Source organism: Centruroides vittatus, unplaced genomic scaffold, assembly GCF_030686945.1.
Source record: "Centruroides vittatus isolate TY-2023 unplaced genomic scaffold, ASM3068694v2 contig_970, whole genome shotgun sequence".
NCBI lineage: Eukaryota > Metazoa > Arthropoda > Arachnida > Scorpiones > Buthidae > Centruroides > Centruroides vittatus.
Window position 1 is genome coordinate 3,468,482 of NW_027122643.1, and position 144,179 is coordinate 3,612,660.

General features: G+C 28.2%; 1 protein-coding gene and 2 non-coding genes across 4 annotated transcripts; all 3 read left to right on the plus strand.

Annotated features, from left to right (window-relative positions):
* Positions 1-42,395: 42,395 nt before the first annotated feature.
* On the plus strand, positions 42,396-42,469 carry TRNAT-UGU (transfer RNA threonine (anticodon UGU)). The gene has a single exon. It is a non-coding gene; the product is annotated as a tRNA-Thr (tRNA).
* Positions 42,470-42,857: 388 nt separating this feature from the next.
* Positions 42,858-42,931, plus strand: TRNAT-UGU (transfer RNA threonine (anticodon UGU)). The gene has a single exon. It is a non-coding gene; the product is annotated as a tRNA-Thr (tRNA).
* Positions 42,932-74,377: 31,446 nt separating this feature from the next.
* On the plus strand, positions 74,378-105,346 carry LOC136985497 (solute carrier organic anion transporter family member 74D-like). 2 transcript variants are annotated; one of them, XM_067282789.1, is made up of 10 exons: positions 74,378-74,443; positions 94,667-95,303; positions 102,134-102,220; positions 102,314-102,490; positions 102,561-102,725; positions 102,790-102,985; positions 103,359-103,491; positions 103,565-103,728; positions 103,797-103,861; positions 105,023-105,346. In XM_067282789.1, exons 1-10 carry the CDS (start codon positions 74,417-74,419, stop codon positions 105,337-105,339), a joined length of 1,968 nt encoding a protein of 655 aa, XP_067138890.1. In that variant the 5' UTR covers positions 74,378-74,416; the 3' UTR covers positions 105,340-105,346. The 2 variants fall into 2 exon arrangements, with proteins under 2 accessions (XP_067138890.1, XP_067138892.1); XM_067282791.1 differs by lacking the exon at positions 74,378-74,443 and adding an exon at positions 79,767-79,854.
* The last annotated feature ends 38,833 nt before the right edge of the window (positions 105,347-144,179 follow it).

Genomic DNA, 144,179 nt, shown 5'->3' on the forward strand with positions numbered 1-144,179 from the left:
TGTTTCTTATATTTGTTTTGTGAATGTTAATTAAATTATTAAATACATGCAAAATTCGACAACCCAATTTTTATTATGTATGTTTACAGCGATGCTGACTTGCATTATTTAGTTATTGTTTGTATGACGTGATATATGTAACTTAAGTACTTAAAAGTGTCTAGTGAAAATTAAAAAGTCTTCGTAAATTTTATTATATAAATGGAAGTTTTAACTTCAAACTGAAAATGCGAGGATAGGATATTCTGTATATAGTATTTCCATTTCGCTCATTGAAGAACTTTTACACAAAGAATCTGATAATTTTCATTGTCATGATATTGTTTATTCTAGAAATGATATTTGTAGATTAAATTATAGCTATACATTTGAAATAATACTTTACATTCGTTATTTCCAAATTTGAATTTTATGTCAGACAGACTGACGTAATTTCAAAACTTTTTGCTTAATTTGATATTGTCGTAAGTACATTTTCTGTATATGAAATGAAAGGAACTGATAATATTTACCTCTTGGAAATCTGTACATTTTTCAGCTCTTGTAAGTAGAATTGGATTTGTTTGTATTCAAAGAATTTCAAGCAGAAAATCTATATAAACAAGATATAATCCCTACTACAATGGGAAAAAATTGAGAATTGTAAGATATCTGAAGTTTTTTGTCATGTATAGATAGATTTATATTGAAATGATATACCCGAAACACAATCCGTTCAATTTTATGCAGAATCGTTCGCTATTATGTTTAGCAATATATTACGATTAAATTATTAAAAACAAGATTTATTAGAATTGTTTAATAAAGATGAATGATTTTAATTATAACGGAAATATTATGTAAGAATTCATGGTTAATTAGCTGTAAATTAATTAATTACGATAGTTACTACGAATTATTATTGTTAAATAGATATTTAATTATATGTATATGCTTATACAACTGACAATATTATTCGATTCTTATTAATTTTGAACGACATGATAATCATTACATTATATAATGAATAAAGTTTGAAATTATCTTCTAGTTTTATAATAATTTTAGTACGTTAATAATTTATCTTCATAAATTAACATTATAAATCGAATTTGCGTAATCGTTAATGCTAGATCGCATTCATTGTGATTAATTCCTTATTGAAAGTTAGTCCATTTACAGTACTTTGACAGTTAATTAATGATATAGAATTGTTAATAATTAAACTTATTGTTTCATTGTTTATTAATTAAATATTAAACAATTTTTAATGCATTTTCATATGAATTACATCCTATTATTCTTTTTATACACAACGGTGCATTTTACATAATCTGAAAAAATCTAAATTAATATTCATAAATATTACTTTAGATTTAACAGAATATTTACGAAAAATTTTTAATAAAATCATTTAAGTTATTTTTTTAAATACTAAACATAAAATAAAATTTTCCAAGTTTTTGTAGAGAAATGTTTCTAATATTATATACTGTATACTGTATCAGTCTATTAGAAAATTATTCTAGATTATTTTATAGTAATATATTGTATGTAAATAATTATAATTATGCCAATAAATAATTACTAATTAATTTTTTAAATTGCTTTCAAAAACATTCAGCAACGAGTTGCATAACTTTCCCGGCCAAATTTTAAAATTGTGTTTGGCACCATCTGTTATGAGATTTTATTTAAAAAAGCTTTTTATATTATGGATTATTATAAAATGGCAGAAATGTCAGGTTTGAGGTACGGATAATTATATATATATATATAAGATTTCTTTGTAAAATAGGGCTGGCGGAAATACAGTATTAATACGTAAAAGCACGTAAACAGATAATGAAAATCTTGTTTACTCGCCATGTCAATCACCAAGAACAAACTATTCTCCACAGCGGAGACTACCTTTCTTTAGAGGCTACGCCTCTGCCAAATTATGTAAAACAGTCTAAAACGTCCACAGGTGACAATTCCTTCACAATTAAAAATATAAGATTTCTTTGTAAAATACATAATTTACATAATTTGGCAGAGGCGTAGCCTCTAAAGAAAGGTCGTCTCTGCTGTGGAGAATAGTTTGTTTCTGGTGATTGGACATGGCGAGTAAAGAAGATTTTCATTATCTGTTTACCTGTTAATATATGTATATAATTGTAAACGGTAATAACTAGTAAAATCTTCATGAAGTCCGATACTACTTGCGATGTGACACACGGCCCACTCTCTCACCATCCTTCGACTTTAATTAATTAATCACCAAAATTTAATAGCATCAATCCTCTAATAAAAAAATCTCCCTGAAAAATTTCAGAAAATTTCCACGAGAGACACAGGGAGTTATTGAGCTTCAAAGTGGGTGAACAAAATCATGCCCACTACACATACAGAAAAATCCCTAATTTTTTTGTTTCAATTTCTCGACGTTTCCTTGAGTCCAAACGTGTAAAAAATCTTGAGGGTAATTTTTTTCACTGATTGCCGACTTTCCCTCTGTTATAAGCCTATATAATACCAGGGAAAGTAATTAAATACATACTACAAATGTATTGAGATCATTTGCATACTTTTATAAACATATAACTATTAAAGGTACTCTAACATTGTAATATAGAAATGTTTAAATGGTTCTGTGATTTAAATGCTAATTTTTAAACATAATTTTATACGAGTTTGTTATTTATGCATAAGCATAGTACACACTTATAATTTCATATTCAGTGTATTCTTCTATATTAATATTGTTAAATATATATAAATGCATTTAGAAACAATATATAATTTTCTTAATTTGTATTGTTTCTTAAATGTGTTCAACATCATAACACATTCTGCGTTGAATTTTTATTTTGCCATGTACAGTACAGTACAGTATGTATGACAAAATAAGAGTATATCCAATGCTTTGCATCTTCCTTCTAAAATAATTTTTCTTAGTTGTTTTGTAAATAAAATTAGTGTAATATTTTTAAAAAATAGTATACTTTATCTATATCCATCTTTTTAAAAACTTGTCATTGCATTCTTCTAAAAGTAATAATTTTAAAATATCTTTGATGATAAATAGCCTACAGAATAATTAAACCACAATCAATTCCACGTAATTTTTCCACCAGATAGTATTTAAGTACTGTATATTAATTTTCAAAAAGAAATACAATTCATTTTAACCATTTTTTTCATAAATTATATTTTATTCATCTTCGGTACGGTTCAGGATATTTTATTCGACATGTGAATATTAATATAAATCGTGTACTGATTTATATGACAGTTTGAATACTTTCAATGAAAAATATGGCCTAATGTCTTCTACATAATCATAAATAACTTATACAAAAGATCAGTAAAATTATATGAATTAAAATTACTTACATAATTTTCGAAGTTTGAATTTGTAATCAGTTACATGCAAGCAGAAAATGCATTCTTTATTTTTCTAAGTATAATCCAGGCTCTGAATTACAACTTTTTCTTAATAAATCTTTAATGTAAGAAGTAGTAAAGGTAAAAATTGAAAAATATCTTATACTGTACTTTCACTTAATTGATATATTTGAAGACATTAGAAAATTAAGTACTTTCTTGTAGAGATATTTGAAGACATCACAATTAAGTATTGATACTTTAACTTAATTGTGATGTCTTCAAATATCTCTACAATATGAGATTATTCACTAATTTTATATTAAACTCATGTAGAACCATCTATACATGCATAACTAATCAAGAACTATAATTTTTGTTTACTAGACGATTATTTGTTCATAATAGAATTATTTTCTTAATTTTAACCTCAGTTTCTTTGCAGAAAAAAGTTGATTTTTGTTTAAAACGTTAATATCTAAAATATAAAATAACTATAAGTTAACTGATAAAAATGAACTGAATTCTGAATACTAAAACAGTGAAAAATAAAAAATTTTGAGATCAAATAAATATAAATTGTTAATATATAGTTAAAAACGAATAACTATGAAATAGGTCTACGTATTTTCATTAGTACTCACTAAATCAATGTTGGATCAGTTGCTTACCTTTTCTTCTACGATAAAAATTCAGTTCAGACCAACATTATGTAGAATGTTCGATTCTATTTTAAGGCAAATAGATGAATATTTATTTCCTATCTGGGTTATATTTCTCTTCGGTGGATCCAAAAAGAATCACTTAATATTTTTATCCCTTCGACTGAAAGTGAAGAATTCTTACCTTACACTTCTTACTAGATTTGTAAATTGGAATGCCATAAATTGTAACAAAAATACTGTGCTTCTGGAATGACAGATTTTGGAACTTCTTTCTTCATATTTATGTACCAATGTATATATATTACATTTAATTACGCTTAATTACGAATAACAAAAAATTTAAAACAGAATTAAATTAAGAATCGTTTAAGATAATGTTGAATAAAACAATATTCGATCCTCGATCGTACTTAGATTAGTCTCTTTGAATTCTTTTGTTGCTCGTTTAAAGATAAAATTATTATATATATTTTATATCAGTTAATATTGAAATTTTTAGTTACATTTATTTACTCACAATTTCTATACCGCAGAGTTATCGATTTCTTGACTGAAGCTGAATCTCTTCAATTTACTTTTCAAATATAAATATTTATTTTTATGTTGTTATATTTTGCTAATTATCCATGACTAACAAGGTACTGTATCTATCCGAGAACAGTTTGTAAGGCTACATAATTGTTCAAAGATAAAAACGAACTGTATGAAATAAAAATTTCAGATAGCATTAATGAAAACTAATTCATTTTATACAAGACGTAAGAAATAAAGTTTTACAGCTTTTTTCAATTCTGTCCTTGTTTATAATATAAATTTTTTATTAGTAGTCCTATTAGAACTTTAAAAATAAAAATTAATCTGAGATATTCTAGAATAGATTTAAAAAAATTCTTTTTATGAAAATATTGGAGCAAAAGCGTAGTTTTTTCTGGGCATAATGTTTTTACGCTCTAATCTATGTAGATACCGGGATTAAATTTCTACGTATTCATTTCCTCCACTTTTAAGAACTCGCGATCAAATAAAATGTTTTTTTTTTTTAAACTAATTACACTAGTAAAATAATTATATAATAACTGTACTAGAAAAGAAAACTTAAACTGAATATGTAACTTATTATTTGAATATGATATAAATTCACTGCATTTCATTCTCCGTCTTTAGCATCGAGGTGAACGTTCTTCAACTGTAAGCATTATCTACAATTGTTTAGTCTAAGTTGTTTACGTCAGCGAACTTTTTAAATCAGCTTTTAATCATAGAATCGATTCTTGACTTTATAAAAAACAACCCAGAATTGAATGAAGTTTAAAAGATTTAAAATAATACACTTTAATACTTTAAATAATATTTTGTAATATTGAATAACTTTTACATAATTGTATTTTCTTAATAGATGATTAATTATCAATTAATAAAAGATTACAGTTATTTAATTTTATTTAGAAGGAAAGTTTCTATTCTATTTCTATTCGTATTATTGAAATATTTGTAACTTTAAACATTATATTTTATATAATCAGTTCTATGTGTATCTTTGTCAAGGAAGATATTTATTTATGGCGCTATTAATATCTCGAACTAAATACAATTCTTTTACTTTAAGAGCAGTATATCGATTTGTTATATGACCTGTCAATATACCTTTCTATTAGCCGTTGCTAGAAGTTTCTACAGATTTTATCGGAGAGAATGTACCGAACATTACAAAGCCTACCCTACAGCTCAATCATTGTTTATACATTACGCTAGATATCGGCTTACATCCCGATGATGATGTACAGGTACTGTACAGTACAGTACCTGTGGGCATTTTCCAACAGAATCTTTCAGCAAAATCGTTAACGAGTGTTAAGTGTATAATTCGTTAAGAACGTTGATCCACTTCACACTTAAACTTCTTAATTTTATACGTTAAATTTAATGATTTGTATAACAGAAATAATTTGACAAACGTGTAATAGTTTGTTTAAGCCAATAATAAGTGATTTGTCATATAGAAATAATTATAAATGATAATTAAAATTTTGAAAAACCCTGCAAAAATGTAATTTTCTTAAAAACCGTAAGAAAAATTGAGTAATATTTTTCGATTTGTGTTAAATTTTCCAGATAAAATAAGAACAAAATGATGTCATTTTCTATTAAATGGAATCTTGAAAAGAAATTTGCCCTCTAGGAACATTACTACTTAAATTTAAATCGTAAACATTTATTCAACGTAATTTTTAATCAACGAAAAATCATTTTGTATCCTTAAGTATTAAACATTTTTAAACTACAATTTTATGAATTAATTATAAATGATGCTAATTAATTTTTAATTTGTTTAATAAAATTCAATTAATATTACAAAATTTGAGCCCTCCTTCGTAAATATTGTTAACGAAGCATTGACTGGCAGATAAATTAATGATCTACATGATCTAAAAATATAATAAATAAAAAGTAAAGTAAATTTATATAACAGTTGACTGTTAACAGTTTTAGTTATAATTTATCAAGTAAAGTAAACCTGTTTGATTCGAAGTCACGATATTCGATTTTGTTTTGGCAAGTATTCAAACTCGTAATTAAAGTTGTAAAACAGAATCGACCATTCAATATTCTCTCGCTCCTACTGTCGACAAATATGCATTATGACAATGTTATAAATTTTAACGGTAATCAATTAATATCCTTACAAACTTTAAGTATATTTTGCAAACTTAATCGAAACTTCTGCCTAATTTTCTAAACAGAAAATAAGTAATTTAAAAACATTATACATCTTTACATCATTAAAGAAATAAAGTTTTTAAAATATGGATTGTTAAAATTACGATGATAATTTATATTAAAAATAATAATAAAATGCTGTAAGAAATTACAATGATAAAGATTCATAAAGTATTGACATTTTAGAAAATTATTTAGAGCCCAAGGGAGTTCCAAATCATTCTTTAATTCTATATTTATTTGTTTCCATTAAAATCACTAAAATATATTATATATTTTTAGATGATTTTATGAAATATTTTGTTACAACATAATATTTATTATTAATACTTATTATTCAAATAAAATTTAGTTTTCTAGTAGTAAAAGGAGAAATATTTTCTTAACTGTAAAAGTTATTTTGACTTTGATACCCTTATTTCGCTTTGCTTAGGGCTCATAAACCTCTAAATAAGTCACTGCATGGTTTAGATTTTGAATTTATTATACTTAAGAGATAGGTGATTATAGTCAGGAGAATTAGTAAGGATGGCAATTTCCCTACTTGGATTTGGTTGTTAACATCAGGCAAACTTCTCAAAAGTAAGTAACTGACAAGGTCTAAAACGTTAACCTAATCTTAAAAACCTTTATCATTGTCACGATTTTAACTATGATTTTTTAACGTTGACTAATTTACATTTAGTTTTTCGCAAGTTTCGGCTATAACAATTAATCTAAAACCAAGATAAAAAACAGAATTTATGCAGTCTAAAAGAAAAACTTCTAAACTATTTATTTATTTTAGTAAGCGGAATTTACTATTATTTTGTATAAATCCTACTCGAATGTTTGTAAAGATACTAATAGTTTATCGAAATATATTTTAAAAATCTAATCTATTACTATAATTAGAATCATAGCTGAATAATTATTCTATTGTTCGAGTATTAAGAAACTTCACACACCAGTATCATCCCTTATCTCAATTATACCATTAAAAAATATATTTAATTTTACATCTTGTGACTACTCATTATTGATTCTTTTCTACATTTAAACAAAGAATCGTTTCGATTATTTTCATTTCAGTTTCAAATATGTTCTTATCATTTAATGACGTAAAAAAACTGTTAAATTTTTCACGGTTTAACAGTTGATTAAATCTTTTATAAACCGTCAGAATTCTTGAAATATTCTGATAAAATATTTAAAAAATATATCAATGTAAAAGTATCATTAAGGATTATCTTCACATCCTTTTGGATTTGCGATAAGCACAATAATAAAGCTGCATAGAATTTCGACTGATATCTTGCAAATGTTGCTATTAAGGGAAGAAAAACTCGAAATCTACGTATAATTTGTTTAGAAAATATCTTATACGACATTTTCTTCAAAGTAGAATGCATAATCGGATTAAAATGTCAATTTTTATAACCTATTGTATTATTGTAAATGTATAATAACTTACTACAGTAATAAAAAATGTAATATATTCTTTATAGCTGAATTATTTCTTTTGTACGATCGATTTTTGTGTCATATATATATACATGGACCTATATTAAAAAAGCATTTCTTTAGGAAAATTCTTTTCCTTTCGACCAACTTTTATTCGAACACGAATCTTATTAAAATAAATGACTAACAGCTTGATTTATAGAAACAAAAATTAAGTTTTTAAATTTCTAAACATTAATATAAATAATATTCATGTATTTTTCTTTAAACTGTTTTTTCTTTTCTACTTTGCAATTATTCATGAAAACCTGTTTAAAAATGTTTTTATAATTTTATGAAAAATTCGTTTAGCGCAACAGCAATAATCTGTCATAAAATGTAATCTTGTATATGTCAAGTAACAAAGATGTAAATTTGTAAAGTTTATGTAAAGTTTAGATTCATTATTTATGTAGTGATTACACTGAACTGAAAGGTTGCAGATTTGCAGTTCAGTTATTTAAAAAGTGGAAGAAAGAGCATCTGAATGACATTCAATCTACTAAAATTGAATGAAAAACTAAATCGAAAATGTTAAATCTTACCCTAACAGAGTTGACAGTTTATTTGATGATAATATTATTTTATAGGCCCTATTTCTCCTGAAAACTATGGAGAGATACGTTCTTAAATTCATCCGTTTAATTTACTAAATCTAAAAATTCATTAATTACATTATTATAAATATTACATAATTTTATTATAATGAAAGTTTAAAACATTTTTTATATTGTTTTTGTAACAGAAGTTTGGGAGACTTTAATTATAAAAATGAAGACATTATAACTGATTTTGCTTTACAATTTTTGTCTTGTGAAAAATACTCAAGTTTAATAAATCAAGTATTTTAAAAATACAGCATTTAATAAGCAAAAATTAGCTAAAGTTAGCTAAAGCCTACACCACAGAAATAGCAAAAATAAAATAATAACCATATGAAATAGTTAACTAATTATATAACTTAATAATAATTATTATTTATATATTTATTTATAAACAATCAAATTATGCTTTACTAGTTTAACGGGAACAATTTTATAAATTTATTTTAAAAAATATATAAAAATTAATTTTTCAAATACTTAATAGCCTGTAGTTATGTTTATAAAGAATATAACGCTAATCAATATAATAGAAAAATGCATAAATTATAAGTTGAAAACTTGAATTTGTTCCATTTAGTTTCATTAATATATCGAGCTTTTATCCTATTAATACTAACTGGATTTAGTTTGTGCTAAATTGCATTTTATTTTGTTATCTATATTGACCTATATATTACGTAAAACAATCTCAAGAATGCATTTCAAGAACTCAAATTAAATATATATATGTGTATATGAACTTATATAGGAATTTATATATAGCTGTATATATTATATATAAACCATATTTGAAGTTCAATGCTTTGAAAATATAAAATAAAAGATAATTTACTTGTAATTTTTTACGTTAAAATCTCTGAAAAAATCTTTCAGTAACCGGATTTTGTAGAAATGATTATTATTATGTTAAAGCCAGATTATACATGTCTACCTTATAATTTTAATACAGTGGGGAGTAAACATTTGGATCCGTTAGTCTTTTGTTATATAACTGATGATGTCAATCATGAATATTTAGTAAGTGGTCATTTTAAATGACTCAGATATAAATTACATCATTTAAAAAAAGCAATAAAAAACTATAAGTAATAATTACTAAGAAGAGAAACTCTAACCAGGAACATTATTTTTAAGTTTTATATATATTTTTAGTTACTGTTTCCATAAATATGAAAGAAAGAGGGTTATTTTATTGTAAACGCTAGATGTTATCTTCTTTTGTAAACAATTTTTCTTTTCTTTTTATGACTTACCCTATCTTCTCAGTACCCTACTGGGATTTTTTCTTCTCTTTCTCATCCTCTTCTCTCTTCCTTTCTTCACTCCAGACTTTTGAGTAAGGCTCTAACAATAACAATAACAATATTGTTTGTAAAATGATATATATATCTATAATATTGTATAATTTCAGAGAAAAAAATATTCATCATACAGTATTTAGTTAATAATTCTCATCTTCTATAAAGTGTATGTAATAAAATAGTTCAATATATATTTTATAAAATAGACAATTATACTAGACGGTTATAAAATCATGTAAATCATAAATTGTTTAATTACTAATTAATTTTCTGTACTTTTTATCGTCTTAAGAATTGTTACAGTGTCCTAATTTTGTAATTTTAGTAAATAGAAAATAATGTGTGCCGCCATCTAGGAGTAAAAATTGAGAATACAGTACGTAAAGAAAAATTCAAATGTCTGGTGTACACGAGTTTAACCTTTCGGTTAAAATCGTGTAATAAAAACTTCCGTTTCGAGAATTCTTTAATGTTTATAAAGCAGGATATTATCTCTTGTGAGAAAATATAAATTAACTTCGCTATCTTGAGATTAATACATTAAATTTATATACATTCCTCGCTTTGTGTATGTCGATATAATAATGTCTCGCTATCAAATGCTGTTTTATTGAAAAATAAATCAACGAGAGATTCCAGAAATTTGAGGATTTTCATAATAAATTCTGTTTATTTGCTTTATATTATTGTTTATTTTTTATTTTGAATTATACTTTTATTTGTATTAAAAGATTTCTAAATTCTCTGGAACTTTTCTATTTTTGAAATATTGTTTGTTTCTCGGAATTCTTATATTGAATATTCTATAGCTTTATTATTGAATTTATGATTATTTTTTAAAGAAATTATGCGAGATTGTGAGAAAAAATTGTCAGATTATTGGTATTTTGATTATATAGTAAACTGTGTATAAAGTCAGAATGTACAAGATGTCAATAATAAGAAATTCTATATAAAATGTTTTTATTATTTTTTTCTCACATATCAAAGTATTAAGAAGAATTCTGGAATTTATGAATCTTTTATGCTTTTCTTTATGATCTTTCTAAGAAAATATACTTGATAAATAGATTTAAAAACTGTTTGAAATTTACTGTTCTTTACACAATCTCTGTATAAGATATGATACTCTATTGTTATTCTTTTACTTCGCCAATACCCTATTTCACAAGTTACATAAGCTGTAGAACGTAGTAAACAATGTGAACATTACAACAATATAGAATTGAAGCATAATTTATTAAATTTTTAATAAGTTTTTTCACTTTTTCAATAAAAACTATCAATTTCCAGATTTATAAATAGCCTAGAGCCGTTTCTAAAGAATCAATTTTTACTGCTTCTGATAGAAAGTTATAGAGTAGATAAAGTACCTACTTAAAACGAAATTGCCAAGTTATTTTAAAAAAAGAAAGAACTTAGTCAATACTTCGGTTTATTTCTTAATTGATCATTATTGACTATCCTGCTGTAAGAATAAAATTATTGATTATAATATGTATAATATCAAACTCACTTTAACACGTGTTAGAAAATAAAACTTAATTTATCATCGTTAAAATTTATGTAACACAAAAATCAAATTTGCAAATTAATGGATTGAATAAATTCTTAATTATCTACTTTTAAAAATACTCCTGAACAAAGAAGTTATCAATTTGTTTCATATCAAATTTATAACGTTTCAGCAAATTACTCTCTTCATTATATTAGACATTAGTTTAATTTTTCAATTAATTTAATTTTGTATACAATATTTTTATTTTAAATATATCATACACGAATAAACTTGTTAAGAATTAAATAAGAATAATTTTATAGTTTTAAACTAATTGCGCTAATTGATAAAAATAATGATTTTATTAGTTTAAATTGCAATCAAATTTTATTAAATCTTAATAAGTTCACCTCTCGATGGCCCTGATTGTAAGTCAAAATATTAAAAAACTTCTAAAAGTAGCAAAATAAATGTGAGTAATAACTCTATTATAACAATATACAGATGATTTTAATATTATAAATGTATTAATTTTTATAATATTGCATTCGAAATGACTATAAATTAAGAATTTCATATAATGTAAAAAAAAAATAAAAATTTTACATACATATTTGTCTTTTATTCTAAGAAATTATAAGTTTTTAAGATCAGTTTAAAAATGACCCCCAAGATTTTACATTTTTAAACTCAGGAAACCTTGAAATGCAAAAAAATTTGGGAGTTTTTCCTGTATGTATGGATGTTTGTGTGAGTGTGGGGTGACACAATTTTGTTCACTCTCTTTGAAGCTTAATAACTCCTGTGATTTTTATCGAAAATTTCTGAAATTTTGCAGGGAAGTTTGTGTGTTAGGGGGATTGATGCTATTAAATTTTGGTGATTAAAAGTCGAGGGGGCAGGGAGATAAAGAGGGTCGTGTGACATATCTCGAGTAGGGTCGAAGCTAATGACGATTTTACTCGTTATTAGCATTTACAATTTTTTATAAAACCCATCCCTACTTTCAAAATTAACCCTTTTTTTCTATTTTATAATAGTTAAAAAATATATAAAGTTTTTTTAGTAGAATATGACGGCGCCACCAAATGTTGCCGGGAATGTTAAGCAACTCATTGCTGGTTTTATATATGTATATATATCATTCCTGTTTCTAATAGTTCTAAATATTCTAAAATTTTCAAATTTAGATATTATAATAGCTTCAAAAACTTTGAGAAGGAAGAAACTTTTACCACATTATGCAATTCTGAATTAAAACTTATTCTATCATTGGATTTAGTATTAATTATATACAGTTTATTCTAATTTACAATTATTTCCTGGAAAAGAGTCCTTAAACCTAACCGTCATAAAGTGAACCAACTGTTTATTGAGTGTCATAAACTGCTTATGTTCCAGGAAATATAGTATTAATTAGTGTATATAACATAAACTATTATACAGTGAATGTCAGCAAAAATCCTTCATTTAACTAAGACATTTCATATAGTCATAATAGAAATTTATATCAGTCGTGAAAGTGAGGAATTCTAAAGAGGGTGGTCATAAAGTGGAGTCTGTTGTGTACATCGGTATAAATGATTAGGTGTATAATTATTTGTACGGTATTAAATAAACATCCCGAAATTAAATAAGAATCCAGTAAATATACAGATGAGACTAAATACTTAATGACAGACTTCTAATTAATGGCTGTCAATATTTTTATTCGGATTAGTAGCGATATAATTATTGTGATAAATAAATTATAATGATTACACTATAATATATTATAATATGATATTCATTTATATTTATGATTCATTCGTTTTGTAATGATTATTATAAAACAAACAATAATCGATAAAATACAAAAATAAGTAGAAAATATTGAGAATATTTGAAAGGCCTTTAATATAGAGGCTAAAGAAAGTTTAAGATCTTTTTTGTATTTTCTACATGTTAAATTGTATTACGTGTAAACTAGCAAAGCTAAATGGTCTAAGTGCCAAAAAGTATTTTTTTGGAGAAAAGGAAAACTGTTTGTCCGTGGCAAATAGAGCAAATGTTTGTTTCTATAAGCATGAAGTTCTTCAGAAACATGTAAGGCAACCGTTGAAAGAAGGGTTTCTTCTCTAAATACAATAGAAACAGTAAAAAAAAAAAAAAAAAGTTGGAAATGATCTAAATCCAAAATGCGAAAACATTTAATTCCAAAGTTATTATTCACTTAAACTGGTGTTGAAAAGTCTGTTCTCTTCATTTATAAATTCCAGCATAGCTCAAATATGCTTCTTGTTGTCACTCAGTCTACAGATTCCAAATGAAAAAGGGTCCAATAGTAGACAAACAGCTGTATTGGGCAACTTTCAGCTATTCAAGAGTGCAGCAGGTTATAATTGTGGTTAAAAACGTGATGATTTTTTAAAATAAATATCTTCGAAATATGGTTACACTTATAATACACAAAGACTTTACATCAAGTGCAATTCCGGTTGGGCACTTAGATCAACTAGGTGCAGAGAGCATCTAGTAAAGACCTTGTCTCTGGACAATCCGCGAGCCCCATCTGTTGATGCTTATTAAAACAAAAACGAGTCATTTACACTTGAATAATACAGAACTGCATTGACCTTGGCACATAGGTAGATCATTTCCGTGCAAAACAGTGCTTCTGTGCTTTTATACTTTGGCACTTAGATCATTTAGCTTTTCTTTCCACCACATATAAATTTTAATATTACTAGTTAATATTTTTATAATAATTTTAACGTAATACAGTAGAGCGTCGATAAGTGGAACGACGGTAAGTGGAATGGCCGGAAAGTGGAACGATTTTCAGTCGGACTGTGTCGTGTTGAATCGAATGTTTTTGATACTAAATTTACTTCTAAAGTATAATTTTCATGTTTTTTATATTCTTTAATATATTTATTTTGTTTGTACAAAATGCAGAAATAATTTTTAACGATACGATAGCCTCGATGATTATTATAAAAATTTTCGTTAGGCTTAAAATCGACGAAAATTCAACACGAAGCGACACGCAACGGAGAAAAATTCAACAGGAAGCGATACGCAACGGAGAAAAATTTGAACATCGGACAGGTTAATGTATTTTTTCGTACAAAGTCGGAAACTGGAACAAATCATTAACTGGAAGGACCCCAGTCCCCAATTGGTTCCACTTATCGACGCTCTACTGTATTACATTATATATTTTATTGTATTTTTCCCAAAAATTATTTGCAAAATTCTTATAATTTCTACAAATAATAATTGAAATTAATTCTTATCTAACAAATACTTTAAAAATTAGGAAACTGTAAAAAGAAAATTTGACACTTATAATTGTTACTACTAAATATTTTTAATTCACTATTTTTAAAAATAATTAGTTATTATTAATCATGATGAATAAAAGGTCATTATAATAAATTTTTAAAAAATATAATACATTTCATATCGATTTTAAGCTGTTTTATAAGAATATAAAACAATTTTTAGAATTATTTAATTATTCATTTACTTTAAATTTAATTAAAATAAATAAATAATTATATGATATAAAACAAAGAAATTTTAACGCAAATTTTGTTATGATTTCCATTTAGCTGTATATAAAGTAAATAGTAAAACATAAAAATATTTATCTAAGACCATTATTTTTTAACGAACAAGTAGATTATTAAATAAGTATAATTCTCCGATTTTCTTTGCAACAATACACGTGTCTTTGTAGTTGACGCTATTATTCGATATTTACTATTCTAATATTGAAAAACTGCCTACAAGCAAGTAAACGTATGATACCTAATTCGTGTGAGTAATAACAAAATTTATCGTCGTCGTAAAACTCTGGTTATAATCGTGCCATAATTTTCTTATCACATAACAGAAGAGGAATCGATTATTGCTTCAAACGCGAATGACTATGGCAAGAAAACCCTGAAGTACTTTAATGTGCTTTAGAATTGTTTACATAAAGTCTAAACAAGAATAAGATGTGAATATACTACATTATTTAAAGCTACTAAAAATATATAAAATCATATCTTTATTTTCTAATTACGTGTGTAATTTTATGCAACTAAAATTTAATTTTGTAATACAAGTCGTAGGATATAATTGTATAGGTCTATTTTATTTAAAATAAGAAAATATATAATTCTTTTAAAACTAATCAAAACTTGAATATTTTATTAATTTATCTTAATATTTCTCTTTTAGACTATCAAGCAATATATAACAAAATAACTAATGAACTTGGATTATTTCGAAATTATGTAAATCCTACCTTATATAGAGTTAAATTAATATAAAATTACTTAAATTAATATAAATGTTTTAGCTTACTATTAATAAAAATTAAGGTGGCTTTAATATATATCCTACATGAATTGTTGGAGATATAAACTTCTTAAAATATAGAGCTTAGAACATATATCACAATTGAGAGTGCATAAGTTACAAGAAATATGGAAGAAAGCTTCTTCAATTTCATCATAAAATGCATATATGGAATCACCTGTATGTAAAAAAAATAAAATAACAATGAATATTATTTAAAATATACTGTATTAATATTTTAAATTACTGGATTATGGTTTGTTTTCCAGTATAAGTATTCGTCTTCATTTAGTTAGATTAGTTTAGTCAAAGCCTTTCGTCTTTTCCTGTTTTCTCATAATGTTTCTTCACCGACCTTCTCCCAGTATTTTCTTATTCTAAATCCTCTTTAATTTCATTTCTTCTTGAAAAAATAATCATTCATTAATAAGTACAAAAATTAAAATTAATTGTTATAAATTTCGAACTATTAAACATTGGAAATTCGTCGTCAGATTATTAAACATTGTTATTATCGTACTCAGAACTCTCATTTAATCCAGTAAATGATATAACAAAAAGAGAAAATTATAATTTTCCATTAATTCTACGAATGTTAGATTAATATGCATTAAAAGGATTAGAAACTCTTAAAATAATTATATATTTCAAATATATAAAAGTTGTAAATTAGATTTAAGTTTTAACATTAAAACTATTAAATTTTCAATTAATTGTTATATAACTTCATTATCTACATTGCCGTAACATAAACAGACCAGATATTAAACTCAGTGCACTAGGCACTAAGTACTAGGCAGAATAGTTTAATTCTTCACATCGAAGACTTCTGTGATTATGGAATTTTAAAAACAAAAATTAGTTATATAAATGTCCGCTAGGAAGGTAAATGGCTCTGCAACATCATAGTGGCTAGTTCAAAATGTCTCAAAACTTACGATATACATGGTACGGTATTTGTTGTTTCGAATCAGCAGGATAGATATGCTAGCCTTAATTGTCGGCAACACGCTGAAATCTCAAAATCGCATATTCAAGAACAGCACTCAGCATTTTGGAGGCCAGCATATCATGCATGCTGATGCGTAACTTACGATACGCATGGAACGATAAACTTTATCGTACCATGTGTATCGTAAGTTTTGAAACATTTTGAGCTAAGCCACTTCGGTGTTGCAACGTCGTTTACCGCCCTAGCCGACATTTTTCTAACTAATTTATTTGTTTTAAAATAAAATTCTATGATTACAGAAGTCTCCGCGTGAAGTATAAAGTCATTCTGATAGTTATTGTTCACGAACTGATTCTTAACCCTGTATTTAAAAATTGATGTTATGCTTTTCAATGTATTTAAATTCACGAAAGTAAATCTAAATAATCATGGTATTGTGCTTTATTGATTACTCGAAAATATCATTCTCTCTTCTCAGTATGGCTACAATATAAACAACTTTCAATATGCATCTGTATATATAGATGTTAGTGTGTGTGGGGCACGATTTTGTTCATCTACTTTGAGGCTTAATAACCCTGTGCCGTTAATCGAAAATGTCTGAAGTTTTACAGGGAGGTTTGTGTGTTAGGAAGATTCATGCTGTTAAATTGTGGTAGTAAAGATCGAGGGGTTGGGGAGATAGAGGAGGTCGTGTGTCATATCTAGTAGGGTCGGACTTAATAGCGATTTTACTCGTTATTAGCATTTACATTTTTTTTATAAAACGCATCTATACCCTCAAAATCGAGCTATTTGCTATTTTATAATAATTAATAATATAAAGTTTTTAAAAATAACATAAAAATCATAACAAATGACTCCACACACAATTTTATAATTTTTTGCCGGGAAAGTTATGCAACTCCTTGCTGTATCTTTAAAGAATTTTTATTTTTGTGTTTTGTTCCTATGTGCCATTCTTCCGCTGAAGTTTCTAGAAGTTAAGAAAGAAAGTACTTGGCAAAACTCTTCGAAAAAATAACTTCTTTACTTCTTTATGTGTCTGTGCATGAGCAACGACAACACTTGAATACTTGATAAGTTATCATTAGCGCTAGCAAGAAACTGAAATAATACGCTTAGGATTCTAAATAAAAGTACAAATCTGTTATTACAAAAAGAGGGATTTTGACGATGTTAAGTTTTAATGGACCAAATGTGACGATAGTCACTAAAACTGCATTTTTTTTTGTTTTTTTTTTGACTGCATTGCGTATATGGTAATTTGGAATACTTTAGATAGGAAAAAATAGATCATTATTAGAAAGTGTGAAAATTTACCCACAGAAGCTGTATGAACAGGATAACAGAAATAACAACTATCTGTTATAGTGTTCTTTTTATTTTAACTTGTCACTTTATATTGTAAATGCATTAGAACAGTTTTCTTTTTATTCACCTACAGAATTCGTCTAATATTACGATTTTAGAATAGCTTGATTATTTGTAGTCGATATCAAATTGTACCCATTATGGACGAAGCCTCATCATAATGGGATCCGAATAATTAGTTAGTAGGGTAACCGGAGCCGTCGAGAACTCATATGCAACGGAGATAGACCAGGCCCTTTAGCCTTTTATTTTCTGAATAAATGAAAAACGTCGAATGTTCCTTTATCAGCAAAAAGCCGGCTTAAAGATTTTATTTCTGTAAATAAAAATAATGTTAAATTTATAGGCGTAGGAATTACTATGGGCCCCTAAGTTTATCCAAGCCCGAGAAAAAATCTCCAGGAACGCCGAGATGCGATTCTGGGGATTTTTTCTCGGGCTCTCCAGAAGGCCAAATAGTTACAAAAATTTTTTTAAATAATAAAACCAAACCTTTGTTTCCAGTCCAGAGGAACCACAATCATAGGACCTCTTAGTTACACAATGATAGCAAGGAACAAGGCTCTTATTCTCATTTTTGAATCTTTCTGCTTTATGGACACTAACAAGGCCTTTTTTTTATAACCATCGTGTAAAAAGGTATTCTTGAATTTTTCTATTTTAAACTGTTTTTTTAATGTAGTGAGTTTGTCTTGATGTGTTTGTGTTTAATCAGTTCAATTATCATAATTAAAAAGCGTAGGGTCCATTTCATCCGTATGGAAATTGAGTATGATCTACTTCACATTATATTGGAGTGACAAGTAACAGCTTATTTTGAAATGTCAATATCATCACTCCCAATGAATCGAGGCGTTTGCGAATTATGGTGATTCAATCACTAGTTGTGATACTTTGTTACAGTATAGTCAATTTAATTTTCTTTGTTATAGCTTTTTTAGAATAAGTGATTTTGCTGAAACTTTTTCATTTCATCCACTTACTATGTTATAGTTTTATTTATATTATTTAGAAATATCGAGTTTTTAATTTTATTTTTATTATTCTACTTCGTAAATTTATTTAATTTTGAAATTAATTTTCTTAGTACAAAAATAGACCAAATTTGCTTAAAACTATTAAAACAAATAAAAATGGTTATTACTTAAATGTGCAAAAGATTATTTTCTCATATATCCACAGAATTACTCCCTCATGATCTAATTTGTTGTTCTTAATAGAATTTTTTCTGTATTTTATTAAATCAATTTACCAGATTTGATAAATAATTTATCTAAGTAATGCAATCTTGCAAATGTTTCTGTTACTTCTAATGGAACGTTGATATAAAGAACAGTGTAGTATTGAAGTGAAAAGCACATGTACTTAGATAAAAATCGATAAAAACTATATCTGTAGACAAGTAATGAGATTTCCTTTCATTTTTGTACAAATATACAATTTGGCTTTTCGTAATTCTAATAAAAATAAAATAAAACTAAAAAAGAACAAGTTTCGAACTTCGAAAAATAAACAATTTAGCAAGTCAACATAAAAAAACTTTATGCAAACTGGCTATTTGTTAAAAATCAATTATAATCTTTTAAATCTAAAGTTTAGAAACTATGTTTCAACATTTTAAAACAAAACTTAAAAATAAATTATAAATAAAAGCATGAACAAATTTTAAATAAGAAAAAAATTAGTAAAGAACTGGAAATTCAGAACTCTTTTTCTTTATTTTTATGGTTCCAAATATAAACATATACGAGTATAGTGAAATGTATTACATACACATTTAGATATATATATATATATATTAATTATATATATATAATTATGTGTAAGTAAAGAATGTAACCATTCATTCTTTAACTAAAATTTAAAATTAATTTAATTATATTTTTAACATTTGCCAACCAATTTATAAAAAGAAAAAAGAAACGCGTGTTATTAACTTAACTTGTAAATACACTATTAATCGCAAACTTATCTGGAACAGACAATACAAAACACATTTAACTGGTGTTTGAGCCTCCTAGTGTAATCAAATCAGCTATATATATATACAGATGTAGAGATAGATTTTTCGGAAACTAACATTATATTTTAGCCAAATCTAAACATTAGGAGTATTAAAAGATCTGTTAAAGTTTTCTTTTCTATTAGATAAGATACAAATATTTAATTTAACTTTTTTTATGAAAGAGTACTTAAAATATTTTCTGTCTTTTTTCCATTTTGAAACACGATGACCTCTTGAAAGTGTTCAAAAAATAGTCTTTTAATCTCTTTTATTAATTCATAACATATTCACATACAAGATCACGCAATTTCTATTAATTATTACTTTCAAACAGTATTGATTTATAGAATTATTTTCGTACAGAAGACATTCTTTATGCTAGCTTCAGCTCCACATTTTAGGAGAAAAAATAGAGGACATTTTATAGATATATATTACGATACGATATCGAAGGGCGTCTGTGAAGAAGTTTTACGAACGTTATAAAACGTGTTACATAAAATCTTCTAGTTCTATATACTTTTTTACGCAGAGTTAAACTAGTAAATTTTGATGTTTGTGTTCTTGCCCTTTTCTGTTTCGTCAAGGTCGATTGGAGGAACGAGCAATAAGAATTCCTCCAATCGTCTTATGAAATCCAGGTTTATGATAGTTCGGATCGCCAATCTTTTATTTTTGAGACCTGATCCTATTGAAAATTATGATCAAAATTGAATAAATATATTTAATGTACAAGATATGAGGTCAGCGATCGTGGATGAAAGCCAGACTAACTATAGTAAAGTGGCTCTTGAAAATTGTGGGATAGCATTATCGAGAATTTGTGGGATTACCTCACGGAGGGAGTCCGGGGGGCCGTCATCCAAAAATTTTTGAAATATAATGTAAAATAATACTATAATGTGCATGAAAAATAATACAAAATATTCGCAATTTAAACGTTAAAAATTGATTATTTCAAATTTTTTAGACAAATATATAAAAAGAATTTTGACATTTGGAACATTGGATCGGATTGGCTCAAAACTTTCTAAGGGTGCCTCTGACTCTCTATACGGACCTGGATGATGGGCAAAATTAAGTTTACTGTTCAGTTTTTAATGTGCTAGTAAAAATTCGACCAACTTCATCAAGAATTGAAATCTAAAATGAAAAGAAATGCAGAAGTCAATTTTAAAATTAAATTTTTAATATGAAGAATTCTCTACAGACTTTACGAAAAATCGATAATTATTTCTTCTTCTTATTATTATTACTATTATTATTACTACTATTATTTTATTTTCAAAAGTTACAAGTGAACTTATCTCAATTTAAATATATATTACTTAAAAAACATGTTTTAGTTTTAATTATAGGTTTAAAACATTTGCTTACAATTCACTAAATTTTGTTTTTATGGGGTAATCTATACATTCAAGTTCGTTTAAACATTTTATTTTCGAAACTATCTAAATATATAAACAAATATTAATATTAGAACAATTTTTATATTAGATTTTATGACTCGAAGGAATATTTTTTCATGTAGCATTTATTGCATGTTTACTGAATGTCATTTCTAGATACTGTTTTGAAGTTCGATTCTATAAAATATGGATCCTAAAATATAAAATCGAATTGCTTATCTCGTTTCGGTTAACCGTGTCAAAAAATTACATTTTTTACTTTGAGTCAATTCATCCGAGAATGAGATAAGTTTCTTCAAACAGCTATCGTGTTCAAAACTGAGAATAGTGATTCAATAATGATATAATTTGAAATGTATTTGAGTTGTACCAGTTCTGTCACGAATGTCATCGATCATCAAGTCGACACATACTACTTGCTTGCAGTTAACGTTTATAACTGATGTCTGGTCGTGCTCAGATTTTTATAACAGTGTCAAGAACAGTTCGATAAATTTTCTATAACTCATGCTGGGCACAATATAGTTATTTAATCTATCCAAATATTGTCTGTTCGAAACGTGATAACACAAACAAAAAAAACTGAAAAAAAGAGATAAAAACTGCATAGGAACGACCAATAAATCAAAAATGAAAAGAAAGTCAAGAGTATCAAAATATATAGAAATAATACACGTTTTTTTGTTTTATTTACATTATGAAAAACTAGATAAAAATAATTGTAAACGTCATTTTTTGTACATTTTTATATTTAAAGCTTTATTTAAGCTCTACCAGTCTCTCTCTCTCTATGTATCTATATATGTATATATTATATTTAATTGTTTATAATTTATTTATTTATTTATTTATTTAATTGACTAAATTATAACAATATAAATAATACGAGTTATTTCGTTTTTCTTAATTAAAATTTTGTGATTATTTATTTACGTTTTAAAAATCTGCATATCAATACTCTTATCATTCATTTTAATAGTCTGCATTTTGATCATGATGATTATATAAAACAAGAGATTGGAATATTACGTCAAAAATCAAAATTTGACTGTTGTTTTATAAAATTTAATATATTGTTAAAATAAAATTTCACGTTTTACGTTAAAAATCGCGAGCGTATAATTTTTTTTTACAATTTTTTAATTGCTTATTATGAATTATTAATTAATTTCTTTCAATAGTAGCTTAATTAATTATTTTAAAAACTATTATAAAATATGATAATATATATTTTCGATTATTTATATACAAAAACATTTACATTAAATGAACTTCGGAGATTTGTCATTAAAATTTAAGTACAAAACTCTGACAAGACAATAAACAATTTCTAAGTGTGTGACTGTGTATGTATTACCCGCGACCATTACAAGTGTTCTTTAGTTTTATTCATTAGCAAGCTCCTTTTTATACGATCATACGTATCTATAATTATCAATTTTTCATTTTCTGCTCATCGATTGAGATTTAAATTATTTACAGTATAAACTAAATTGAAAAACAACTCAAAATTGATACGTAGATAGTGTTAATACTACATATTAACTATATAGTATGTTAAACGATTATATGGTTTGAAATAATAAAGGAGAAATTCATAGATTTTTGCATTACATTAAATTATATCTCGAAAAAAATTCAAGAAGAGAATTTTTGAAGAATCTGACTTTAATCGAAAATCTGAGGACGTACTCTACATAAAGATTGAATATGTAAATACGTAGTTACTATATAGTTGAATTAAGTTGCATAAAGAAATTTTTAGATCTTGCACGATAGTTTGTACTTAATACGTATTTATTAAGAAATCTCGACTAGATATATGGTGTGATTTGATATGATAATCCATAAATTAACGTAAACTTTTAAAATCAAAGTTTTTAAAAAGATATTAACAGCGACAGATGTAAAAATATTTAGTCAGTAAGTGAAAGTATAATGTATTCTATTAAATATCAATATATAATTGCAAAATACAAAATTGACATAAGGACTATCGTATTATCACAACTTTCTGAAATGTAATCGAAAAAATCAGTCACAGGAATCAAGAACTGCAAATGTAATCAAAGTGAGTTTGTTCAGTTGAAATACTTGATATTTAAACCAATTACACCTATCCCTCGATTTACACGGAAGATATTTAGTAAATACACTATTAATCGCAAACTTATCTGGAACAGACAATACAAAACACTATCATACACCTATCCCTCGTTTTACACGGTACTTCTTTTACACGTTTTCGCTTTTACACGGTTTAAAAAATAAATGTAGAAAATAAACTGGCTATGATCAAAAGGAACATTTCCTGAGAAAAACGTGTAAATCGAATTTGTATCTTTTTGAATGTAAAACCGTGTAAATCGAAAAGTATGCAAAAAACGCATAACTTCGTTGTTTGTTAATTATGAATTTTTTCAATTTTTTAAAGGTACTGTACATAAATCAAACAAAAATATTGAAAGGAAAAAAATATTCTTTTATTAATTAAATACAAAGTACAAAGGAACAAAAAATAAAATCTGAAAGATTCATAAAAATGTAATGTAATTGTGCAATGTAATGTAATGTAATGTAAAAAATGTAATTAAAAATAACGTAATCGTTTGTTACTTATGAATATGAAAAATTAAAATTTTCTGGTTTAAAACTATGGCAATGAATGCAACTTCATGCGTATGGGGGAGTACCCTATATCGGTTTATCGGTTACTATTTGACGGATTCAAATAAAACTGTCACCTAGTATCCTAAATATCAACTATAACATATAATTAAGGTGGATTGGAATATAGATGTAGATTAGAGTTAAAAATTGTTCCTTTTGATCATAGCCAGTTTATTTTCTACATTTATTTTTTAAACCGTGTAAAAGCGAAAACGTGTAAAAGAAGTACCGTGTAAAACGAGGGATAGGTGTATTATTATTTTTTAATGCTAAATAGAATCGATAGGTAATGTATGCACTTGTATTATTCCTCTGATATGCCTACGAATGTCGATATTTTCTATTATTTGAAGCTACACTGCACGTTAAGATCACTATCTGTTTCACTTTCCCATTTTAGCTGCAAATTTAATTTTTTTAATCAAAGAGTTTTATGAAAAGTAAGTTTGACAAACGAATTGCAGAATTTGTTTTCAAAATTACCTTAGTTTACATACCTAAAATTTGTTTAAATTCGATTATAATCAAGAAATTTACAACTTAAATTTAAGAAATGATTAAAATCATTTTTTTAATTACTTGATTTTTCCACCTTTTTTTTTTAAAGTAAAATGATCTTTAAAGAATAAATTGCTTTTACAAATTGCACATTTCTAAGATGTATTTATTATGTTATTTATTTATATTGTATTGTATTCCCATTTGCCAATCCAAATGGGAAATCGTGACTGACCAGATAGCTTCAATACATTTTGACAAAAATCAATGCAACAACTATGTTTTTATTAAATTTTTTCAAACATTTTAATATTGCTTCTTATGGTCGAATTGACAGACAGTGCAGTTAGTGAGAGAGTTAAGAAAGAACCTTAAGCCAACCATCCATAAAACTACAATCGAATTCAAATTCAAATTTCTCAAAGTACAGTATTATGAAAAATTCTTACTGAGAAACCAAACAGGTGCTTATTTTATTTTAATTTTTTTGACGATACGAATAAATATTGTTTTGTCATCTACCTGAATTTTTTTCATATTTCTGATTATACAAAATGCAATTGATTTAATGCAAAATAAATGTATGTACAGTACATTTGTTTATCAATTCAATTTTCATTAAGTTTAACAATACTCTGTTTGTTTGGAATATTCGTTTTTGAAATAATCCAAGCAAAGAGATTGAATTGATAAACGAATATACAAATACATTTATTTATCACATTAAACATCATTCAAAATATTTAACAGTACAAAATTTACCTACGAACAAATATTTTTAGGGCAATGTGATATTGAAAATCGTTGCCCTAAAATTAAAATTCCTCTTATTTATTACGTTTATTTTGTTCCGTAAGTGACATAAATGACACAATAACAATTGGAAATGGTTGAAAAGAACTTATGAATAGGATTAGTATATTTTCGAAGATCAAAGCCGAGACGAATCGATTAGTGATAAAGAAAATAGCAGGGCAAATCTGGAACGGCTAATGTTTCATGTTGTTATTGGTTACATTTTACTCTTATTGTTTGTTTTATGCGATTTTAACGACAAAACAGGTATTATGGGGTCAAAAATATTTGTCTAAATTTAATTTAGACAAACCATATTTTGTAAACCGGATTGTAAACTGGGACGATACAACGTCTATAAGCTGCATCCAAAATTTCCTGTAATATTTTTTGTTTAGTTTTTATAATATAATGTTAATAATATGCTCTCTAAATGAAAAAATGTAAGATTTAATGATCGGCGATACAGTTCAAATTACAAAGTGCGCAATATTAGTACAAACTACATTCAGAATTATAAATAAAATAAAACTCGATTATCCGAACGTAATGAGATCAGAGGTTTTTTCTGATAAACGAAATTTTTGATAATCCAGACTTTTAGATAATTGCGTTTCTATGAAAATATAAATTTTTATTACCATAAGTTTGTATAAGCTAACATAAATTAATAAAAAAAAACTGCATAAATATAAATTTATTGCATACAAATTGAGAATAATGACAGGGAAAGATTAAAACTGGTGTTGAAAGTAAGACTAATTTAACGGTCTAAAGATCGCAGTGTTTCCTGCTAATGTTACAGACTTTGTACATTATTGCCTATTCAGATACGTTCACTGAATAATGAAACTTACTTACTGGAGAAGAAGACACAATTTAGGCACGAATAGAATAATTTAACATTTTAAAGGTAAAATACATCAGAAATCCTACATAAATGTTGTAATTAATTTATTCGATGTCTCGAGAAATTGATATGGAGTAAAAACCAAAACAAAGCAATATATGACCAATATATTATATTTTATATATTTATTCTATGCTTAGTATCCTATCTTAGCGATAACCACCGTTTTATACAAATATTATATAAAACTGGTTGAAATTTTGTTCTCTGTATTCGAGATTTTTTACTCTTCTTTAACCGGCTGTAAAGAATTCAAATAAAATTATGCACACTTTTAACTTGTAATGCAATGGGGTTTTCTACTGCAGTGGTAAACAGATTTATCTCAACATCTGTACCTTAGATTTTTCATCTTTCTTATGACTTTCTTTGAGATATTGAAAAACGAATCTACACAGACAATTTTTCAACGCATTATAGAAATCTGAACTTTCATAACAAATAGTAACTATTTGTAGTTTTGTATAAAATTCTTGAGTGAAACTTCTTAACTGATACCTCGCATCATACAGCTTTTATCACCAATCATTCCTAATTATGCTATCAAGTCTTTCTTTGGTTTTTGTAAGATGAACTTTCCGATTTTGGAAGTTATACATTATCGTTTAAGTGGTCTGTTTAATGAATAATATCAACAATAGTACAGTGCTGTATATTTGTTTATTTTTCAAAAAAAGTATACAGTTTTTTTCGTAGCTAAATAAAGAACATGCTACCAATCAGTAATTACTTTTCTTACGACACTATACACTGTAAAGTGTACCATATCGGTTAAACGCTCCTATATTGGGACTATCCAGTTTAATCAAGACGCATAATATGCATTTATAATATAATTAATTTTTAATATAACCGAAATTTATACTTTCCGGAACAATCTAACGGCCTATCGGCAAGGCCGTAGTAGTGAAGGCATGTAGTGAAAATAAGTTCGAGGCATTATATCTGTTGTGATTTGGCCGGGCTTGGAAAACATAGACAAACTGCTTTAAAAGTTGTATAATAAAAGAATGAGTTCAAAAGATTACATAAATTTAATGAAAAAAGTATTTCTACTGATCGGAGAAAGTATTGGAAGTAAAGATTAGGTGCATCAAAAAAATAATGCATACATGCATCTAAAGAATGGATTAAAATTAGAGATATTGAACTACTTTAGACTGTCCAGCACCAAGTCTAGATCTGAACATTTGGGTAATTATGGTTAAAGATGTATATTCAGAGATTCCAGACGGGGTCGATATAGATCCCTTGGGATCAATGGAGTTCAAGAGATCAATTAGGAATCGGATGAAAAATCAGATATCTATTGTAATTTTCGAGAATTAAAGATGATATAATAACAATCATGTGGGAAAATCATTATTGATTTAATAATTTACTTCATATATTTCGTAAAATTTTGGAAAATAAAAATTTTCAGGAGGGTGATTGAAAAGAATATTTTTTATATGGGGTCGATGCAAGAAAAAGGTTGGGAACCCCTAAGGTATATGGAGGAAGAAACAATATTAGTGTCAAAGATTTAACAAGTGCAATAATGAATGAGTGGAAGTCATTAACAGTTGAAATTCGTCAAAAATTAGTTGATAGCATGTCTAATCTTATTATTAAACTTTCGGAAGGTAGTGGAAAGAAATTAACGTACTAATTGTTACATTTGTAAACTTTATGGTAACTGACTGTAACATTTTGCAAATGATTAAATAATTTTTCTTTATTGTTTTATATCCAATAAAATAAATGACTTATTATTTATATATAATATACTTATTATATTACTTAAATGTGTATACATTTAAATCAATTAAACAGTATTTAAAAAATACTTTAATTAATTATTAACATATTACACAGCGTCAATAATTATAGTGACTGTATTTGTAAAATGGTTTTGTAAATAACAAAAATGCATTTATTCCTATGAACACGTAAACATAATTGGGCTGCAATTAAAAACAATGTAGACCTATAAATTTGCATTGTCGTCCGTCCGTTTGTCTGTCTGTCTTTTCTTAATCTCAAGAACAGAGTTAAATAAATGAAATTTAAGAACAGATATGGAAACCTTCGGAAAACCCAGATTAACTATATACAAACTACCGGGCCAAGCTATGTCATGTGATTTGAATTCAAACATTTTCCCCCGAAATGAGTTAGATAGATGACTGGCATGACGCTATTACTAACAGGAAAAGTATGATGAATGGGGGAAAGACACTACTAATTTGAGGTGAAGAGCATATATTTTAAATTAAATAAATTTAAAAAATATGATTAAAATTGCCCGGCATTGTAAAGATGTCACGATAAATAATTGCTCGTTCATATTAATATTCATATTAAAATACATCTAGAAGATTTTACAGTTACATTTTTCGACGCAAATTATTACGAAAATATTTAAATCGTTGTAAAATATAATAAATGGTAATAGTGATAAAGATGCAGGTTAAGTACGATAATGGTGACACAACCTCATTTGGTCAGAAAATTTAACAAAAATAATTATAAAATTCAATTTAAATTAAAAATGTAGTAAATTTATACAAGTACCAATTTTTATAATTTTTAATACACAACTTAATTAAAACAACCATTAATTCATTAAGTTAAATTAATTGGAAAAATTCTTAAAGTATAGATCTGATAATCCAATTGCTAAATATAAAATTAATTATTCTTTTGCTTATTTAAAATTTTAATTAGTTTACTTTATTTAAGACCATTAACATAGAGCAAGTAACTTAATGTTTTCTTCTGTTAAAAATTCAGCATGAGTTTTATTCCTGAATTGCAAATGTAATCATTTGATTATAGGTTAGTGAATTAAACAATTTTGAGTGGACTGGGCAATGAACTCTTCAATTTTTATAATGAATCTGCATGCTTCTTTTTATTATTCAAATCGATATAAAAATAAACGATGCTGTTCTAATAGTTATTTGTAAATTTAAAATTCACTTAATTAAAATTACTTAATAATTTATTGAGTTCTATTTATATAGTTTGAAATGTTAGATGATCTTTTCCACGAGAGTCTCATTACGTTTTATTATTATTAATTTTAATTCTTTCTATCTTTTCGAAATTAAAAGGAAATTTACTTCGAAAACAATCCTCATACCGGTACTCCAATATCCAATATCACTTCCTAAGCCTTTTAAATTTCCGGTACTCCATACGAAAATTAACAACTAATTAACTAACGTTTTCGATCGCCTCCGCGATCTTCGTCAGGTTTTATCGACGGTTTTGAAATAGAATGCAAAAAGAATTATTTCAAAATTCAAACGATCGAACTTCTCCCGCGTGCAATAATTGCGAATGATCTAACATGCAATTAATCTCCCTGAATTTTGAAATAATTCTTTTTGCATTCTATTTCAAAACCGTCGATAAAACCTGACGAAGATCGCGGAGGCGATCGAAAACGTTAGTTAATTAGTTGTTAATTTTCGTATGGAGTACCGGAAATTTAAAAGACTTAGGAAGTGATATTGGAAATTTACTTCACTCAATTAATGGTTTGGCAGGCCCAGAATGGAGTGGAACCCAAGAGCTGATAAAGATTTCTGAGAATCCGAACCGGATGTTCTCATCTGCACGTTGCTTCTGTCATTCGACCACTGCATAAAATGCCAATAATAAAAGTGTCAAGTTGAAAAATATTACATATTCTGTTTTTCTCTGACATTTTATATTATTTCATTTTTCTAAATGAAAAATATGTATACTAGTCACACGACATCTCAGCGGCAAATTTAGATATTCCGGGAGCATAAACGGAACATTATATTCTGTAATGGAAACGTCCATTAAGCTGGGTATTAACATGAGCCATTTCGCCCGCTAAGCCAGCATATAAGCACGTGACTTCCAAACGATTCGCACTGTTGATGTTCACTACACTTCACTCGTATGCTATTTGGCGGAGAAAGGAATACATGAAAAATGGATGACGCGACGCGATTATCTTAGCGATATAGAGTGGCAGATACAAAGAGAGAGCTACAGGGCTTAAACCTCCCAATAACAAAAAAAAGTTAAAATTTATTTGTTCGAACTTCAAAATGCTGCTTTTGTAAACATGTTACGATGGCAAATTTGGTTTATTCGACCGTACGCGATACGATCGTATTGAATACGGTCGGATATTTATTAACTTTTCAAATATTTTTTATTTTTGAGTTAGCTCTCCCATTAGATAGGGAAACCGTGGCTGGTTGTAACATTTTCTAAAACTTTTTACCATACGGAAGTGAATATTAGCTTTTTTTAAGAAACCTTAGTTGCCAATTGGTTTGTATTGTTTTGCACTTCTAAAAACACAAATTTCTTCTTGAAAAAATGACCTCCAGTATATTATATAGTTAGACGATAATATTATTTCTAAGTTCTACAATTATCGTTACGATTATCTCTTTTATATGTTCATTGTTATGAGGATTATTTGTTAAGATTTTAACCTTCTACAACTTTGAGTCAATTTTAAAAATAATATTTGTTAAATAAATTGAAATAGCTTTCTTATATAAAGTGCCTTCACTGGGATCTTAGCTTATAATATACGCTACGCAAATCGGAGAAACATAATATTTTAAATATAGTTAGAATTTACCATTGGATTTAGCACATTTTGGAAGTAAATTTCTCAAATATGAAAAACTTTCTTCATTTGCATTTACTAAAACATTATTAATTCGGCATTTGTATCATCGTTATTCGGACACAGCGATATTAGCCTATGTACTGAAAATATTCTATCATAAAATATTGATTCTATTTGTTGTTTAGGTTTTTAAAAACGTTTCAAAAAATATAGTTTAAGAAATGTTAACTTAAATTATACTTAATTACATTAAATTTGAATCTTTCACATTATTTATACAGTATATAATATTGAAGATTTTCTAAGAAACAGTTTACTATCATATATACTGTACTTGATTTTTCCAGGACAGACATTATAGCTCTTTACACCGGTAGATATTACTCTAGATAACTGAAAAAATGTTTAATTCCAAATTGAGAATACAGTGGATAAGTGATATTCAGCAAAGTAATGGATGTAACTAACTTAAAAAATATCGGTTAATGTTTCCTATGGTTCCAAAATGACGGCTCGTCTCTGATTCCAGCAAACAGAAGAAAAGAAACAGTGGGGACGCACGTTCTAACCTAACCTAACCTATTCTAATAAATTACCATAATTATTACTAACAAAATTATTAGAATAGGTTAGGTTAGGTTAGGTTAGAACGTGCGTCCCCACTGTTTCTTTTCTTCTGTTTGCTGGAATCAGAGACGAGCCGCCATTTTAGAATCATAGGTAACATTAACCAAAATATCACAGGCATAACTCTTCTTTAAGTATTCAAGAGTGAAATGAATACACTGCATCCAACGATCTCTCTTCGACGGTCTCCAAACTTTTCGTTACAAAGCAAATATGCCACATCAGTTTCATTAGCAAGCTTCATCACATGTTAGTTTTCTTGCTCAGCTTATAGATTTAATCGAATCGAATTCCTAGGGTTTTTCGATCCTAGGAATCTTTCGAGGATGGTCTGTTCAGATACGTCGGGCCACGTTCTTCACTACCCGGCAATTTCAATGTGAGATAGCCAAATCCATAATCCTTGCATTTTTGATAATAACTGATCATAATCACAAATAATTATCAAATATGCTTGGATTTAATCAAAATATTTGGTGAAATATTTCAAGACTATGTTAAAATGCAGCTAGACCAAGTATTTTATAATATGAAATATTTGGTCTAGCTGCGTTTTAACATAGTCTTGAAATATTTCACTATATACTATTATTATTACAATATATTACACCAGTTATACTTTCGCAGAGCGATTTGAAAACGTCTTAGTTGTGGAAGCTCTGAGTAGCCACTTAGTTCACATACAGATAAACCTGCTTATAAAAAGTTTCTTGCAGATATATGTATATTTGAAATATAAAATCATTGAAATATCTTAAACATTTTGATTATAAGAAAAAGGAGATGTTTCTTTTATTTCAGATATGTTCGTGTATCGATTTTAATAATAACGCAACTTGTTTATTTCAGTAACATAATGAAATAAGTACCACTGGAGTGTGCGTCTTTATTCATCTTATTTCTGTACTTCAGTTGTTTGTCATTCGTATATTATTTCGTAACAAGAATTTCACAATTCGCGTAATACAAGTATTTAAAGTGAAATTTCAGCGCTTTCTATCTTCGATTTTTATACACAAATGAAAACAAAATTGAATCTTTCCCAATACACCTAATTAATTATTAATAGCAAAATTGTAATTGTTCAGAAAAATTTGGTTTTAACCACTAATTTAAACAAACAAATAATTATTTTCGATCGCTTTATAGATGATGTATTTTTCTAATATCTAAATATATTAGTAATGAATTCAGTGGACGTTTGTTTTCCCTAAACTAATAATACACGTCTTTTCTCTATCAAATTTTCTTTTTTATTCCTTTACCACAATCTCTAACATTATAATCGTTTTCAATACAATAAGCTTATAGCTTTGTGGATAATGTGATTTACAAAGTGCCAAAGTAATTTACAAAACGTTGACTTATTGAACTCTTTCGCTGTTAATCCCCTACAGCCGTTAGCATGTAAATTTGCGTAAATTTACACTATGCTTATTGTTTTACTCATTCTTGAAATAGGTTAAATACGAAATTTCAAGACGAAACTCGATGTCAAGTTGGAAGCTTTTTCTTGTAAAGGGCTGCTATTCTTTTAAAACTTAGAACAATTTTTAAAAATTTCATTTATAGTAATAATTTTTTAGAGACAGATTTGCATTTTAATGAATATTTGATAGAAAAATGATAATCACAAAACAACTCATAAATAATATAAAAACAATGAAAACCCAGAAGAATAGGTATGTCAGCAATTTTTTCGATAAGTCTGGAAGTGACAGTTATGATTATCAAACTCTCAAATAAAAATAAAATACATTTATTTGAAAACATTTTAATATTTTAATATTTAAAATGTTACGTTCATTGATTAAACAATGAAACTGGAATTAGTTTTATAATTAAAAATTATAATTAGTTGCCTCAGTACAATTATAAAATTTAATTTAAAAATTAATCGATGAGTATATATCTTACTCGTGAATGAGAAAAATTATTCTTCAGCTGAAAAAAAATGTAAGTAATAAATTCATATTTGATTATTTTTCATTTTTTTTGTTCTGTTTTTTGTAAAATGTAAAATATTTTTATATACAATTTATCATTATAAATTACTGTAATAATGAAATTTCAGAATTTATTATTACATGTTAAGTTTTAGACGTTTTCTATAGTAAGTTTTCTAAGAAGAAATAGCAATATTATTTTTAAGGTTCGCTGATAATATTGTTGTATTTTTATATAAAAAACTAATTAAATGCTGGAAAAAATCCAAAGAGTAAATTAAAAAATTACTGAATAAAAATGAATTTGAATAAGATCAAATCAAACTATCCACTAAAATAGAGGAATATAACGAAAAGTGAACTGAATTAATATCGTATGAAATTATAAGAAAATGAATTAATTTACATTCCAAGGGAAGAATTAATTTATCTCTAATAGAAATAATATAGAAATATTAAAAGAAAAATAATGATAAAAGCAACCTTCTGAAAACCGAAAATTCGTGCCCATAGTGACAGAGTGGTTAACATTACCGAATACTTATCATGGGTTAGAGCTGGAATGGCGAACATTCCCAATGGGCTGGCTGCGTAGAGTTATCTGAGTTTTCTTTTTAAAACTCGAAAATTGTCTAATACCTATATAGGTATTAGAATTCTCCCAGAGAAGTCTTCCCGGAGGTACTTGGCAGATCGCCCATGTGTTGCCTTATCTCATCAATCAAATCAAATCAAATCATAAAAAATTAAGAAGGAAAAATCAATTACATAAATGAAAAATGTTGTCCAAAAGCAATGTGATTAATCTTCCTTCATAGTTTTAAGCATTAGCACTGTCAATAAAATAATGCTAATATGTTTCATGTCTACTGTAACTGCCAGCAGAGGAGTACGAATAAAAAACAAATAAATAAGCAAAGCGATTTTAAAAATGGAGAATCCTGTAAGATTTTCGACACAGTTACGGTTCGTACAGTCTATCTGAAAATTTAAGACCAATGTTTTAATAAAAATATTATCAGTAAAATCTGGCAATCAACAATGGATTATTTAGTAGTGACTCTTAATGAATAAGTTTCATCAATTTATGATTAGACTATTATAGCGTTATTAGTGTTTCGAATTGAGAAGCTATTGTGCATTATTTTTGCACATGAACGTTGGAAACGTTCTAGAAAAATTTATTCTGAAGTACGAATTTCAATTGAAATAAGAGAGAAAGAATAATTATATAAAATCGAATATAAATAATACGATATATAAAATATAGATAGCAACATTATTTTTCACCAAAAATAATTTCATAATAAATTTACCACAAATATTTTTTCATGTAATGTTGTACTATAGTAACGGCACAATGTGGTAGTCAATATTGTCGATTCATTAGTACCACCTGTATTGATATTATTTTAATTTATAAATTAGCCTAAAACTTTTCAGATACTAATGCTTTACATTTTGTTCTCAATTGTTGGCGAGTCTGATCCACAATACAGTCAAATAGCATAAATAAAGATTGGAGGATAATATCCTGATTCGATCCTTGAAAAACCATAAAAGCTTGATTCAAATTCAAATTTGGACTCTTTAACGAAAAAAGAAATTTCCGCAATGAGTCGAGGACAAATGAATATTTCTTGTCTAGAATAAGAAATTTTTGAATGGTTTGAAAGTTATCCAGAAGCTAAAATTTCATGTTAAATTCGTATTTATCCAGAAGAGCAATTGAATTTGAATAATTACTTAACCGAAATATTTTATATTAATTAAAAGAGATCTCGTCTGAAACAAAACAGAAGCGCATTAAAAACTATTGGACCACAAGAATTATTAATTCATAATCCTATTTTCATTTCCTAATCTCCATTAATCCGGTTTTCAGAGATTAAATATTTACAGGTTTGTGTAAATGTATTCTAAAGGGGGAAGACTTTGAACAATGAAGCTAAAATTAAAATATACAAATCGGAAATGAAACTCCTTTTAATAATCCCAACTAAAGTTTTAATATAATATGCATTTGATAATCACTGTAAAATTTAGTATCACATAGAGTAAATAAAATAAAATTTGAAAAATATACTTTTTAATACGTAAACTATCTTTACCAGTCAAGATTGTCGAAATTTTTTGAAAAATGCAAAGAATGTGTTTACAGTCTGCCGTAACTATTCCGAGTACTAGTTTCTGAATTCCATATTGTCAGTTGCCCGATGAAACAGACAAATCTATAATAAGACTTTGTATCAATAGAAATAGTTTTAAAACTTTATATTATTCGCCTATTTTAACGACTTTCTGTGCGCTAAACAAAACTGTGATATTTATGACTGAAAATCTCTACTTTTCGTACAAAATATCACTAATGATAACTAGAATGTAATAAAATAATGTGAATGTAATAAAATATCACTGGTAGGTACCAGTGATATTTTATTACATTCACAGGATTTAAACTTTTATAACCGTTTTAGAGTTATAAAAAGCTATCTTTATTGTTTTTATTTCTGTCATGTTGTATATTTTCTCTCCAATTCACTTCAGAAAATTCAATTGAGAAAGTTCAAGATTCATAAACATCAATAATATCGGAGATTTTGTTGTTTTGATTCGTTTTGTAATATCTTTACGGTTTTTTTTTTACAAAACATTGCAATATTGTAGCTGAATTTGAAACTTTTCATATTTTAGAAAATACAGAAACAAAACATGTTACAATCTTTTCTACAGGACGAAAAATAAATAAGTATAATAACTTTAAAAGATTTTTAAGGAAATTAAACAAAAACTGCAAAATAATTTGCAAAAAATGTGAGGAAATATTAAAAAGGCTGATTATTCGGTGTTTTGTGAGCGATTGTATATGACAAGCAGCTAAGTAAGCAAACTAATAACACAGTTCGTTTCATGTAAAATAAACTATACACGTAGGGCCGGATTAATCCACTTTGGGGCCCTAGACATTTTCTTCTTACCGGATCCCCTCCCTCTCCCACAAGAAATAGAGCGCACAAAAAATATAAAACAATAAATAAAACAAGTAAAACGGCAAGGCCGTATTTGGGACAAAACTATGGGTTAATGTTACCCTTGGTGCCAAGATGGCGGCTCGTCTCTGATTCCAGCAAGGAAACAGTGGGACGCACGTTCTAACCTAACCTAGTCTAATAAATTACCATAATTATTAGCAACCAAATTATTAGAATAGGTTAGGTTAGGTTAGGTTAGAACATGCGTCCCACTGTTTCCTTGCTGGAATCAGAGACGACCGCCATCTTGGCACCAAAAGTAACATTGACCAAACTATGTCTCGGAGACTCACTACTAAGCGGGATCACTTCGATGTTCACAGTGGGTCTCGTTCTCATTCTCCAATCATCTTTGGTATCGCTGGTTTTGACCGCGATCGTTCAAACTTCGCCGGCCACAGCCACGACCACGAGGTCTTCCACGATGCATTTTCATTGAAATTAACCTATCGAATGTTGAATTTTTGTCAATGCGAAAATTTCCCGTTTTTGAAAAAAATAATGGTGACTATTGTATCGTTTGCAATTATTTTTTTATTTTGCACAAACGAAATATATATATATTATACATTAATAAATGTAAAAAAATAATTCTATTTCGGAAGTTAGTTTTAATATAAAATTATAACGACACGCCGTCTAGTTTCAAAAAGTTCCGATGATGAAACGAGATATCTCAGGTCAATCGGTCGAGGATAGCACGTGGCAAACAGAAATATGTGGGGAATAACACGGAACAGGTAAATGGTTTTTTTTTAAAGATTCGTTTGTCAAAATTCGATTTAGCAATACGGTATTCGTATTTCCAACTTACCAACCAGCAACGCATGCGCAAACCTCGCACTACTGCCTGTTTGTAGAGAGTGTCGCCATTTTGTATTTTATTGTGTTTCGGTTCTCGTTCTACTGACTACCTACGAGTCTGTTTTTTTATGCGCGCATGATTTGGGCACCTAATACTCTGTGCCAAATTTCAACTCTTGACATGTACTCCTTCATACCTATAAACTGATAAGAGGCAGTATGATTTTATAAACAAGACAGTCTTGTCAACAAAACTAAATAATGTGAAAAACTAAAATAAATCTTAAATTTTTATTAATAAAAAATATTTAATATAGGCCTACAACGATAAATTTTAGTTTTTCTAGAAAAGTTTGAACAGTTCGTTTACAAATTTTAAAAAAATTGAAATTTATTTTATTAAATGTCTAACAAAAGTTGTTATACAATAACAATATTACCTTAGAATATTAATTGTTTAATTTAACCTTTTTGGTTACTATTTAAATAATAGAATATTTTACCCATGAGAGGTAAATTGAACAATGAAAAAGGTAGTTTAAATAAAAGCCAAGATAGTTTTAAAAAAGTAAGTATGTAAATATGAATAAACTTTATTTAAAAATTCTGTTTTCTAATCTTTAATTCAGGAAAATTATCGATTATTTCATCATAAATAATATTAAGCATTTTGTTCGATGTAAAATGTACAAATCTTAACCTTTGTTGTTATTTTTTGCCCGGGCAACGCCGGGCTCATCATCTTGTAGTTAATATTATTCTTATCGCTAAAAAAATTTCTAAATTATCGGAAGAATTACTTTCAATAAGAAGAAACAGAAGAACACATTTTCTTTAGATTTTAGAATTTACAATAACCATATAAAAAGTAATATATTTTTGTTTATTATATGCAATTGTCCAACAGAAAAGTAAACTATCTTATTTACAAATCTTTTCAAAATAGACAGTTTGACGGGGCCCTTCTAAAACCGGGCCCTAGACATTTGTCTCATTTGTCTATGCGATGATCCGGCCTTGTATAGAGGGTGTTCCAAAAGTTTCCATACAAAGATGAAATGTAACTTTATTCACAAAACATTAAAATGTCAGCATTAAGATTTGTATCAGTGGATTGACAGAATAAGGCAACGGAACACATGGGTGTTTTGCCAATGGAGTAACTTCTAGCAGTACTTTCTATGTGGAAACTGGATTCTGTTTAGGTGTTAGACATATGAAGAAAACCCAGAACACTGCATGGTGGCCAGCATATTGGTCAGGCACGAACCAATGACCAACTACCAATATTCAATGGTTTTATTTATTCGGCCACTGGTGGGCTTGATTTGTGTCACTGTATGGAGACTTTTGGGATACCCTGTATTATTGGTTTGCTTACTTAAGAACTTGTCGCTTAGACGCATCTTATATTTCAATAAGATTTGCAAAATTACAGAAAATACTTTAGAAAACAGATTTTCAGAAGTACACTAGAATTTAAACATAAACAGAATTTACAATAGCAGAATCAATATTATTAAACGAGAAAGCTTTACAGGAATCGAAATATCATCATTGATACAACTATTTATTAGAATATTCAAGTGAAATTAATTATACAGTCAAACCTGTTTTTATGCGGGGGATAGGGACCGCATTAAAAAAAACGCATTAAAAAAAATCTCACGAAACTTCACGAATGGCTGTAAATAATAGTTTTCGCAACACAATTAAAAAATAATTTTTTTATGCGGTCAACAGGGACCGCATAAAAAAAGTCTCACGTAGAAAATAACTCAAAACCGTACGAAATAGAATTTATTGACAACAGATGTCAGCACTCGACTGCATCGTCTGGTCTATCGTCTGTTTTACATATTTTTGTCCAGGTGGTGTTTTGTTGACTTAAAAAGTAAATTATTTCATTTTTCGCATATTCGTGCAATAATATTACTATAATAAGTGCATTTATGCTATAATAAGTTTATTTAGCTATAATAAGTCAACGTGAGACATGACGAATCGCACGAGACTAGTCGCCAACTATACCGCACAAATTAAAAATTCGCATTAAAAAAATCGCACAAATAAAAATCGCACATAAAAAGAGCGCATAAAAACAGGTTTGACTGTATGTGCAATATTTTCGTTTTTTGGTAAAAAAAAAAATTATGTAACTTAGATTTCATACTGTAATATCGCCGAAATGGGGAGTTTTCTATTACCAATCGTCGGGATGGCTAAGGGCTATTCGTACGTGGGTGGAGGTTTTCAGGAGGCAGAAAAGACAAGCGTTTCACAAAGAAACTGATTATTTTTGTCGAAAAATGCTTACATATAATTGACAAGGTCCTTAAGGGCACCGTCCAGTCCGTTAGATGTCTTCAGATGTTTTCTTTCGTCCAGCGATGGCGGACCTCGGGGTGGCGGCGTGTTAAAGTTCGTGCACAGATAAGTAACACCAGATAGCGGCGAGCAGAAGCACGGAGCGAAGAGGGAGACGATTCCAAAGGATATGTTATGGAGGAAGTCCCTTTTTCTGTCCTTGAAGTCCGGGTTTTATGTTTTTCGAAATTGAACTGTTACTAATTGGGCAGATTTTTCTTCAGCTCTTTCTAATTGGTCTCCCACCTGTTTCCAGATGTAAATGGAGCTTCGGATAGGTCACGGGAAAGGTCGGCTAGAGAAGGTTTACTCGACACCGTCTTTTAGATTATGATCGCGTTTAATCGTTTACTATGACACCTACGCTCATTTTGATATTTTTTTCTTTCTAGTTTCGTTTTGCTTTCTAAACTGCGTCTTAAATTTTTAATATTTTTCTTTCTAAATTTTCTTTCTCTAAAATTTTGTTTTTCCTGTTACTCTTTATGAGCGTCGATGTCAAAGTCCTGTGTCGCCGACTCGACACTTATACAATTTGCTTTCTTTGCTGTTGACCTTAACAGATTCGTACCTATCCCTTTTTGGGGGGCTATTTTCGGGCCTCACAATACCTATCATATTACGTTGATTTTTAATTTTAAAATTTAAATATGAGTAATGAATGCGTGGCGTTACTTTAAAAACTCAAGGATGATAGATTAGTGCCGTATACAAATTGTAATGTTGCACTGAAATTTTGCGTTAGTAGTATATAAAAGATAAAATTATACTGTTGACGGACACATGTAAATTTAGAATGCTTATATGTTTGTATTTCATAGCGCTGTTCAAAATTAATTTTGACAAAATTCCCTTGTAAAATTAATTTTGTGATCAAAGCTTCTCAAACCACTACTACTTATGTGTGTGTGAGGCACGATTTTTTTGTCCACCTCTTTGACGCTTAATAACTCCTGTGCTTTTTGTCGAAAATTTCTGAAATTCCTCAGGGAGATATGTTTATTAGGGGATACATGCTATTAAATTTTGGTGATTTAAAGTTGAGGAGTGGGGAAATAAAGGAGATCGTGTGTATCTCCATTCTTAATGACGATTTTATTTTATATTAGCATTTACAATTTTTGTATAAAACCTATTCCTAACTCAAATTATGCTTTTTGCCATTTTATAATAGTTAAAAATATAAACAGGTTTTTAAATAAAATGTAACGGATGACGCTACACAAGCAGTTTTAAATGTTGCAAGGAAAGTTTAGCAACTCGTTGCTGGATTTTATTTTTTGTAGCTAAATATTCAAGCAGTTCTTTTTCTGGCTAAGTTCCTCCTTAAAAATAAGATCCTTAGTCATAATTCTTGATATTTACATTTAGACAATATATCACCGTTCCAGAAGAACAATGGCATTGTTCTTCTAGAACAGCGCTACGAAATACAAACATATAAGCATTCTAAATTTACATGTGTCCGTCAACAGTATAATTTTATAGCATTTAATAATTTATGATACCATTGGTAGAGGTTTTAGTTGAAAAAACATTTCTATTTCAACAAGACGGGCATCTTCTCATACCGCGAAGTCAACGATACGTTGGTTACAAGAACGAAAGATTGCAATCTTGCCTTGGCCAAGCAATTCCCCAGACCCCATTGAAAATTTTTGGGGAGTCATGAAAGGACGATTTAATGAATGATGTCCAACTTCTAAAGAGGAACTAGTGAAGTTCATTCAACACATTTGGATCACCAGAAACGAATGTGAACTATTAATCCGCACCATGCCCGGCAGATTGCAAGCAGTAATTATGGCAAACGCCGAAGCTACAAAATATTAGTTTTGTTTTGTTATATTTCCTATATTTAACCCACATTTAGCTAATATTCTGTTTTTTTTTGTCATTTCATTTCCATTTGTAACAAAAAACATTTGAGTTAATTTGTCTGATTAATGGGTATAATAAATATACATAAGCACTGTTTATGTAGAGTCGAAAAAAGTTTCGTACTCTGTGTTGTTCATGAGAAAATGTACACTAAACTTTCAGTTAGGTGAATATTGTAATTTTTTGTCTAGAAGTTGTAATTTATTTATAATTCATTCCTTATTTTACGTTTCAGTTACGTTCTAATAACAACTTAAGATACTATTAACCAGAGTGCTGGTTGTGTGTGTACGCTGTATGACATTTTCATTTCACTTGTGTCCGGACACCAATTGTATATTTCATTTTGAATTTAGTAGATACGGGGGACATGGTGTTCTGTCATTGTTTCTACTTTAATATTCGTCGATAAACAAGAAGGTTTTAAGCTGGCAGCATAGTTCGACATAATTGAAACAGTTGCGAGTACGATTTCATTTCGTCGTTTTCGAAAATTACACGATAACAAATAAGAAAACTATTTTTAAAAAATGGAATATTACTTATCAATAATAATAAACACACGGCGCCGTGGCTTAGTTGGTTAAAGCGCCTGTCTTGTAAACAGGAGATCACGAGTTCGAATCCCGTCGGTGCCTTGATTTATTTTGTTCTTGCTATTTCGTTTTTTTTTTTTTTTTTATTTATTTCGAACAAATTCGTTGTAACTGGAATGCAGTTGACGTTACACCATAAATAATTTGCGCGAGAAAATTGCATTTTGTAGTTTATCTCGGTAGTCTGTTTCTAGGTTGTGGATGAAAGCTGTCTCTTTTGTTACGACATCGAATTTCCCTTTGAATCGAGTATCTATAATGAAAACTGTGTCCGACCAACATTGATATTAATAAAACCATTTGCCGAAACTTGTTATCTGTTATTATTTTGAAATGTTTTCGTAACCGATCGAGAGACAAACTATGAAAAATACATGGAAACACAAGATTACTTATTAATACAAGCTAGCAAACCAGTTACAAACATAGAGGTACCGTAGCTTAGTCGGTTAAAGCGCCTGTCTTGTAAACAGGAGATCGCGAGTTCGAATCTCGTCGGTGCCTTGCTTTCTTTTGCATTCGTAGCTTTATTTTCATTTTGCTCGCATTGGAATTTCTATTGTATTTCTGCGTTAAACAATTTACACCAAGAAAATTACATAAACATTTATAAAAATACTTATATACTGTTTGCTAAGAAAATTTCTAAATACAAAGCTTAAGATATAAATTCTCATTTCAGGGAAAAAAGTGAACTGTTTCCCAAGATCCCGGGAATCCTGGATAGAAGTAATTATTTTTGAAGATATACAAAATATCTTGAAATCAAATGATATAATTATTTTTCATTTTTTAAAATAATTTAATACGTTCTGCAACCTCCAAAATCATATTACTAAAGCTGTGTAAGATATATATTAAAAATTACCTTTGAATTACATAGAAATTTTCACAAATAGAAAAAAAAATAATTAAAGTTTGCTGGAAACTACGTACAACAACAACAACAAAATGCCTTGAATTAAGTAGAAAATTTTTAAAAAATGAACTTAGGTCAAACTTCTAACCTAAAAGGTAATTTTCGTTTTTTAAATAAAACATAATACAAAATATTATTGTAAATTTTTATAATAAGATTTTAAAAAGCAAAGATGGTCGATACTCCGATCACTCAATTTGATTCTTATTTTAGTAATGAAAAGTCCTGCTACCGAGAATGTCCTTTCCGATTCAATTGATGTGAGTGGAATCGTGTTTAATGCATTTAAGAGAAGACGGATGTTATGGGTTTTTTCACCTGTAGCCTGGAAGATTTCTAGTTTATTTTCGAAACTGTAGTACTTCTTTTGCTCTCTAGTATTCTTGATTTATTTACCTCGGATGCTTTAATAGAAACATCAAGCTTATAGCCCAATAATTCGGCAGTTCGTTTGTCTTTAATAATCAGGTTTATGAAAAGAAAGTCATACTTGCAGACTTCGTACTCGTTTGTATCCTTGCCCAATTTGCACAACCTGGCGTTACGCAATTATTGAAGCTACTGGGCATGGTTAAAAATTAAGACAGAATTATTATGCATCCAGCAGATAATCTTACATATTTCTAGATACTGCTTTCACGAAATTAGTAGCAGTAACAACAATGTAAAGTTATATCATACGTTTTAAGTAAAAAGTAGTAAATATAAAACATGGCCGGCGATATTACATTTAATTGTAGAAATAAATATAAAATTGCAACGTTTAACAAAAGTAAATACTTTGTTTCCGTTATTCTTCTGTCGTTCGCTGTCACTGGAACGAACAACAGAAGAATAACGGAAGCAAAGTATTTACTTTTGTTAAACGTTGCAATTTTATATTTATTTATACAATTATATCATACGATTATAAGAACGAGTGAAAATTAGAATCAACAAAAGTGATATGTAGTGGATGGAATCGCTCGCCTGGGCGATTTCATCCACTACATATCACTTTTGTTGATTCTAATTTCCGCTGTTTGTAAGATAACGGAAACTTTCGTAATTCAAAATCATAGCTGTTACGGAAGAACCGTTAGAGAAAATCCGTTGGGCAAGCCGTTGTGGTTGGAATCGACGATTGGCTGTCGGAGAATGGCCGTTGGCCGGACTTTATGAAGACATCAAAGCTGATTGGCGGAGAATTTGAACGTCGGCTACTGTATAAGAAGCAGGTTTCGGCGGGAAAAAGGGCTCTCACTATCCTTCTTTTTGGGACCTTGCTGAAATCTGGTGTAAGTGGACTCCCGTTGGACTATCACGAACTTTCCTGACCAGCGCCGGATTAAGCCTCTAGCGGGCCCTAGACAAAATTGAAATTCGGGCCCCATTTAAATAAGTTGCTTCTAAACAAATCTTATATAATGTGACATTAGCGTAGCTAGCATGGGTGACACCCGATGCGGATATCGTGGTGTCACTCCAAGTCACACCGTAGTGTCACCCTTTCTAACTCTTTTATAAAACACTATTCAATTGTAATATCTTCGCACTCGAGCAACTTGAACGCTATATCGAATATGCGATGTCGCGACGTATAAGTTTAGATTTAGAAAATAAATCATAACCATATATCAGGAAGATTTCTAGATGGTGCGAGAGATCTCGTGACGTACATTACTTCTGACGCACAGGTGGCTGTTGACCTTTTTTTTTTCTTTTTTTAGGTAATGGCTAGTCGGGCGGAGCTTAGTAGGAATTCTTAGATACAGCCTTTTCTGTCCTATCGAATTTCTTAAATAATTTTAACTCGTTTTGAAACAGAGAAATCTTCTGCACTGGAACCGGGCCCCTCCGAATTACGGGCCCTAGACATTTGTCTACTTTGCCTATTCGATAATCCGGCCCTGTTCCTGACCCAGAGGTGTTGCGAGTACTAAGTCTGTTAGCGGAGGTCGTAAGGTGTCCTTCCTTCCGAACTTGTACGGAACATAGTCGGTTGTAACTTAGATTAGTGTATTGTGGATACCTAGTTGTAAACGTTATTTTGTATTTATTTTGTATGTTCGTCTCGTCAATATAAACGTTGTGTTTTGTCAATCCGACTGGTGTTATTTTGAACATTACTTGATACTTAATCTTTTTATATTATCGGTATTAATTATTATACAATGACAAAAATCTTAATTTTGAGGATAGGGATAAGTTTTATTAAAAAGTTGTAAAAGCTAATAAGAAGTAAAATTGTTATGAAGACCGACCCTAATCGAGATACGACACACCCTATATCACCCCTTGATCTTTAAACAGCAAAATTTATAGCATCAATCCCCTAATACTCAAACCTCCCTGCAAAATTTCAGAAATTTTCGACAAAAAGTACGGAAGTTATTAAACTTCAAAGTGAAAGAACAAATTGTGTTGTGCACACACACACACACACACACACACACACACACACACACACATAACATCCAATCATACAAGAAAACAACCCGAATTTTTTTCCATTTCTCGACATGAGTCCGACTGAGTTCAAAAATGTAAAAATCTTGGGGGTGTCATTTTTTGACCGATGGCCATACTTCTCTCTGTTATATATGACAGAGCCAGGAAAGTAAAAAGTGAATCTTTTTTAAAAAAAGAAATTTCAGAATCCTTACTGAACAGAGATAAACGTCATTATTCTAGATTTTTACTTTGATAAAATCACTGTTATTTTACTTTAAATTACTAACAATTTGCTTCAATAAAAATATTACCAAAATTTTATCATATTCTAATAAATTTTTGTAAGTTCATAAAGAAACTTGAACATAAATGTTCTATTATTATATTTTGTCAATACTAATAAAGTATTAGTATTGATAAAATTCACAAATTTGTCTGTATCATGTATTATTCTTCCCCCCAAAAAGTCAATGTTTCTTCAATATTGATAAACACTGGAGTCTTAGTGCTTAACAGATAACATTTGAAAACTTTATCGTTTTAAAATTAAATCACACGTGTTTAAATTTAACATGAAAACTAGAGTAATGAATTCGTGGTGTTATTTTAAAAAGTCAAGGATGATAAATTGGTGCCGTATACAAACTGGAATGTTACGTTGAAATTGGTACGTCAGTTACGTTGAATCATCTTAAACCAAAAGCATACTTTACTGACAACTAAAAGTCAATAATGGCAAAGTAAGCACTATGATAACGCTTTTATTATCTGTTCGAAATGGGTTTTCAGTTTTTGTTAAACCCTATTTGCTAAACCGATTAACCGGTTTACTAAAAACCGGTTTATTTGCCAGCATTAGTCAGGACTGAAAGGAAAGGTGGCTCAATATTAATTGTAGATGTTTCAGATCATCGTTGCACAACGTCAAAGATTCTATTTTGTCATTTTCGTTTTGTTTTGTACATATTAAATAAATATATTTAAAGATCTATAGAAATATGCTTCATGAATTCAAGTGGACTATATTTACATATCACAAACATACAACCATTTCTAGATATATGGTAGATCAAGTTCAATACAAACCATATTTCTTGGCACAGAAAGAAAGCAAATTATTATGCTAAACATGAATATTGTTTTAAATAATATATTATTTAATATATTAATATTAGTATAATTAAATAAAATCTTGTTTATTCAAAAAATTTTATATTAAATCAACAATAAAATATTTTAATGTTTACAAATTAGCTGAATTTAAAAAATAATTGAAAAATACATTATAAAATACAAATAAAAGTATATAATGTATTCAAGCTATATATAAATTTTAAAAAATAACAAAACTAATTATTTTTAAATAATTCAAACCAATTTGTAAAATATGAAATCAAATATAGAAATAAAATATTGCTAATTTCATTTATAAATATTATTTTTTGCGATGAAATGATTATACTTTCACATATAAATTACAACAATAGAAATAATAAAAATTTCGATTTTATTATTATTATTATTATTATTACAGTATTATCATTAAATTTTTAATTTGTTCGTGTCAAGTATGGTCATTCTTTCCATAATTTGCTTAAAATCTTTATGGATTTAATGCTTTATCAGCAGATCAATATAACAGTTTTTATTTTTTATCAAACAAACCATTTAAGCTAATTAATATATTTAATTTATTTTTCATTTCTTTGCAACCTAATGTTTATTTTTATTTTTAATGGAGTAATTTAGTTTTGCTCAAGTAATTAATAAAAAAAATTTTAATTAAATATTTTTAAGAAAGTTTTCTTTGAAAGCATAAAAATATTTAAATATATTTTCATAAATTTAGCAGATATCATGAACTTCGGTACACGACAAACCATTATTTTGTATTGTCTCATTAGTAATATTTGTTTTCATTCATAAATTATATATAAATTTTTTTTTTTAATTAAGGATTCTATATTTTTAATCACAATAAGAGAAATATTATGAATTTTAAACCAAATTTTTATTGTAAATAAATTAATATAGTTATATAAATTTGAGCATCTTAAAAATATATTACATTAAATTTTTAACTTTCCGAAGTATTCGGACTTTTCTTATCATTTTTCTGAAATTTCATCATCAAAAATTGTAATGCGTTGTTTATTCATAAAATATAAATTTTGATGTTTCTTTTTACATTTGTTTTTTCATTCCAACTTAATTTATTTTTATATTATATCACTTAATAAATAATGCATATTTTTATTTTATAATCTTATATATTATTTTGCAAGATTCCAATTCAAATTTTTAAAATAAATTTATCCGTTTTATCGTACAATTTTTCATTTTTTGATTTTTTTTTCCTATTAAAGTTTAATTTTGTAATTTATTTTTCGATACTTGAAAATGAGATTTTCTATCACTGCCTCACTTTAGTCATTTTGTTTTATTTTTTAATATCTTTCGTCTACTAATTTTTATTTTAATTTCAAGTAGTTTTCTTTTCTTTTATTGTGAAATCATTACATTAATTTTAATTGGTTTTTAGATATTGCGGTATCGGAAGAGGAAAAATGATATCATTCAACTACAATATCATCTCATTATTTTCACGCATATCGTTCCGAGTTCACAATTTTGCTTAAAATCATTCTTCTACAAATTTTATAATTAAAATGTCAATAATACACCCCTCGATTTACCCGAGATATTTAGTTCCACGTAATTTTTTACGCGATAACATACCGTAAATTAAATCCTCCAGTACAAAAAACAAAATACGTAAAAGAAAAGCCAGTGTGTTTTATAAAAATATATATTTTACAATAATATCATGTATGAAACTTCATTTTTACTTTTTAACTCACTGAATTATTATTTAGGTTTTTAGTCTCAATCAAAACTGATCAATACAGGCTAATTTCGTATTGTAAGAAAACAAGTTCTAACATACAGAATATTTGTATGATTCCATTTGCTCTTGAGCGCAGTGGCGCATCCAGGGGCTGGGCCAAGGCTCCTTGGCACCCCCAAAGTAAAAGAAAACGAAACACTAGTAAATTTTCCAAAAATATTTTTCCAATTAAAATTAATTTTTATTTATTTATATTTGTGTCGTGTGTTCTATTTCTATATTACTTATGAATTAGCGGTCACGTAAGATGGGAATTTTATTGAATTCGCATTAAATTTGTTTATTTCAACTCGTTTCTCCCAAGATTAAATCTTGAAGCATTTAACAAATAAAGGGCATACATGCGTTGAAAAAAATTGTTTTTATTTTACTTAAATATGTGAGTGTTTATTTCAGAAATTTTTACATAATTACATATAAGAGTTAATTGAAGAGTTAATTTTTTACATAATTACAATGTAAGAGTTAATTGAAGAGTTAACTTTACATTAACTTATATAGTTTTTACTTATTTAAAAATTTTCTAAATATAATTATAATGTAAGAGTTAATTGAATTTTTTCTAAGTATAGCACTAACAAATACACTTTTAACATGCAGTTTGGGTTGTCATGTTGTAAATTGTATTTGTTTCGTTAGTGTTCTGACCGTAATTCATTATATAAATTAACAGAGAAATTGAAATTTTTATCCAAACTTGTTTGTTTTCGAAGGAATTTTATAAATTAATCAAATCACTTCCAATTCTGAATTTCAGTTTTTTGCACAGAGTGCATAACTGTAAACTTGTTATCACTATGTGCTCTAAGGTAAGAATAACATAGAAAGTATAATTAAGTAATAACTTTTGGCCCAATGATGTATAATAACTTCAATACATGAAAATATATATTATTTTATCACGTTAAATGAGGCCACTGAAGTCGAACTACAAGCGTATTTTAATTCATTAGAAAGTTTATAATATATTTAATTTAAAATTATTAATACTTTTTAGCAAAAACTACAGATTATTTAATATTATTTATTTGTTTGTTGAATTTTAGAAAATTTTTAAATATTTTCTTTTCATTTATTTAAATAAAATTTTAATTTAATTACGAATTTAAATTTGATATATGACAAAATTTATTCAATGAAATAATATTAATATAAGTATATTATAACTTTACATTAACTTATAAAGTTTTTACTTATTTAAAAATTTTCTAAATATAATTATAATGTAAGAGTTAATTGAATTTTTTCTAAGTATAGCACTAATTTTTATCATTATGAATATGTGCATTTTACTATTTTGCATACTCTTAGTTTTTTGTATTATATATAGGCCTATATATAATTTTTAACTGTGTTGTAATGCATTTTTTTATGAAGGTATTTTTTCTTCTTTTCTTCACCTTTTTATTATATATTGTTTATTGTTATTATCTGTTTTTATTTTACAACGAAATGTTGATTTAAGATCTCAGACTATCGACATATCCACTTTATTCAATACTATATCCTTTATACATTTGTTTGCCAAAGAAAGGAAATATTTCACTGTTATTTGTTAAGTTTTTCGTGCTTTTTCATATAATTTTAATATGGGTATTTGTTTTGGGAGGTATCTTTTATTGGTCGTCATGGCCAATTGTAATTATTAAATAAAGAATAAATATCTTTCATTTTATGAATAAGTATTAATAGTTTCTTGGAAACAGTTCGATTTAAAAAATTAAAAGAAAGATATATTTGTAAATATGCATATAATTGGACTGCTCTTAGGAAGCTGGGTTTGAATCCGAGCGAGGAACTTCCGAGGAATTTTTTATGGGCTGTCTGTCCTGGGTACGAACACATCACCCAGCCGCCTCCCATTGTATGCCTGGCCTAGTTTACAATAGATACTGAAAAAAAGGTCTCTTATTGTCCACAGGCGGAAAGAGCTGAAAATGAACACACACACACACACACACACACACACACACACACATATATATATATATATATATATATGTGTGTGTGTATATATATATATATATATATATATTATATTTAGCTTAAAATTGTCATGACACTTTTTTCTCTCAATAAAAATTGAAATAAACTGCGACACCTGGAATCAATCGATAAACTACCTCGTATAACGAAATTTTTGTTATTTTGTTACATTGGGAGCAACTGGACAAAGCCAAGCCCATGGTTCGAGCGACCGAAGGAAACCACGAACTATGGAATATGAAACGTTTTTCTGTGGGACGTTAAAACAAATTGCGATGTTCGACTGATTCGAAGAAATGAGTTAGGTAGCGTCCCGCTTTGGCCGGGACTGTTCTGGTTTGATGATGTGGTCCCTACGTCCCGGTCAGTTTGTCATTTCGACCCGGTTATTTGGTAAAATTTTAAAAATGCCGAATATACCCTCCCTGTTGCCAATCTAAATATTTTGTATATAGATCTAAGTACTTTTAATGTTGTCTAGATGTTTTCCCCCAAAATTTATAGCATGTGGCTTAATGAATTTAGATGTTTTATTTTTTTATACAGATATTTTTTCACAGAATTTATAATACGAGTAGCATGTAGCCTATGAAATCCAGATATTTTTATTTTATTTTTTAGATATTTTGTTTCAATTGGAGTAGGAAACACTAAAACTTACACTGGCACTCATTGCTAAGCATGTCCTATCTTAGTCGACTTCAAATTGCTAGTCGGCATTTGCGATTATTTTGTGCTGTACATTAAATTAATTTAATCTCCAAAATGCCAGAAAGAAACTGTGTTTACTGATGAATTAAAAAAGTATTATCCGTTTTTGAAAAAGTTTGTAATCGTATAAACAAAGTGAAATGTAAACTGTGCTTTTCAGAATTTTCAGTAACTCATGGTGGACGTTCGGACATTAAAAATCACTTGAAATGTGCGAAACGTAAGGCATGCCTAGTAGCAGCGGAAGGAACTTCCTCAAATATATTGTCATATTTTAAAGTTACCGATTTATTTCAGTATTTTCTCAAAATTGTCCCGGTTTAAGAAAACAAATATTATAGTAAGCCTAGAGTTAGGCCATCATAGGCAGCCAGGGATGCAGTTCCATAATATTATGAATGTATTATGAAATCGTCTGAATAAAGATTTTTTTGTTGCAAATTGTAATCATTGTTATTGATTAGCAAATATTAGAACTCAATTAAAAACGTATTTGTTACATCCTATTGCTCACAGCTTGGTTAATTATTATAGTTTTTGAAATCACTACTATTATCTTCGATGATTGTATGGAATATATTAAATAAATCCAGATAACTGCAAAGTTTGTTTTCAAAGGTTGACATCAGCTTTATGAAGGATTATTTAAATACACATATAATTCCAACATACATGTAGATTTAATTAATTATAATTAGAGTTTTGTAATTACATTAGGCTAAGTTATATTCGAGGCAAATTGAATATAAAGTATTTGAATATACCTATTATTATAAATCATAAATTATAGTGGATTGCTCACTTAACATTCAAATATCTCAGTTTATTAATGATTATTGCTGCACTTAGTTTTAAAATATAGTGGTCTGAGAATATCTATACTAGGGTATTCTCGGGCCTCCGGGTAACGCTGGATATGCAATATTGTAAAAAAATAAAAGGTTGGCAGCATGTCACGTTACGTTATATCAAAATTTAGACAGGGAAACGTACCTCTTTCCAAAATTTAGATTCAAACATGGAGATTTGGAGCAACCTCGGACACTTTCTCGGGATAATCACGGGCAGTTTTATAGTGTCCGGAATTGTCTCGGAGTTCACTTTTTGTTATATATACTCGGCTTTTCTTATAATACTCTATAATTTTGGGTTGCCATAGTCAGGATTTGCTCCTGGCAATTCAAAATTTTAGTGATTTAATATTTCAGGTGTCAATTTTCCGTTTTTATAAATCGACGAATCTATTGTATTTCAGTTTCTAATGAATATGTGTATATAAATTTTATTTCGTTTGTTTACAAAATTTTGGCCATCTTCTAATTGTTTGTCATTGTCTCTAGGGATGTCCGCTATTACCCCAAGTCACAGGGAAATTCTGGACAGTACATAGTTTTCTAGTTTTTTATTTTTTTTGGAAAAACAGGCTAGTTTTAGCAGGAAAAATCTACATGTATGTTGGAATTATATGTGTATCGTAAACCAAACGTTAGCAAACAGATTGGAGTATCAATTAATATAAAAGATCTAACTAAAATCAAATTTTAACAAATGTTTATATCTTTTATTGCAATTAATACATAAAATAGAATAAAATAAATCTCGTTTTTTCTGATTATACAACTTTAAATTTCGTACATTTCTAATCATATATCATGATTTTATAAATACAAAATAAACCTCACTTGTTTCAAAAATAAAGAAATTTTGAGTTAAGTTAAAACTTATTAATTCCAGACGAAATTCTAATTAGAAACGTGAATCATTACAGTTGTAATTATTTCCATTTTAAAGCAAATTGGTTATTTCAAAGATATTAAATTAAATTATATTATATACTTGTTATTTGACGTGAAATATTTTTCAATTTTACAAGCCATATCGCGGAATTTAATCGCTAACATTTTATAAATTTTTCTTCCAAACCGATATGAAAATTTTTATTGGAAGAGATTTCTATTTTGATGAAAATTCTAAAGAAGAAAAGTTAGTAAAAATACTTCGAATAAGCCGAGTTAACAGTCGAATGAATAATCTGAGATGCCTGCCTTCTTGACAAGTCAAGTAAGCAATCTTAAATACGATACAGATTATACGAAAATTAAATCCAAATTAAGAACGATCACTATTAAATTATTCGTAACTACTTTCATTTCGGATCAAATAAATAATTTAGAAATTCCAAGAGGTTATCCAAGAGTTCTCAAATTAACAAAACTGAATTTGTACTAACAATTCACTTTTGTTTATTTGATAGCTAATATATGAAATCATGTATTCAATGAGTATTGGTAAAATTTAATAGGAAATAGTAGTTAAATTTAATAGTATTGGAATTTCTGCATCCAGTTCGAATCAAATTCAGTGTTAAATTCCAGAAATTGGATTTTATTGCCTCGCAATTACCTCTTTTTTTAAAGTCGTAGATTAGGTTCTAAAGATGATTGCTAATGTTAATAACGAGCTTTCTACATTAGAAGTAATGATAATTTTGTGTAAACTGTAAATAAATTAAATCATTAGCGTAATAATTGATTAAATTTATTGGATGGTAGAAGAAAATAGTTATCAATGAATAACTCTACTTTAAGTCATTGGTAATTTATCCTCACTATGTTTAGTTTAAAAGTAAGAATTTATTATTATTATTAAAGTATTTAACGAATCAAACTTTAACTTAAAGTCGATGACAGTACATTTATTTTTAAAAATTACATTAAATTAAATCCAAGAAATAAAAAATTCCTAACTGAATTACGAAAGCTTAAAATTTTGATCTAGACATGATTTCTTAATAAAATATAAACTTGGATACAAGTGAAGTAAATTAACCTTCAAAGAGGCCGGTTAACAAGTTAAAGTGTCTGGACGGACATTTTAAACAATGTTGAAATGTGTTAATATGTTTTCCCTGAAAAACCGTTTGGCTATTCTATATAAATAATACTGAAGATTTATATTTAATGTAATTAAGTATAATTTAAAATTTCATAGACGATATTTTATTAGTAACGTTATTTTTTAGAACTTGTTTTTTAAAAATCTAAACAGTAAATAGGATAAAAAGTTAATATTTTATGATAAAATATTTACAGTGCGGGTCGAAGACTTTAACACAAGTCGGACACTTCTCTATTGATAGACTAAAGTGTCCACCCGGACACTATCTCGTGACAGCCGGCCGAATAGTCCAGGCGGTTAAGGTGCCAGCTTACGGTTCTGAGGATTCCTGATGTAATTTGGGCGGTCGAAAACACCAACAATTTTTCGGGGTCTGTCCGCATGTCGGATCCTGTTTCTCACCACCAGGCCGCCCCATTGTGGGTCTGCCTTAATCCACGATGGGCTTGAAATAAAAGTCCTCTCAGTGCTACAGGGAGGAATAAATAAAAAGAATCTTGAAGCAATACAAATAGGTAATGTTAAATAAAAGATTTTAAAATATTTTATTGTGTGTAATAAGAAGAAGTATTAATTATTCAATTCAATACAATTAATACTGGAAGAAGAGATAGTTAATTTCTCGATCCTAGAAATTAAAAGTTTATTTTCTCATAAAATATAAATCAATAACTATTAACTTAGTTTTTAAACCTGTCATATTTCTTGTTTATTTCAAAATATTCATGCAAGTTTAAAATATATAAGAAGTGACGTTATTTATTTCGTAATAATCGATGTTGAAAGTCGAAAAGTTTAAACAATTTAAGTATTCTATATTTAAGTTATTGAATTTATTCTTATTACTAAAAATTTATTTTTTTTAAGTATTTTTAATTTTTCAATTTGTAACTATAAATTTTAAATATTATACAACATACTTAATCGTAATTTTGGTATATAAATACACACTTTTAAAAACAAGATTAAACATTTTAAAATCAAAACTTTTTAATAAATTGATAAATATAATTATTTGAGAGTTTTTTTAGAATAGTTTTAAACGTTTTTTAATGTTTTAAAAAGACAAAATATAGTAATTTATTTTGTCTTTGTTTTTAATTATAATTTAAATTATCTAATTAAATAACTTTAAAAAGTTTGTAGCAAAGAAAAAGTAACAAATACATTATCATTCAGTTACTTTATTAAATCGTTTTATTGTATAGTTGAAAAATTATATTGCAGTCGAACCTCCAATAATGGCCATCATCTAACAACGGTCACCTCTAAACAGTGGCCAATTTTTTTTCAGGAAGTTTTCTTTTTTCATCAAAAATGCACACAAAATAATTTCCAAACAACGGCTACCTCCGAACAATGCTGTTGACTACAGGTTTAACAGTATAGTAGTATAAATATAACTGTTGATATAGTTTCAAATACAGTAAACCCTTGATTTAACGGAATAATTGAGGAAAAGGAGTGTCCGTTACTGCCATTAAACGGGAATATGTTTTAAAAGAATGTATTGATAACGAAATTAAAATATGCGTTAAAATGTTATTATGGTGTATAATGTAGACTAATTTGTGAGTGACTTACCGTATTTATTCGATTATAAGCCGACAGTGGTTGTAAATAGATCACAGGAAATAGAAAACGAAAATAAATAAAAATGAAAATTTATTAATGAAGCGTAAGTAATAAATTTTACAACATTTAATTGTTTAGTTTCTGTCATTAGATAACTCAGATTCATCGTCACTTGATTCTTTGTTGCTATCTTGGTACACAGCATCAGCAATTTTTCCTAATAGGCAGACATTTTTAGTTCGTTATATTAACAATAATAATATCTAAAGTAGAATTTTCAGTAAATTTATCAATGCTATGTATTAATATTTATATTTCACGAAGTGATCTGCAAGCTTAAGATTTCTAATTATTAATTTTTATATAAAAAATTTAATAATCATTATAGATATTTTTAACACGTACAAATTATCTTAATTGACACTTGACGATTTAAAGCAAAATTAAGATAGTTTGTATTGTTTTTAAATGTTTCTAAATGTATATAATTATAAATTATGACGTAAAACGATAGAAATTTTAGAAAAAACCTTGACATTATGACAAATACAGATTTCATAATTGAATGGTTATTGATTTATTTTATATTTATTATTGCATAAGATTATTGGTCTTTAAGTAAAGAAATGGAAAATTTGAAAATAAAATGTGTTTTTGGTTACATATCATTTGATTTTCATCTAAATTCTTTGTGTGGAAAATAACGTTTTTAGATTCTCCGACATCAATAGCGTTTATATCATTTTTTATTCTTAACTTCCAGCTTGAATTGCTATTATAATTAAACTAAATATAAAAACATTAAAATTCTTTTAGTATTTTTAATTATTGTGCTCAATTTTAATCAATTATCTAATTATTAAATAAGTTATAGCATTTAAAAAAGTCTATAACTTTAAACATAAACTTAGAAAGTTACAAAAAATTACGATATTTTTCTTAACTTTATATTGTTTTCATTAATTTTACGAAAGAAAATTCTATTATATTTAATAATATTTTTGGCGTTAAATATTGATAAACAACTAAATATAAGAGAAAGATTTGAATAACATCAATAAGAACATCTGGCTGTCCGAGTCTTATTTATAAGTATGCGCCAGTGATGTATTTCTTAACAGTTGTATATCTGCAATATATTTCATCATGTAATGTTGTACAAAGTACACAATAAATGCGTTTTTCGAAACTGACTGATGTGACTCGTTGATTACTTAAGTTTACTTACACCTAACGAGTCACTGAGACACAAAATTTTTAGGCTAGCTTATGCTCTGATTTCAAATATATGTTTCATGCAATTTTAACACGAATTGGATGTTCCAAAAGTATATATAATCAATATTTACTGCTTTTTAGAATTGTTAGGAATTAAGAGAAATGTAATTGATTTCATTTGCATATACAAATTATTTTACACTGACTTTTAATAATTTCAACATTAAATATCATTATTAATAATTTGTCAACAAAAAGTATTTTTTGTCTGTCCCAAAGTATAGATAATTAAACATAATTGCAAAATTTGAAACATAAGAAACTTAAAATTACAAAAATAATAATAAATGACATCAAATTACTATTTGAATATTGAATCAAGTGCCATATGAAGAGAGTTTTGTATGGAAGAAGTTACTAGAATATAGAAATGAAAAGCAGAAGGCTGTAGCGTCAAGGAAATTGACGATTTAATGAACAGATCTACTCATATCATTTATAAAATTTTTGGAAAAATCACCAAAATCTTATAAACATCGATCACAAAGACCCGAAATCACATCTCAAATAGATGATAATCTAATCACACTACACCTTACACACTTTTCCAGCATTACTTTAATGAAAATAAACGTTTTCGACCCCGTTCAGAGGTCTACCTCAGGTTAAAAACGTATTAAAATACAAAGAACCGAGTTCTAACGATAGAACTAAAACTGTTATTTTTAAAATTTACAAATTCGAAAAACAAACGATTTTTGTATTTTAAAAGTTCTACAAACAAAATAATTTACTTATTTTTAAAATGAAAACATTAAAATAAATAAATAAATAATAATAAAAAGGATTTCAAAGGGATGGTAGTCGAGTTATGCATTGAGCGAATATTTCGGTTACCTGACTTGGTCCACTCTGTATAAAAAGAATTTCAAAAACATGAAAATTACATATAGAATAAGATTTTTCCTTCTGAATACAAAAATGATTAATGTAGTCAAATGGCACATACTAAATCAATTACATTAAGTAAAGAAAAACATTTTCGATGTTCATTTAATGCTAATTATTTAAATTTACATTTGTTACAGATTATGTTGAAATTTGGCTTAAAGCTAGCCACTTAAAGAATGAAAGTTTTATCTCCAAAAAATGTGTAATTAACAACAAGCGGCGTTTAATGGAAAGTTGTTCGTAGGGATAAAATTAGCTCAAAATATCAAGGCTTCAGCTAAAACTTTTTTTCTATATTGAACATTGGATGCACAAGCAAGTTAATGGGGTGACACCCTTTAGAGCCGAAAACTGGCCTTATCGTCCACACTTTATACGAAAATTTTGCTACTTTGCTTCTCTATAGTTAACTTGTTTATGAATTCTACCGAAAAAGGCAATTAAAAATAAAATCTAAAAAATTGAATATATTTGTTACAACCATTATTAGGCCTAATTCTTAATTATAAATATATATTTTATTTTCTCATAAGTTCTAACTTTCGGATTAAAGCTTGAAACAGAAAATAGATAATGAATAATGAAAACGGACTATCCGATTTTTCCTTTATTGTTCTCATTTTACCATTTTTTATGATTGACAATTACTCAAATATACAATAGACGTTCATTAATTCGGCACGTATTAAACCGGAGTGATGCTGAAATACTTGAAGAGATGGAAATTTTTGAATTTTTGCAAAATTTGTCAAGTTACATACGATTTGAACGTTGCAGATACAGTAGAGAGTAGTTAATCGGAATCAATTGGGGACTGGGGTTGTTCAGATTAGTGATTTGTTCCGATTACCGATTATGTACGAATAAATATATTAATCTGTCCGATGTTCAAATTTTTCTCCGTTGCGTGTCGCTTCGTGTTGAATTTTCGTCGATTTTAAGCCTAACGAAATTTTTTATAATAATAATCGAAACTATCGTATCGTTAAAAATTATTTCTTCATTTCGTACAAACAAAATAAATATATTGAAGAATATAAAAACATGAAAATTATAATTTAGAAGTAAATCTAGTATCAAAAACGTTCGATTCAGCACGACACAGTCCGACAGAAAATCGTTCCGATTACCGGGGTTCCGATTAACGACTCTCTACTGTATTGCTGTAATTTTTGTACCACCGCGCGCTGGTGTATATTTTCGGTTTGTTTACTCAAGCTCTTTAATTAATCTGAAAAATAATGTAATGTACGACTATGCTGTGTTAAGATTGATTGAAAAACCTGTAAAATCTTTAATGAACACGTTATTGCCCGGAGTCTGTAGCTTATCGCACGTCTAAACACATTCAATGGAATAGTAGTATGCCGAATCATTATTGTACAGTACGACTGCGGATTATCAGGCACTTATCGCAAAGTGACGGATTAACGAACTAAAAGGATCTGTACTAAAATGATCGCTAATTAACCAAAGTTTAAGCCAAGCCATAAAATAAATAAATTTTATGCTAATCTTACAAATTCATAAATTTAATAAATATGTTTTTCAACATAAAAATGTATTCTGAAGTTGTATTTATATATTCAACCGTCTGTTGCTTTATAATGCATGTGAGAAATATAGTGACCGAATAATTCGATGAATTGTATGGTTGAACTCTGCAAAATTTAAATCAAATTCGCAATTCAGTGTTTTTAGTCCTTCAAATCATTAGCACACAACTTGTCCAACAACACGTTGTGTGCTATAGATTTCGATTAGCGGAATACTGACATTCCGGATTATTACCGAACATTCCGTGTTAACGTAGTTCTATTGTATTAAATTGATTAATTTTGCCACGTTACATCTGTTACATTCACTATATATATATTCAATTTAATTATAATATTTATTATGATTATTTTATGCAAGCATGAAATACAAGTTTTTAATATTTTCATAACAATTCATAAGGATATTATAATTTTTTAGTTTTTAGATATCTTTATAAATGTGGATAATAATGTGTTCTGTGTTATTTATTTATCATATATCAAAATTTAGATAGGGTAACGTCTCTCTTCCAAAGGTGATTACAATTAAACATGGTCATTTGAGGCGACCGCAGACACTTTCCCGGGATACTCACGGACAGCTTTACAGTGTACGGAATTGTCTCGGGGTTTACATTTTGATATATTTACTCGTTTTTCTTATAATACCGTAATCAGGAGCATATCCTGATCATGAAAATTCAAAATTTTTGTGATTTAATATTTGAGGTGTTCATTTCTTAATGTTTTTAATAAATTGATGAATCTATTGTTTTTGAATTTCTAATGAATATATCTAAATAAACTATATATCCTTTGAAAACAATCTTCACCTGTCAGTACCGGTACACATAATGTTCAATACAGCATCATCAACCTTTACATTTCCGGTAAAAAAACGAAAAAATAGCAGAAAAACTAACGTTTTCGAATCTCACATCGAGATCTTCTTCAGGTTCGTTACTAGAATGTAATGGAATTCGAACTCTTTCAAAGTTTAAAAGATCGAAACATTACATTCTAGTAACGAACCTGAAGAAGATCTCGATGTGAGATCCGAAAACGTTAGTTTTTCTGCTATTTTTTCGTCTTTTTACCGGAAATGTAAAGGTTGATGATGCTGTATTGAATATATATTCTTTGTTTGCAAAATGTTTTGGTCATTTTCTATTTGTTTGTCGTTTCCTCAGGTACTGTCTGCTACTTCCTCGCGTCACAGGGGAATACCGAACACTTCATAGTTTTCTAATTCTTTATTTTTTGGGGGAAAAAAGCAGCTTAGAGTTTTTTAATGTCATATACCATAGGCAACAGTTTGGAGTATTAATTGATATAAAAAATGTAAGCTTTCTCTAATATGTCTCGTGATAGACTAACGAAGTGTTACGTCCATGATTTTCAGTCTTCTATATTTTTTCTTACTTTTTTTGAAAATTGAAATATTTTTGTAAAATATTTTAAATGTCATTTAATATGTAAAGTGCATTTTCATCGTAACTTGCATTCAATAGTACGTCCAATATATTACATTATTTAAAATTTTTTAAATTCTTATTATCTATTTTTATATAATATTATTAGTAATAAGTACATCTAGGCACTAAAAATTATAACTAAACGGTTATAAATTTATAACTAATTATGATTTTTAGTGCCTAAATGTTCTAGCTGTAAGTCATTAAGTTATTAACGTATTTACAAAGTTACAGTACAACTACAGATCTGAAGTATTGTCATAACTGAATAACGTATGTTGAAATCATATGGATTACTAAAAATTACTAGCTAAAATACCTACCCAGCTCTATTCGAGAAAATGATATATTAAGTAAAGGTAAAATACTAATATATACCTATATGAGTATTTTACCTTTACTTTATACGTCATTTTCCGTATACATCATATTTATATACTGTACATATATATGGCCTATATATATACATACACTGTATACGAAAAGTAATATGTACAGGTACGTATAATAAACTTATATCACAAACAATTTTACAACACCGGTCCATAAATTTCGAGACTGTTTTAATATCTGGACTTGGGTTAATATTGTGTGGTCCTAAATGTTACTTTCAAGTAACTTTACATTTTATGAGTCGCTTGTGTCATTGGGCTCACTAGTATCCGAGTGGATAAAACCAATGAACACTGGTAGAGTTGGACACGAGGAGTTTCCGAGTTTTCCTCGCGTTAGTAACACCTAGAGCCAGTTTGCCATTAAAATGCGATGGGAATACCGTGGGAGTGCCTTCTGGAAGACATCCCCACGGTAGATCGCCCACGTGTCGCTTTGCCGTAACTAAATAAACCAAACCAATCCTTGTCAATTCGCATGTCGGTGACGCTTTTTGCTATGAAAAGAATGGTTGTCCAAATTGAAAAGCAAGTACCATATTTCCACGCAAACCATGTTTTCGTTTCTTGAACTCGAAGGCGGCCGGATCTTGTGTTATCGTCCGCCCTACCCGAGACGAATCGCCCGTACCATTCAAATACTTGCGCCCATGATAAAGCTTCATCGCTTCACATAGAAGCTGCAATGTCTCTGTAGCCGTCTTGTTTAGCTTTAAACAAAACTTAATTGTAACTCGCTGTCCGTTCTCCTCACAAAAAAAGCGCCACTGACATGTCACGAGTTTTTTCTGCCGCGCCCAGTCGCCTAGCGGATATCGAGCGGACGTCAATGTCACAGGCGACTTGTAAAATAACCAGTTACTCGAACGTAACATCCCGAACCACACAAAATTTACTTAAGTCGAGCTATTAAACCAGTCTCGTAACTTTATGGACAGTAGGCTACATAGAAAGAAATTCTATGGACTCTTGACAATTTAACACAAGTGAAAATCGCAATGCTAATAGTTCAGTACTGCATTTTGCTGAAATAACAGACCGACAAGTTTTCCCCTGACCATTAACACTAGCCTGGTCTAAATCTACTATATTCGAATTTTATGGTTTACTTTACACCTACTGTCTTCTGAGCAAAACTTACTATTCATGCAAAAGATCTGCTTGCTCTTGCAAATGATATACTGTAATTCTATTATAGCTTATAAAATAGAATGATTTTGGAAATGAAAAGTTGCCTACATTCTTTCCAGGATTACTCTAAATAGAAATTAGTACAGCCGTTTTCACGTGCGAACAAACAGACAAACAAATAGACATGAATTTAATTTTAATCAAATTACGTCACTTACTGAAAATGGCGAATAAATAATAATTGGTTTAATTATATACCGGGTGATCGTAATTAAAGTATTTCTATTTCTATTTAACGCTGTGTAAAGAGATATTTAGCAGTCAAAATTAACCAAATCTGTATGGAGATATTTCAGGCCATGCGGAATACTTTCCAATTTTAAAATAAAAAAAAAAAAATGCATTAAAGCATCACATTGGCACTTTTGGAGCTTTGGATCCACGTAATTTTTGTGTGTGTGTGAAGACACAAATGTAGTTTAACAAGGACACGTTGCTAATTTGGCAGCCTTGGAAACGGTATAACAATGCATACAAGAAGCGTTCCAGAGAATTAATTACGGTCGGCCCTAGTTTCACACCTGCAGAATGGAGATCACATTGAGCAGTATCATATGCATTCTGGTCTCAGTGTCGTACAAATAAAATGTCTATTTCTTGCAGTATCAAAAATATCATAGTGTAAGTTTTAGTAATTTTTTAAAGGAAATGTCCTCTGCCTATCCTGAAATTTGATCATACCGGATTAGGTTGATTTAGACAGCTAAATATCTCTTTAGTCAGTATTAAACAAAAGATTTTACAGCGAAATCCCGTTTAACGCGGGGATACGTTCCACGTCATAGGAAATTGCGTTATAGAGACATGCATTTAAACTCTTCTATGATTGCGTTATTTACAACACAAACTCTTAGACACCTGACATGCATTATTAGACGATTTTATGCAAGTTTAAACCTAGGCTTAGAAGTTGAAGAAGAAAATGTATACTTCAGGACAAAAAAATTAGAATTTTGTATGAGTAATAATAGCAATTTTTTCGTCGCATTATACGAATTCACGTTATATACCGGAGTTCACTGTAATTAACATTACAATTACATGGTGTATTTTGGTCTTATGTGGCATCTAATTTTTTAATATTCTTAAAATTAATTAAGATATATATTTTTTATATTAGTAAAATGAATATTAGATGTTTTAATTAAACAAAAATAAAAGAATTAAAATCAGTTTGCATATATAAGTTTTCTGTTTACGTATACTGTCAACTTTCCAGACAGATATTTCAAAATTATTTATGATGTCTGAGCTGTCGTATGTATTGATATCAAAAAATATTATCGCAAATAAATAAGCATTTAAACGATTTTGCAGTCGAAACTGACTAGAAAGTTCATCCAAACCGAAAAATATCCTGCAGGTTGTTTTCATTACTTCAATAATAATTCTTGCTGAATTTCTATCAATAATCGCAGAATGTATCATTCGAAAATTGATTTTAATTACTATAAATATAAGTCACTAATAATATTCAAGTTTCGAATATATAATTCAATATTATATAATATCTAAACGTTATTTTATTGAATTACTGATAATTAAATTTACAGAATTATTAATATTCAACAAGACAACTAATGTTGATTATTTATGTGTATGTTATACATTTTAGAAAATATGTTTACTTCTTAATTAATAAAATTCTTGTTTCTCATATATAATTTCAATGTGTTTTACGCTTAATTTTTATATTCAATTCTATAGAAGAGGAGAAAAACTTAAAGAAACAAATAATCAACGATAATATGTCTCTAAACATGTAATTTATTTATAAGAGTTTGATTATCAAATACATTGGAGACTAGTACCTGAAACAGGTAAAAGAAAAATAACTAGACTTTGTAGCATATTATATATCACAGAATCTAACACATAGAGGCCAAACTCTGTAACTAGAAATCACTGTCAACTTTAGCGCCGCGAAACTAGGTCATACGTGTAAAATTATATTAGCTTTTGAGTAAATTAATTTACCTTTGAATACAGTGATTGCATTACTATTGTTAGCGAAACTCCAAATGTAGTGTTTGATATACCCAAAAGACAAAAACAAATGAGTTTCTGGATTATCCAAAATTTCGTATATCCGAAAGACCCACTGTTCCTTCACGTTAGGATAATCAAGTTTACACTGTATTATGTTGACTTTTAATATTAGCTTTCCAGACCTTTAACTATTTCATATAATTTTATGTTCAAATGTATATAATTTCTTTATGAATAGGATGCGTGAAAGCCCTGTTAAAATATCTGAGGCTTTATTCAAATTAGTTAAAATTTAATTTAAATTTGAAAGTAGCTATTTTCCGTTACACTTAGAGAAGCGATACCCCTTCCCCTCATAAGTGTACTCTACCTATGCGCGCAAAACTTTATTGAACACATTACACTAAAAAATGTCGACAAACCAGCATAGATTTAGTGATTACTTTTACAGTAGGACAAACACTTAAAAGGTACGAAAAATTGAAAGAATTTTTTGAATCATTTGAGAAACATAACTACGATCTGTTACTTATTTTAATGCACAATAAGAAGCAGCTGGTTTATAAATATCGTCATGAAAAGCAATATAAATCAAAACATAGCTGTTAAAGACCCAAACAAAATTACAAATATACTGGTTATCCAGTAAAATCAACATTTACTACAAAAATGGAGATATGAAAGTGACTAATGTCAACTTAATTGATAATATACAATTATTTTTAAAAAATTCTTTTTAAACATTAAATTTAAATAAACATTGTAGAATATATTTTCATACATTTTTTTAAAAATATATATATGTAAAATTAGCTAAGCGAAAAATGTAAAAACAATGATTTAGTAATGGAGTTAATCAATTTGGCTCATTTAATATTAATTTTATAATTATGTATTTTTTACTTTAAATTAAAGTTTCGCTAGTTCATTATAAATTGTAATGAGAGACTAGTGCTTGTTTTAATACATAATACAGGTTTCTTTTTTTTTTGTTATTCTTTTATCATTCGTGTGTATTAAGTTTCTATGCATTAACTTTTTTTTGTACTACGCTAAAATTAAAGTTAATATTTTTACTTTAAGATATTTTATTCTTTTCCTACGAGTGTAATCGGTTATCCAAAATTGTCTAGCACCGATTATTCCGGATAATCGACGCTTTGTTATAGTTTAAAATAATTAATTCATCATTAGCACACAGGACTCTGATTTCTATCCTTTAATCGCTATGCTTCATGAATAATTAAAAAAAAATACTTCTTTTATCGAAAAATAAATAAAAGAATTTTAATTTGTAAATGATCACTTAACATAAAATATTATATTTTTAAAATTATATCTATAAATAAGATTACTGAAATCATTATAAAAATAAAGTACTGTAGGTGGTATAAGTGAATTTAATGCAACATAAAATTTTATGGCTTAAGAATACTTAAAACACTTATTTTAAATTTTTTCTTGTAATTACCGTAAATGAAACTGCAGAGTCCTTAAGCAATAAAATTTCTATTACAACTTATATATCTAAAGTAAAATAATCCCAAATTGTTTCGAAGATATTTTTTATTTATAATCTTCAAATGAACAGATTTTTTTTATTTTTATAGATATAAAGGGAAAAAAACATTCTGTTTATTTGAAGATTAAAATTTTTAAATTATCTTCTTTTATTTGTTACTTCATTAAAATTAAATTAAAAAATTGTAAACAATTACTGTTTGATAAAAATGTAAAAATTATTTTTCTTACTAAAACTTTTATTAAATGCAAAATATATTTATTCTGCACTTGTATACGTAAAGGTCTTAGTTTAGAATCGTCACGACATTTTTTTCTGTCACAAAGAAAAAGATAGAAACGGCGGAACCGACCAGAAATCGATGAATCTTCAGGAAATCTTTGTTATGAATAGTTTATATTGGGAACAAGTGGGTGAAGCGAAGGGGTGCATTCCCTAGTAAGAATATAATAATACTGATTTTATTTTATATCAATTCGTATAAAAATTTATTACATTTGAGATAGAAACTTAATCATATTTGCCATTTGCAGTAAAAGTTTTTATTCCTTTATTAAAAAATATAATAGTAAAAAATTATGGAGTATTTATTGCAGTTATTAACGATTTGCTTAATAATATAAACCTATAGTTATTAAAAAAATACGTGATTTCATATAAAAATTTACAAGTTTTCAAACTTTTAAATATTCGATATTTATTGAAAACATCGTAACGAAGATATAAAAAATTACTATTAAATTATATGTACTTAATCGTATGAGTTTAAACATATCTGTTGCAAAGCATTAAATGATTCACATGCTTCTCTTCAAGATGGTCGATGCAACAAAGACAGGATACAGACCAACTCGAATCCGGGTTACCCAGAAGTGCAGAACGCCAGCTATTCTAGTGGACCCGGGTTCGAGTACGAATTCAGATACCAGAAATTTTTGTGAATGATTCGATTCGGAAACGTCGTGGTCCATCTCTCAACAGAAAGTCGATTGACTTTCTGTTGAGAGATGGACCACGACGTTTCCGAATTGCTATTGTAGCAAAAATTACATTATATTTATGCATATAAACTGTAGAATTGCATTTATTTCAGTTCTACATTAAATATATTAAAATTAATAGGAATTAGAGGCTTTGAAACTCTGTTCAGCAAAATAAAAATTCTAAAAAGATAGTTGAAATATCAGAAATATTCTTAATTTTTTTCTGATCCTATTATGCTCTTAGCTACAAAACATAGCTGAAATTATTCCTATACTAAATTATTACTCTCTTACTGAAATTTTAAATTTTATTTTTTAATAATCAGTGATTCCAGATAATCCAGACTTAAACAACATCTGCAATAATTGAAGAGAGAAATATTTCATTATTATTGGCTTAAATAAAACCTATATTTAATTCCTTTTTTAAAATGTTATATAAACAAAATACTTTTATATTTATTTTTTATTTTAAAAATGAAAAAAAAATGTATTAAAACGTACTGGTTTATTTCGTAGCTAAAATAAATTTAGCTGAGAATAAACAATATCTCTACATAGTTACTTATTGAGAGTGCTCTAACAAAGCTCGCATTAAGACACCAGCTCTCTGTCTAGAATGACAATGTGAACAAGCTATAGAAAACATGTCTAGAATATAGTTCTATTTGTTCATTCTCAATAGATTTTTGAGTTGTATATATAAACACAGTAGAGATTTTTCTGTCAAATGTACAAAATGATATCGAACGTAAACAAAGATTGAAACCGAAATAAAAAATAAACAGTTTTTACAACTTTTTTCTGTTTTTTTTTTTTTTTTTTTTTTTAAGAGAAACTCTCTTAAATAAATAAATCTTCACAAGACATGCGTAAAATTTCTTATCTCTAACTACCTCTGCATAATTTTCTTCTTCATTATTCCTTGATATCGATTTTCTAATTCATATACTTATTACATTTTAAATTCTTTTTCTCCGTTTGGTTCATTATTACTTAGCAACTGCAGCATATTAGATGTCTTGGAAATGATATAACTCCATACTGCTTTAAATTAAATTCTCTACGCTTAAAACAGAATTAATTGTACACAAAGAATAAAAATATCTCTAGCTTTCTAGCATCTCTCTAGCAAAGTTACTTCAAGTATGCTGTGTATCTCGCAGTTCACTTGAGTTAGGGCGATCTAGCTATATATTATTCTACACTTTACATGCTTTTAGATTTAAATTTTGTTTAATGAATATTTTATTAAATTATTGTTGTAATTTCTATAGCCGTTTTATTGCTTTCACGGCTCTGTTATTAACAGGGAAAGTAGGGAAAGATGGCGATCGGTAAAAAATGACCTCCCAAGAATTTTACATTTTTGGATTCAGAAGACTTTGAAACGTCGAGAAATGCAAAAACGTTCGGGGTTTTCTTTGTATGTATGGGTGTTAGTGTGTGTGCGTGAGGGGCACGATTTTGTTCACCCTCTTTCAAGCTTAATAACTCCTGTCGAAAATTTCTGAAATTTTGCAGGGAGCGATGTATTAGGAAGATTCATGCTGTTAAATTTTGGGGATTAAAGGTCAAGGGATGGAGAGATAAAGAAGGTCATGTGTCATATCTCAAGTAGGGTCGGACTAAATGACGGTTTTACTCGTTATTAGCATTTACAAATTTTTTATAAAACCCACCCCTTCCCTCAAAATTTTTGCCATTTTACAATAATTAAAAATATGAAAAGTTTTTAATAATAAAATATCATAACAGATAACGTCATACACGCAGTTTTAAATGTTGCCGGGAAAATTAAGCAACTCGTTGCTGGAATTTTTAGTAGCCATTATAATAGTGTTCAAAATGAAAATATGAAAGTTATTTTTTTTAAATAAAGGAAATATAGTTAATGCACTATACACACACTAAATCACAATACTTGTATACCTATGTATATACATAATTAATCACTACAAAGTATAGCTAAATATAACAAAGTTTCATTAAGTGTGTCATCAGTCGAAAAATCCTTATAAAGGATCTTGTGTTTATAGCGATAAGCAGTCAGAATATCTCCTGAGAACATAGGTGACTCATAGCCAGCCATTTAATATCATATTAAGATGTCCCAGATTTAAAATTATAAATCTGGAGCAATATTAAATCTTCCTTTATTGTTGGAAAAATGACGATAGCTTCGTTTTTTATCCCCAGATGAAACAATTTAAGTGATTTATGTGTAATTCTTTAAAAATGGTTTGTTTTTAGTTGTTGTTTAACAAGATGAATCTAGATCGCAGAATATATTATTTAGGTCAGAGGCTAATGGTATTTGTATCAGTTTAAACAAGCTAATATATGAAACAGATTGTAGGAAACAAAAAAATCTTAAAGAGTTCATCTGATTATATATATTTTTGCTTATAACAGTTGCTGTTTAGCTGGAAACAGTTGTTCTATAGAAAGTTACCTATCTGGTCGTGATTACCCAATATCTTCTCGCTGCGAAAGACAAGATAATGAAAAAGATCACGAATTATAGTAATCTTGGACGGTGTTGCTCAAGTTTTTTTGGTACTTTATTAGTTCTTTACAAATTGCTACTGTAATCTTAAAACCTTCTTTATTGGCATGCCACTTCAGACTTGGTATGAGATTAATTTGTTCCTACGACTTTCTATCTTATTAAATAGTAAAACATGTATTAAATATTATTAATTATTTTTACTGACAAGAGACGCTTTTAATATGAGTTTTCGATAAAAAGTATCTCGTTTCCATTAACTATAAATAAGGCAATTAAGATGCTTGCTGGAGGGCTTATTTGTAAATCCAAACTGCGAAAATGGATTTATCATGTTAAAATTTATTTATGATGTGAATATTCCTAAATTCTCATTATTTTGTTTTTTAAATGAAAAATTATTTTTAAATGTTACTGTTTAGAATAATTATATTTTAACTAAATAGCTTTAAACTGAAATTTCCTTTTAAATAACACTTGAAAAGTATCTTAAAAATACGTTTGATTTCTGCATTAAAATATGATTTTATTCTGAATCTCTATTCTGTAAATCTATGCATATAAAACTGTATGTAAGGAAAGGAAAACCTATAAATACTTTTTCTTCAAACTTCAGTTGTTTATAGAGAAAAATTATTTTTCAACTTTATAGATTTTCTGGTGTTAAATTAAATAACTTGTTCTGCTGAGGATAGTATTTTTAGAGATGATGTTTTTCTTTGAAAAATATTTTATTTTACTTGTTGTTTTATAAGATTATATTTATATAATATACTGCATTGATTTCAATGAATATTCTTTTACAGTCAGTAAGCAAAACCAGCTAAAGAAAAGCTTCTGTTGCTTCCTACCTACAACAGATCGTAAATATAAAAACTATTATACATTTCTTTAAATTTTCTTATTAATTAGGAAAATATATTTTTGGATTTTTCATTATATTTAATAGAAAAATCCCATATTCTGCTTCAGTTTCGTTTGTCATAAAAGATAAAACAGAAGCAGATAACTGTGATAATTTGTAAAAGTCTACATTGAATTCTATGGTGAATTACTCGTGGCAGAAGAAACAGTCTATAGTGAGCAACCAGCTGTTGCTCACTATGGCATGGTAATAGTCGCAATGGTAGCTTACTACAGTCTGGAAATCTATGAGAATCGAAATTATTTAATTGCTGATAATTTACAATAGCAGTTATTATTGTAAACCTATAAGGAGTGGCTTCTTTAAATTATTTGAATCAATAAATTATTGTAGTTGAGAAGACATGATCTCTTTATTTCTTGATTTGCCACTGATCACCGAGACTCAAAACATTTTAAGTCACAATTATCAATTTTAATATAATATTGTGTCATAATCGAATGTTAAAATTGCATCTGTTATTTTTAGCTTACTATCATCAATAAACAATAAACGAATAATTTTCAAGTACAATTTATCAGAAAAGTAAACTTTCTATTGTTATTATTATAAATCTATAGACTAATATAGAAATTGGGCTAAATTTAGAACTTATTGTTTCTAATTGGAGTTCAGATTATAGAATAGTTTATAATACAAAAATTTCTAATGATCTTAATTTTATCAGTATGATGCAATGATTACATTTTATAAGAATATTCATCACTGTATCAACGTTGAATTATTCACTCAAGATGTTTTAATGCTGTAGAATAAATGGAAGTATTGATTATTGACTGGAAGATACCTTAATTAACTGTTGTCTTTCAGAAATCAAAGAAGTCTGCTATAATCCCGACAAATTAATTAAAATGGCAACCGAAATAGGATTATTTTATCTATTGTCTCAATTGAGTATTTATTTTCGGTTATTTGAAGTTTATATATTAAAAAAGCAAATTTAAAATAAATATATCAAATAATAACTATGTATTAATTATATATTAAAATATATAATAGATTAAAATAAAAATATAAAAAATGATTTTATTTAAGTAAATAAATAAACTTACTTTTAAGTAAATTCGGAGTATAATTAATTTTAATATAATTTTTGTTATTTTTTCTGTATAATCTAATATATAAAGAAGAAAGTTTGTTGATTAGTTTGTTCTTTATACATTTCGACACGGTTTGAGCAAATGCAATGAAACTTTTCAAGGGTCATCCTCTTATCCAAGACTGTTTGGATGAGAGATGATGAAAAGTTTCATTGCATTTGCATTCAGGAGAAGCCCTGAATGAAGAATCAACGACTACGTTTGGTCGAATTAACTTCAATTTCCACCCGAAACAGGCTCCCCTTTCTATATGATCGGCGAGATAAGAAAATTACTTAATACAAAGTTCCAGCGAGCACAATATATATTTTTGGGGTTTTCGAGGATGTTGGGTTTAAATATTTGGCCACATTTCGCAAAATTTGATTAGTTGACCGATTAGCACTTCATATTCGGCTGTGAATGCTATGTTAAAGTTAACATAGAAACATTTTGGAAGTCTTGAATTATCTTTTCGTGCATGTGAAAGTCAACGACTGTTTTCTGTTGAAAATCACCAATTCCTGACTTCCTGACCAATAAAATTGTGCCATTTCGTACCATCTGAGTATCGCATTCTTAGCAAGCACAAAACACATAAATCAGGGTTTTCCAGGGTGCCGAACGTGAATATTTGGTTCGTTTATCTCAAAACCTGGTTGTTTATTTGTTTTCACTTTCATTAAATGAATTAAAATAAAATCGATTTGTTATTTTTCCTTCTTCAAAGTAAACTTTTATCGTTTTAATTATGTTTTGATACATTTTTTTAATTATAATTTATTTAACACTTCTTGATAAACATGACAGTGGTACACTAAATTAATCAAACTGTTAACATGATTTTTATTTTGATGTTTGTTGTTCTTAAGTTCCTGGCATTTGCAAGAGTCTATATAAATACAAAGTCATAGAATAATATAATTATACTAAAGTTTGGAAAAATCCTAAAAACATTACGTATATAAATGCAATGCAATTACAAATCTTCCGAAGAGAAAGCTTTCTTAGTTTTTGTTTCAGCTTCGAATAAGAAACTGAATATTAAATACACGAAAGAAGAATTCAAAGATAATTGAATTCTTTCAAAAACATGTTATTTATGAAAAAGATTTTAATGTGGATTAAATTAAATAAACAAATTAGTTTAAATTCAAGATTGAAATAGTTAGAAATAAATCAAAATTAAAATAAAACGCTGAACTTAATAATTTCATCAACTATCTGAATGTTTAAAAGACGTGATTAAGAAAGAAACGTGTAATTTAAAATAGAAAAATTAACTTTTCAATATAACAGATTTAATTGAAAGAATATTCTTGCTTTAACTGTAAATATAAAGGATCCATACAGGGTATTTTTGAAAGGTCTTGCCAAGCTTTAACAGCGTGTTCTATGGGTCATAAAAATGAAAAAAAATCAATATAAACATAAGTCCTAAAATGCTTCCTTTCGAAATTAAAGCAATTTTAAAATTGGCTATGATTGAAACCTTTTACGTAATACAAATTAATAGCAGGCTATGGTTTTGACATCTGTTTTTTTTTTTTCTGTTTCCAAGTGACATTTTAAGTGTTCTTTAATACAATAAACTATTACTCTAACTCAGAAATGGAGGACATTCGTTTTGTGTATGACCGAGCAAACGGAAATGCAAGTGAAGCTCAAAGACTGTACAGAGAAATTTTCAAACTGCTGTAACCTAGAATGAAAGCATTTTCAGACCTGCTCTTATATGGAATTTTTCATTTTTTATGACCCATAGAACAATTTGAAGAGTCTCACCATACTTTAATGGAGAGACCCTTCAAAAACATTCTGTATATTTAATGCATCGTAATTTGACATACATTTTATACATTATAATTCATTGTTGTAGAATAAAAAAAAATAGAATTTTATCAAACTATTATTTTCGTTATTAACAAAGCTTTCAGTCAGTCATTTATATAAGCCCATAGTAATAAAACTTATTTATGTTATTATATATAATAGACTTCACATTTGAACACTGTTTGTATTTCAAATGTATTTTAAATAAAATACAAATACTATTTATCTTCAGATAAAGTTAAAAGATCAGTTTAAAAAGTACATATATACTTCTATAGATAGCATCTCAACATTAGTATACAAAAGGGCTAAAATAATTTTTAATGAAAACTTCCATACTTACTACAATCAATAAAAATTTAAAAAAATAATTAAAGTCGTATTACTTAAATTAAATTAATAAACATAATGAAAATATTTAAAATTTACATTTATTTTAAAATAGATATTAGGATATTTAATATTAAACAGTAATTTTTATTTAAAAAGTTTTTACTTATAATAATCTGTTTTCATGGCAAAATAACAACATTATATTAATAAAAATGTATAAATCGTATGCAAAATTCGAAATTTTAACGGAGCACCAAGATAAATTACGTGGTCGTAAATTAAACTTAAAGAAGAAATTGAACTTATTAATTTTGAACAGAATCTAAAATATAATCTATACAACGTTTGTTACAATTTCTAAGAACTTTCATTTTAATAAATCTGGACAATGCTACAAATCAAACAATTTATATCTTAATTGAACAATAATATTTTAAGTGGTAAATAGATGCGAAATTGCCCTTGAAAAGTTACTGGAGGATTTTAATAAAACAACCAAGTCGTTGGCCACAGGAAAATATTTATCTTATACATTTATTTTATTATTATTCACTTAATCAAAAACTGTATTCGGAACAGATTGTTTTATTCTAAAATCTTTCATTAGATGTTAGCTGACACATGGAAGGAAATTACGATATATCGTTGGTAAGTGTCAATGTTATATTTCTAGCGTTAATATTATCTTCTAACATATGAGAGTATATCGATCGATAAAACAGATAATTTAATTCTTAAAGTTTTAAAATTGTATAGTGCGCTTTTATTTAAAGAATATTTTATTTATTAATTAAATCAAATTTTCTAAATTGGGCCATAAAAGGTAATACATATATTTTATGACTTTTATAGCTTCTGAAAACAAAACTATTGATGTTAACTATTCGTTATAACTGTCATTTGAATAAAGATTAATTGAATTTTAGAATGGTTCAACAGAAAAAATACAAGTGTTGTTAATATTTTTGACTTTCATTTGTATCACATCGCAACATAGCTTTTACTACAAATCTCGTCCTATGCCATCTTATTCTTAATTTTCATTTTGTTTCATTATATTACTTTCCATTAATAATTATACAGATTCATTTTCTAAAACACTTCTGAATTTTTATTCAGAAATATTTTAGAGAAAGCTATTTACAATCAAAAGTAACTTTTATCAAACCAAACTTGGTTTAAAATTTTATTAAAAAATAAAAAAATTATTTCATTATTCTTGTTCCAATTACATTTATCAAAGTAAAATAGAACTTGTAATTAAATAAATCTAAATTTATCAAAACTAAAAATGGAACGTTTTAGATAATTTTGATATAAATTTCAAGTTATCAGATTTATTCGAATTCTGAGATATTAATTGAGGTTATCAACTGCAACTGCATTAGACTTTATCAACTTAAAAATCAGGGGGAAATGACATGCTTTTATGTATGTATAATTCATCACATATTATCTATTCATTTACAGAATATTTAATATTGGTCGTGATATAAATATTAATTAACAATCAATATCGTTATATAATCTAATTTACTTATTTTCAAATAATCAAATTTTGTAATATTCTGTTAATCGAATGGTTAAAACGACACACAGACAGATTAAGAGTATGTGACAGTTATACCCATTACGAGTGCGCCTGATCAGCAATAAAATCTGCCATCTTGGACGAAGGAGAAAGAACGATACTTTTATCCGTACCGTGATAAATTATAGGAATCCAGATCGACTTCAAACCCGGATCCTATTACAACAGGTTGACATCTTGCCGACTATCTGGTTAACTTTTATTAAACAAGCTATGGCTATTACTATATGATATACAGAAGTCAATTCTCGAATTCCTCTGTAGCAAAAATACAATTTCTTTCAATTAAAAAGCGCTATACAATAAGAGAATACGTTGCCATTGTAAAGAGGATCCGAATGATTATGATTTATCATATATTTTCCACTCATCCCACAACATCACCGCTGCTCAATAACATAGGTTTACAAATATAATTCTGAAAAAACTTAATGTATAGTTTAAACAGAATACTTTAATTCTTAAATTTGCAAATCTAATCTACAATTTCAATTAATTTATGCAAATAATTAATTACAAATTAGAAATAAAATGCCTAAAAAATCATTCAAATCATTCGTTATTCATTTACTTCATTCTTCTTTCGTAAAAATTAGATAGTTTTTAACATAATATTTAAATTTTAAAAGAAAAATTAGTTAATCCGAATTTCCCAAAATTTTTTCTTAACACTAAAAATTGAACTATGAATTACGAAGCACTAAAAAACATTTTTTCTTAGTCGGAGATCATATCACGGGAATTGATCACAAGAAATTGGTGGATCTTTATCACATATGGAGAGTCTCCATACCTAATAAAGATCCACCAATTTCTTGACACAGATAAGTATAGATTTTTTAGTATTTTAGCTTTTTCCCAAAATATGATACACTCGCGTATTACAAGATTTACGCTTTCACTCACAGTTAATTTAATATCGCGAATGTTAAAAAACAAAACTGCGAGAACTTGCCGATTTGACGGTAATTTTGAACCCGTGATTTGGTGGTTTATCTCTCCGACTAAGAAAATATGTTTTTTAGTGCTTCGTAATTCCACTTACATCGTCGAAAAAAAACTATACGTGTTAATAGCCCGACAAATTGTGTTAGAATGGCAAACAAAGTGAATACGTGCCACTTCTCATATGTATGGAAATGATTCGATGCAAGTCGGCACGGGTTCTAGTGATCAAAATGAGCTGAAATTTATTGTGGGAGTATTTAATTAAGGGTAAAATAAACAAAACTAGGCCCTATGCGTTAGAAAAAAAATATTCGAAAAATAAGGGACACCCTTATATATATATATATAGACCTATATATTTACTGTAAAATATATAGTATAGTACAGAAAAACACACATAGATATTTGAATATTTAAAATTTAGAAAAATAATAAACTGAAGAAGAAAAAGAAAGTAGGCCTATACAAATATTTAAATTTTCTCTGATAAGTTAAATATATAAATATTATTAATACATTTAAAGTTTAATCACAGTTGATTTATTTTTCACTCATATAAATAATAAATAGAAAGAAAATATTGTTTATCCTAAAGAAATAAACAGAGAAATGCAAATATGGAATATATACGTTTCTGCTTTAGTAAACAAAATTTTAATTTAACTTAACAAATCTTAAATTTAAATTAATCAACTAAAAATTTAAAATTATTAAAATGGTGATATTCAACTTGTGTACCGCCAGATCCTAGGGTTCTGAAGCAAGCAGAACATTCAAGAATTTCGTAGTTTTATTTGCATTAAATATATTAAAAAATCAAAATTTCCAAAGTACACTTTATCTAACAATGAAAAGTTTTATTATTTGTTATGTTTTTTATTATCTTATTTTGCGTACTTTTATGTTTTATTATTATATTAAAAAATTAAAATTAAAGTCTTTTTCGCACGTTCCTTAAATTTTTAAGCATTATTGCTTAAGATTCTGAAAAAATAGCACCCAGCGATGATGGTTCGTCAAATGCTATAAGTTTAAAGATCAAATCTAGATAAAGTAATTACATTTAATAAATTTAAATCTTGCTTCAATATGAATTTACTAATTGACAAAAATAATTTGTCGGGTACTGTCCTTGTGGTATATGGTTAAAGGAAATATTGTAATAAAATGGTTAAAACAAATAATTTTCTCATAGATTGTTTTAAATAATTCCTAAATGTAGACAACATATTTCAATACATTCAGGAGGACGTTCGAACTCCGAATCGTTCGAAATTCAAAGCAATTTTTCTCATTAAAAACAATAGAAAGCGAATTAATCCATTCCGAAACTCTAAACAATACAATTTCGATAAACTTAAAACAGCAAATACATATAATTTAAGGTAAAAATAAAAAAAAGTTAAATGCCTCAATAATAAATTAAAACGAATAAACAATAAATAAAATACGTAATTACTGTATAATAAAATGAAAATTGCATTTACTGGTCGCACACCGTCGACTTCGGCATGTTAAACATGGCCGCCAGACCCGTCACAAGTATACCGCTTTCATGCTTTACGATAACTTCCTTTTTCGTCTGAATCGGATATTACAGCTTTCTTCTTACTTGTTAGACTTCGTTGCTTTCACTCACTTCTGGAATTTCACGACTTATAAGTACTGTAAAGGTGATATTCGGTTGAACACAACATTTTGCGTATTTTTCGTTACTTAACGTAGATGTGTGATATAATTATAACAGTTGTGAAATTTAATACATGATTGCTAATTTGAGATTGTATTCTTTGTCCAGAAGCATATTTTACGCTTCAAATGCATTTTTCACTGAGCTCGAACTTTGAAGCATCGTTCGAACTCCAAAGTTGTTATAAAGTGATGAATATTTTTAATAATAGATAATATGAAAAATAAAAAAGAGTTTTCATTCGTTTTTTTAAGCATTATAATGTGTTCTAAGATTAAAATTCAACAAAGATAATGCAAATATCACCAAGGAATATTAAAATACAGGAAGTGTTTGAGTTATAACCGAATTCTGTCGTAATTCTAATTGGTCGTAAATTGAACATAAAAAATAACAGTAATAAAGAAGTATGATTCCTGCGTATAAAAATATAGCATATGTGTGTATATCGCAATTAGAAAATGATTTACTTTTACGCTCACTGGCCATATTAATTGATTTATTAACACATATATGGTATTTTAATTAATTAATTATGGTATGTCATTAACACAGACTCTCGGAAACAATACACAGAACAGGATCAAATGCATGAAAAATTATACTGTGAGAACATTGCGATCTTCGTATGGAATCGATTTTATTTTTGTCGTTAATTTTTTATTTATGTAATTTATTATTAATTTACTTTGTTTTGATTCACTTATGTTACTGTGATTGATTTCGAAGAGTCCTAAATATCGGTGTAGGGTCTGTCGCAGATTGTACCTTTAATGAAGAGGAATCGGCGAGAATTCCTATCCGAAATGCATTTAAATTATTCGGTATATTTTCTTTCTTTACTGAATTTTTAAAGTTGTTTTTTTAAAGTAAATTGTTCATTTTGATTATTATTAAAGTTCTTTTGAATTCCAATAAAACATTTCAATTCGTAATTTTTATAATTATTTTCTTAGCATAAGGTTGCCGTTGAGAACAGATCACACAGGAACACTTAGTGGAAAAAGGTCGGTTTATTGGTCGGAAAGGATATGCATTTCGGGCTTACAGCCCCACTTCAGCCCTATTATAACAGATTTATGGGAAAAAATTATTACATAGCTACATATTTACAAAATGTATTGAATTAATGTATTATTTTATAATTATTAATTTAAATGTAAATAAGATTGGTGAATTCAACTGTAATGAAGAAATTTTATGGTTTCACAAATGTGTGAGCTCATTGCAAATTACTCTGTACTCCCTTAACAGACTATCTTGTCAAATTGTAATATTAGATGGGCGAGATGGGTAAAGGATCAGCATGTTACTCTGAGGTTCCGGATTAATGTTCGGTTCAACAACCTCAAAAAGTTTTTAGGAGGTTTGCACCAAACACATCAAGCTCCGTCCCTTAACAGTCGGCTGTCCCCGTTGTTGATCTGGTTGAATTCATACTGAATATGATTTTAAAAAGTTTCTCTTACTGCCCTTAAAATTACTGTGGAAAGAATTAAAAAAAAAAAAAAATCGTTCGTTAGTAAGAAAGACTTATACGTAATAATGTTATATTACAAAACTTTTTGAATGATGACTACGCAAAATATTCTTTATGTACAACGAAAACATTTAAAAAATAACTAAATAATTCCTGAGTTTTCTTCCGTATAAAAAGCTTTATTTTGGTGCGTATAATAATTTATCTAATCTTCAACTCTTCTTTCAACGAAGAACATTATCTGTCATTTTGTTTATTCTAAGATGTTTACATCAATGAGAACTTTATATTAACGTTCAAATGTAGAAGCGACTCTAATCGTTAAAAAATGGAAAAAATTATTAATTTTTGTAAGTAAAATATTTCAAATAATTCTTGGAATGTAAATTATTACATTTTAATTAAATTTTAAGAATAATTTTTATAACTGCTGTTATTTATATTTCTTCTTCTTTAAGTCATGCTTTTATTAATAGAATAGGAATAAATTTAAACCTTTTAATCGAGAAAAATTAATTTATTTCAAATAACTCTCCGTAAATATTGTTTATTATATTAAATTTTAATAAACAATTCATTAACACACTTATTTTACCTTATAATCTATGTTTTACTATTAGATTTGATTAATGGAAAGTAATTATATTATTATGATAATTGTTAAAGTTCTTAAATTAATATTAAATTTTTTGGTTTAAAATTCACTAAACATTCTACTGAATAACCTTGACAGCATATTGCTAAATAAAAAAGAAATTTGAAAGTTTAAATAGCTACGTAATCTTGATAAATATTTATACTTAATTTATAATATCACGTTATTTAGCACATAATATTATACGTGCTAAATAATTTGATATATAAGAAATAAAATAAAATAAAACTTGTTGTAATTCTTATTGAAGTTCATATTTCATTAATGATTAATAAAATCTCGACATTAAAAATATTAATGACAGCATAAATCAATGGAGTTACATTTATCAAGACTTTATAAATGAGAATAATGTTATACGAAATATTATAATTAAGTTATTATTTATTTAATAAATACAATTTTTTATTATAAGTTTTTCTTTAGCTTTTCTAGTCTCAAAAGTTAATTATAGGATTTAAATGCATAAATAATATATTACAAGAAAAAATAAAAGTTATCTTCTTTATGCAAATTAGAAACTTAACCTGTTGTCTTTTAATTAAGCGTGACCTATTTGTGTTGGTGGAGAGTTTATTGTTAATGTTAATTAAGATGTGAAGGAAAATTAATTTCGCTCAGTGCATAGCATTTAAAATAAGTAGAAATGTCCACTATAATTTAGTTAATCTGAACATATTCAGTATTAGTTATCATCTAACCGACAAACAACCTATTGTTTGGTATGTCAAAGTTTCGAACGTCTCTAGGAAAATCCATTTAAGAACACAAAGATTAATTTATTTCTATGTACAGTACAGTTCGTTTATATTTTTAACTTGCTCGCGACATTATCAAATATTGTACAATAAATTGATTTACTCAAAGTATGTAAAGTATTAAAAAAATAAATTAGTCAATTAATCTTTATCGTAATTAGTAGTATTCGAAAAAACAAATGAAACTTCTAAATGTTAAAGATTAAAAATGATTTTCTAATTCTATGAATGATTTATATGCGGAAAGTTTAATTATAATAATAACTTATTTGTTTTTTTTTTAAATCTTGTAATCAATAATGATTGATAGACTTTTAGAATTTGTACTTCGATGTGGAATTACTCGAAATAATTCTCGCTAATTCTATTATTACTCTTGTTTTATCTTCATAAAATTAATATAAAACGTATTTTACTTGTTAAACAATAAACAACAAACTTTACTCAATACAGAGAGATTTTGATTTAACGGACTAATTGGAAGAAAGGAGCGTAGCTATTACCAAATGCATTTAAAATATATATATATTGATTAACAACTATTTCTTTTCGTAAGTAACAAAATATTCTAAATACTTCCTTTATTTTTATTCCGTTAAATCGAAAGTCTACTATATTACAAGTTTCTAAATTGATGCAAAACATTGCGAATGATTTATGGCTTCTTGATATATATATATATTTTATAAGAATTAACGTTTCGTAACATTTAAATATATAACATTCTCTAATTAACGCTAAATATTTCATCACTTTCAACTAATAGTATTAATTTTAAATGAGTAAAATTAACAGATTAAATTCAGTAAAGTGAACATATTTCGAATCAAAATCATTCCAATTTATTTCATGAAATTATAATAAAATTCCCTTTATCATCGTCATCTCAACTTTTCTAAAGTTTAAACAAATGATAGAATTTTTCGAATAATTTTGTAAAAACATAGGCAATACGTACTTTCAGATTAAAAAAAAATTAAATAAATAGAGGTTAAATGTATATACAACAATAAAGAAAGAAAGACACTACTAGATAGGAAAAGCCATAAATTTTTAAAAAAATTAGATTTATAAAATTTAAAATTATATTAAAATAAGTGAATTTTTTAATTTATTGATTATATTTTTAAATAAGAACTTGCATTATTTAATTCAGTTGCGACAAAAGTTTTTCATTAAAAATACTTTGAATTATAATTTTTATTTAAAACTTGTATTTGTCATTTTGCTTCTGCACGAAGAAAACTTTATCCGAAATTTCTTTTAATATTAAATAATATTTTTTAAAAAAATATAACGTTGAAAAATGAAATATGCATTTAAGAAACCAAAATATAATTATATCAAATTTCTTTCATACTTATATATCTTCTTTGTCAAGTAAAAATAATCTTTTATTTTAAACAAAGAAAACAGATTTTTAAGTTCGTATTTCTTAAACATAAAAATTTTATACTATAAAAATGATCTTTTAATGGAATATTTGCTTTTTTTAATTAAACTTTTAAGCTTGGGTGTAGAATTTACTTAAATTTATTTTAATTAAACAAAATAAAATTATTTATTAAAATTTTTAGTTATATGATTTTGAAATTTTTTCATTTAAAGTTTTTAAAAATATAGTTAAAATGAATATTTCTTTACTACTAACTTTCTAAAATTCAGGATATTTTCTCTTAAATCTACTTGTTCTCTCCAAATTCAAATGCATGGATAAGTCTAAGTCTCCTTTATTAAATTTAAAACTATTTTCTCAAGTATTTACATATTTTTCTATAGAAATATGCATAAGATCTTTTTCTTTTATAGCTACGTATTTGGCTATCAGTTTAGGACTTATTACACCACGGTTTTTAGAAAACTTGATTTGGATTTTTTCTTATTTGTTATTAAATTCCAACTCCAATACGAACACTACTACTACTACTACTATAAAAGTTTAGAAGGCCATACCTATGGCTTAGCCTTAGAAGAGAAGTGAGAAGAGGAAGAGGGGGAGGGAAGATGGGGCAAGGATGATAGAAAAGTGTGAAGAGAGGGCCGTGAGCGGTAAGTACCGGGCAGAGATAAGAATGCCAAGATAAGCTTTTACAAAACGTGGGCTTAGGCCCACAGAGAACAGTGTGGGTGCTCCAAATTGGAGGTGACAGATGAAACCCGACAATTACAGTACACTTAACTAAAACAAGAACAAAATGCTCCTTCGAAGGAGAGGTAGCACACAAACACCAACTCGGAGTGGACGAAAAACACCACGAAGCAAACGCCGTTACATGGAATTCCGAGTAAAGCACGGGTGGCAGATGAACATAAACTGACAAACCACTGTCTTGGGGGACCCTGAGTACCATGTAGGACTTACTACAGGTTCAGGGGTACAAGAAAGGTCGCGTGATGGACATTCCCCAGATGAGAACATAACATCCCCAATGTGGGGGAACAGAGCCCGATAGTGAAGAGGCGCCCGACAGAACACTCGGTCCCGATAAACCGAACACAATGAGATAGCCTTTAAGAAGCCGAACGTGGGTGCAAAGACGAACACCCGGTGAGAGCCCCAGGGCTCGACATAACAGAACAATACCACGACAATACACGAAAAGCAAGCATTCGCGACAACCTTTGCTGACAAGTTCCCATCTTGGGAAGGTCCTGGGTGCCGTATCGGACTTACAACCGGCACAGGATTACAAAAAGCCGCGTGTAGATCTATGTGGCAGGATCAGAGGAGGGACGCCTACTGGAGCGCTGGTTAGTACTAGGATGAAAGTTCGGAGATGTGATCCCTGTGTTGTAGATGAAGGTCTTGAAGGCAGTTGTTGTTTTCTTGTTGAAGAGAAAGTCCTTATTCTGACAGGGCCAATGGAATCCTTGGGAGTACATGACACTTTTCAGCTGGACACGGTGGGTAGAGTACACTGGGCAGTGGAACAGTATATGTTCTGGTGTTTCTTTCCCCTTCTTGCAATCACACATTCCGTTGCCTTTGTTCAAGAAACGTTTAAGGTAGTGTTTAAAGCCGCCATGCCCAGTGATGAACTGCGTTGTATGGAAGTCAGGAGTGTAGTGGTTCGCTTTGTTCCTCTCTTCGATGGTTGGGAAAAAGTCAAAAGTGCTCCTTCCCGTAGAACCAGTGGCCCACCTTTCTTGCCACCTACTGATAGTGAATTCGTGGAGCTGAGCTTTGACCCAGCTGAGTGGGACGAAGGAGAAGGTAGGTTCCGCTATATTACAGATGGCCTTCTTTGCTAAGAAGTCCGCTTTGTCGTTTCCTAGTACTCCGGAATGTCCCTTGGTCCAATGGAAAGAGATGTTAATGTTTTTCTTTGCCAGCAAGTTGGTCATAAGCGTGATGTCCTTAATAAGTTTTAGATTTGTGTTTAGTGCCTGGATCTGATGGAGCGCCACCTTACTGTCGCTAACCAAGGCTATCTTTTCCTTGGCTCCTTGTTTAACTGTCCTCTGGACGTATTTCAATGCGTTGGAGATTGCCAGGCTCTCGGCTTGATTGATCGTACAGAATGGACTTAATTTGAAATACGCCTGATGGATCACCCTACTGTTGTTGTTGAGGTGCACAAAGGCAGCCCCTACACCCATTGGGCCTTTCGACCCATCCGTGTAGATAGTGGTGCAAGTCTTCTCACGAATCCCAGAGTTAATGTCCACCACTGGGGGCACGGTGGCGGGGTGCACTAGACTGTAATCATTATATTTATCGATACCATTTTTGAGAATGTTTTCAGCTATGGTTTTAATCCGAGGCGGAGTAGTATTGCAGGTGACCAGGTGAGAAGGGAAGTGCTTGAGTTGGAATAACCAGTATCTACCAGCCGCCTTGAGGTCGAGAGGGACGGTGTTGGCTATCACTTGCAGCCCACTGGTCGGGGCCGTCCGATAGGCCCGACACACAGTAATGAGACAGCAGCGTTGAATTGTTTGGAGTTTTTTACTGATTTGTTGCCTACGGGTAGCATATCCCCAAACCTCGGCGCCATACAAGACAGCCGGCTCGATCGCACAATGGTAAATAAGAGAAGAACTTTTGTGGCTGAGGCCCCAAAGGTTCCTGCTAATGGACCTAAGAGCGTGCGACATGGTCACCGCTTTTTGCTTTACATAGTCCATGTGGGGCGACCAGGTCAATTGGCTGTCGACTTGTATTCCAAGATATTTGATTATGTCTGTACACCTGATTCTCTCATTCCGAATTTTTATTGATGGCTTTTTATTGAGCGGTTTCTTCCTTGGGAATACGATACAAGCACACTTATTGGTGTTGATGATTAATTTGTTTTTGACAGTCCAGTCCTGGATGTTGTCCAGCAGGGAATTCATTCCGCTTTGAATAACTTCTTGATTCCTGTGGTTCATCAGGATAAGGGTATCATCTGCAAACCCTATGATTTTGGCTTTCAAGTTGGAGTGAGCCTTATCCTGGATGTGAAGAAGACCATTGTATAGTATTATCCAAAGTAGGGGGCCCGAACTCGACCCTTGGGGGCATCCCCTAGTAATCTGCTTGATGACCATCTTGCCAGTTGGGCCCAACTGTGCTTGCCGGTGCGTGAGAAAGCTTCTATAAAGCCCAAGGATGTTAGAAGGGCAATTTATGTTTTTCAAGGCCAGAATGATGGCCGGCCACCAGGCATGGTTAAATGCCCCCTTAAAGTCTATGGCTACAGCCAGAGTATGTTGGTCTTTCTTCTTAGCCTCCTTTATGCTGTTGATTAGTTCCTGGAGGGCCAAATTTGTACCTTTCTTTTTTCTAAACCCATACTGCAGAGGGTGAAGGGTGTTGTTGAGTTCTGAATGATGTTGGAGCCTCCTAGCCATAAGGGAATCCAAAATTTTCCCCATTATCGATAAAAGCGAAATGGGTCGGTAGTCATTCGGGGTGTTTGGCTTGTCGCATTTCGGTATCAGCCTAATTTTTGCCACCTTCCACCTGTCCGGGAAGTGTTTCATTTGTAGGCATTTGTTATAAATTACCAGGAGGTGGGCTGGGATTGCCCTAAGAGCCCCTTTCGCCATTTGTCCGGTAATTTCGTCTGGACCCGGCGCCTTCCTGTTGTTTATTTTCCTGAAAAGGGTGGCAATTTCTGTCATTGAAAAATTTTTGTCAGTGATTTGTTTATCCTCTGTCATGCTGCACGTCCTGATGTGATCGTGGTACTGAGTGTCTTCGCTGGGGTTATCGTCAGGAAAGAGAGCATTAAGAACATAACTGTAAGTTTCCTCGATGCTTTTGGTATAATTCCCGTCTTCCTTTTTGACCGAGCAGGGAGTGTGTGCAGCTTTTGTTTTGTTAAAGGCTATATAGTACGGTATAGTCCATGGCCCTTTCTCACCCACCCTGTTGCAAAACTGTTTCCAAGATTGTGTTCTCGCCTCATTTATGGCCTGTTTGTACACTTTTTTGATTTTTAAGTATTCCTGACGTAGGTCCTCCTTACTGTTTCCGTTAGCCTTCCTGTAGCCTCTTTTTGCTTTTCTTGTTTTCTTCCTCAGATCCTGGAGGTGCGAGTTCCACCAGGCTGTTTTTGTGGTATGAAGTCTCTCCTTAGTGGCTAGCCGATATGCCATGTGTAAGGTATGGGTTAATTCTTCAATAGCGTGGTCCAGCTCCCCAGTGGTTTGGATGTTGATAAGAGGGTCAGGCTTCCAGAGAGTTTTGACCAAGTCTTCGTAGAGGTCCCAGTTTGTGTGCTTACTGATGGTGCAGATGGCAGGAGGAATGGTGCAGGCAAGTATTGTGAGGATGTAGTTGTGGTCACTAGGGACCATGTAGTCCAGAGTCTTGCAGGAGTGAACAGACCCCAGTATCCTATTGTTCCCTATGCAGACATCTATCCAACTCTCACCCTGGGCCGAAGAGAAAGTAGGAAGGGGGGAGGTGTTGAGAGAGTGGAAGTGGTTCTCCTCCAGAAATTCCCTGACGATTGTCCCCCGTGGGTCTTCCTTTTTAGCGAACCACAGAGGGGATTTAGAGTTGAGATCGCCTGCCAAAAGGATCTGGTCAGTCCCTAAGGCTCGTATAGTGTCTCGGACTTCCTGAAGGGGTCCGAGGATGGGGACAGAGGGAGGAAAGTATGCTGAGATGATGTAGCAGTTGAGGTTGCTTTGCTGAATACTAATCGTGGCATGGTAAGTACCGCTTAATTGCGGATGGAACTGAACAATTAAGTGGGGGTTGTAAACAGCCACCGCAGCCAAGGTAGGTCCTTGAGAAATGGCCTCGAAAACCCTGCATTTACCCAAGAGGGCAACCCTGTTTTTAAAAGTGTAGGGTTCCTGGAGAAGGGCGACATCAATATTTAGGGTAGTGACATCCAAGGCAAGCTGGGAAGTTGCGGCCTTACTTTTCTGTAAATTGGCCTGGAGGATGTGAAGATTGTGCTGGGGAGGGGTGATACAGGTGTTTGCAGTTATAGGATTGCTAGCTGTACTTGCTGTTGTAATGATATTATTGTCCATAGTTGGTTTGCATGATGGCCCTTGATTTCATTTTCTGCAGTGTTGGGCATTTCTGGTCAAATGCATTGTGTGCTGTGTTAATCTTTTTCCCCTTATTAACCATGTCGTTAGCTTCGTTGCAGTTTATACACCTGGGCGCCTCCTCCCTGTGAGGGCATTCGTGGAACCTATGTTCCTCCCCACAGTGACTGCAAGTCACCAGCTGGTCACACTCTCTGGCATAGTGGCCGTAGCCGCAGCATCTGAAGCACCTCAATATATACACGAAATCATCTACCCTTATGTTGCTCCATGATAACGCGACATATTTTTCGTTGATCATTATTTTCCTAATTTCTGGTGTGGTCGTTACAATAATATGCCTGCACTTCTCCTTAACGTTTCCTCTCTTTAGGAAGGATGTTATTTTGCACTGCTCTAGAAAGTTTTCCTGTGCCAAGTTCCCCCATATTTTATTTTGGCTGTAGAGAGTAGGAAGGACTTCATTGTCTCCAATGTATTCAGGTACATTTAGCATAATTAATTTAGGTTGCCGTCTCTGAGAGAGTTTGGTGTTCAGTTTATTTGAAAGTTCCGGGACTTCCTGGACTGCTTTCAGAAGCTTGGCCCCATCTCTATCCGAGCCAACCCTTACACAAACTCCATTTCCCCTGACATTTCTGATTGATTTAATGTTCACTCCCAGTTTCTGAGGCTCTATCTTGGTCCTCAGAGTTTTAGAAATCTCTTGCGAATTTTGTCCGTCGCCTTCTTCGCCCGGTTTGGGGTACAAGAGTAGTGCCACTCCCCCTCCTGGGCCCTCCCTATTAATCTTCCCGGTAATAGCCTTACTTATTGTTTTTTGTGGTAACACTGTGGTTTATGTTAGCCTTTACAACATCGGCGAAGCTTTTCTGCATGCCAGTGTCAGTGACTTGGGTCTTCCCCCTTATTTCTTTAAGGACTCCAACTAACTGGTGGACACACCCGTGTAGCTGCGTAACCCTCTCCCTAATTTCAGCCCTTTGAAGGGTGTTCGGACCCGACTTGAGCGGAGGACATAACTTCATAATTCTATCAAGCAGAGATGCTGCTTCTACGATAATCTGATTTTCGATTGAGGAACCCATTTCTTTTGGCCTAGGCATTTCCTTGTGTGATTCCTTATGTGTTACCTTCAGTGGAGTTGAGACCACCATAGGCTGTATGCCTCCTGGGACTTCCATTTGACCCCACCAGTAAATAATATAATTCAGAGCAAATAATAAAACCAATTTTAAATCCGATGACTAATTAAACGAAAACCGTTGGAACCGTTGTAACGGCCGAGCGAATGTCCGTTAAGTGGAAAGAAGCAGCAAATTTGCCAAAGTTTCCAACTTGGCCTAATTTAAAAAGTATTATGGTTCCAGTAGCCAATTTTGCAGCCAAGATTGCTGAAGCCGTCTGCTTTCCAACGACACCACTTTAGTTGGCGGATGGAAAACCAGCGGCCCGATAGAGCCCGCCAAAGCCCGACTTAGAACCGGTAGAAACCTCAGATAATCAAGTCTGACGGTCCGGTTGCCGGTCCCGAAGCCCAAGTCTCCAAGTGCCCGTAGCCACCGAAAGAATTGGTCCACCCCACAAAAGTGACACCAAAGTGATCCTTAGGACAACCCGAAGCGAAAGATGCAACTCACCCCACAAAACCAGTTAAACCCAAAGAGTAATTACGCGCAAAACATGAGCTGAAAATAACCCAACTTACAGTCGATGAACTCCACCTTGCGGATTCCAATACGAACAGTACACTTATGGGTTTTCCCCTCTTCAGTTAGAGTAATACATTTAAAACAATAATTTAAAAGATTTCCTTCTTGTAAATTACAAGAAGGAAAATCTTGTTAATTTTGTCTTTAATTTTTTCATAAAAATTAAAAGTAACCATTGACGAAATGTACTGTACACATTGGAGTTGGAATTTAAAAAAAAAAAAAAAAAAAAAAAAGCCAAGTTAAGTTTTCTAAAAACCGTGGTGTGATAAGTCCTAAACTAATAGCAAAATATGTAACTATAAAAGAAAAAAGAAAGTACAGAAAAAGGACAAAAGGTTATTATGGTAAATAATAAATACGCATAAGATTTCACGTATTCTTTCAGCGTTTAAGGAACTTTTTCCACTTGTAATATTGCATTCTATTTCTATTTCCCAATTGAAATCGATAAGTGTTTTATAAGTGCAATATTACCAAGGGAAAATTTTGATTCTTTTACTTCATATACTGCATAAATAATATTTTTTCCAGATAAATAAAACATTCTGATAAATATACTGCATTTAACTTTTTCATACACATATTTATTTTTAGAAGTTCTTTCGGTATTCGTTAAATAAGACTTAGAGAAACATAATTATCTCAAAATCACTTTTTATTAAAAAAAATAAACAAAATCAGCTAATCAGTTAGTACATGGTTTAAGACACTGGCAATGTTAATAACATTTATATTTTGCCGTTACTTATTTATCCTCAAAATAAATTTACTGAATTTTACGTTCTACTTTATAAATTTTAAAACAAAATTCGTTCATATATAATTAATTTTTAATTTAAGCTATGTTCGACAGACATAAAGAATATTTATTTATTGTTTTACAGAGAAACTTATGAAATTTATCTAATTCTTATTTCGAAAGTTGATATTAGATAGCACTCATTATTTAATAATGATAACAGTTCAATGTAACAAAGTGATTGATTTTTTTAATAAATAAATAGTCATAATCCACGCAAGATCTTTATAGAATAAATATGTTTTGGCATGTAATAGAGTCAAAATATACAGTCTGACTTCATCAAATTTTTGTAACCTATCTTGTTAAACGTATTATAGTACTTCTAAAATCACAGATGCAATTATAATTAGACTGCAATTTGAAAGGAAATTGTAAACCTATAAATTTCCACTGTCGTCTGTCCGTCTGTTCGTCCGTCTGTCTTTCCTCAATCTCCAGGAAAGTGTTAGATAAATGAAAATTGGAGACCAGATTTGGATACCGTAGGAGCAGGAGGCCCCGATTAACTATATATAAACTTATGAAAACCGGAAGTCACGTTATTTCAATTCAAAACTTCTCCTGAAAGCAGTTAATAGACGACCGGCACGACTCTATTTGTAAAGGAAAAGTATGATGTACAGAGGCAAGCCACTTCTAATTTGAGGTGGAGAGCATATATTTTAAATTAAATAAATTAAAAATATGATTAAAAATTGCAGCCCGGCATTTTGACGATGTCACAATAAATAATTTTTCGTAATTATAATGCCTTAGATTCATGTAACGATTACAAAATATCTATTTTACCTTGTCCAGATTTGTTTTAGTCTTTGAATAGACGTGATGTAGTCATATATACACTTCGAGTGTTACTACACGAATAAACCCGAAATATTTAAGATCCCAGTTAGGACATATTCTTTAAATTCAATCCTTAAACAGTGCACTTTAATGAAAAAACTAGAAACTTTATTTACATTAAGTTTAAAACCAGTTTTTAAATCGAGTTTATAAATATTTTACGTCGTTGAAGATGTTGCGAATAATATATTGATGACTTAGATGGATGGTTTTAATAGTCTATATAAATGACAAGGATATATTGTAAACAAAACTATAGCGTAATTATATAATTCTCTTTATTTTTGTTAAATACTGAAGACGAGTTTGCTGAAATTTAATATGGATGTTATAACGCTTATAATAAAAAAACAATATAAAAGAGTCTGATTAGTTAAATATAAACAAAAAACTATAATCCGGAGTTTGATGTTTAGGGATTTATGACTTTATAGAATACAAAAACAGTATAGTTTATAGGGGAAACGTAAGAGAGTTAAAGAATCTTTTACTCCTTCCAACGTCATTTATCGAGATTCTAAGCGTTTCTTTGTTCCTAAATCTCAGTAACAATTTTTTTTTCTGTTTAATGCGCTTTAAGTAACATATTGAATTTAAGGGCGCATATTTAAAGTTCTTTGATCGAGTTATATTCTGTTATTTCTTATAGAAATAAATATTTACATAATATTGATGGAGTATGATGATCTGAATACATCAGTTATTCATAAAAATCTTTATTAATTATAAATAAAGTATAACTTCTTATGCGCTTGTTTTTTTAAATCATTTTTATCCAAAAATAGATATTTCTTAGATATTTGGTTTAATGAATTATAAGTGAAGTAGTTACATTTAATTTTTAAAATATTATTTTGATACAGTGCATACATGCTGAACTCAAGATAGCATAAAATATGTGTATTGCATTTAATATCTGGTCATTCTGATTTTTTTATGCATAAAATTGTCTCTCTTCTCCCAAATGTAAAGCACAGATTTTATTTTATGCAAAATTATGATATAAAATAATTTTTTCGTAAAAATATATAAATAAAAAGTATGCACTAATGTATCTTATACAAAGTGTTATAAAAATATGCAAATATAATTATATAAATACTAAGAAAAATATGAATAAAATATGGATGAAAACTTAATTAAATTTATAAGAAAATGAATTTCAATAGGGTATTTAGTTCCTGATCAAAATATTTATTTCTTATTATTTACATACTAAATCAGCAATTAAAATATTTATTAATTTTAAAATAGTTTTGACTGACTGCATCACATAGTTTACCCATTTGCAGGAACATATACATTAAATATTTCTTTAAAGATAAATATGAAAGATAAACGTTTCTAAACATGTTTATAGAAAAGAAGGTATTTCAAATACGTTTGACGAAAAGTATAGAGTTTTAAATATGTTTACAGAAAGTTATAAATAATTATTTTGTAAAACAAATATTTTCTGTTATTAAACAAATTTATTATTCATAACTTCCAGTAAATACGTTTAAAACTCTATACTTTAAATGTAGTTTAAATGTACTTTAATTTGTTAATAAGGTATTAAAGTTTTAATACTTTACTAACAAATATTTTCTTATATATATATCCCAACATGTCTTTTTAAGATAAGTAATAATCCAGCAACGAGTTGCGTAACTTTTCCGGCAAGAGTTAAAATTGTGTGTGGCGCCATCTGCTATGATATTTTATTTTAAAAACCTTTTATATTATTAATTATTATTAAATAGCAAAAAGCTAAATTTTGACGGTAGAGATAAGTTTTATAAAAAAAAAATACTATAAATGCTGGTAACAAGTAAAATGATTATTAAGTCCGACTTAACTTTAGACATGACTCTTCTCTATCTCCACCACTCCTTAACCACCAAAATGTAATAGTATTATTCCCCCAATACACAATTCTCCCTGGCAAACTTTCGGGAATTTTCACAAAAACGCACAGGCGTCATTAAAATCCATACATACAGGAAAGAAAAATTTTTTCTTTATTTTCATTTCTCGACAATTCAAGATTTCCTGAATACAAAAATGTAAAAACGTCCCTGTTAGTCCCTATATAAACTATTGTACACAAATTACATTTATCCGTAAAATTTATTCATAAATTGTAATTCAAAAGTTTTGGGCTGCAATTTGAAAAAATTGTAGACCTATAAATTCCTAGTGTCTATCCGTCCTTTCTTAATCTCGAGAATAGAGTCAGATAGGTGAAACAGGAAATAAGGAATAGATACAATAGGGGTAGCAGGCCCCGATTAACACTATAGCAATTTCTGATACAAAGCAAAAGTCATGTTATTTCGGTTTAAAAAGTTCCCCTGAAAGGTGTTAGATAACCTGTACGACTCTATTCTTAAAGGAAAAGTATGATGTACAGGGGCAAGCCACTACTAATTTGAGGTGGAGAGCATATAGTTTAAATTAAATAAATCAAAGATATGATTAAAAATTGCAGCCCTGCATTGTGACGATATTACAATAAGTAATTGTTCGTCTTTCTTATAATAGAATATCTGGGATAATATAAATTCATCTTTATACACGAATGGTATCGTATAACTGTATATTAGAAACTTTTACTATTTAATAAATGTGTCATATGTTTTTAAGTACTGTATACTAAACTGATTTATTCAAGCGCATTAAATACAGGTGATAATAATTAAAGAGTAAGGGTTTAGAACTTCTGTAAGAAGAACTATTGGGAAATCTCGACTTATTTAGCATGTGTATGCCTACTGCCCTGAGTAAGGGGTTTCGATTTTCAGAAAAAATTTATTTCAAAATTCAGCCACTACGGAAAATTTTAGCGCTTCTCACTCTTTTATATGCCTATTATGTTCTGTATGTTTTTCCAATTTCCAATAGCTAGAGGAGCTCTTCATAAACCTTTTAAGTATCTAACTCGCATTGCTGCTTTGTTGATAGAAGAGTTTAACAAGTAACGCACGATTAGGCAAAGTGACTACCATGACTGTTAACCTGTCGAAGAATTGTGAAGAATGTTTTGTAATTCATTTTATACTCAACATTTGTTAGAAACCGTACTTAATATGCAAATTATGGAAACGACAGTGCCAAATTTCCCCTAACGGCTGAATTTTGAAGTAAAACTTTTCCGAAAATTAAAACTTCATACTCAGGACAGTACGTACAGTACACTAAATTTACTTAGTGGTTCTTCCTGCAGAGAGCTGTGAACACCTTTAATTATGATCACCTCGTTTGTACTCTTTCATTTTATTCTTGTTTTATAGTTTATTAAGTGAATATCACTTGTTTACTAACAAACTATTCGTACATTCACTTCATTGTTTATTTATCATTTTAAGTACTTCCGTTGTTAATAATTTATTTATCCAAATTTTTAAATTTTTGCTACTCAAAATTTAAATCTTTCAAAACAGTTCGTGACTTAAAAAGTACATTAAAGATTATTTTATTTAAATGAATACTATTATAACACCCGTACAGATATATTTTCTTTAATCTTTCAATGTTTATTAACTTTCTGATAAATTAACCAATGATGTAAGTTAAATTTTTATTTGTAAAAAGTCATGTGTAGAAACAATTTTAGACGAATCGACCAACATTTTAGAAAAACGCTCTATAAATGTTTTTATTGCAAATTGCAAAATACTGTAAAATTATAAATACGATAATTTTATGATAAATATATATATAAGTGATGATATCAGTTATTTTACCATGCAAGCTTAAAAAATCAGATTTCAAAAAGTAAAGTTCACATGTAATATAGCATTCTCTGATAACTTCTTATCTAAATTGCAAAATGGAGTTACTTCTCTGATAATAATAGATAAATGTTCGATTCAATTTGTATATTTAAAAAGATTTATTTTGTTACAGAATGCAGACATGAATAAACATGAAAGATACGCTAACGTATTCGCAGTAAGAGAAGACGAAAATGTAACAAAATGCGGATTTGGAAACTGGAAGCCTGACTGGTTGCAGCGTTTTGCTAATCCAAAAACATTTTTAGCCATATTCTGTATCGTAGGAATATGCCAGGCTGCGTATTTTGCGTACGTAGCAGGGATACTGTCCACTATCGAGAAGAGATACGCATTCGAAAGCAAAATAACCGGCGTAATATTAATCGCAGATAACATAAGTCCTCTCATTACCAGCGTTTTAATAGGATATTACGGTGGAAATGCTAATAGACCCAGATGGATTGCTGCCGGTATGTTTATTGTAACAATTAGTTATTTTATATCGTCTTTTCCTTATTTTATCTACGGAACCTCCAGTCAATTTAGTGATGCCGATTTAATGCGGCATGCAAATTCTACGGGGAAAGAATTCTGCGACAACCGTCCTAAAACCAATGAATGCCAAGAGAAATCGATAACTTTACCTGCTGTTATATGTTTTGTACTAGGAAGTTTTCTTAAGGGATTTGGTTCGACAGCATTTTATACAATTGGAACACCTTATCTTGATGATAATGTAAAGAAAAAAAATTCACCTCTGTATCTGGGTGAGTACATTTTAACATACTTTCTCTTTTATTCCACGTTAATAATTCATAAATAATTAATAATTTTTAATATCGCCGTGTACTTTTAATTAAATAATAGTATGTCTGAAAATTTTATAAAATAAACAATTGAAAATTATTAATAAAAGATGCACTGATAATAAACAAAAATAAAATAAGTTATTAATCTCAGATAAATAAATAATATGTGTGTGTGTGTATATATATATAACTATTTATTTATTTAAACGTCTATTTTTATTATTCTCCTAAAAATAATTTATTTTAATTGAAATAACAAAAAATATTTATTAGCATTTAAAATATTTATAAAACAAATCGAGCTGAAAGATAGGTAGATAAATTTCGTGTATAAAAAGCGAGATAAATAATCTATATTATCGTCTACGTATATTATTTTTCTAAAAATAAACAATAATGTAATATAAAATAATACAGAATTACCAACACAAATAAATATGGAATTAATAATAAATACTTTTATAAATAAAAAATAAACTTAAAAGTTTTTATTCTATAATTCACTAATTTGACTTGACTTAATTTTTAATACTTTTATTATACAAAATAAAGCACTATTTTTTAAATTTAGTGTTAGTACTAAGCGAAGTTTTTTAATAATTTTTTTCCATAATTTTAGACTCTATATTATTATTTATTTTTAATATTTTTTATATATAATATTTTAATATTATTTATGGCCAAGTGGGGCCGCGTGAAGTTTGCCGGGTTTTTCTTCACGTGTCTTAACCACCCAAATAAGGACATAAAAAGTCCTCCCTTGATAGAGCCCAAATGTTACCTTGCCTTATCCTAGTGTTTTTCAACGTTTTTCTAACAGTGGCACCCTAACTTCGTAATTTTTTTTATTGCGACACCCTATTTCTTTATCACTGTAGAGTTATTGGATTTTCGTACTTTTAGTAATATAGTATACGTAAGAAGTGCCCAGGGGTTGAGCGGACACCTTTTCTTTTTTCCCTTAGTGGGCTCCTTTTATCATGTTTTCTTTGAATAAATGGCATAGGTTAAATGTTTATTAATAATAATAAATAGTCTTAAAGATTTTATTTTTCTTAGCAAAAATAACGTTAATTTATAGGGGTAGGAACCACTACGGGTTCTAAGATTTTTCCAATTCCAGGGAAAGATATATAGCTTCCTCTTTCGATGGCTCTGGAAGTGTTATGGCGCTGCTCAGCACTATATTTCGCGGTATCCTTAAAGTCTCCTTGTAGCTTAGTAGTGTGCAGTGGTAACCCCGATTGAAAACTACTGCCTTATCTCGTCAAAACAAAACCAATTCTAAGAGTTGAATAAAAAGTAAAAAGTAATTCTTAAGTTAAAGTAAGGTATGTTTTACCCTTATTTAATCGAATTTATTCACAGACATCCTGTTAATAGAACATAAGAAAAACTTCATGATTTATTATTAAATACATAAATAAATTATTTATTTATTTTGTTTTTACAAATATTTCAAGCTAAGTCGCAAGGCAAATGATGGCTTCCTCCATTTAACAGCCCTTTTTAATATTTTTAAAAGCTGAAAGTTTATCACAGACGAGCTTTATATGGTTTATAACTTTAATTTTTTTATTATTTTATAACTTTTCTATTATGTTTTAAAATCTTGCAACTTTTATTTTTGATAAATTCTCTATTATTATTATTATTTTATATATATATATATATTTTTTTTTTTTTTTGAAATTTGCTTAAAGTAATAAACACTAAATTTTAATTTTATCCTTAACTGATACGTGTAAAAATTATAACATAATTTTAATTTAAAGAAATTTGTTCAAGAACTTTTATAAACAATAAAAATAAATTTTGTTTTAAGTTGTAGTTTATTATGATTATACATATTGCCTGTAATGACATAAGTTTGCAAGCAATAACATGTTAAAGAATTAAAATTTTTCTTGATATTTTTTAAGGATAAAAACTCTAAATTTTTATTATATAAAAATATTAAAAGACAATAGATGTCTTTTAATATTTTTTAATTCTCTCGGATATGTAAAAATGTTATTAATAAAGATATTTAATATTTTAAATTATATACTAATTAAAGGAATTTTTAAAATTAATTGCTTAAAATACGATAACAATTTTTATTCAATTTTTAATATTGATGAGGAATATAGTGATTTTAATGTTTTTCTATTCTTTATTTAAATATTATTAAAATGATCTTAATTATAAGAGAAGCTGATACCACTGAACTGTGTTTACGCTGTCTCAGCTTCTCTTAATAAGTTTACTTTCTTGGAATTTGGATTAATTTTATGAATTTCTATTATTAATACAACATAAATCAGGCTTATAATTAAATTAAATTATATTATTATTATAAGCAATAATTTATTTTGTATATTGAAATGTTTAATATTATATAAATTAAATTTACCGCAGTAAAAGCTTTTAAATATCAAAAATTATCATTACATATTAAAATACGTTTTGTGAGTCTAATTTAAATCGTATTGAAATGTAAAATATTAAAACATAATTATACAAACTCTACTCAATATGTATTTATAATTATTTAATATGTAAGCATTTATATTTACAGTCATTGCACCGTGTCATTCTTTTTAACTCATATAATTATATTTTACACTTAATTATACAAAATTAATATTTGTGATATTTAGAATTATATTTATATTATATTAAATTCCAATATTATAATATATTTATAAATAATTTATAAAACAACTGGTTATTTTATGACAATTAATGAATTATTGCCCGACTGTTAACTGTAAAATCAAGCTAATTTAAATATGGCCGGATTATGGTATTAAATTAATTTGGGGCATTATGTATAATTAAGTATAAATTAAAATCATAACTTTTAAAATAATAAAAAATTTATAGATAAAATAATAATACAGCATTTTTATGTAGGCCTATATAAATTTAGTTAAGTAAAATTTATTTTATAAACTTTATATATTTACATAATACAGGTATATTAAAATTTTATGACAAAATTCTACATATTAAAACAACTATTTATCTATTTTAATAAAACATGAGAACAAATATATCATAGAGAATATTTTATATCATTGAATCTTCTATTATATTACATTTATTCAATATTATAAGCTACCAATTCAATATTGTTTATCATTTTCTTGGCAATTTTCTCTTTAGTCTAAATGAATTTAATGTAAATTATTAAAGCAGAAATTTTTTGTTCCTTTTATATTATTATATGTTCCATCTTTCCAATTATTTGATATTTTCTTTTAATATCTCTATAAAAACTTATATGAAACTTCGTTTTTCGAAAACAGTTACTGTATTATTGACCTTAAAAAGATTTATTGCTATCTTAATTTAAAACTTTATTTTTCTATGTCAAAAGTTTAACAAATTGCTATAAAACCGGATTCAGAAGACTATTATTGCGATAACATCAGTAATGAGATACATTGTACTTTATAATATTTTAGAGAAATAAATATTGGTTGAGTATATAATTTCTAAATGATAATAGACACGTATATATCATATTATATCTTGAGAACTGTTTATTGTAAGAAATATGATGGGCGGTATCTATTTTCTGCAACCTGAGTATATCCTAGATAAATTATCTTCTTAATCCTATTCTAGTAAAAAAAGAAGCAAGTACTTTAATTATGGTGACCATTCAGGTAGTCATGCGAGACGAAATGTGGAACTATAAATTAACCGCTAAAATTAAACATTTTTATCTCCTCCTTCTTTTGTAATACAAATCGTAACACTTTTCCAGACAAATCTATAATCCACTTTGGCCAACACCATTATTTTCAAACTTTTTTTTTAAAAAAAAAACCTCTATTCTCAACATGTATTTTATGAATAGTTCTCAGATTCTAAAAGACAAGTTATCTGTTTTAAAATTAATGGTTTTAGTAGAAAACTATTATTTTAAGCCAACTACAATTTTTTTTATTAAACGAAAACTAATTTAAAGGAAAATTATAAATATACTTAACCAGCGTTACTCAACCTTTTTTTAAGTCGAAGGACCAATAAAATTCTACGAAGACTAAGCTATGTACGCCTAATTTTTTTAAACCTATGCAGGTATTACCAACATTTGGAACATACTTTGTCATTTGTAACAATAAATCTGAAAGCAAAGTATGTTTTGAATACATACGGTATGTTTCCATATGTTTCCGATTAATTAAATTGGAAGTAAACTATTAAAAATGAATTATCATTGAAGAAAGTTTTAATCTTTTTTAATTTAAGTCTACCTGCGGACCACCTCTCCCATCGTGGCAAACCACAGGTTGAGACACGCTGTGATAGAGCCAAACTAGAACCATATTAAAAGTTTGGTAGTTTTAGCTTGGAAAGCACCGAGTATATATGTTATATATTGCCCTCTGATTGATCTGGACCAAATTTATCATAGTCGCTTCCCAGAACCTCATGTAGGTGAAAAATATAGGCCACCACTAAACCAGGGCATCCTACCCCTCCCCTGGTTTCATCCCTTTGTAGTAACATAACAATGATAGGTTAAATAACCTTTAATATTTGTCTTTAATTACTTTTGGCCTGGTAACGCCGGGCATATTTACTGTACAAGCCGCACCGTAATGTGCTAGCACATTGCTCAGAAACTCAGAAATTTGCGTATGACTATTTATTTAAATCAAATATTGTGGATATTTCAGTTTATAAGAGAGATATTAGTGTGAAAAAATCATCGAGCTTCCTAAAATTAGATCATTTTTCATTGAATATAAAACCGAAAACAGAAGACAAAAAATAGTTGCTAAGTAACTCTACCTGGAAAAAACTTATATTTTTAGGGATTATAAAAAGTTATACATTTTTTTATTTTAAATTTTCGGTGACATATTATTATGATTTATTATGACTCACAAAGCTTTCTTCGTAATGAATGAAGTACATTGTACGGTACATTATTCAAAGGTTTTAGTAGTTAATACAGAACATAAAGATCACAAAGTGTCAAGGGGATGGAATAGGGAGGAACGAATGTCTAGGTTTCGTGGTAGCTCACAATTTCAGCAGAGTCCTTGAAAGTAATGTAGTCTTATTAAAATGTAGTCCAGATCGGTCAAAGGGTATAGAAGTGTATATATATTATAGATAAATCTAGTTTCTTCTTATTACAATTTTTTAATAATTTTAACTATTCTTTATTGGAAGTTATTAGAATAATGTAAAGTTTTTGTAGTTTTATGATCATTAGTATTACTTTAGTACACTAAACACTAAACAAGGATTTAAAAAAAACGATTTAAACGAGAAATTATTTTTTGTGACATCATCAAATGCCGGGCTGCAATTTTTAATCATATTCTTAATTTATTCAATTTAAAATATATGTTCTCCATCTCGAGTTTGTAGTGTCTTGTCCCTGTACATCAGACTCTTCCTGATAACAATAAAGTAATGCCGGACATCTTAGTAACGCCATTAAGAGAAAAATTTTGATTTGAATTCACGTGATTTTCGATCTAAATCGGAAGTTTCTGTATAGTTAATCGAGATCTCGTTTTCCTAAGCTTTCCACTTCTAGTCTCGACCTTTCATCTACCTAACACCATTCTCGCGATTAAGGAAGGACAGACAAACAGACAGACAGTGGGAATTTATAGGTCTATAATTTTTTTTCAAATTGAAGCCCAAAAGCGTGATAAAAAGTAAAGATTAACTTTAAAACTTAATGCTTTCATTTTACGTTGAAAGTGTAATATTATATAAAATGTTTCTCCTTAAAACCGTTTTTTCGTTTTTAAATATTAATATATTTGGATGAAAATAATTGGGCAATAAAAATTTACTGTGCCAAAACTAAAAAAAAAAAAAATCCTGCTTTAGAACAAAATATAGAGCTAATTCATGTTAATTAGATCTGGATTTTATAGAAAAGCATTTATAGAACATTTTATTCTCTATTTTCAATCGACTATCAGTTTTAACAATTTATCTGCAAATTCAACAATATCAAGTTTATAAAATAATTAAAATGAAATTTTATGTTTTGTTTTATTTACTGTAATTTCGCAATTCAGTTTCATTTTATGGAATTTTATGTGACTAAATAGTATATATGTTATCGCTATAAGTACTTTTCTCATCTGTTTCTACTCATTCAGTGCCGGTTCCATTATCGAAATGAATTATTGTGCACTTTATCTCTTTTGAGATCATCAAATTTACGAGAAAAAATTATATAATGCACTTAAACCCTGGGTATACTTTTTTTAATATAATAAAAATACCAGAAAATTTAGGAAAAAACAGCATTTTACGATGCTTCGTTGTTCGAGATAATCGACAATAAAAATTTTATTACTTTGTAATCATCTCTCTTTTTATATATCAATAATACTAAAATTTAAGTTTTTTTGTATTATTAATAGTATGAAATAATTGTAAATATATAAAGTAACCCAAAAGTATGATTCTGGAATAATAATACGTAGCTGTTTTAACCTGTTTTGTAAATAGTGTTAAAAAAATAATATTACTCGGTTAATTGAACTTTCGAGCCACCCTACACGGATATAATTTGTGAGTAATATTGCAGGAGTAAATATATTTTTAACTGGTTTATACAATTAATTGTTGATTACAGTTTAATTAGTGTATTTAAAAAAGTGTGTCGCCATCTAGTAGTAAAAATCTTTAAAAATTTCAAATTTATTTCTGATTAATTTATGTAATTTTAATTTTAATTTTAAACATTTATATTAATCAATAGTTTAAAACGTCAATTTATTATCATAATTTAATTATCTGACAATATGCAGGAATTCTTGCTGCACTTAGGCTAATAGGATTAGTTGTTGGTTACCTACTAGCGTCTCTCTGTTTAAAATATTATGAAAATCCTTTAGGTAAGTAAACATTAAAAAATTTTACATATAAATGAAAAAAAGTATAATTTTTAAATATTAAAATATCTTAAATAATATCACTGACTTTTCTAGTGGATCCTGGTTTTGACAGAAATGATCCCAGATGGATAGGAGCTTGGTGGATAGGATTTCTTGTTTTAGGTGTAGTTTTATTATTTTTTACGTTTTTATTACTTTTATTTCCACGCGAAATGAAAAAAAGCAATCGAGAAAATATAAAACTAACTACCAGCATCACATCCGTTAAAGGTTTGTATAATTTAACAAAACGTATTATGTAAAATATATAAATTTTATAATTAAAATTTGAATTTTTCAGACTTTTCGCAAGCATTGAATCGTCTCGTAAAGAATCCATTTTTAATATGCCACATTTTAGCAGCAAGTTGCAGATATAACAGTATGTCAGGTTACTTTATAACGGTGCCAAGATACGTGGAAACTCAATACGGGAAAGCTGCTTCCGAAGCTAATTTATTCAGCGGTAAGATTTGTTAATCAAATTACGTACTCATTTAAGAAGATAAATGGACTTTTAATTTTTATAGGACCCATTGGAATTGTTGCAACGCAGATTGGAATTATTATTGGAGCTATAACCATTCACAAATTCAGACCAAGAGCTAAATATCTCGCTTGTTATTTACTTGCTGTCGAATTTTTCAGTTTTATCACATTTCTAGTCGCAATGCTTCTAGGTTGTTCTGGTCTGACAATGCCCGATACAACTTTTTTAAATAACAAGTACGATTATACACTACAAAATAATCTTATATATATATATATTTATTTATTTATACAGTGTCGTAACTAGCTGTTCACCTGCTCTGTACAAAGTTTTTATTTTTTGGCCTGTTAGTTCTTATGGGAGAAATAATAACAAAACAAAATATGATAAATCAATTGTTTATAAATATTTTTTTGTATACAAAAAATATACAAGATCATTTACATATATTTTTAAAGGGAAATATTATTACAGTATACTTGACTATGTCATTTTGAGGTCTTTATCTCAGGCCCTGTGCCTGTGAATCTGTTGCACCGGCCTAGATACGGCACTGTATTTATATGTACTGTATGTATAAATGAATTATAGTAATATTTTATATTCTAGACTAGAACTTCAGAATACGTGTAATGCGGGCTGTCAATGTACAACGAGTGTTTTTGAACCTGTATGTGCCGCTGACGACAAATCTGTATATTTCTCTCCGTGTTTCGCTGGTTGCACTTCATTTAATGGAACAGTTGAGTTATTTTAATGGATTTACGTGTTTACTTGTCTTAATGTCTTTAAAATGTCTAATTATTATCGTTTAGGTTTTTACGGGTTGTAAATGTATCAAGGATGGATTAGAACAAATTGCAAGAAAGGGATATTGTTCCAATAAATGTAACATGATTACTCCATTTATTTCTGTGTTTGCTACTGGTAAATTAGTTTCATCGACATCGGCCGTCGTACAAATATTGCTGTTATTCAGGTTGCTACATCTTTGATAAATAATAAATAAACATGTTCAAAATATTACGAATTTTTATATCATTTCAGATGCGTCGCTAAACGGGATAAATCATTAGTAATGGGTGTTATGGAGACCATACTAAGCATAATTAGTGAGTAAAGTTTATTTTATTTTTTATTATTCTTAAAATCTCATTCTGAATAAACTACAACTGACCTAATAATGTATTTCAAATCGAAAATGTAATTAGGCTTATTGGGTTACAATTGTCGTTTCCATTATCGGCTGTCTGTCCGTCTATTCTTCGTAAATCTCGAAAACGGAGCTAGATAGACGAAAATCGAGACCAAATATGAAAATCTTAGGGGTCGGAGGCCCCGATTAACTATATACGAATTTCCAGTCTGGAATCGAAGTCGCGTGATTTCAATTAAAAATTTTAATTTAATTTAATTTTAATTGATAAATTAATTAGTTTAATCTTTATTTAAATTGAAATATGATTAAAATTGCAGCCAGGCATTGTGACGATGTCACAATTAGTAATGTGAATTTTTCGTGTAGAATACAGGTAATTCTATTTTTTAATAAAAGCAATAAAAATGAAAAATGGACTTTTATAAGAATTCTTCAAAAAATATTCATTTAAATAGCTGAATTACAATAACAACAAATTAACAAAAGGTACTTATTCTTTGTATATATACAGTAATTTTGAATGTGATGTTAATTATCCTAATATCATTTAAGCATCAAAAGTAAAAGATAACATTTATGGAAAGTTTTTTTTAAACGAAATTTCCTATTTAACATTTCAATGGATAGGATTCAATACGAGAGATTTAAAGTATTCAAATAATTTCCTTGTTAACTAGGTGTAGCAAGCTCTGCAATTTTCGTCTATAGTTTTTTCTAAAATATTTATTAGGGCAATTTCTTAAAAATAAATATTGTTAAATTAGCTGTTTAGCTGTATTTCGTTGAAATTAAATGTAATTTGTCAATTGTAACTTTAATTGCTTCCACTATAGCAATTAAAGTAGTATCAGAAGTAATGTCAGAAGTAAACAGGAGAATTTGCCTTATATCGTTAAAGCCAAAATACGTAGACAAACATAACAATAAAATAAAAAATAAAAAATAATACTTTAACAAATGTATTTTTCTTGTATTAAATATTTATTTATTTGCTTAAATATTATACACTTTTTGCAATATAAATGTTATAATAAAAATTTTGATTTATTTTATATCAAGCAAATATTTTATACTTCTAAAGAACTTATCACTCATTTTAAATTATTTCTAACAGGTTTTATTCCATATCCACTTATATATGGAGCAATTGTCGATTCCGCTTGTATTGTTTGGGAGGAAAGTTGCGGTAAAACAGGAAATTGTTGGTTGTACCATCCCGAAAAATTTCGCTATCATCTTCACGCCACTACTTCCGTTTTCATATTTTTTGGTGTTATTTTCGATTTTGGAATGGTCTTGCTTAGCAACAGAATACAAAATGTCTATGAAGAAGAAAGAGAAGAAGAAATCACACGAACTAATGTGAATATATTTGATAATATGCTACCTCCATTTAATGACGAAAAGAAAAATATCACTACATCTTTATGAAAAGAAAACAAAAGAAAACACGAAAAACAAGACATTACATTTTCATTTTTTATAGTAAGCACTTTTTTATTATTGCATTTGTAATTTCTATTTCAAATGTATTATATTTTACGTTTCTATTACGTATCGTAATTAAACGTAACATAAACTACGTAACACGTAACATAAAGATACGTAGTTACGTATCTTTATGTTATAATTTAAATAAATTTAAATTTTACTAAAATATCATCTTGCTTATTAATATTATTATTGTTTTAAAATTTAAATATTTAAATTTAAAACAAAATATTCGAAATTTACAATTTATTAATACATATTTTTATTTAAATATTACCAAACAAAATTATTGCTAAAAAGTATATTTCCAATTGCTCGTTTATTGTAAATGAAGATAAATATTATGTGACTAGTTAGAAAAACAAATTCAATCAATTAATAATTTATATCTTTCAAATATTGTTAACCTATGGCATTGGGGATCTGAATTCAAAGGAAGTGTTTACAGCCGTACGGTTCAGACCATTGTATTTCATCTCTCGTCTATTCTAGTCGACTCCATTCGTGCTAGGCTGGTCTATTATAGGAGTAATTGGGGCCAGACAGGATACAATGAGCTGGATTGTATAATTGTATAAATTAATTAATCAGCTACAATTTGTCAAAATTGATTTTATATTTATATAAACCCTATTTATATTACAGATATATAAAGATTTTATTTATGAAATACACTACGCTACATTACAAACATTAATTACATTAATATATAATATTTTATAAATCCCTTTATACATAATTTTATCAATCCTCACAAATTGGAGATTGATAAAATTATGGAAAAGGAATTTGAAAATTTTTGTATTCGAATGGCCCTTATGATGAGCGTAAGGGGCTCGAAAGTACTTGGACAAAATATCGGACTGGTTTTATTTGTTGGTTTCTTTATACATAATATTAATATTAAAAAAACACTCAAAATTTTAAATGTAATGTTTGAATCTGAAAATTTCAAATTCTATAAATTATTATAAATTAAAAGAATAAATTGCAATAAAATGTTACTGCATTCTGTTGTAGTTTATTCGTTAAATCTTTATTAAAATACTATGTCAAACATTAATCTCTCGTTATCAGGTTATTGCAAATGAAGTGCCCGATTTTTACTTCTGACTTTGAACGTTTATTAATTTAATTTAAAACTTACACATTCAATCAAAATTGTCTCCATCAACATTAATACACTTTTTCCAATGTAATAGAAATGCATTAACGCCAATTTGATAGAAATCACGAGAATGAGAAGCCGAAAAATTATTAAAGGTACTTTTCCTTGAAGACTTTCCTTGCCAAAAAACTGTTGAAATATATAGAAAAGGCGCGAGTCTGTTGGCAGAAAGTCTAGAGAATAAAGTGAATGGGAAAGAATTTCATTTGAATACTTTCAGTTTTTGTGACGAATAATTAAAGAACTGCGGACTTCCAAATGATGCTCCTTATCTCTCTCACCGAGTTCGTGTGGTATCTATTTGTCGATCTTCTTGACTTTCCGTAAAATGTTTATATGTCGAGAAATGGTTTGATAATGTCCAGTATGTTCAACCTTTCCGCGATTGCCCGGACAGTCAGGCGATGTTCTGATTCAATGATGTTCTTCAATTCTGATTTTTGAATGTATTCCCAGAATGAAATTTTTTGAGCCAATGCCTGGTGGCCTGTTCACACACAGAACCTTCACCAAAAGTTTCATTGATATTTCGGGTTGCTCCGACTGCATTATTTCCCTGCTTCCCATGCCGTCGGAAAAAGTACTCTTAAACATGTGGAACTCACAACATAAATGAAGTAACATTTTTAATTCACATATTACATGTGTTCTCTTCCAATTGCAAACACACAGCACTGTTCACATAGAAAAAAGTTGAATTACTGTACAAGGCCGGAAAGTTTAAATTTTAGAAAACGGTCATTTCATTTGCAACGACCCAATATTATAGTTTTATATATAATCCATCGTTTGTCTTGTTAGTTATAATTTTATAGATATGAACATTAAAAAATTTTTATTAGATTATTCTCTTTTCCTTGAGCTGTATCCAAGGAAAAACGGCTTCCTTTAATAAATAATATACGGTAACCCAATTCCCGTTTTCCTATATTTTCTATTATCATAATTGTTTGATAAATGTCAAAATTTTGCTATATGAAGGATTTAAAAAACAAAAATAATTTATAAAACTAATTTAGAATCATCTGAACAAATAGTCATTTAAAAAAGTATTAAATTTCTTTTATTTTATTAATTATTATTATTTAATGAAAATATAACATTAAAATTAAGTTCTAATTTTGATTAAAATTTAAAATAAAAAATAAAGATTGGTATATAAAAATTAATTAAATAGAATTATACCTACATATTAAAAAGATACACTGTGATGGCCTATTCTATTCTGTCTAAAGTAAAAATTTAAATACATGTAAAGGTTTTATACAGTATATTAGAATTTCGTCGATAAAAATATTCAGTTTCATTTAAAATAATGATTTTACGTCAGAAAAATTTTATAAAAATTTTGCATATTTTAAAACTGATACATTTAGTGAACAACAATTATAAACAAAATTAATAGGCTAACTATTTTGATACAAGGCGGTAAATTTGTGTAAAAGTAATGGTTTTTAGCTTCCACAATCTGTAAAAACTTCATTAATTTAATTCTCTATTTAATCGAGAATTAAATTAGTCAAATTTTTTCCGTCAATATGCCATATATTAATTTTTTACAAATTTATTTATAATATTTATAAATATTTATCGTATAATCTTTAATTATTACCAAATTCTTAATCATAAAAATAACTAGCCAGATAGCGAAAAAAAAGACGTTTTAGAATAATAAAAGGTAAAAGTTTATAATAATTATATGCAAAAAACTTAAAGCTAAAATCTTATGTGTTTAAATTATATAAATAATACTGTATATAAAATATACGTAAGGATTCACCTTTAACGTATGTATAACTGTATAAAGTTGAATCTGTATATTTCTACGCATAAATAAATAAAAGATCTCGAAATATATAACTTTTTTTATTTTGTTTCTTGAAATTTATTCTTAATATTGACTTTGGTATATTAAGAAATTCAAAATGTTAAGAAAATAAAACGCTATTTAGCAAAAATTAAATCTAATTAGTGTTAATGGAATGAAAGGTCGGTACATTAATAATACTAAATTAAATCAAATTTAGGCTTTCAACTCATAATTTATGCATTTTTCCTGTTTTATTGATTAGGCTGTTTTCATGAATATAAATGGAAGTTATGAAATTTAAGAAAATCGATTAAAATCTATTAAATAGAGTTATAAAATTAGAAAATGTAGGCCTAATTGAAGTTCATTATTATTATTATTATTATTATTTTATTGAAATTTAAACATTTTTTTTAAATACAAAATTAACTCTTTCCAGAAACATTTTTAAATTACTTTTAATAACGTTTTTTCTGTATTGAATTCAATCAAGATAAATGAAAGTTACTATTAGTCTTTTATATTTTTATAGTGTTATTAAATATATAAAATTCATATTTAAAATAATAAAATATAGAGTTATATTTCTTCATTTTAGATTTACTATATAAGTAATGTATATATATATATATATATATATATATATATATATATAAGTATAATAATCAGAAATTGCAATATTTTGAAGATTTTAAACCTTTATTATTAAATATATAATTAAATATTATTCATAAATAAATAGAAAATATCTTAAATTAAATAATTATTGTAATGCAAATATCATTTAATTGTGAAATTTTTTCCTGTCTTCATGTAGAAGAAATAAAATATATTAAAATCATTTATTATATTAACTATACTAACTTTGCTTTAAAGTTATTTTCAATTCATATAAACATTATATTTTGTTAATAATTTGGTAGCATATGCGCAATGTTTCTGATACAAGTATTTTAAAATATTTTCATCAAGTAACTATATTTACAATTTACTTTTTTCAATCGATTTTAGTGGATTTAACGTGTCTTTAAAATACCTTTTCTTCTATTTAATAATTGAATTGAAGAACTTTAACCTTTGAAAAGTTCAGTACAATTACTACATAAATAATGAATCTTAGCTTTACATAAACTTTACAAATTTACATCTTTGTTACTTGACATATACAAAATTACATTTTATGACAGATTATTGCTGTTGCTAAACAAATTTTTTAATAAAATTATTTTAAAAATTTTAAACAGGTTTTCAAGAATAATTGCAAAATAAGAAAGAAAAAAGTTTAAAGAAAAATATATGAACATTATATTAATGTTTAGAAATTTAAAAATTTAATTTTTGTTTCTATAAATCAAGATGTTAGTCGTTTATTTTAATAAGATTCGTGTTTGTATAGAAATTGGTCGAAAGAAGAAGAATTTCCCTAAAGAAATGCTTTTTCTTTAATATAGTTTATATATAACATACAAAATCGGTCACAAAAAATAAAGGAATTCAACTGTAAAGAATATATTACATTTTTATTATTGTAGTAAGTTATTATACATTTACAATAATACAATAGGTTATAAAAATTGACATTTTAATCCGATTATGCATTCTACTTTGAAGAAAATGTCGTATAAGATATTTTCTAAACAAATTATACGTAGATTTCGAGTTTTTCTTCCCTTAATAGCAACATTTGCAAGATATCAGTCGAAATTCTATGCAGCTTTATTATTGTGCTTATCGCAAATCCAAAAGGATGTGAAGATACTCCTTAATGATAATTTTACAATGATATTTTTAAAATATTTTATCAGAATATTTCAAGAATTCTGACAGTTTATAAAAGATGTAATCAACTGTTAAACCGTGATAAATTTAAGTTTTTTCATGCCATTAAATGATAACATATTTGAAACTGAAATGAAAATAATCGAAACGATTCTTTGTTTAAATGTAGAAAGGAATCAATAATGAATAGTCACAAGATGTAAAATTAAATATTTTTATTGGTATAATTGAGATAAGCGATGATACTGATGTGAAATTTCTTTACACCCGAACAACAGAATAATTTTTTAATTATGCTTTTATCCGTAAGATGAAATTTTTAAAATGCTATATGTTTCGATAATTCTGTTAATATCTTACAAATATTTTAATAAGATTTCTACAAAACGTAATACTAAATTCTGCTTAACCAAACAGTGTCTAGAAATTTTTATTTAAATCGACACAAATTCTATTTGATTAAATGTTTTAAAACTAAATTTCTACAGTTATCAATAAATTGGTTAATGTAACCCTTGGTGCCAAGATGGCGGCTCGTCTCTGATTCCAGCAAGGAAACAGTGGGGACGCACGTTCTAACCTAACCTAACCTATTCTAATAAATTACCATAATTATTAGCAACAGTAATTTATTAGAATAGGTTAGGTTAGGTTAGAACGTGCGTCCCCACTGTTTCCTTGCTGGAATCAGAGACGAGCCGCCATCTTGGCACCAAGGGTTACATTAACCAATAAATCTTTAAAAACTTTATTTTTGAATTTAAATAAAAAATTGTTAAAAATTTACATCAATTATTTCTAACAGTAACAAAAATAATTATATTAAAATGAAACAATGATTTATATTTATTTTTGAGAAAAAGAGTTTTTTTCTAATGTTAAATTTGAGTGAACAATTGATTTATCCATCCTTACTACTTTATATTTTTATATACCGGTGTATTATGTTAGTAATATTAATTTCAAAACATAAACTATATTAATGTTTGTATGCTTCTGATATGCTGTGATAAGCTTTAGTATAAAGATATTGCTAGAGTTTGCTAAACGTTATTTCTGCCATTAAAAGAATTAGCTTTTTTAAAAAGTTTTTAACGATATTAATCAATTACTATTGAAATTTATAATGTCGACATTAGGAGTAGAAGGATATCGAATAGTCGATTCTGTTTTATAACTAAATTTAATTACATGTCTAAATACTTGTCAAAATACAAACAAGTTTATTTTATTTGATATATTATGATTAAAATTGTTAACAGGCAATTGCCGTTATAAATCTAATTTATTTTCGTTCGTCTGTTATATAACGACAGTGTATTTTTAGGTAGCGCAGATTATTGTTATTTTCTGTTAAACATCTCTATTAATTTAAATATGTATCTGTTGTTTGTATTACATAATAATGTTTTGAATCTTATAATGATAAAAATTAATTATTAATTCATTAATTTGTCAAAATTTTTCGATTTCTAATTATTTTAAAATGTATTTATAAAAATGTAGCTTGTGAATTTTTCATAATTATAGTGTAAAATGTTTCGTTTTTTACATATATAATGACTAATAAATCTTTAACAATTAAATTTAAAGAGCGATATTTTCTTATTTTCCAATTTCTATTCCATGAAAAATGACATTATTTTATTAATTTCGTCTAGATAATTAAATAAAAATAAAATATACATATATTACTTCAGTTTTATTTGCAGTTTTTTACAAAGTTATATTTTAATTCTTTTCTGATATCATTTCTGTATAACAGATAATTTGTTATCCTCAAATTTTTATGATTTTGCCAAATTAAGCTTCATTTTCAGATAACAAAAGTTTCGAGTTATTGTCAAGTGGTGCTATCTTCCAGTTTCGATAACAGCAAAATTATTTGTAAAAATTAATTTTTATTGCTTGCTTTTTTAATGGTATAAACCCTTCTATTAGAGACTAGATAAATTTACATTTTAGCTTTCCGGAAATGGAACTCACTTTATAACATTGCAATTTATATTATTCAATTTTCGGACATTTGAATTTCGTACAAGTTTTTAGAAATGCACTATTTCCGAAAGTGGGGGACTACCTATAAGTAAAAACTATATAGTCCGAAGCTTTGATTAAAACTCTAAACGACTTATCATTTTATATTAGCAAAAGATATCGTTAAATTGTTCAAAATCGGCCACAGATATGTTGTCATCGATGATGTAAGCCAATTTCTAACGTGATATTTATATAAACAAAGCCAGTAGGACTTCATAATGCTCTGTACCTTCTCCTCCATTAAAACTTGTAAGAACTTATAATAACTGCTAATAGGAAAGTATATTGACTGATCATATAACAAACCGATATATTGCTCTTAAAATAAAAGAAGTGAATACGCTTCTTTTACTTTAAGAAGTGTATTCAATATAAACTATTAATAGCATCACAAGTAAACATATTTCTTGATAAACATATACGAATAAGTGATTACATATATAGAACATTATGTCAAAAGTTCGAAATTCGAACTTTTCATTCTAAATGTGTATTTAGAAGTGAATTCTAAAGTAAAAAATCGATTACTCTCTTATTAGGATAAATAATTGTAATAATGCTCACAGGTATTTCATTCTCGAGATGAACATTGAGTTATTACTTACTAAAAAAATAGAGATAAATGCAGTTAAATATTTGTAAATAACAATAAGAAATGAATTTATATCATATTTAAATAATAAATTTTATATTCAGCATATAGTCATTGTGGTTAGATGACTAATATAATTAAGAATTCTACATCAAATAAAATGTTATTAAGGTATGACAGGAACCAATGAAGGATACAATTCTAATATCGATGTAGCTACTTTAAAAGTCTGTAATATACAAAACACGATTATTTACTTAATTATTACTTTAAACTTCTGTTCTAGGCATTTTTACATAAATTCTCGTTATCCTTTTAGTTGTAATAGAACTATAGGGCCTACAAGAAAAAATACATAAAATTTAAATTATAAGTAAATGTGCTGCAAATAAAAACAATAATAATAATTATAAAATATAATACGTTCATTTTAGTTGTTGTTATCTTGGTTTTTTTAATGTATCCATAACTTTGAAAATTCTTGTAGGAATTCTATTCAGGTAAATGTAATATTAAAGGAAATACAGTACTTCATCTGTTATGGTTTACTGGAAAAATATAACAAGATAAAAAAACTGAAATATTCTTATATTTTCTATTGAAATGTAAATCGAGAAGATGCAACTTTATTCTAGAAATCGATAACTCTGCGGCGTAGAAAGCTTTATCAAATAAATATAGAAGTTTCCAACATATGATTACGTATTTATTGATTCGATACACTCATATTTCTGGTAATTTGGTGGCTGTATCTTCACAGAAATAAACAGAATATCCAAAAGAAGAGAACACTTTAAATATATCTCGAATAAAATAAAATGAAAACATTGTTGAATCCGTTCTCGTAAAAAATCGCTTATGGTAATTGAATATCCCAAATATTCCAAAAGACAAGAAGTTTGACAAGTTGTTTTCAAGAAACGCCATAAGTATTCATGATTGAGTGTAGTAAGAATGGTGCACCAATAGAATAACTACAAAGAATAAAGCACCAAATCTCATAGGCATTCAAGAAACGCATCGTTTTTATTACAGCTTACGGCATTTCCATTTATCAATCTAGTAAGAAGTGTAAGGTAAGAATTCTTCACTTTCAGTCAACTGGATACAAATATTAAGTGAATCTTTTCGGACCCACCAAAGAGGAATATAACCCAGATGGGAAATAAATATTCATCTATTTGCCTTAAAATAGAATCGAACATTCTACATAATGTTGGTCTGAAGTGAATTTATCTTAGAAAAGAAGGTAAACAACTGATGCAGCATTTAACGTTAATCTAATATATGCTAACATATACTGGTTACACTAGTGTAGTTACTGATTAACAAGCAAATAGAGGAGATTTTAGTCAAAAAAAAAATATATATATATATAATATATATATATATATATCTTTATTCTCATCTGTATAATAATTAAAAACTACATCAGTTTAATATGTCCTATTAAATTAATAAACAAAGTCCTAGTAGACAGCATATACACAGAAATTTAGAAAGAGTAAGGACATAGAGGCAAAAGAAATTGATTATTTCCCTTTAATAAAAATTACGAATTTAATATTATCATAAATAAATAATAATCTTAAAAAGTTGCAAACTGTTAAGATATTTTAATAACTTTTTTTAAAATCATTATTATAAAACGAACGGTTAAAACAAAATTTAATCATGCTTGTAAAAATACAAAGTACATTTCCATTTATATATAAATGATTGCCATTCTAATAAAGTTAGAAAATAATAAAAATAGTTTTAAATAATAAGTTTAATAAAATTTACCGGCATTTTGTATATTATTTATGATTAAAACTCAGACATTACTTAATGTGTTACAACTGAATGTTTTCATTCCGGCCTTCATTTCGCCCTATGGGCACTATGAGAGCCTTTCTTCTCGTACCCATCGTGGGTTCGGCCAAGCCCACAATGGAAGAGATAGACGGGACCAGACATATTCGGGAGTAATTACTCATGAAAAATTCCTGGGGAGTTGTTGGCCGGATTCGATCTCGTGTTCCCCAGAGTAGTAGGCTTCTTAAAGCCTTGAATATCCATATATTACAAGTAAAGAGCATCAAAATGTTGTTTTTTTTTCTGAGTTTATTATGTCTGCTTATTATGTTTCAAATACGTTCTAGAATTTTTAATTATTCGTAATATTGAAACAAACTTTACTGTTTTTGGTCACATTATAAATTTCATAATGTCAGTATAAGGTTAATAAAACATAAACAGTAAAAGGTTAAATGAAAACATTAAATTTAGAAATACATTAGTTGATTCAGAGCATTAAAATTAAATTAAATGTAAAAATTCATTAAAAACACTGATAATTATTTTTACTTATATACAATATTTTACACTTCAACATTGGTAAGAAGTATCAATCTTACAACAGAAACAATAAAAAGCTATAAATTTAAATACTGTAATCTAAATTAAAGCTTTTTATTATTAATAAATTAATAAAATAAAATGAAAATTGAATGAAAAGACAATAAAATAAATAAAAAATAGAAGTAATTAAATTAATAGTTTTTTAAAATTAACTTTCTATTTATCAAGTAATAATAAAGTGAAAGCATGAATGGCTACAGATAATGCAAAATCCAATTTTCTACTCAATTTTCTGAATTTTTCACATTGATAAATGAGTGGTAAAAGATTTTATCGTATATTTTATGACATAAATTTTAAAAAAGTTGGAAAATGTTACATAGACAAATGTTGATCTTATTTACACTAAGAAAATGCTATTTTTCTTAAGGAGACGGTTTCTGTCATTGGAATTTTTCGTTTAAATTACAAACTTCATTACTTTTGGACGAAAAAATGAAATTCTAAGATAAGTAGGAGATAATAAATGTAAAACTTAAAACAATTCCTTTATTAAATATTAATATAGCGAGATAATTTATTATATAAATTTTACTTGTTAATCTATTGATTCAGCATTAATATATTTGCCAAATAATTTTATTTGCTTAATAAATGTTTAATAGTATATTTAACGGAAAATTATGTAATATCTTTTTTGAATAGTTTTTTTTAATCTTGCAAATATATTTATGAATATAATAAAATTTTCAGAATATTTGTTTTATATAATAACGGAAGTAAATATGAAATCTATTTCTCTCAGGTTTACTATATTATATAAAACCTAGAATTATAATTGTTTATAATTAAACAAATGTTTAAAATTCTTTGATTTATAGCTTCGATTTTTGATTTTTTGATTTTTGATTTTGAATAAAAATTTTTGTTTTTATTAAAGTAAGACTAACTCCAATTTCTTGTTACATTAAAATTAGTCAATGCCTGAATATATGTTTAAAAAATCTAGCAACGAGTTGCTTAACTTTTCCGGCAACGTTTGATGGCGCCATGTTATTTTTCAAGCTTTTTAGAAATAAGATATTATTTTATTTCTATTTTTAAACTATTATAAAATGGCAAGATGCTTAATTTTGTGGATAAAATGGGTTTTATAACAAATTGTAAATGCTAATGAATAAAATCGTCAATAAACCCGAAACAATTCCAGATATGACACACGACCCCCTTTATCTCCCCACCCCTCGACCTTTAATCACTAAAATTTAATAGCATCAACCCCTCTAATAAATATGTCTCCCTACAAAATTTCAGAAGTTTTCGACATAAAGCATAGGAGTTATTAAGCTCCAAACAGGGTGAACAAAATCGTGTCATCCCCCCACATACACTCTCATGCATACATACAGAAAAAATCCCCGAATTTTTTTGCATTTCTCGACGTTTCAAGGTGTCCCTGAACCAAAAATAATCTTGGTTGGTCATTTTTTGACCGATCGCCATACTTTCCCTCTGAAAGAATGGCGATCGGATGGCCAAGAAAGTAAAAATATAAAATTTATGTGTGGAAATATAGGAAAAGAAAAAATAACGGAGTTGTAACTATAATAGTAACGCCAAGTTCAACAATATCGGATAAGTGTAGAATACTGAGTATTGATCGATTCAAACTTGAAAGAAACGAAATCGAATATCTCAAAAGAGATAGAGAAAATTTTTAAATATTTACATATATCTTCAGATTGTGACAAGATAAATGTCCACAATGAGATAAGAAATCGCCGTCGTTTTCCGTAAAAGCTAAATTTTTTCAGAACGAAATGTAATATAAACAACTCTTGAAGAGTTATTTTATAAAATGAAAAGACAATAAACAAATTTATTAAATGCATTTCTGTCAGACAAATATATTGCAAATTAAAAATAATATATTCACAAACATGTTGATTCAGATTTTATTATATAAATTAGAAGTTGAGAATGTTTACTGAATAAAGAGCTGAAAAAATATATATAGGTAGTACAGTGTATACTTTATATAAAATAACTAGCTGCATTGTTCGGGCTTTTGAGAGGATGGGGATTGATGAGGTTGGTGTTGGGTTGGGAGATGATAAACGAAGGATCTTAGTAACTCATAGGAGTGGGCTTTAGAGATGATTGGGGTGGACCCCCACAGTGTTTTTTTTCTAGATATCGAAGAATATTCATAACAAATTTGTTGAAGATACATTGAACGGTATAGAGCCCGTTAACTAACATACGTAGCTATTTATCAACAATATCGAATAAGTGTAGAATACATCATTTAAACATAGATCGTAGTAATGCACATTGATTCGTTTATATATATAAAAGAATCAATGTGCATTGCTACGACTATATACCGTATTTTACGGACTACAAGACGCTACAGACTATAAGACGCACCTTAATTTTTAAGCAATTTTTTTTAAAAAAATACCTATAAGACGCTACGGAGTATAAGACGCGCCTGAATTTTGGAGGCAATTTTTTCGAAGAAAAAAGTGCGTCTTATAGTCCGTAAAATACGGGTATATAGATTTTTTATATATATATATAGATACCTATTACATATATAGATTTTTTAAATGAATTATTGTGCGAAATAAATAAAACAAATTAATATATAATAGGTCACTGTTTTTTAGAAATTCAAATAATCTTAATGATACTTAGATTTTTGTGGCATTCGAAGACTATCACTCGATATTAAAATAGTAGCGGTTATTAATTTTCACATGCCATTTTTAAATCTATTTTAAAATGTTTTGCAGAAAAAATTTAACTAAATAAAAAATTGAAAAATTTTAACAGTACAAATTAATTTTTATAATATATTTAATATTATTATATAAACTGTATTAATTCCTATAATTTCTTAAATAATAGCTGTTTTGTAAATATTTTAAACACTAATAAAAATTTCTTTGTAAAATAGGGCTGGCGGAAATACAGTATTAACACGTAAAAACACGTAAACAGATAATGAAATCTTATATTTTTAATTGTGAAGGGGTTGTCACCTGTGGACATTTTAGACTGTTTTACATAACTTGGCAGAGGCGTAGCCTCTAAAGAAAGGTCATCTCTGCTGTGGAGAATAGTTTGTTCCTGGTGATTGGACATGGCGAGTAAAGATTTTCATTATCTGTTTACGTGTTTTTACGTATTAATACTAATAAAAATATTTAAATTCAGCAGTTTTGAGTTTACAGTAAAGCAGTTACACGACGTGATGTTCGAATTCTGGAAGTTTTTATTCTATCTTCGTTGTGTAGCTAGTGCGGCAGAGTGATACATAGGGGTAATTGCACCAGTAAATGACCGGCTCTAGAATGACCATATTGTTAGAAATTTATTAAAAATAAGCGCCACGGCAAAAAAAAAAAACCGTTGAATTACTGAAAATCAACTACATTTTGAAATATTCTCTTTTATTGATCATTCAGAAACTGATACTGTTTGAAATATGGCAGCTTTCTTGAGATATGTGTGTAAGGCGTAATCCTGCTTGCATTGTAATGAGGTAAGAACTATGGCAAAGATTTATATAGCAACATTTTAAAATAATTATTTATTGATTTTCATAAGCATTGAGTAAAGAAATAGTTTTGTAGATATTTAAAGTATAGAATTATTTTTGTACTAAAACCATACTTTAAATCTGTGGATAGTAGTAATAGTCATTCACTGGATTAGAAAAAATGATTCTTCTCCAGTGAAGGAACACTTCGGTCATTTAATGGTTATAAAGTCATATGCGTTATTTTCACTTATGAGCACGAAATTCAAAATCTGTAGATGTTTCATACTAATGTATGAGTAAATGACCAAAAAACTAACTTGTACCAGTAAGTGACCATTGTTTAAAGTTATGTGATCATTCATTGCTGCACATTAAAATGGCTTGAAATGAACAATTAAAACCATTTCAATATATATTTTAGATAAATTCAAAATGGCAGATGGAGTAAATAAAAAGAAGAAAGCTTACAGACGTTTTTAATATAATGGAGAAGATTTGTATGCAGCTGTAGAAGCAGTGTGTAGAAATAAAATAAGTGCTAATAAGGCAAACAACGAATTTAACATTTCAAAAGGAACTTTAAGAAATAAATTACATAAAAAAAGTACCAAAGAAACGAAAAATGGACCCCGCAACTTCATTAATTAAAAAAATGGCTAGAACTTTTTTAAAAAGGCACCTTAATATAGCAGCAAAGCATACAGAAGTGATATCTAAAGCTCGAGCAGCACTTTCAGAAGAGATGATAAAGAATTGGTTTCATGAATTAGATAATTATTCGAGAAAAGAACAGGCAAGTGATATACTGTAAAATCCTTCCCGTATCTTCAATGTAGATGAACAGGGATGCTATTTTGTCCAAAAACTGGCAAATTTCTGGACCTAAAGAATATAAGAAGTTTAATGGCATTGCATCAGGACAAGAAAAACAGTGTATCACAGTTTTGTGTAATTTTTCTGCAAGTGGCCAGTCAGTGGATCCTATGATAGTGTTCCCATACAAGAGAATTCCAAGGAATAATTGCAGATTCAGTTTCAGATGGCTTTGCTGTAGACAGAAATGATTCAGGATGGATAAGTGCCATATTTCATGAATATGTTGCAAATGTCTTTTACTCTTGGCTTCAGGATAAGAATATCAGAAGACACAAACGACAATCATCAAAATCAGTTTACAAAATTAATTTTGCAGCTTTATTTTTTGAAGTTTACAAGAAAGCTTTGAAATTAGAAACAATTCAACATGGGTTTGAAACATGTGGTTTGTTTCCTTTTGATCCAAATAGGGTGGATTATTCAAAATGTATTTCTATTAGACGTAAGGAATTGTTTCCCGAAAATGAACACGATTTAGCAATTAATTATGGAAAACCATATAAATGTGCACTGCAAATGATAGAAAATTAGATTCCACTTAATTTGTAATCAGATTTCAAGGAAGCCATTGCATCTGATAACAATCAGATAAATTTAGAAAATTATTATTGCAATATTGTCTATCTATAAAACACATTTTTGTATGGATTATCAAACAGATAATTTCTATAACACTATGTATATGATATTTTTGAATTAAAGACTTTTTCTAAAAATTAATGTTTTTATTCCAATTTCTTAATTTGAAATTACATGACCGAATTACGTAAAATTTCAAACACATATATAGTATGCAATGGTTTAAAATTGCGTATAGTATCCTAAAACTCTAATTAGTTACTTGCGGTCATTCACTAGCCCTCAGCTGGTTAACTACTAAAGCCATATGGTCATTCACTAGTGATTTTTAAATTTTAAAAACCTCGTGTCATTAATTTAATCAATATCACAGAAAATTAAAAATTCACTCTTTGATTGAATAGTGAGAGTTCTTGGTAACCAGCAATGACCATTACTTACGTTAAATATCTGTTTGTTAAGTGATTATATTCAAATTTCCTTATCAAAGTACTTAATTAGTCATTCACAGGTGCAACTACCCTATTATAGATCCAGCTCATCGGCTCCCATAAATTATTCCGGGAATACTAAAGATGCGTATTAATTTACATTAATACATTTAAAATATGATAGTGTAATTTGAATAGGCTATGTGAGAATCCAGACAGACAATCACAATAAACAATATATTTAAATAATGCAATTTACGATGTTTCAATGTTTCTTAATAAAAAAATATTTTTTAAGAAAATTATTGGCGGTCTTTAAAAAAATTGCTATTTAATGGTTTTTTAAAATTTTTAATAATTTTTCTTACTTATCACTATTGAACATCCAAATTTATCTTATTAAAGAAATAACATTCATTAATTAAAGGCTTTTGATATTTTAAAGTTGATGAGGTTACATGTTTTCATTTTCCGATGTCTTAATTTATTTAATACATGAGACATTTAGAATTTAATTAAATCTGTCATTGAAAAATAGCTTTAAATTTTTGATTATATTATTTAGTTAAATAATTTTATAACAATTCCATATAATAAATATATTTGAAATAAATTTTAATGATTTTTATTATATACTTTTCGTTGACCCCTATTTTAATAATTAAAAATGCACGTATCTTTAAATCAAAGTTTACATGGGGAAGAGAATAGGTTGAGAAATGCTTATTTAGATTTTAAATTAAACTATATATCTTCAGATATTGTTTTCTTTCGCCCAAAAAATCTTTTTTCTATCAAAATGAAATCATTATCTATATTATACTGAAGTTAAAAGTTATTAAAAGTCTTTGCTTTCTGTCAAAAGAATATAAATGTATAACGTTTATGTTATTCCTGCTTGTAATAATATAAAACATGTGAAACGCAACAGATCTACATCTTAACATTCTACACATATAATTAAGAGGGAAAAAATAAATTAACTCACTATTACTCTTTTTGTTCTTTTATTTATATAGAAGAACAAAAAAAGTAATGATATGAACAAAATATAATATACATATATTTATTTATATTATTAAGAATAATCTAATTTTTAAATATTTGATATGTAAATAAAAATTAGAAAATACAAGGTGGGAAAGTAGGTCACTTAGCAACCCTGCTACAGAATATAGAATGTACCCTAAATTAATTCTCTAGTGTCAGGAACACATTACACCAAGGGGGAACAGATTGATGTGTGTTACACGCACGGCCGCCAACTTGATGCCGGCCGTATTGAATGAAACTTCGAAATTGTATATGAGAACGGGGTCATATGACACATCATTTAGGATTAGAACTTCGCAAGGAATTGATTGAGAAAAGATTTATTGAGCTACCTCAAACAGTTACAGAGTTATTAATGTGTTTCCTTTGTTGTTGTAGATTGAAGAACAGACAACACAATGTCCGTAATACAGGAAGAACGCATCGAAATCGTCCTGATAGCAGGAGAGAGAAGTTTCAGAGTGATTGCACAGGACTTTAATCAATGTCATCCACACCGAGAGCCTGCATCACACGTAGCAGTTGCCAACCCATTCCAGAAATTCAGGGAGACGGGATCAGTCGATGATAAGAAATGTTCGGGCTTGTGCAATCACCCTGCGACATCTCTTCCCTGCCATCAGGACGATTTAGATGCGTTCTTCCTGTGCTACGGACATTGTGTTGTCTGTTCTTCAACCTGCAACACAAAAAGAAACACATTAATTAATAATTCTGTAACCGCTGAAGGTAGGTCAATAAATTTTTCAACAATCACTTCCTTATGAAATTCTGACCCTAAATGATGTGTCACATTTCCCTTTCCATTTACAGTTTCGTAGTTGTATTCAATATGGCCGGCATCAAGTTGGCGGCCGTGCGTGTAACACAAATCAATCTGTTTCCCCCTTGGTGTAATGTGTTCCTGACATGAGAGAATTAAGTTTGGGCACATTCTATATTCTGTAGCAGGGTTGCTGAGTGACTTTCTTTCCCATCCTGTATATTGATATTAATATTCTTGTCCTTATTCAAGAAATGTGAAAAAGTTTGCTTATTAATTTTATTCTCTCGAATTAAGTTACGATTTTTAAAACCAAATTTTGTTTTATTAGATACTAATAATTAATACCAAATATAAATAGGATGTATTTGTCTTACCATTTGCATTTATCGTACTTTTAGTCAGTACGAGAATGATATTTTAAGAATGTTCCTTCTATGAAACTGTGCACATGGCCGTGTTTACACGGTTCTTTAACCTATGCGCAAAAGACATTCAAGTATTCACAAAATTAATAAACAATATAATAATTTTTATCTTACGAAAAGTATAGGTTTCGAATTATTTAAATTCTAAACTCTGGAAGCATAACATAAGAGACCGCATTTCATCAGTTGGTAACATTATTATTGTTACTCATGTGTAATGCTACTCGATTGCCATTCGGTGTCTGAAAAGCTTTTGCTAGTATCATATTGCACACTTCGTAAATTTATTATTATTATTAAATTAATAGTAAATTATGTGAAAGAGATTTGATCTATCAATATGTCAAAAGAAGTGATGACTGAAAAAAGCGAAAAAACTACGTCTTCTTTCTTTAAATAGAGTGGTTTGACAAGGTATCAAGTCACCGAATGTCAAGTTGTCACGCCAATTACAAGAAATATTTACGTGAAAGTTTGGAGTGAGGTTGCTAATGGAAGATGTGCATCGACGTCGAACAACTTCGCTTTTTTAAAATGCCATCTGACAAATGAAATTCGTTTAATAATGATATATTCACTTTCTTAAATACATGTAACGAAATATAAATAATTGTCTATCAGTGTCTATACAATTAAATTAAATTAAACTAATTTAGTACGAGATATTGAATAAATATGCCAGAAATATAAAAAGTTTCAATATTAACATTTATTTCATGTTTATATGCATTCAACAAAGCGTACACAGATTGTCACACAAGCGAAGTTTGCACAACACAAAATTTGCATACAAATGACAAATTTTTTTGAGAAAACGTTGACATTTTTCACGAGTCTTAAAAATCCGAAATGTAATAAAAATGAATTTTTTAAAATAAATTCTTGTAATTTAAATTTAAAGTGTTTAATTTTAAAAAAAATATTATTACTTGAATTGGCATTAATGCAATCTTTTATATGTTATATTTAAAGAATAGGAAACAAATTTATTTAAAATGCATTTATTTGAATTTAAAACTAAAATGCTGGTTTAGTATGATTTGCTTATGTAATTTGCAATATTCTATACGTCATTTAAAATGTATATTTTTGTGTAAAATCTATAAAATTGTCTTGAAATAGTTTACATGTGATGTTTTGTTTTAAATATATGAATTTTATTTATCTAATATATATTGTTCGTTTATATAAAAAATTGGTAAGTGTAACGTTTAGGTTTGTGTAGGATAATCACTAACTAAAAATTCGCAATGTTTTTAATGTTATCTATTAGTTAAAGACCAAAAACTTAGCAAGATAAATCACTACGCAATCTAAATACGTATTATTATTATTGTCTTCAGTCAATTTAGATCTGTTGGATAGTTTAATCGTCAGTCTGGTTAAGTTTAGAGATAAGGAAATTGAAATAAGAGAAGAGAGCAACGGATCAGTCTTAAACTTTCAACACGATAAACAGAATAGCTATTTATTATATTCCTCCTTTTCCTTTTTTTTAATATACGTATGGGACAAATTTGTAAAACATTACTGATAAGAGCTTGTATCGATTCACTCGCGATCATAACATCGTGTATCTTTGTCAAAACATATCTGAAATATTTAAATCATAGTACAAATATTCATCATCATCAATAATCATCATTGGTACAAGAGTAGACATTTTATAAGCTAATAATATATTATTGATTACTTGTTAAGCAGTTCGTGTTCGACTACTTTATATATATAGAACTGCTGTCAGTTACTTTCTCGTTCATTCATCCAAGAGTCAAGTCATGATTAGTTTCGAAATAAAACAATTCTATGTTCTTTTTCAATCGAAAGGAAATACATAATATATAACCTATATCTATATATATATATATATAGGCTATAAGTATTTATTTATCATTTGCAGAATATTTTATGTCGTTTCATGTTCAAAGAAATATTCAGAAAAACAATTTTTAATGATCACGAATTCATTTATTAATCTCGAAAAACCGATTATAGTATAATTTAATTATATTATCCATTATTAATTCGTAAAAGTAATAAAGTAAAAATCATAATAAAAATGAATGTTTTTTTTATAGTTCTGATGATGATAATCATCTTTCATTTTCTTTTGTTGTACTGATTTTATACGCTTTTACATATAAGACTATTTTTCAAATAATTAATAATTCATTAGAAGTAACTGATGTTTAATCTTCTGAAAATATTTTTATGCGTTGTAAAGTATAATTTTCATTAAAAACATTATTAAATTTATTCTTAAATAAAAATTCAAACATTAATATGTTTTTTTAATATTAATAAATATTATTATTATATATGCAGAGGCGAATAGGCGCAGATATATACTTACAATTTGTCGATAAGGCAGTAGACGTTCAAATTAAAATTTGTTCCTTTTTCATTTAAAGCATGTATAGTATACTTAATAATAGGATAATAAACAATAATAAATTTAGAGAGCAGAAGATCTATGATAAGAGAAGTTAAAATGAAATTTACATTTATGAAAGTATTTTTCCGTAATTCCATACTAGCAAGTTATCACAAAAGTTAGTATTTCATTTTAGTAATAGTCGTAAATTTTCAAAATGATTTAAAGACCTGTCATATTTACTTACTTGTACTTATTAATTATAGATTAATTATTCATAGAACTTTGTTACTTTTCTGGAAATAATTTTCTGTGCCGTATTTTAGTGTTTCCCAAATTGTGGTGCGCGTACCCGCGAGGGGGTAGGCGAAAGATCAGAGGGTACATTGTAATTTTAGGCTATGTCTATATAACTGATGATAGAATCGTAATTAAGAAAATAAAATACTGTAGTAACGAATTATTTTAAACGTAGTCCTACTGTTTGTATTTCATGTTAAGTCGTCTGTACAAGTTGTGATAAATATTGTATTTGAGTATTTTGAGAAAAGGATATTCGATACTTACCAAAATTTAACAGGTACACGAATGTCAAAACTTTTAGAAGAGCTGTTAAATTTCAATAGGTCTGTAATACTTGTTTATTGTTTTTAAGTTTTAATTCCTTATAACTTTCAAATTTTGATATATTTAATTGAGGACATATTTAAAATTTTTAAAAGGCTTAAATTAGCTTTGTGTTAATTCTAACAATTAAATCTTGTTGAATTTAACAATTGTATTGATAATTTGTATCCCACAAATTTGAAAATTTAATTATATTCAATTTCATACAAAGTATAAATGTGCATTCATGATTATATGTTAAAGGAAACAATTATTAGCATAAAATTTATTTTACAAGGCTCAACCTTTTCTTCGTATTTAAGCAATATTATATAAAATACTTATAAAGCTAGTTTGTTTCATCACTTTAAAAAGATTCATATTCAAAGTTTAAAAGATTTATAATTAATTTTTTTTATAAATCTTTTAAATTTACTATAATAGAGCTTAAAATTTTAAGATCTTATTATTATTGTTTTTTATAGATACAGATGCCTAATGTAGGCCTATAATTGTAATTTATTTTGAACTTTACGCTTGTACTATTTTTATATTAATATAAATATTTTCAATTAAATAAAATTTAATAAAAGTGCGCAATCGAGCTTTTTTAAATTTTACTGACATTTATCAATACGAAAAAATAAACTTTATTTTAATCAAATTAAAAAAAAATAAAAGTTTCTTTCATGAAAAAAAATTAGTAACACATTTGATTGAAAAAACACTTACTTTGATGACGATTAATTAAAGTAATCCAAGATTTTAGATATTTAAACATAATTTGCATATTAATAAAATCAACATTGTGCAGAGATTAAGAGGACTACCACTTTCTTTACTTTAGAACGTCAGATTCCCCTTGTTATTCTTACTTTCAAGTTTCTATGTCTATTGTTTATACGTATTTAATTACACTACATAAAATAAAGAATAATAAAAGTTAAAAGAAATTAATATTTATACTAATCCAAACATTCCAGCAACGAGTTGCGTAACTGTCTCGGTAACAACGTTTAAAACTGTATGTGGCGCCATCTGTTATTATATTTTAGTTTAAAAACTTTGTATATTATTAATTATTATAAAATGGTAAAAAGCTTAATTTTGAGGGTGAAGATGAGCTTTAAATAAGTTGTAAATGCTAATAACGAGTAAAATATTTATTAAATCTGATCGTATTCGAAATATGATACACGACTCTCCTCTATCCATTCCATTGACTTTTAACCACCAAAATTTAATAGTATCGATCCCCTAATACGCAAACCGCCCTGCAAAATTTCATAAATTTTCGTATAATGGCACAGGGGTTGTTAAGCTTCAAATTGGGTGAACAAAATCGTGTTCTCCCCACACATATACATGCATACACAGACTAACATCCATACATACAGCAAAACCAGCAATTATTATTTTTCTCCATTTCTCGACCTTTGAAGGTTTTCCAAAAATCATCATTTTGTTGACCGAGCGCCATAATTTCCTTCTGTTATATGTAACAGCCTGGAAAGTAAAAAACAAAACAAGTAAAAATGTAAAATTTTAAGATATTTTCAAGTTCAGACAATACTTTTAAATAAAATCATAAAATATAATAAATAAACACATTTGATCATTTCAGAAATATTTTTTATGAATTTAATCTCTCAGTAATTGAACAAATAATAGCTGACCTAGCAAGCTAAAAGATAATAAGAAACAATCAATATAATGATCCTGTATTTTATTTTTATATTTAGAAAATATTTTATAACAATGCTGTATTTTCTTTAATCATTGAACAATACTAAGACGAATATTTTTATTAAAAAACGACTGTAATATTTACAGATTTAAATACCTTACAAGGCCTACTTATTATGAAGTTTACTAAAGAATTATTTATTGTGAGGTTAAACGATGACAAAAATAATTATGTTTGCCTTAATAAGCCTTAATAAATAGGCCTATTATATTTATATTTATAACAATTGTACATTTTATTAAAGCGTTAATCAGTCCACTAATATGTAATTGATTATACAACTGAAACAAATTTGAAGCGAGGTTTTTCAAGAAATCATAAATAACTTTTCAACTCGATGCCAAATCGCGTTAAAGAGCGCGTTACTGTCAAAAATGGTGACTCACTCACTGTTTTTCCAAACTTCCCGGTAATCGTTAATAAGATTTGGTTTAGCTTTACTTACGTCTTTCCTTTTATTAGAACAGCCATTCAACGATAAGTAGAAACCAAAAAACGAATTCCTACAGGGTTGCCAGTGCAAGATATAATATTTACTGTTAATTTCAATGAATACGTTTAATAAAGCGGCCGAGAGGTTAATAAAACTACAGTAATTGTTTTATGATATCAGCCAAAATCATTTTATCAATATATAATCTTTACTATTTAAACCAAATTTCATTAAGGTTAAAGGTAAAAAGCTCACCAGTGACCAAGCTGTTTCGTTCCTGAACACTAATAGCTCGGTTGTGGGTCGCGCCTCGCCAGGATGGGCTGACCACGTAGAGTTTTCCGGGTTTTCTCCACGTCTCTAACGCCTAAATGGGGGTCAGTTACTCTTAAAAACCTCCCTGAAGGCATTTCACCGGGTTCTTCGCGAGTAATTTCGTGTGGTCCAGCAAGAAAGCTTCGGCCGGCTCTTCGGAAGATAAGCGATTTGAATAATCGCTTACCTTTCCAATATAATAAGCTCAATAAGCTCCATATTAACCCCGATAAATAGATAGAAAGAGATTAAAGGTAAAAGGATTTTGGTGTTTCATGTTTGATTTTCACAAGTGTAAATACAAATGTTTATTAAGTTTTCATTTATCACGATAACAATTTTTGATAATCGATTATGAAAATGAAAATTAGAAGAAATTGTTAAACAATACGTATAAAAATTTTCCAATTGAAAGAAAATAGTAAATATATTTTAACTTTTATTACTAAAGTATTTTTATTTAGTAAAGACATAATTTATATTCTATGTCCATTTAATTTTTTTTTTAGTTTTTTTTTTGCCTGCGAGCAGTTAAAAGGCTTTTTTATTAAGCTCGACCGACCTACAGGATACCATAATTCCTGATGATTCGAAAAATTCCTACGGTTTTCCGACTCCTCCAGATTTGATTCTGGGTACTCAGAACAGTAGACTAACGCCTTGGAAATTTGCCAAAAATTCCATTTAAATTAAAATCACATTGGAAATGAATAAACAAATAAATAAAGTAGAAACAATTATTTATTGTGACATCGTCACAATGCCGAGCTACTCCACCTTGAATTATTACTAGTGTCTTGCTCCAGTACGTTATACTTTTCCTTTAACAATAGAGTCGTGCCGGTCATCTATTAACTACTTTCAGAAGAAAAGATTTGAATGGAAATAACGTGGCCTCCGGTTTGCATCGAAAGTTCATATATACTTAATCGGGGCCTCCATTCCAACCGGTTTGCATATCTGGTCCCGTATTTCATTTGTCTAACTCCTATCTCGAGATTAAGGTAAAACAGACGGACGGACAAATGGACGAACGACATTGAGAATTTATAGGTTAACAATTTTTTTCAAATTGCAGCCCAATAAAGATGACGGTTTTTTTGTAAAATATTAACTTATAATTTAACCTCTGGTGTGTTAGAATACAAGAATAAAGTAAGCAAGGATATCGATTTAGAAATAAAAATAAAACAATTTTCCTGTCAATTATTAAATTTATTATTTTTAGAAAATCTCGAATAATGTGATCCCTTTGCTACCGGATTTATTATTTTTCCCGTTAACAACAAATATAACACATAAAAAAGTTTTCATAAGAAAGAAATTATGCAAAAATTTAATTTAAAAATATAATGCTTAAAAATTAATTTTCAAATTTATTCAAAAATTTTCGCTTGTCTTTTTATCAAATACGTTAGAATAATTGAATTGCATTAAATTTAACAGAAGAATAAATATAAATTTTCTAAGTATTAAGACTTCAAAATTATGAAAATTTATTTTTATAAATGATAAATTACTGTATTTAAATATACAGAAATGTTTTGAAGATATAAAACGTTAATGATGGTTCATTAATTTTTAATCTTTTTATTTGTTTTAAGTTGAAATCTCTTTTAAAACCTTCAGAGCTAAATTCAATAAAATAAAATATGAATTTTTATCATTATAATACTTCGTATATAAAGTCAATGCATATATTGATTTATGAAAAGTAAACATTTTGATCTAATTAGACTTTATTACGTAATTTATACTGTCAAAAATGAATTTGTAAATCTGTTTATTCCAATGAATCAGATTATTAGTAACAGTAATACAGAAAACAAGATTATTATAGGTTACAATGTTATAATCTTTGTTTACAGTCTTAATATTACAATACGTTATTATAAAATAACATATTGTAATATTATACGAAACTTGATAAAATGTCCACCATCGCTACATGATTAATTAGAATTAGAAGGTATGTGTAATAATTAAATATTACTAAATAATGCTAATATGTAAAATGAACTGTATAAAACAAAATAAAGTGTGTCGCCATCTAGCAGTAAAATATTAGAAATTTATTGAATATAAAAGATTCAAACTTCGTGTACACGAACTTAATCTAAAGGTTAATGTCGTGTAGAGAACGTCTTCTTTATTAAAAATGCTTTAATGATGATTAATTAATTAGTAAAAAATTCTTTATTGTTTATACAGTGAAATATTCTCACTCATTTAAAAACATACATTAACTTCAATATTTTTAGAATAATGCAATTAAACTTATATACATTATTGCTTTGGACGTGCCTAATCAATAAGGGAAAACAGGGAATAGTGTATGTCTCTTCATTTTAAATCATTCTATTATCTAAAAAACAAACTCATATTCTTTCAAATAAAATTAATTCAACATCATTTTTACTCAGAATTAATGTTTTTAAAATGCTTAATTAATTAACTTCTGGGTTGGATTGCAATTGAATTTATGCTTTATCTATCAAATTGTTATAAAGAAACTATACAATTATCAGATTAAAATTAACTGTATGTGCTGTAGAATATCAAAAAAGTAAAAAAATGAATGAACATTGCACGAAATATTATCATATTTTCATTTTTAACGTTTTCCTTCCTGTGAACACAGAGGATCTTTTTCATGTCGATCGTGGATTCGAACAAGCCATAAATGCAGGCGACTGGGTGAAAACAGTTGTCCCGACATATCCGGGATAGATCGCCCACGAAAAATTATTTGGGTTCTTCACCCACCCTATGAACTAATGGCTACTTCGGCAATCACTGCCATATTTCAGCAATGTTTTTTTTTTTTTTACTTTTCCGACTGTTATATATAACAGAGGGAAAGTATAGCGATCGGTCAAAACATGACCCCCCCCCAAGATTTTTACATTCTTGAACTTAGGACACCTTGAACTGTCGAGAAATGCAAAAAATTCGAGGATAATTTCTGTATGTATGGATATTAGTGTGTGTGGGGGGCACGATTTTGTTCACCCTTTTGAAACTTAATAACTCCTGTGCTTTTTGTCGAAAATTTCTGAAATTGTGCAGGGCGGTTTGTTTATGACGGAAATTGATGTTATTAAATTTTGTTGATTATAGACTGAGGGGTGGAGAGATAATGGAGGTCGTGTTTAACTCCAGTATGGTCGGACGCTAATAATGCTAATAACGATTTTATTCGTTATTAGCATTTACAATATTTTTATGAAACTTATCTCTACCCTCAAAATTAAGCATTGTGCCATTTTATAATAGATAAAAGTATAAACATTTTAAAAATAAAATATGATAACAGATGGCACCACCAAAATTTTAAATGTTGCTGGAAAAGTTGAATAACTCGTTGCTGATTTATTTGCATGTTGAGAAGTGTGCATTTACTTGTCTTCAATTGAAGTCGATCCACATTTAGTAGCCACTATTTCCAGAATCATCCCATGAACAGAGTAGCCAGATCGAGCAAAACATTCAATATTTGTCATCAATTACTGTTTAAACATTCCTAATGATAAATATATACAGCATGTCACTTACATTAAACTGTTAAAAAAACATAACTAAGACATAATTATTACTGAACAAGCAATATAAATACGACAGACTATTTTTACATTTTAACTGCATATTGTGGCCTTTTCAAAGATGGCCGTTCGAAATACGCGAAACAAAAATCATAGTAACAAGACTTGTTTGAAAATTTTTTCAGAACCAGATTATTTACAACTGACAACGACAGATTTGTTTTGCATTTTAAATTTAAAATGTGATAAAATGTGAATAAATGTGATAAAGTTTAAAATGTAAAATGTGATACTAAAGTATCAGAACTATAATCTATATATATATAAAATATATATTTGGAGTGTTACACAAATTACTCGGCTATGTGAAAACTTTAATTTCTTATCATTGTAATATGTAAGAGATTAAATTTTATCATTCGTTCTTTATAAATTATATACTGTATTTTCTGTAAAAAAATAATAATATAGTAGAAACTCGAATATTTGAGACAAACCCGCAAATGAATACCCTACTTTTCTTTTACTGTAATTTATAAAAGAAAGTTGATTTGTTTCTGTTACCTTTTATCACTTAACTTTAACGTGAGACAAACGATTCATATTAAAATGTAACTTTTATTCTTAAAATTAATCTACTCATTAGCCATATAATAAATGATGCAACCAACTTTTCTTTACATGTGTACTTATTGTAAGTAAAATGTTTATAAGTTTATAATAAATGATTTTTTCACATAAAATGATTTCATTATTGTTTCGCGACCCCTCTTTAATATCACCGCGACCCCCAGGTTGAGAAACGCTGTTTTAGATAATTATGACTTTTTTTGTAGAAAAAACACAATAGAATACAGTAAATATTGTTCATTACTGTTCGTAAGGACACGAGATATACTCAAAACTACAGAAAATACATACTCAAAGATACAACACTCACAAATGACATGCAGAAAATCTCATATCATGCCAGAAACTATACAACACATCACTTCCGGTTGCAAGCGCTTGGCACAGACAGATTATTTACATAGACATAATCACGCAGCAAATATAATATATGAAGAGCTTGCAAAGAAACACAAATTATTAGACGTCCACGAACCATAGTATAAATACATTCCACAGTATTGGAAAACAACACGCACAAAATGTACTACGACAGAACCATAATCACAGATAAAATAATTTACCACAACAGACCAGACATCACACTCATTGACAAACACAATAAAATCACATAATTATAGACGTATCCATACCAAACACTCGCAATATACAAAACACATGCACTGAAAAAGTCAGCAAATACACAGAACTCGTCCAGGAAATAAGGCATCTGTGGAGGATGAATAGGGTGTTTATTGTACCTGTTGTTCTCTCCTTTACAGGTGTCATACCACACACACTACACAAAAGCCTGGGCACATTACAATTGAATAGAAATACATACATCACACTACAGAAGGCAGCTATACATGCCACATTGTTAGGAAATTCCTGAATACAGACACTAACACTGACACACTTACTGTACTTTATTTTGGTTTTGTTTTGGTTGCTATGCCTTGACTCTGGTCCGGCATTGTACACAGCCACCGGTGTCAACCGAATATAACCCACTAAACCCCTAATCGTGTAAAAACAGAATTTAATAAATAATAATAATACAAGAACTGATATTTCAGAAAATTAGCACAAATAACTCCTATGAGGGGAAAAAAAACAAATTTTATTTTATTTTCAGGGATCGAAACATCTCACTGCAAGTCACAATAAAAACATTTTATTTCCGTCCACAAGTATTAGTTTCGTACGACCAAGTTTTTGCATCGTCTGGAAGACCCTCGCAATAACATGCCAATCCTCCAGTGTAGCAATATCCGTAGTCTGCTTTTCTCGATTTGCAGGAAGAAAGACAATATTTATTGTTAATTAAACAAGAGATTTTGCACCCCTTTGTGTCTACTATATAACCGTCTTTCTTGCTTTCCACTCCTATATTAAGATAAAAAGAATAAATAAATAAATCACGTTTACACTTGACGCAGTATTGATATAGGATTTGAATAAGAGACATACATCATGTTTTCTATGTTCAGTTACATGTTAAGACATAACATTTATTAAAACTAATATAAACTTCGATTTTATAGTATTAAATCTGACAGAAAAGAAAAATACTTAGTTTGTTGGTCAAAATCCGATATTTTTAGCATTAATTCCTATTTAAGTTTAAATTTTCTGAAAGAACTGTCTTCACAGTACACATTTTTATTTCAAAGTATTTAACGGAAAACTCTTTTAACACAACTACTGAATGTAATGAAATTTATAAAATTTGAAAATTTAGAAAAATCTAATTTATGTTTTTTAGTAAAATATTTTTTGAAATTTATTATCATTATGCAACGTTGAAGTTATCTATCTTCAGTAGATGAATATAAATATTGCAAATTGCTATTTTACAGTAAGATATTTTTACTAATAATGTTGCGTCTATATACCGGTATACATATCTTAACATTTTTAATTTTATAGCTTAAGAAATAGAGAAAATATTAATGAACATTTATTGGACAAAAACGAGAATAGAATTCTAATAGTTTCAAGGAGTTTTATAGGCATTTTGGTGGCGTACGTCATCGTTTAACATTGAAAATATATTGTATTGTCTGTTCTATAAGAACCTGCAGGGATAATACACGCAATACATTTCTTGATATAAAGTTTTGTCTAAACTGATCATTTGTGAACAATGAAGCTTTCTGTTTATTCATATTTCAGCAAGACTTGTCTAAAACGCTATGGGCAGTTTGTGGAAACAATACTGTAAAGCTCTTTTCATTTTTCTCCATATAAATGAGCCATCTAAATATATATATATATCCATGATAATACGAAACCTGTTTTATTAAATATATAAAATGAATATGTCGCTTCAAATTAAAACATAAATGAATGTAAAAATAGTCTCAATAATTTCGATAGCAATTAATATAATTTCATCAAATGTTTTCGGACAAGACGAATCAGTGATGTTGAAACAATGGAAAGCAATTATAGAACTTTCAAAAAATATCCAATAAAATTTCAAAAGCTATTAATTAAATAGCCATTTTCTACAGCTAGAATAACGGCATATAAAATGCATAGAACTTAATGAAATGTAATGATGAAATATAACGTTAACGACATTAATTAACACGGGTTGAATTTGAATATAATAACACACAAACAACAGTAAGACAAAAAATATATATACTTTCAAATTATAAAAATTCAAAATTCTGTTATTTACGAAATATGCTTACCAATTAGGAATAAAAAAGCCAAGAATAAAACAAACAACTTCATTATTTACGTTAATTTTTTTCCAAAAGCTCTTTCTTCAATTGCTGTTTTTAATGAATTATGGCCGAGAAGAAGAATAATTATAGAAGAGTCGTGCATTTGTCATTGGTTACATTTATGGACAGTAAAAATTAATATTGTTCTGGAAAAACTTTATGAAATAATAAATTATGTTTAATTGTAAGAATCAAACAATTATTGGTCAAAAGTTTGGCAATAAATAAATTTTCATCGAAACATTTTTATTGCATATGACTGAAATGTTGAATTTAAATGGTTATAATGAAGTTTATTTGCCGAAATATAACGTACAGAGTTAACAATCGAATAAACCTGTACATTGAAATTGAAAATTTTTAGTCAAATGTTTTTAAAAGAACTGTTTTTCATTACAATTGTTAAAGTATCTTTTATGGTTTTAAAAAATTAATATAATTTAGAAATTAATTTATTAGACAATAACTATTATCATATTTTTTATTATCTTTGTTTTTGTTGGTATGATATGGTGATATTATCAATAAATACGTCCAATTGTCTACATTTTAATAATTGTGTAATTGTGTAGTTGGTTTTTTAGTAATAATTAATAATAATTACAGATTAGAACACAATAAATATTTATAAATAAGTAAATACAATTAAGTACAAAACGAAGAATTAAAGATACAATATATTCTTGTTTAACGTGGGATTTGCGTGTCAGCAAATACTGTCTGTGTGCTCCATCTCGAATAATTTCAGATGAGTGCCTAGACACTTATGCCACTATTTAGATTTTTACTATGACATTTAGTTGTGTTTCTCAATATATGTTACAGAACAATACTTTACTATAAGTTATTGAGTACACTACTTGAGACAAATACGTACAAACTGGGTCATTCTCTAGTCAGTAGTATTCGATAATTTTCCGATTTTGGAATGTCAGAAACAAGAGAAGTGACTACAGAGGTATTGTAAGTGGGTTGACATAACCATTCCATAAACACAAATTTTTCCACAGACCGTACTGTATTTGAATTAGTGATTCGTCAACATAGAAAATTACAAAAAGTTAATATTTTTTGGATTTCACTAGTTCATTTATTATCGATTCTCATTACGACTTTTAATGTGAAAAACGCGCTATAATCAAATAAAATATAATGTTAAAAACACATATAACGAGGAGGTCGGTTGTTTTTGTCATTGTTAATTCTAATGAAAATTGTTAGTAGCAATTACGTTGGCAAATTTATTATTTTAAAAATGAAGTATTTTATTGCAAAATAATTGGTTTCTCGTTGCTTTTATACGTGTCACTTGACCGTATGAAGCAAGTCCGTTAAAAAGCATGTTGATAGATGCGTTGTAACATTATTATGTTTTCTATTAAAGATACACACGTTCAACGCGCAGACTTTTTAATGTCGTACGTCGTACAGTACATTATCTTATGAACGTACTCAAGCTACAACGGACGTGAAATTTTGTCAAAGCGTGTTATTACGGCACACAATAGAAGAGAATGAAGATGGCTGCACGACCGCAAAATTTGATATCCGTTTTGATTTCCTTGTCTACCACATATTCTTCAAACAACGATCAGTTTTTCTTCAGTATCTCGTGCTACTGGATTAGATTGCAGGTTGCTCCGACATTTTTCAATGATAGAAGTACACTCATGCAGTTGAAATCCTTGCTTCTTAAATGGCACAATACTTGTCTTTAGAAATACCAGAGAGCTAAGGACCGTTAGTTCTCGGCAAACTGATCCATCTTGCAAAAGAGACGCAGCACTCTCTATAGCCATGGTCTTATCTTCGCAAGTATGCGATAAAAAGTTCTTCAGCTGGTCCATGTATTTTCCAATTTGAAACACGAAATCCAACCAGGTTCCCCCAGCGTGGGACAACTAGCTCAGGGGAAACAGGGAGTCCAGTTGAGTCTTTCCATAACTTTCGTCTGTAAGGTGCCATTACGAACACTTTCTTAACATATCCCAGTAACTTGTCAACTTTAGGATAAATATCTCAAAATTTTTCGGCTACTCTGCTTAATCTTGGGCTAAACATGTCACATGTAGAAATTTAGGAAACATTATGCTTAAATTCTGTCTTGCTTTGACTGTATATACTGCTTGATTTGACAACAGTAAACGCACATTGTCGTACTTTACGCCATCAGGCCATAGTATCTGCAAAGAGTTAAGCACCAGCTGAGTTATTGTAACATTGTTTACTTTTTCAAGTATTTCCATATTCAATAGTTTAGGCGCCTTATATTCGTCTTCACGAAAAACTTCAACTAGAACGGTAGTAACCATATTTTGTTGCTCATTGGTTTTATTCACTCACCAAGTATTTCTGTTCATTTTCAAACTCATTTCGTAACTTTCCCAGCTTTGTCAGAAAACACGTCTTCCCTGCAAGACTTTCTCAACGTTGATTCCTCAAAAATTTTCCTACGCATGTATTTCTCCAGAAATGGTTTAAGTGTTGGGCATGATAGTTTGGTAAATGGAATTCCTGCTTCACACATCGCCTCACAAAATTCAAAATTAAAGTTATTGTTTGGTACAGAATCAATCTGTTTTTTTACGATTGTGATATAAATAATTGTTTACGCTTACGGTCTGCATTTTCCCGCAGTTTCACGTTGTTCTTTTGTTTAGCCGTTTGCTCTTGCTGTTGAATTTGAGATTTCCTGTGGCAAACAATATGTGCTTCGCAGGCATCACAATGCAGGACCTTCCCATATTGCTAAATATTTCAGGATCTTCAAATTCAACAATATAGGACCGCAAAAGAGACGATTTCTATGACGATACTTTCGGCATTTTCAATTTGTATTCAATAATGTAGACCAGACTCAAGTCTACAGCTGCTTGACGCAAACTAACAAAATGAAAGTGAACCCACTGTATAAATAATTTTTAGGTAGACGATGGAGAGGTGTGGCCTAGAGCAGCAAAGTCCAAGGTTAAATACTTTCTGGTATTTTTCTGTCAAAGTGTCCAATGGGTGGCAACAAGATGTTAATCATTCAATCATGAAACAAACCAATGAGAACCAGTTTGAAAAAGAGGGAACAAACCGTAGGTATTGAAGAGGGGAGATTGGCTAGAAAAGTTTTTAGGAAATGGGCGGCATATGCCAAATTTAGGTTTTTTTTTTATACCAAATTATTCTCCAATATGCATTTTTAGGTTTTTATAACTTGGCTCCTGATATCCATACCAACGAAATACTCAAACATTTAGAACTTTAAATACAAGGACATCGCGCAATAAAAAAAAAACTATGTGAAAACCTAAAAATCAGGTTCCTAATCATAATAATTAAATATTTAAAAATTCATAAATACCGGAAGAAAATAAGTTAAGATAATAAAATTCCTTAAAGGTTCATTCGGTTTACAATATAAAAAGTTTTCATTTGTCTTTTATGAGTTATAAACATTTTTTAATTGATTTTGAGAAGGTTTTTATCAATAATTTCGGGTTGATAATTACATTATTCCAAACGAAGTTAAGTTATAAAATTATTTTATTATTAAGTCTTATAGATAGAACATCTGGAAATATTTTCTTAAAAAATAAGTAAATAGTTTTTTTTCGTATTTATTACGAACTTTATGTTTAAGTTATAAATAAATAAGTAATAAATTTAAATTCTAATGGCATATTTACAATTAAACGACAATAAACTTTCATTGCAAAGCTTTTTGATTGCACAAATCAAAACTTATTATAGCATTAAAAAGCATAAAATTAATATGAACTATTAAAAAATACAGTATGGGAATATATCATTTATTTAAACAAATAAATTATAACTTTTTGATTGTTTCAGCCTATAATGAACAGACAGTACCAAGTTATTTTATAAATAAAAGTAAGAAATTTTAATAATTTTATTATTTTCGATAGAATTCATATCAATTTATTTTTTGATTGTTTTTCTTCATGATCGCACATGCAAGTAAATGCAACTAATAGCAATTATTAAACGCTGTTTAATAAGATGTTATTATTTATAATTTTATTTATATAGATATATATTTTTTACACCCCGCTTAACGCGAGGGGTGCGTTCCTAGTCGACAAAGCGCTAAACGAAATAGCTTAAACGAGGTCATTTTAACATAGAGTAAATAGAGAAAGGGGAACACGCCACCAAAAATAAACAAATTTTACTTTAATTTTAAGTTATTTTTATATTAATTTGTATAATAATATATGTTAAATAACACATAAACATATGCAAACAGAAATGTAAAGTTCATTTTTTGTGACGAAGGACATGACTTTTCTGAAATTCTTGTTTTTTTTTTTTTTTTTTGCAATAAAGTCGTGAAGTTTCATTTGTCGCTTTTTTCTTTCGTTAAGCAAATGTCGGAAGCAGAAGATCGCATTCAAAACGCTTCGTTTTGCTTTTGCACTCCTTTCAAAATCTGAATCATTCGCTACAATTTGATCAACGATTTCGGTTATCGTTACCAAACTTTTACTAAGGAAATCTGAAGAGAAATTTTTTGTGTTCTTCGTTTTCAGAATTATTTTCTAGTTCTACATGAATTCCTTGTTTTGCCAGTTCTTGAAGGTCGTCGTTGGTAAGGCTCTCACCAGAAACCTGCTGTAACTCCTCGATATCCTGCTCGTCTACAACTCCTATTTCTGCTGTACAGATGAGTTGACAATTTGGTCAACCTAACGATACAGCGATCGGCTCTTCTCGTTGAGAATTCTTGGATACCTTTAGCCATAATTTCTTCCACACTTCGTTCGTGCATTTTCAGTTAATTCTTGCCAGGCGAAACCGATATTTCCTATGGCATCCATGATATTATATTTTTTCCAAAATTGCATCAAATAAACATAGATCTAAACAAAGTACACCTTTTTGCCACCTTTTTCTGATCGGTTCGTGTTCGTAAATGCTCGTATTATATACGAATCAATGAACTGCCACGATAATTTAAATCGGCGTAAATTTTGAGCTTTTTTTTTAGGCTTCTAGCAGACCACGTTATACTGAATCAGCGTTAAGCGAGGCAGCGTTAAGCGGGGTCTTATAGTAGTATATTTATTTATTTACTTATTACGTACCGGTATATATCACTTTTAAAGAAAACGAAAAATTTCAAAAGCAACATTAACATCTATTAAATATACAAGGTGACTCAACAGATCTTGCATCCTTTTCACTTCAAAAATACTGAAGTTTACTAATGTATTTACATAGGAAGTCATGCACAGAGAATCGGATGGAACCTTTTTGTTGACCTTAAAAATCACTTTCGAGATCTTTTATTTTTCGTGAATTTAAAGTTCACTTTCTTAAAGAATAGGATACCTGTTTACATAATACTAACTAAGAATCCAGAAAATTGTTTTAAACTAATTAAATGAGGCTCATAAACTTCGTTATTGGAACTTGCCGTAAAATTCTGAACATTAAATTCCGAAGCATATTTCGTAAATAACAGAATTTTGAATTTTTATATTTTGAAAGTATATATATTTTTTGTCTTACTGTTGTTTGTGTGTTATTATATTCAAATTCAAACCGTGTTAATTAATGTCGTTAACGTTATATTTCATCATTACATTTCATTAAGTTCTATGCATTTTATATACCGTTATTCCAGCTGTAGAAAATGGCTATTTAATTAATAGCTTTTGAAATTTTATTGGATATTTTTTGAAAGTTCTATAATTGCTTTCCATTGTTTCAACATCACTGATTCGTCTTGTCCGAAAACATTTGATGAAATTATATTAATTGCTATCGAAATTACTGAGACTATTTTTACATTCATTTATGTTTTAATTTGAAGCGATATATTCATTTTATATATTTAATAAAACAGTATTTAAATTATATATATATATATATATATATATTTTAAATACTGAATAATATATATATATTTTAAATAATATTTTAAAATATATATATATAATATATACTGTTATATATATATATATATATATAAATACAGGGTGGGCCAGCGAAAACGAAACGGCAGAGTGTTCGTGTTCGTCCAAGCAAAGCGCTCGGACAGGTCGATTTTACTCTCGAGGGGACATCTTTTGCAATAAAGTTTTTGCGATTCTGAATATTAACTAAACAATCATTTTTTTCGAAATAAATGTTTGTTTAGTTAATACAAAATAAATGAGTTTTTAAAATTTTTTGTTGTCTGTTGTATTCAGAATCGCAAAAACTTTATTGCAAAAGATGTCCCCTCGAGCATAAAATCGACCTGTCCGAGTGCTTTGCTTGGACGAACACGAACACTCTGCCGTTTCGTTTTCGCTGGCCCACCCTGTATATATATATTTAGATGGCTCATTTATATGGAGAAAAATGAAAAGAGCTTTACTATTGTTTCCACAAACTGCCCATAGCGTTTTAGACAAGTCTTGCTGAAATATGAATAAACAGAAAGCTTCATTGTTCACAAATGATCAGTTTAGACATACAATACATTTCTTGATATAAAGTTATGTATTATGCCTGCAGGTTCTTATACAACAGACAATACAATATATTTTCAATGTTAAATGCAATATATTTGATGATGTACGCCACCAAAATGCCTATAAAACTCCTTGAAACTATTAGAATTTTGTCCAATAAATGTCCTTCTTGTTTTTGTCCAATAAATGTTCATTAATATTTTCTCTATTTCTTAAGCTATAAAATTAAAAATGTTAAGATATGTATACCGGTATATAGACGCAACATTATTAGTAAAAATATCTTACTGTAAAATAGCAATTTGCAATATTTATATTCATCTACTGAAGATAGATAACTTCAACGTTGCATAATGATAATAAATTTCAAAAAATATTTTACTAAAAAACATAAATTAGATTTTTCTAAATTTTCAAATTTTATAAATTTCATTACATTCAGTAGTTGTGTTAAAAGAGTTTTCCGTTAAATACTTTGAAATAAAAATGTGTACTGTGAAGACAGTTCTTTCAGAAAATTTAAACTTAAATAGGAATTAATGCTAAAAATATCGGATTTTGACCAACAAACTAAGTATTTTTCTTTTCTGTCAGATTTAATACTATAAAATCGAAGTTTATATTAGTTTTAATAAATGTTATGTCTTAACATGTAACTGAACATAGAAAACATGATGTGTGTCTCTTATTCAAATCCTATATCAATGCTGCGTCAAGTGCAAACGTGATTTATTTATTTATTCTTTTTATCTTAATATAGGAGTGGAAAGCAAGAAAGACGGTTATATAGTAGACACAAAGGGGTGCAAAATCTCTTGTTTAATTAACAATAAATATTGTCTTTCTTCCTGCAAATCGAGAAAAGCAGACTACGGATATTGCTACACTGGAGGATTGGCATGTTATTGCGAGGGTCTTCCAGACGATGCAAAAACTTGGTCGTACGAAACTAATACTTGTGGACGGAAATAAAATGTTTTTATTGTGACTTGCAGTGAGATGTTTCGATCCCTGAAAATAAAATAAAATTTGTTTTTTTTCCCCTCATAGGAGTTATTTGTGCTAATTTTCTGAAATATCAGTTCTTGTATTATTATTATTTATTAAATTCTGTTTTTACACGATCTAAGTTAAGGGTTATTTTTTGAATGTAAAAAAAGGCCTGTTACTATATCTCGTGTCTTTACGAACAGTAATGAACAATATTTACTGTATTCTATTGTGTTTTTTCTACAAAAAAACCTCATAATTATTTAAAGTACTAGGAATGTTAATAGAAATGACTATTTTTTTCTGAAACCTTTCACTATTAAATATGCTAGAAAATAATTAAATTTAACACATTAAACCCCCGATTATCTGAGGTAATGTCGGACGTTCACAATCATTTCAGATTAAAAATTACAATTAAAATATTTATATGGTATATCATTTTAAAGGTTTGTTTATATCTTACTCGTTAGTGAACTTAATCATATAGAGAATCAACAATTTTTATATTATTTATTATATGGCTAATGAGTAGATTAATTTTAAGAATAAAAGTTTCATTTTAATATGAATCGTTTGTCTCACGTTAAAGTTAAATGATAAAAGGTAACAGAAACAAATCAACTTTCTTTTATAAATTACAGTAAAAGAAAAGTAGGGTATTTATTTGCGGGTTTGTCTCAAATATTCGAGTTTCTACTGTATTATTATTATTTTTTTTTATTAATAGAAAATACAGTATATAGTTTGTAATAAACCACGAATTTCTAGTGTCAGTGCTAATAATGTTACCATACATCATATCTTATCTCGACATATTACCACACAACTTGAGTGAGGCGATCGATAAATAGGAGAACGTCAGATCATTTCTGAAATGAAATTTCGTTAGCAGGGACTAGACATGCTCAAGTATTATTTCTGAACTCTCAAAAGAGAAAGAGAAAGCAACATTGAAAATAACGGAATCCATTGTACAGCGCCTTATGTTAATTGTAGGCCTATATATTTCCTTACATATTGAAATATACCTGTAGCATCTAAACTTTGCGCGACAGGGCATTTTTATGGTGGTTTTCTAATTCAGTGCACCCATTTCCATGCAAGGCAATTTCAGTCCGAAGGCAAAAGAAAGGTTTAATTTGTTTCCTAGAGTGATAAATGAATTTAAAAATTTGTAATTTTTTAACATTTATTTTGATAAATATAGAATCTTCAAGCAGTTATTAAATTTCATATTTAGTTTTACTAAATATAAAAATTTATTAACAATTAAGACAATTCTCTTTACAAACTTAATTGTTGAAATAACTATTATTCGGGTTTGCTTAAATACTAATTACAATGTGTTTGCTTTGATTTTTATTGAAGTTTAACGTCGACTTGTAGCGCATACGAGTGGCCACTATCTACCATTTGTTGCGAAATTTATCAGCAGTAGTTGACAGGTTTAAATACAACGTAAATGTCTGTATAAGTCGCTTTGGCCTGTTATAGTCGTTTTAAACAAGTCTTTAAACTCAAGAAACACTGTTTTA

Bases quoted from the DNA above. Each gene is read 5' to 3' on its own strand.
- LOC136985497 (XM_067282789.1), top strand. From the start codon at position 74,417: ATGGAAGGAAATTACGATATATCGTTG. The intron at 103,492-103,564 runs GTTGAGTTATTT...ATTATCGTTTAG, and splicing joins GCACTTCATTTAATGGAACA to GTTTTTACGGGTTGTAAATG. The intron at 103,862-105,022 runs GTGAGTAAAGTT...TATTTCTAACAG, and splicing joins GACCATACTAAGCATAATTA to GTTTTATTCCATATCCACTT.